Source organism: Rhipicephalus microplus, chromosome 7 (assembly GCF_043290135.1).
Source record: "Rhipicephalus microplus isolate Deutch F79 chromosome 7, USDA_Rmic, whole genome shotgun sequence".
Taxonomy (NCBI): domain Eukaryota; kingdom Metazoa; phylum Arthropoda; class Arachnida; order Ixodida; family Ixodidae; genus Rhipicephalus; species Rhipicephalus microplus.
The window spans coordinates 20,229,789-20,346,773 of NC_134706.1; the positions used below are offsets into that span (position 1 = coordinate 20,229,789).

The 116,985-nt window shown below is 45.9% G+C and overlaps 4 protein-coding genes and 1 long non-coding RNA gene across 5 annotated transcripts; 3 read left to right on the forward strand and 2 right to left on the reverse strand.

The window, feature by feature from the left end:
• Window positions 1-5,609: 5,609 nt before the first annotated feature.
• Window positions 5,610-19,169, forward strand: LOC142766831 (uncharacterized). The gene is made up of 3 exons (XR_012884609.1): window positions 5,610-5,686; window positions 16,822-16,973; window positions 19,052-19,169. It is a non-coding gene; the product is annotated as an uncharacterized LOC142766831 (long non-coding RNA).
• Window positions 19,170-25,893: 6,724 nt separating this feature from the next.
• COX6B (Cytochrome c oxidase subunit 6B) lies at window positions 25,894-31,157 on the reverse strand. Its single transcript, XM_037430805.2, has 4 exons — window positions 31,025-31,157; window positions 30,600-30,688; window positions 28,237-28,351; window positions 25,894-26,021 (listed from the first exon to the last, which is right to left on the reverse strand). The coding sequence occupies exons 2-4, from the start codon at window positions 30,665-30,667 to the stop codon at window positions 25,968-25,970; spliced, it is 237 nt and encodes a 78-aa protein (XP_037286702.1). The 5' UTR covers window positions 30,668-30,688; window positions 31,025-31,157; the 3' UTR covers window positions 25,894-25,967.
• A 650-nt stretch (window positions 31,158-31,807) lies between these two features.
• LOC119179691 (retinoid-inducible serine carboxypeptidase) lies at window positions 31,808-64,878 on the forward strand. The gene is made up of 13 exons (XM_037430807.2): window positions 31,808-31,966; window positions 35,383-35,543; window positions 49,257-49,346; window positions 49,735-49,890; window positions 53,142-53,216; window positions 54,205-54,315; window positions 56,910-57,038; window positions 57,210-57,306; window positions 58,348-58,470; window positions 59,578-59,640; window positions 60,538-60,615; window positions 63,189-63,343; window positions 64,522-64,878. Exons 1-13 carry the CDS (start codon window positions 31,918-31,920, stop codon window positions 64,585-64,587), a joined length of 1,353 nt encoding a protein of 450 aa, XP_037286704.2. The 5' UTR covers window positions 31,808-31,917; the 3' UTR covers window positions 64,588-64,878.
• A 4,449-nt stretch (window positions 64,879-69,327) lies between these two features.
• LOC119179690 (BUB3-interacting and GLEBS motif-containing protein ZNF207) lies at window positions 69,328-92,453 on the reverse strand. The gene is made up of 10 exons (XM_037430806.2): window positions 92,316-92,453; window positions 89,755-89,881; window positions 82,820-83,011; window positions 81,336-81,585; window positions 80,024-80,051; window positions 73,493-73,613; window positions 72,609-72,714; window positions 70,577-70,707; window positions 70,135-70,276; window positions 69,328-69,595 (listed from the first exon to the last, which is right to left on the reverse strand). Exons 1-10 carry the CDS (start codon window positions 92,354-92,356, stop codon window positions 69,474-69,476), a joined length of 1,260 nt encoding a protein of 419 aa, XP_037286703.2. The 5' UTR covers window positions 92,357-92,453; the 3' UTR covers window positions 69,328-69,473.
• A 555-nt stretch (window positions 92,454-93,008) lies between these two features.
• On the forward strand, window positions 93,009-115,649 carry LOC119179465 (TNF receptor-associated factor 5). The gene is made up of 11 exons (XM_037430540.2): window positions 93,009-93,336; window positions 95,077-95,322; window positions 96,993-97,097; window positions 98,097-98,261; window positions 100,061-100,156; window positions 101,756-101,860; window positions 102,993-103,082; window positions 105,556-105,627; window positions 108,187-108,252; window positions 111,683-111,943; window positions 113,267-115,649. The coding sequence occupies exons 2-11, from the start codon at window positions 95,086-95,088 to the stop codon at window positions 113,498-113,500; spliced, it is 1,431 nt and encodes a 476-aa protein (XP_037286437.2). The 5' UTR covers window positions 93,009-93,336; window positions 95,077-95,085; the 3' UTR covers window positions 113,501-115,649.
• Window positions 115,650-116,985: the final 1,336 nt, after the last annotated feature.

A 116,985-nucleotide genomic window follows, 5' to 3' on the forward strand; every position in this document is an offset into this window, starting at 1 on the left:
TGCACGTTAAAGAACCCCAGGTGGTCTAAATTTCCGGAGCCCTCCACTACGGCGTCTCTCATAATTATATAGTGGTTTTGGGACGTTAAACCCCACAAATCAATCAATCAATCAACGTAAACCCACTGTTCCTTAAAAGTGTGGCAGCTTGGGCTAGTTGGTATGGCATGACGATAGTTATAGCGCGAGAACAAAACGACGACACAGAGACAAGAAGGACACGTGAAAAAAAACAGGAGCATGCTGCGATTGCTATCGAGAGCCTGGAGCACGAGCAGGTATATCGGCTTCAGAGGAGATTGGCTTGTGGAAGCTAGGCCCAAAATATTTTTTTTTTCTTTCTTGAAGTTAAAAGATTTATATGCCCCACCAAGCACGAAAGTCGACCGTCAGCGTCAACACGTGATGTAAACAAAAATCACGTGATTCCGCAACCATACGGAATTCGTTTTGGCGTCACAGATGGACGAAACAGCTGGCATCATCATGACGTCACAAGGCCGCGACATGTGACGATCACGGAGGCAGTTCGAAACCGGGTGAGATGCATAAAGCATGCAATGGCTCGGATTCCCAAGGCCGCGCTAGGACACGTTAGGTGAGGAAATCTTACGGACGGTGGTGGGGGAGGAACAAAACATCAAGTTTGACAAGATCGTCCACGTCAATCAAGTGAGAAGATTATGGATCTCGCATTCGAGTCGGTGATTCAAAATTGAAGACACATTTGTAAATGCCAAGGTGTGTTCGCCGAACACATCTGCCTATTAAAACGGGGTTAGTCAGAGCCACCTAAATTCTCAATAGTCTCGGTGGCTCTGGGTTAGTCGGAATGGAACGCGATATGCGCGTTTGTCCCCTCCTTTCGTGATTGGACACGCCGGTCACAAGCAACGCTACGCAAGCAAAGCGTGAGTACTGTAGAGTCTGACGCGAGGCACGACCGACGTGACCGGTGCCCGCTGGCGCGCCCCGGTGGCCACCTGGCACCGTGCCCGGGCACGGACGGGCGGACGTGGTTTTGGCAGCAAGCATGGAGCCAGTGTTTCCCACTGTTCGAAAACATACCGCCTTCTCGTGTGACTGCCGATTCAAAATAGGCTGCTTTTCAGAACGGTAAGCGCGGCACTGAATTGACGAGCACGGAACGACGGAGAACACACGAAATCGCTGGTGATCAACTGCAGTACTCTCTGTCCCATCGTAGTCAATTCAGTGCCACTATCATTTTTATGAACATGCTACCCAAACAAGGCCAACAAGCCATTCTTGCTATGGAAGCTTTTCTTCTGCTAACAGAAGCTGCGTCAATTAATAAAATTAAGAGATCGCAGTTCTCGTAGGAAGTAAAGCACGCGGATGAGTATTTACAGCGAGATCATAAACAAAGTTTACATGAAGGCGTTCACACCGTTAAAGAAAACTAGCAACACAAATAGACTCGTTCAGCACTATTTGTCTGAGACAATCTACGTTGGTGTGAAATGAAACGACAGTGTGCAAGCCAAGGTGGTGAAGTTGTGCAGTTCAGCTAGGCTCACATAACGTAGTCCATGCGCTTCTTCCGCTGGACAGGCCTGCCTTCCACATCAAGTGTGAGGTCCCCGGGACGGCTTTACGCTCTCCCATAGAAGAGTACCTACTACTCTGAATAGCTGAAACGACAGTGTGCAATCCAATGTGAAGTTGACCTTAGGCTCACATACATAGTCAATGCGCTTCTTTCGCTGGATAGGCCTGCCTTCCACATCAAGTATGAGGTCCCCGGGACGGCTTTACGCTCTCCCATAGAAGAGTACCTACTACTCTGAATAGCTGAAACGACAGTGTGCAATCCAATGTGAAGTTGTCCTTAGGCTCACATACATAGTCCATGTGCTTCTTTCGCTGGATAGGCCTGCCTTCCACATCAAGTGTGAGGTCCCCGGGACGGCTTTACGCTCTCCCATAGAAGAGTACCTACAACTCTGAATAGTTAAAACGACAGTGTGCAAGCCAAGGTGAAATTGTGCAGTTCAGTTAGGCTCACATAACATAGTCCGTGCGCTTCTTGCGCTGGACAGGCCTGCCTTCCACACCAAGTGTGAGGTCCCCGGGACGGCTTTACGCTCTCCCATAGAAGAGTACCTACTACTCTGAATAGTTGAAACGACAGTGTGCAAGCCAAGGTGAAGTTGTGCAGTTCAGTTAGGCTCACATACATAGTTCATGCGCTTCTTTCGCTGGATAGGCCTGCCTTCCACATCAAGTATGAGGTCCCCGGGACGGCTTTACGCTCTCCCATAGAAGAGTACCTACTACTTTGAATAGCTGAAACGACAGTGTGCAATCCAATGTGAAGTTGTCCTTAGGCTCACATACATAGTCCATGTGCTTCTTTCGCTGGATAGGCCTGCCTTCCACATCAAGTGTGAGGTCCCCGGGACGGCTTTACGCTCTCCCATAGAAGAGTACCTACAACTCTGAATAGTTAAAACGACAGTGTGCAAGCCAAGGTGAAATTGTGCAGTTCAGTTAGGCTCACATAACATAGTCCGTGCGCTTCTTGCGCTGGACAGGCCTGCCTTCCACACCAAGTGTGAGGTCCCCGGGACGGCTTTACGCTCTCCCATAGAAGAGTACCTACTACTCTGAATAGTTGAAACGACAGTGTGCAAGCCAAGGTGAAGTTGTGCAGTTCAGTTAGGCTCACATACATAGTCAATGCGCTTCTTTCGCTGGATAGGCCTGCCTTCCACATCAAGTATGAGGTCCCCGGGACGGCTTTACGCTCTCCCATAGAAGAGTACCTACCACTCTGAATAGCTGAAACGACAGTGTGCAATCCAATGTGAAGTTGTCCTTAGGCTCACATACATAGTCCATGTGCTTCTTTCGCTGGATAGGCCTGCCTTCCACATCAAGTGTGAGGTCCCCGGGACGGCTTTACGCTCTCCCATAGAAGAGTACCTACAACTCTGAATAGTTAAAACGACAGTGTGCAAGCCAAGGTGAAATTGTGCAGTTCAGTTAGGCTCACATAACATAGTCCGTGCGCTTCTTGCGCTGGACAGGCCTGCCTTCCACACCAAGTGTGAGGTCCCCGGGACGGCTTTACGCTCTCCCATAGAAGAGTACCTACTACTCTGAATAGCTGAAACGACAGTGTGCAATCCAATGTGAAGTTGACCTTAGGCTCACATACATAGTCAATGCGCTTCTTTCGCTGGATAGGCCTGCCTTCCACATCAAGTATGAGGTCCCCGGGACGGCTTTACGCTCTCCCATAGAAGAGTACCTACTACTCTGAATAGCTGAAACGACAGTGTGCAATCCAATGTGAAGTTGTCCTTAGGCTCACATACATAGTCCATGTGCTTCTTTCGCTGGATAGGCCTGCCTTCCACATCAAGTGTGAGGTCCCCGGGACGGCTTTACGCTCTCCCATAGAAGAGTACCTACAACTCTGAATAGTTAAAACGACAGTGTGCAAGCCAAGGTGAAATTGTGCAGTTCAGTTAGGCTCACATAACATAGTCCGTGCGCTTCTTGCGCTGGACAGGCCTGCCTTCCACACCAAGTGTGAGGTCCCCGGGACGGCTTTACGCTCTCCCATAGAAGAGTACCTACTACTCTGAATAGTTGAAACGACAGTGTGCAAGCCAAGGTGAAGTTGTGCAGTTCAGTTAGGCTCACATACATAGTCCATGCGCTTCTTGCGCTGGATAGGCCTGCCTTCCACACCAAGTGTGAGGTCCCCGGGACGGCTTTACGCTCTCCCATAAAAGAGTACCTACTACTCTGAATAGTTAACCACTTTCTTAACAAGTTGAGACAACCTACAATGTCACACGTTCAGGCGACTACAGCCGTAAGTTACAACCGCCGTGGTTACAACCTCGGAATGAGCACAAGTTACGCCCCTGAAACTGCGGCGCGCCTGTCAATCATTTGTGCGAGAGACTTGTGTCAAGCGGTTTCTTTCCTCTGTACACTTCCGCTACTAATGTGAACACGTCGCATATAAGCAATAAAGGTTCATGAAAATTATCTATAACTGATGAGGCGCCGGGGCTTCACGTCCTAAAACCACGATATGATCAAAAGGGACGCAGTATAGTAGAGCGCTCCGGTAATTTGGACCACTTGGTACTATTCAACGTGCTCTGACGTCACACAGTATACACGGGCCAGTAGCACATCGAATACATCGTAATGCAATCGGGATTCGACCCCGCCATCTTCGTGTGGGAAGTCGCGAGCCACCGCAGCAATAGACCACCATGGCGGCTCGCATCACGGAAATAAGCAAATGCGATTGGATGGCACACAAGATGCAAATGACATGTGGGTGGAGCAACGAGGCCTGCAGGCGCGGAGCTTACATTTGTGGTTGTGACCACCTAGAGCACTCAGGTCAGGGGTTGGACCTCGGCCACGGAGGTCGAATTTCGACAGAAACGAAACGGTCTAAGCCCGTGTACTTCACGATGTAAGGGCACCTTGAAAAAAAAAAGACACCAGATGGCCGAAATTTACGGTGTCCTCCACTAACAGGGCGGCTGTGCGAACCACCGGCTACGTTGTCTGTCTCATAGCCATATTGCGGTTCTGGGAAGTGAAATCTCGGATATGGTTATTACTGCAGTACTGATATTGGGGTTTCCACAAGTGTAACCACTTCAGTCCCCATGAACCTGTTTGGGGTCATTGCTTCGAGCAAGGGCAGCTAATTATGAAGCAAATGTGATGTTTGTTATTGGTTTTTTTTAACGTTCAACTCGGATTTCTCACGTCGAGAGCATTATTTTACTTGAGCTCGACGAGATGGCATTCCATGTCGGGCGTTTATGACGCACGGCGGGTTCGAAATTGGTGTTTCCTAGCATAACGCAACTTTATCGTCCTCGCGGTGAGTGATTAGGTTTCTATGTAATTTGTTTTAACCACTAAGTGTTAGAGAACTATTGAAGAGTCTCCAATGAAGCTGACTTTAAAGTCGAAGCTTCTCTTAGTCTAACCTTGTCCTGCGTCAGGCATAGCCGGCAGTATCAGACAGACAGATAGACGGAAGCATGGACGAAAGTACGTACGGACGCACGGACTCACGGATGAACGCACCAACGAACAGACATACAGACGGAAGTATGGACGGAAGCACGGACGGACGGATACACAGACAGACGGACAGACGAATTAGCAGACAGACACAGACAGACAAAAGGACGGATGGATGTTCCGCCCCACTCATCATGATCCACTCCACGGATATGCTGTGATCTCTATTTATGCACAGTCTGTGTTGTAAATTGTGGTTAGCAGCGGTTTAAAGTGAACAATTTTCTCGCCAGTTTCTGATCATACGAAATAAATTTTTCCTGTTATCTTGTACAAAACAAATTTAGATATCAATACCTTGAATAGAGCGACGTGAAATCTCTGGCATGAAGAGGATAAAAGCCCGTAATCTGCATCACCAATGCTCGCAGGTGGCCAGGACACGCCGGACAGTCGAGGTGGCAGCGTGGTCGCCCTCTTGGCCAGGACGTGGGCACACGACCTGTCAGCCGACGCCGGCAGGAACCGGACGCCGAGAACAAACTCCGCCGTCACTTCCAGCAACGTCACTTCCGACAGCGCGCCGGCCAAGGTGGCCATCGTGGTCAAGGTGGAGTCGACGACCGACCAGCCACTCAGGCTACTTCCAGTGAGTATACAAAGGGGGGAGGGGCTATTTTCTTACTTTATGTCTAAAGAACGCGTCCATTTCGGAGGGAGCGCTTTCACTCGCTCTAGGAAGCGGATAGACGTGACATGAGCATGCGCTTTGGCCACACCGACTCATCGAACTCAAAAGAGGAAGCGGACGAAGTGCAGTCGAGGAACACCTAAACAAACTTATCCTAGAGCCTTATCTTAGGTGGTTGAAAACGATGCAGGATATGCGTACCGGATTTCCCAGATGCCGCAGGCTGGCGGCAGCGTTAACTCTAAGTTGTCCGCAGCGGTGGAGCAGTGCTTATATAGTGTTCGACTACTGACCCGATTTTCGGAGTCCTCCACTATGGCGTCTCTCATAATCATATGGTAGTTTTGGGACGTGAAACCCCCCTATCGATCAATCATTTCGATCATTTCGCTGGTCTTCGGCGGAGGAACTTGAACTAGTTCCCGGCAAATTTGAGTAAATATTCCGACATATCTCTCGGACAAACACAATAATGCTAGTACTTACGTTAGCAGCTAAATAGTATTATTGTTCATAGCTGAAACAACCTACCACGACTCCCTTTCACAAATGTATGCAGCATGCGCACCACAGCTCTAGGGCCCGGCCTTGGGTTTATTCTTAGGTTGTACTCGAGTGTACTACCGGCGAGGAACGATTCGGCCCCCTTTTACGTCGTTGTGTGATGTCACGCCATGACACACCCATACGACGTCACAAATCAGGCGATCTGTGATCCCAGGATGAGGTTCTAGATAGCCACATCATGTAATGACACCGTAGAGGGACGTCTTCACGTGGCAACGATTTTTTCGTCACTTGTTGTCACGCCATGCGCCACCGACTGTCCATCGTTGCATTTCGTGAGGTTTAACTTCAAGGCTTTCCCTTTGAAAACAACCTCGTTGGAGAGTTCCTTCCCTTGCACTGCTGCGCGTTGTCAGACAAACCGGTCCAGCTTTAGTAAAAACGGGAAGGAACTCGCTTTTGCATTCATTACCCCATAAAGAGTTTCCCTTTCAGTACCACCTTTTGTCATCCGATGATGATGATTCCTACCAAGTGTGAACCGCAACTCGCCCAGCAGCAGGTTTTGTTGATGACGACAATTGACGATGACGAGTGAGCCCTTCGTATCGGGCGGCCAAGATTGATTTGCCCTCTAGTTATAGAACCAAAGAAATTTTAAACAAATACCTAAAAAGTAAATAAAACGAACACTGCAAAGGCGTACGCACCCCGTACTAGTTCGTATGGTTAGTCTGCCCACCTTCAATTTTCGTCCACGTAATTCACTACCGCTTCATCGCGCACTTCCACTGCAGCAGCGAGGCACCATAGCCTTGCTGCCTTGCCAGTGCTATATCGTGGGGTTCCACGATGCTGATTTGCCACACCTAGTTATGTGTTACTGCATCACGCCCTGTTCGAGCGTCATTATTCCTACCAGGTCCTTTGAATGCACTTTGCCACCACCCTCTGACGAGCCCCATCTATATCGGAAATCACGATATACCTAATTACTGTCGAGTTAGTCGGTAGGCTTTTGATTAGAGTCCTTTGTGTGTTTCTATGTCGTTATCGTTCTTTGTTGATGCTTCTTTCGTCAAGGAAACGAGACGCAGTCGTGTCGGCCAGGAATGTCTTCTAAAGGACTTCGAGTCTCTCATTAGAGTGCTAACGAAGATGCTTTCAGGTCAGGGATAAATGCATCAGCTTCCTTTGTGAGACCGGTAAAGAGCGACGAAGGCATTTTTTCGATATAACGGGTCTTCGATCCCCCGGCCACGGTGTGCACTACGTTCCGACTGCGAATGCGAATGTCTTGATCGCGAAACCGTTAACGGGTCATTGAGATGCAAATGCGGGTCGGTTGAATCTGTCGCGGCAGTACACAGCCGCGTCGACTCGGTGAAACCACGCGGTTCGCGTCGTTTGTGCTTCACGGTATACGCCATGAAAGAACTTTCAAAACGCCTGCCCGAGAAAGATGCGATTTGCATTATGGCAAGCACGTATTCCTTAAGGGAAACCTGCACCGTCTTTCCATGTAACGAACTAATGACATCATTAAAAAGTTGCGAGGCGGGCTTGTTTATCGATAGGATGTTGTAAGTCAGTGCCGCTGTCTGTCTCTTTATTTCACTTATCCCTCGTTATTGGCGCTGTTTTTTATGTGAATCATGTCGTACCAACTCGCCCAAGCAACCACGTTAACGACTTATAGCGCATCCAAGACGGGACAGAGCAGAAGCCATAACACACACAGCGTTGTAAGTGCGCGCTTGTTTCTGTGTGTGTGCGTGTGTGTGTGCGTGTGTGTGTGTGCATGTGTGTGTGCGTGCGTGCACGTGTGTGTGCGCGTGTGCGTGCGTGCGTGTGTGTGCATGTGTGTGTGTGCGTGTGTGTGTGTGTGTGTGTGTGCGCGCGCGCGACACATCAGAAGCTGTTCCATAAAAATGTTTGTTTCCTCGCGAATCAACTCCCACAATTTTTTTTCCTCAATGCGTCAAGTACGAACGGATTCGCAGGGACCCTCCACTCCCTCTAGGCGCTTTCTTTTACCTCTTGCGCCAGCAAACACACTAGAGGCTACGCAGAGAAAAAGATGACAAGAGGGTGGGTACGAAAACGGGGTCCATTCGTCTCATACTCGCGTCCGTCCATTCCTCCGTCCTTGCCTTGGAATGGTGCCCGCTCTGGCCTCTCCCCCTCGCACTTTCGCAGCAATCGTATGATTGCTGAGAGCTCAAAAAGCAAAACTGAGCACAAACAAATAGTCGTTCTAATGGCCACAGGCTTTAGCAAATCGTACTTTGGAATTTACAAGCTGTCCTTCCTTTTTTTTTCTTCGAGCACGCCGCTTATTTTCAGCGTGAGCTCAATCGCGCGCACGGGCACGCAGCGGCATCCTGCGGTGGCCACGGTAACTACGCACCTCACTATGCTAAAATCAGCCAGTGGCCGTTGACTTCGGGTTTCAAGCGCGTTCATTAAGGTTCATCACATTTATTGTTGAGTAAGGAAGCAGCAATTTCTTTGTGATCTTGAGAAATAATTGTAATTTTCAGGCCACATGCAGCGCAATGGTGTTTGGCTCACGTGTTCTCAGGAGCCCCGACTATCCATCTGCAGCGTTTTCTAAAGAAGTTCAAAAAGTGACGCAAGGTCCCTCCGATAATGTCTGGGGCTTATCGTGCGAAACTACATGATTATCAGCCACGCCATAGTTGAGAGCTCCGAAAATTTCTTGAATATGCGCTGTGTTTCGAGAATGTTTTCACTTTGATGGGCAAAATGGAGGACAAACGAAACATCTTTCTGAAGAAGAGAGACTATACGCCCACCCGTCCCGCACCTCCTCTAACATCGCGCCTGTCTAAGAACCCCTTTCTGTAGCTAAGTACAATGTTCGCGATCTCGAAATTGAAAGACGCTTCCGACCGAGCTTGTCTCGGAGGTCATACTCAAACAGTCATAATTTAGCGGTAGTTAATAGCCGAGCTAAGTTAAGCGGAAGCTGGAGTTGTAATGAGAGAGAGCGGTAGTGGGAAGTACAAGCGAACTAATTATTCAAGAAGAAAGGAAGCGGAAACTTGTGTTAGAAAGCAGCAGCGACATTTCATGAAATCCAGGGACGTTCAGAACGAAAGCCTTGCCCTGTCTGTAACCAGATGTATGAAATTTCTATAATTTTGAACGGCTTCGGGATGGGACCTCTCTTACGGAATCATCACGTTTCATTATGATGAACCGTGATAAGCGTATGGAAAACGTTGCGGATGAGTGTTACCAGCCCCCAGCTGGGACCGATTGGTTCCCGTCGAGACCCAGCTCTTCCCAGTTGGACCTCTGCGGCATTGGCCCTATTAATTGATTGCCAAATGGGACCAGCTGGCCCCGAACTGTACCCTGGCGGTAGGCCATTGCTCTCAGTCGACCCCCTACAGATTCCACTCGGAATCCAGATGGAACCACATGGTTGCAGACAGGGACAGGTTGTTTCCAGTTGATTACCAGTTAGACCTTTTCACTCTTTGAAGGAGTACTGATATAAAAAATCACAGCATACCCACGGAGTCAATGATGATTAGTGGGGCGAAGCGTTTTTCCGTCCGTCCTTGTGTTCATCCGTCCGTGCGTCCGGATTAACATATATATATATATATATATATATATATATATATATATATATATATATATATATATATATATATTGCCACAGGCATGGAACGAGGTTTAGCCATGCCAATGCGAGTATGTGCCATGGTGTGAAAGAAGAAGAGGACGGTTGGTGAGTGCTCGTGCTCTAACGTTCGGTTCGGCTCGACGTCCAGTGCTGCTCCTGTGAACAGACGTTCTGGTCGTTCTGTGATCACGTGACATTTTCTGGTGGAGGTGCGGGGTAGTGTTGTATGCACTGCAATCAGCAGCAAGGTCCCGGCACTAGTCGCGACTTGGAAGAACCAGCTGACCTACGGCGTAGCAGGCGACAACTAGGCCTACCTCCTGAATTCGGACAATTTCCACAACTCGGCAGTACTATGGCTAGTGCGGGAACGCAAACCCAAGAAACATCAACGATGCCTCTTCCATGGTTCTTCAACGTCCCGCGTACTCCGAAGCCGTTCCACGGTGACCCTTATGAGGACGTCGACGACTGGCTTGACGACTACAACCGTTGCGGCAGCGTCAACGAGTGGAACGAGCAGCGAAAGCTTCAGTATGTCTACTTTTATCTCGAGGACTCTGCGCGCACTTGGTTCGAAAACCATGAAGCCACTATGACAACCTGGCCAGAGTTTTGCAACCAGTTGCGAAATACTTTTCGAAGCTCTGACCGAAAGGAGCAAGCGGAACGGCTCCTCAATTCCCGAAACCAGCGTCCTAACGAGAGTGTTGCCATGTTCGTTGAGGACATGACGCGGCTGTTCAGGCGAGCCGACTCTTCAATGACGGAAGAGAAGAAGGTGCGCCTCCTAATGCGGGGAGTGAAAGAGCAGCTGTTCGCGGGACTAGTGCGGAACCCTCCCAGCACTGTAGAGGATTTCCTCCGCGAAGCCACGACAATGGAGAGAATGCTAAGGCAGCGTTCGTACCAGTATGAGCGTCCTGGCAGTCTTTCGTCAGTGTCGTCGGCCCTACCAACATCTGACGTCACGACTGTAAAAGACCTGACGGAGCTCGTGCGCATTGTGCGCGAGGAGCTGCAAAAGCTGCACGTGGTGTCTTCTCCGACCCATGTTGCTGCTCTAACGGATGTCGTTCGCGAAGAGGTCCGGCAGCTGGTGCACCCCATGACGACTCTGCGTGCAGCCGAAGTCCAACCCATGACGGCCCCGCGTCCAGCCGAGGCTCTGCTATTAACGTACGCGGAAGCACTACGTACTCCTGCACCGGCTGTTGGCTATCCGTCCCGTCCGTCCACCCTGCAGACGGCACCGTCGTTCTACTCGGGACCGCCGCAGTACGGCAACACACCCCTTACACGGAAATCCAGTGTATGGCGTGCTCCCGACAACCGGCCTTTATGTTATCACTGTGGTGAACCAGGTCACATCTACCGTGAGTGCGTCTACAGGCACATGGGCCTGCCCGGCTTTCGTCCGGATGCTCGTCGACCCAGAGATGGTGAGCGGCCCCGTGCTATCGCCGAGTACTTGGCAAGCCAACGATCCTCAACCCTTCCGCGTCGTCAATCCCGCTCACCATCTCCATGGCGTTCCACGTCACCTGGCCAACAGTCAACCTTTGCGGACGTCCTTGCAGGAAGATCGCCTAGATCCACAAGCCCGCGCCGGGGAAACTAAGAACAGCGACCTCTGGGGGTGAGGCCGCAGTTGATCGACCGTTACAAGACCCTCCCCCGATTTGCCTGCCGACATCCGACGACATTCTTCCACCGACGTGTGCCATCGACGACAAACGGGTCTCTGCTCGTATCTCTGTCCTTGTCGACAACCACCCGCTGACCGCTCTGGTAGATACGGGTGCCGATTATTCTGTTATGAGCGCTGACCTCGCTGCACAGCTAAGAAAGGTAACGACACCTTGGGGACATGGAACCAACCTCCGGACTGCGGGAGGTCACCTATTGACACCGCTAGGAGTGTGCACTGCCCGCCTCCAAATTCGTGAGTCGACGTACATTGTTTCCTTCGTTGTATTGCGCGAATGCTCCCAAAGCCTGATTCTCAGAATGGATTTTCTCCGCGAGCATCGAGCCATTATTAACCTTCGCGACCTGCTCATAACGTTATATAACGACCATACAGCCCTACGAAAGGATACAGTTGCGCCGACCACAACACTTCGAATTGCTGACGACACCATCGCACTGCCGCCGCGAGCCAGTATGTTGGTAACTGTGGAGAGCGACTGTGACAACAAGAGTAGTGGCATCGCGGAAACTAACCTCTCGGTGCTCTTGGCTCGGCAGATTTGTGTCGCGCGTGCTATCGTCAAACTGAAACATCGGAGGACTCAGCTTCTGATCACGAATTTTGGCGGCCAGTACCAACACTTGGCAAAGCGAACAGCAATCGCGAACTTTGAAGCCATCGATGACGAAGAATGTTCCACTATCGCTCCGATTGCCACTGCTGCCGAAAGTAACACTGCATTAGCCAGTACAGTTGACGTGAATTGCCAGCTATCCTGTGCGCAGCAACAGCAGATACGCATGATTTTACGTACGTATAGTGATTGCTTTGCGTCCACCTCCAAAATCAAGCAGACCCCAACCGTGAAGCACCGCATTATAACGGACCCTACCGAACGGCCTGTACGACAGCACGCCTACCGCGTGTCGCAAAAAGAACAAGAGGCAATACGTTTTCAAGTGAAACAGATGCTCGACGACGACGTCATCCAACCGTCGAATAGTCCATGGGCGTCACCCGTCGTACTTGTTAAAAAGAAAGACGGCACTCTTCGATTTGGCGTCGATTACCGGAAGCTCAACAAAGTGACGAAGAGAGACGTCTACCCTCTCCCACGCATAGATGACTCACTGGATCGACTTCGACATGCCCGATATTTTTCCTCAATGGATTTACGCAGCGGCTACTGGCAGATCGAGGTCAATGAACGCGACAGGGAAAAAACAGCATTCATAACTCCCGATGGCCTCTACGAATTCAAAGTGTTACCATTTGGATTGTGCTCTGCACCGGCAACGTTCCAAAGGATGATGGACACCGTCTTGTCCGGTCTGAAGTGGGAATCCTGCCTCGTGTATTTAGACGACGTCGTTGTTTTTTCCAAAACATTCGAGCAACATTTACAACGACTTCAGTCCGTCTTCGTCGCTATTCGATCCGCAGGCCTATCTCTAAAACCGGAGAAGTGTCATTTCGGCTACAAAGAACTAAAGTTCCTCGGCCACCTTATCAGTCACGATGGCATTAGACCAGACCCAGAAAAGACCATGGCTGTTGCTGCATTTCCTCCACCTTCGAACAAACGGGATTTGCGCCGGTTTTTGGGTCTCTGCGCCTACTACAGGCGCTTTGTCCAGAGCTTTGCCAACATCGCTGAACCCCTTACCCGTTTAACGAAGGAGGATACTCCTTTTGTCTGGGGTCCAGAGCAGAGAGCCGCTTTTTCCCAGCTTCAGCAGTGCCTTCAGAGTGAACCCTTACTAGGGCACTTTGATGAAGATGCCACCACCGAACTTCACACTGACGCAAGCAACATCGGTCTTGGTGCAGTACTCGTCCAGTGGCAAGACGGCGCTGAACTTCCCATCGCTTATGCTAGCCGCATTTTGTCATCTGCGGAAACTAAGTACTCGACCACGGAGAAGGAATGTCTTGCTGTTATTTGGGCGATAACAAAGTTCCGACCGTATCTGTATGGCCGTCCATTCAGAGTAGTTACGGACCATCATGCCCTCTGTTGGCTGGCCAATCTCAAGGACCCTTCAGGGCGCCTCGCGAGGTGGAGCTTACGCCTTCAAGAATTTGAGGTTACAGTCGTCTACAAGTCGGGCCGCAGGCACACTGATGCTGATTGCCTTTCGCGCGCACCCCTCGCGACGACATCGAGGGACGATGATACCGATGGCCATTTTCTTTGTGCAGTCAGTGAATCTGACTTGGCCCAACAACAGTGGAATGATTCAGAGATCCAACAACTTATCAAATACCTTCAAGGTCGCAGCTCGAGTCCACCATCGGCATTTGCACGTTCAGGTTCATTTTGTCTCCGCAACGACATCGTCTACAAAAAGAACTTCGAACCTTATGCGACTGAGTACCTCCTCGTCGTTCCACCAGGGCTACGCGCTGACATTTTATCTGCCTGCCACGACGAGCCTTCCTCCGGCCATCTTGGATTCGCACGTACCCTTGCCCGGATTCGGACTCGCTACTACTGGCCAAAGCTCACCCAGGATGTCAAGCATTACGTTAAAACGTGCAATCATTACCAGCGCCGTAAAGCCCCACCTGTGCGCCCTGCTGGTTTATTACAGCCTGTTGCACCCCCGTCACAACCGTTTGAACGAATCGGCATGGACTTGCTTGGGCCCTTCCCGAAGTCACATGATGGCAACCGCTGGATCGTAGTCGCTACTGACTATTTAACGAGGTACTGCGAAACGAAAGCCCTACAACGAGGCACCGCCAATGAGGTTGCGTATTTTTTCATCAACAACATCGTCCTCCGCCATAGAGCGCCAACAGTTCTTATCACTGACCGTGGAACAACCTTTACAGCCCAACTGATGCAAGACGTCACGAGACTTAGTGGAACAGCTCATCGCAAAACAACCGCATACCATCCACAAACCAACGGTCTGACGGAGAGATTAAATAAGACGCTCGCTGACATGCTATCTATGTACGTCGACCATAATCACAAGAACTGGGATGCAACTTTGCCATACGTAACGTTCGCTTACAACACTGCGGTTCAAGAGACTACGGGTTTCACTCCATTCCGGTTGCTTCACGGCCGAGAAGCAATTACGATGCTTGATGCCATGCTGTTGCCTGACACGACCGATATTACTACTGATGCGAACGACTTTATCCGGCTCGCCGACGCGGCCCGCCAGCTTGCACTCAAGCGGATCCGAAAACAACAACTAATCGACTCGCAGAGGTACAACTCCCGTCATCGCCATGTCATTTACCAACCCGGTGATCTGGTCTGGCTGTGGATCCCCGTTCGCAAAAGGGGCCACTCGGAAAAGTTACTTCACCGCTACTTCGGTCCCTATAGAGTACTACGGCGCCTCACAGATGTCAACTACGAAATTCTGCTTGAAGACACAGCTCAGCGATCTCGATGTTCCCAGCAGGCCGACATTGTTCATGTGTCAAGGATGAAGCCACACTACCCCCGAGCCACCTGACACTGCTTCATCACGCGTCTTTGTGCGTGTACGCGACTACCTTAACTTTTAATCGGCATTGGTCATCGGGGTGGTACTTTTTTTCGAAAGGGGGGGTAATGCCACAGGCATGGAACGAGGTTTAGCCATGCCAATGCGAGTATGTGCCATGGTGTGAAAGAAGAAGAGGACGGTTGGTGAGTGCTCGTGCTCTAACGTTCGGTTCGGCTCGACGTCCAGTGCTGCTCCTGTGAACAGACGTTCTGGTCGTTCTGTGATCACATGACAATATATACCTTTTTTATCTTATCCTTTTGATCGCTCTTTACCCCCGTTCTTTGGGAGCTATTGAGGCGTCGCACGCACCAGATGCAGACAGTTACGGGGCTCACTTTTCTTTTCCCTTTTATAAGCACATGAGAAAAGGTTGGACATACGGATGGATGGACAGACGGTTCACCCTACTCCTGGTCATTTACTCCGCGAATAAGCTGTGAAAACCACTGACGCCATCTAGTTATACTATTACCAAGGACATATTCACACAACGCCATCTATTGAACAAGTCATAAACTAGAGGTGCCCACATACTACATACGGAAGACGGAACGACTCACGGCATTTATAAGGAGCTTCGCCCCTAAAAGCTGCACATCTTTTTTTTCTGTTACTGCAAGCAACTAACAACCCGTTTGTCACGACTCAAAGCCTCGTTTGTTACTTGGATATAGTTTTATAGCACCGAGTGGCAGTTTCGGCTGCTAAGAGCGCCGAGTGAGGCGGAACCAGCAGTGAGTTTTAAGGAAGAATACCCAGCTACGTAATTGTACACGAAACCGCGGGCACATGAGCACCGCAGTAGCAACTCTTTTCAACAAAGGCACCGAAGGTGCCGGGGCAGCCCCCTCTGGGATGTAGTAAATAGGCGTGACCCACCGAACGCATACTGCCGGGGCAACTATTTCAGTCCTTGTACTTCCGTGCTAATCCATAAAGGAGACGTCCCCACTCTTCGTTGAAACGCGTGCTCCTAGGAGAGAGTGCTCGCAACGATTCATGACGGCCAACAAAATCTCGTGGCGCGGATGACTCTGGATCGTTTACACTAAACCAAGGTTGGTGACGATGTCATTAAGTGTGGCGTTTCTCGTGCATTTGCGCGACACTCACATTAAAAAACCCATTGATTGATTGATATGTGAGGTTTAACGTCCCAAAACCGCCATATGATTATGAGAGACGCCGTAGTGGAGGGCTCCGGAAATTTAGACCACCTGGGGTTCTTTAACGCGCTCCCAAATCTGAGCACACGGGCCTACAACATTTCCGCCTCCATCAAAAATGCAGCCGCCGCAGCCCGGATTCGAACCCGCGACCTGTGCGTCAGCAGCCGAGTACCTTAGCTACTAGACCACCACGGCGGGGCCATTTAAAAAAAACCTGATCTGATAAATGTTCTGGTTAATACTCGCTGTTTCATGATATTTTATAGATAATGCCCGTGGGTATCCAGGGCGTAGATTCAAACCACCCCGAATTTTTTTTTCAATTTTGCTTGCGTATATATGCACACGCAGAGACGCACGCACTAAGATACCCGAAGTATGCTTGAAACCCCCCCCCCCTTGGAAAATGGCTACGATCTCACAAATCTCTCCCACAGCTTAATCTCGTCTACAGAATTTCGTGACAGTATTTCACTTAGAAAACGCCTCCGCTGCGCCATCGCACCTACGCATAGGCGCACATACTAACGAGTGCTGTATACCCGCAGCTTACGAGCGACGGGCACACCGGTTCGGGCCTGTTGGAAGCTTCAGCCTTCGAGCGCGCCGCCGTCCGCAAGAAGAACCGGGCGGCGCACCAGAGACAGATCCAGGATCGGTTCAACGGTGCCACCCGCACCGCCACGAACGAAGCACTCCGGTGCGCCTTCCCTGCCCGACATTCATGAGTATTACTCGCGAGCTCGGTTTGTGTGCTCCAGATATAGAAGGCGGGATTCGGTAACCGATACGCTAAATTCGTGCAATTTAGAATCACTGGAAATTCGAAGGCGGAAACAAAAAAATTCCGCCATATCCACGAAGTGAATGATGATGAGTGGGCGAAGCTCCGGAGGTAAACCTGGTAAACCATGAATCCTCTGTACATTTTGCCCACTCGATTTTATTACGTCGCTCCCCCTAGCGTACGTCGCCGCACTAAATCGAACGATTGCCTTCAACCAATGACACGCGCCATATGAGACATCATTCCTATTTTATAAGATCTCGCGTCTTTCATCAACTACAAGTACCGCTTTCTAGTTTATAGCATCTTGCATCTTTTCATCATCAGCTACAAGTACCAACATCTAGTAAACACTACAAGAACTAAACGAGAGGTGGCTACGTACAGGAGACGGTACCGCCATCTAGTGAACACTACAAGAACTAAACGAGAGGTGGCTACGTACAGGAGACGGTACCGCCATCTAGTGAACACTGCAAGAACTAAACTAGAGGTGGCTACATACAGGCTACAGGGGACGCACAGCCCACGCCCTAAGGAGCATCGCCCCTAAAACTTGAAACATTATTTCGTATAATCCAAGGGATATTCAAAATACCTAAAGACGAGTACGTACGCCTCCCCGGAAAACGTAGCACTAGATTGAATCGTGATGCCCCCATTGAACCTTTCAGCGCTCGCACTGACATCTTTCGGTGGTCATTTTTTCCCGGATGCTATAGAACAATGGAATTCTTTACCCCAACATGTTATTAATAGTACCGATGTACAAACTTTTGATAGAGAAATTGATGCTTATTTTGGTAATGGTTGAAGTACTGCCCATTCTGTTTCCCTGTGTTTATTGCTTAGTGGTTTTTTTAGGTGTTCTGTTTGTACTCATATTGTACTCCCTCCCTGTTATGACCCTCAAGCGAGGGTTGGGTTGACAGTATTATTAAATAAAAAAAATAAAATAGGCCCTCCTGAACGGCTTCCGAGCTTCCTGCGTCGAAAGTTCCTGCGTCATTAAGTCCTCGAATGCCTCATCAAACGCGAAAACTGATTGCCGGCACCGTGAACAAGAGCATAAAACCTAACAACGCAATGACGTCGTCACGACGTCACAGATCACCAAAATGTGTGGCGCGAACACAAGGTCACATCGTGACGTGAAGTTGTGATGTGCACGTCAAATTTTGTGGTGACGAACTTATCGTGACAAACTCATGAGTGTCGACGTGTCAGGTGGCGATGTCGTGCGATGACGTCATCGCGCGAAATCGTAACTTCTTCGTTAAGGTAGGGGCGATCACGGAGGCCGTGCATAAACTCGTTCGATGCAGAAAGTTTACGTAGAGTAAGGGAGTCAATATATTGACACAGAAGACCAAGGAGGGCGCTTTTGCATCGAGTCGTCTTAGGCGAATACGTAACGCCTTCAGAGCACCTAGCGACTATCTTGTGCTATAGGCCTGCACAGGATTCTCGTTCAGTGAGGAGGGGGGGGAGAGGCGGAGCGAAGTTGATATATGGGGGCTGACTTTGCGTCCCCACCTCCTTTCAAGTTGCAGTCCCCCCCTTCCTGTGAGTCAATGTATAGGGCTGTCATTGCTCCAGCCCTCTTGGGTGATCAAGGGGGTGGAACCCGCCCTCCCCATGTCCACGCCAATGTCCAGTGCACTCATTCTCAGTGTCAGTTCGGGACGTAAGCGGTGGGCTGTGGCTACTGGCCATGGCAATGCGTCATTCTGCGCCACTGCGGCGGTAATGAGTCCAGAAGTGCGACGCCTTTCGTACCGTTTCATCAACATCAGGTTTATTCGGCTGAAGAAAAACAATGTCACATTAACTGGCACTGCGTGCCAAAGAGCTGACATGGCATTTATTGTTGAAAACTAATTTAACCTCCAAGAAGCTCATACCTCCCGCCGAAGGGCCGGGTTTTTTTGTTCAAGAAAATGTGGAACTGTCCCTATTAACCACTCTAATGTATCATCAAAACACCCCAGGTACCAGTCGCGATCATCGAACTCCAACGGCAGCGCATCGTCCGTCTGCAGAGGCGGTTCCGACGAATCAAAGGAGGCTACCAAGTGACGACAACTGTTCGAGGTGGCTGCCTGACCAGTCGGCGGCGAGCGATACACGATGGCGGTTCCCCTCCAGACGGAGCTACGCACGTCAGGATGGCCACACACATGACCGTCGCCCGAACGTCCATCGAGTACGGTTGCAGCAACATCCGCGAACCGCTCGTATTCGCACCCATTTGGAGTGTACTATGCACGTGACGTCACTGCGCAGCAGTACGACGCTCCAAGCACAAGGACTCCAAGCTGCTTGAACCATGCTTTGTGTGAAAACGCAAGGCTATACGAATATATTCACACGCAAATGCGCGCTACTTCCTGTGTTATTTAGCGACTTGTAGCGTGTGATCAGGGGCGGCACGCGAAAAGTGTTGGGGGGGGGGGGGGGGGTCTGGAGGCCCGCTTCGTATCAGTACGCCGAGCCTGTTGTGAACGCGTGAGCCGAATACAACACTGACGTAAACGACATAAAGTTGATTGGTGGGCTTGATTGATTGATATGTGGGGTTTAACGCCCCAAAAGCACCATATGATTATGAGAGACGCCGTAGAGGAGGGCTCCGGAAATTTCGACCCCCTGGGGTTCTTTAACGTGCACCCAAATCTGAGCACACGGGCCTGCAAGATTTCCGCCTCCATCGAAAATGCAGCCGCCGCAGCCGGGATTTGATCCCGCGACCTGCGGGTCAGCGGCCGAGTACCTTAGCCACAAAACCACCGCGGCGGGGCTTATTGATGGGCTCATTGGCGCATTACGGAATTTAAAATTTCCATCTTCAGAAACGGCCACAAGTTCCTCATTCTCATCTCCCCAGATAACAGGCAGCTATTTTGGTGCGACAAAAAACAGAGCCTTGAGCCTGATTTCATGATCGGGAAAACATCCTCAGTAGTATACCTATATCTTCGTTTCAAGTCAGTGGCGTATCTAGGGCGTGGCACACCGAAACTAGAGTTACTGTATATACGCTCCCTACGGTAGCAGAGTTGCGTATTGGTCCGTCACTATGTTCAATGGCTCTGCAGTGAAGTCACTCGTCGCGCGCGCAGGAGACAAATACAGCGCGACGTATCGGTGCGGGCGACGTGTCGTAGACTTATTCGCACGCGTTGAATAAGATTGCATTGTTGTGAAGCCGTGTATTGCTATGGGCTCTAACTAATGGTATCCACCATTCCGAATGGTATCCATCCTCTAACGAATGGTCTGACAGCTCAAAAGTTCGCTTTTCTGAGCAGTAAAATTTCTTGCCACCGACTACCCTTAGAAGTTAAAGTGGCAAGAAGTTTTAAGCACAGTGTGAAATCATTTTGCTTGCAGCATCAAGACATATCCTGCGCTAATTAGTGCTTTTTTCCGGTCACTTATTATATATGACGATGATGATGAAACAAACTATATTTGGGTACGTTGTGAAAATGCATATATGTACACGCGCTTATCTATGTAGTATGTATTTGCGTATGTAAATAGTTATGTGTATAAATAATTGTGTATATATGTATTTATTGCTAAATATGCTTTGGTAAGCTGCTTTTATGTACTCCGATATGGACCGATCACTAGCCAATGTAGGCTAACGGTCCAGATATCTTGTAATATTTTCTTTGGTTTGTCAATAAAAATCAGATTGATTGATTGATTGATCCGCAAACATAACGACGCACTTAACAGTTTTACAGCGGTTGGCAGATCCCAGCATAACATCTTTCAGACGCATACTCCAATCTGACAGCTCAAAAGTTCGCTTTTCTGAGCAGTAATTTGCTGCCTTACTTCGCGATTACTTTCAGCATGCACAAGACCTTCTCTCTCCTGGCCGGAAGGCAAGGAATAGTATTCTCGAAGGGCGTTTGAAAGAAATTCACGCACGTACGGTCGACAATCGGAATGCCTTTTGACCGCTGCTGCCAGCTGATTGGCGGCCGTCGATAAAATATCATTGCACATGCGATTACGACAACGACTACTGACAAACAGTAATTACCCATCATTCACAGCTGCTCCGCTGTTCGAAAAAGTGGCACAGAAAGCTAGCTTCAAGCTCATTTCAAATGTCCACGTGAATAGCGCAGTACAAGTTCTAAAGATCAATCGTCGAAAGCTTGATACAATTTCGGGGACACGATAAGGGCTTTTGGTGACTACTCGAGTGCTACCAATACTCGTATTATACTCGTATTGCGTCGTATAATACACAAAATATCAATTAAGGCATACCTAACTCCGTTAGAATGGTGCCGAATGCATTAAAAAATTAAAGCAAATCAACAAGAATAAGATAATTATGAGAATAAGGCATGTCAGCCTAGTGTACAAAATAAACAAAAGTCAATTAAGAGCGAATCAAGCATGAAATAAGGGAACTGAGGACGTAACCCACATCGCAGCGAATCTTCATGGGAATGCATACTGGTTTTAGCAGTCATCTTACCGTGCGATTGAAAATTTGAATTGAAAATTTCAATTTATGCTGCGGAACCGACAGAGACGCGAGAGCTTTTCTTTTTTTTAATAAATGTATGTAAGGAGAGGTTGGTGTCAATGCTGAGAGCTTTTCAATGAAATTTTATAGCTTTTCAATGAAATTTTATATTTACAATGGAATAAATAGTATGAATTGCAAATAGCTGCCGGCAGTAGGTCAACTACCCCCAGTCGTATGTTGCGTCCAACTGTCAGCACGACGTATACTTTAAAACACTTCGCCGAGGTATGGAGCCGATAAACAAAGCGTACACTAGACACGCGCACGCACGCGGAAATGATCGGCCACGTAGGACTGACGAAGACTAATCGGCGCGGGCACTGCGCCGTCGTGCACGTAAAGTCGGCTTCGCCGCGCGATGTTGAACGTATGACGTCACTTCGCACACCGTGAGCCCGCTCGCGGAACAGCTGGCAAGGAAAAGTTATGCTGCGCAACTCCGTACAGTATATACAGTACTCTCAAAGAATGCCCCCCCCCCCCCTTCCACCCCGAAAATGTTTTCGCCATGGCAGAGCAACAAATGACCATTTCAAAGGGGCACGGCACCCCCCACCCCGAAATCAGGGAGGTGCCCTGCACCCGAAAAAAATTTCTGCCTACGCGATTGTTTCATGATCGGTAGCAAAAAACGTTCCCGGTCCTTGTCTTCGGAAACGTTGAAAGAAGAAAAAGAAAAAAAAGGCTCGAATAACTGCACAGGGCAGAAAAACGATCTTGTAAAGGTTTTCGAGTTCTAAAAGCTCTGTGTACGCTACCATTTGTGTTCCTTGCCCCTGTGTCATACGCTTGCCTCGAAGGTACCCACGCTAGAAAGCTACAAACGCATACAAACGCATTGTAGCCAAGAAACGCTAACGCTGTGAACTGCCTTGCGATGTTCTTGCTGAATTCACGCATACAGTCACTAGTTTGCATAGACGTGTGTACCCCTTCAGAGAGTGGGGAAGGGAAGCTTGCGAATTTGCAGCGCACTTCCTCTCTATTATGAGAAAGTATTGAGCAGACTTCGCAACCACTCTCATTTAAATGACTAGGCGGGCGGACGCCAGCCAATATATGTTGCTGTGTTGACTGAGAAAATTTGGTAGGCAGCCACCGCTAATATCAGTTTCTTTTTCATGTGTTCGCGATGTTTTATGCTGCTCTAAAAACTCACCCGTGTCGCTACATTGGCCAGTGCACCCGCCATCTTTTTTTGTACTTCTGGTTTCGTCCCAACGGTGCTCTGCTTGTGTCTCCTCTCATTCCAACGTCCATGCGATGTAGCACCCGGCGTACTACACCCGTGATAACTAGTCAAACAATTACTCACCTGACCCGGTCACTTGTAGGGATCCGAGAGCCCAGTACGACTGCTGCTTCAATACCAAGCGGGGAAAAAAGCTTGCCGGTGCACACTCGGTCTCATTTTCTGGGCGCCTCGCAAGCTAGACACGTTAACGCGCACTGCTAGGCGTTTAAACTGGTTAAAATCGCTTCTAAATGCGTACCGGTACTTGGTTAATGTCATTTCGTCAAGCATACTGAGGACACTAGCAGTTGCACGGCGGGGACTCACGGAGCACGGCCGCACTTCAGCACGAAAATGGCGCTTTCCGTACGTCTGCTTTTTACTTACTGTCGTCGCCGCGATGTGGCGCCACGTGCCGGCAACGCGCTCGTTAAAGTCTAGCTGGCGTGTTTGCGAACCCGTTCGAAGAAACAAAAATGAAGTCCCCCTCCCCCTAAAAAAGTAAGAAATACTCTCCACATTTATAAAACAACCCAATTCTTGGCTAGCCATTAACATTGCGTGCGAACTACAGAAACAGAGATCCGCCGACAGCGACGTGTTCGTTCCATTTCCATTCAGGTCGCGATTCCTGTCGAACAGTCTAAAGTATCAATGCCCTCCGGGCTGTTAAGCGAAGGAACAACCCTCTCGAATAGTGTTCCCTTCTTTCGACCAAACCCACGAGTAAGTGCTTTAAAAGACACTCACACATACAACAAACACACAGGCGTGCGCACGCGGTGGAGGGCAGAGGGAGTACATCCCCCTAGTCACCTTAGGAGGGGGGGGGGGGGGGGGTGCGTGCAAAGTCAGCCCCATTCATTGACATAATAGGGTGGGCTGGGGACGCTGTGCGAACCTTTGTACCCCTGGAAAGGTAACCCCACGCAGACTATGGTGCAGCCTACTAGGAATCGAACACAGAAGCTCTCGCACCGGTGGCCCATGCTGTTGAAAGATGACCACCACTCCAGTGACTCGCGCAAATGTAGCCCTGTGTCCCAGTCAAAGCTTCAGCGCTCAGAGAGGCGACAAATGGCGTTTCTAACCTACTGAATAAAACAAATTTTTGCAGCAAGTGTATTACGGTATGGAGTGGCCCCAAGCAGGAAATAGCAGTTTTCAATCTATTCCTCGCCAAACTGCGGGAGAGCTTGCACTTAAGGCCGTGATCAAGTTGGTACGTAGGGGCAAGAGGTACTATTTACACCTGACAAAACGAAGCTTTGGCCCACAAAAATATACAAACGGCAAGCCTTATCACTCATCACTACATTATCTAAACACCCAACAATTCCCAGTAATCTAAAAAAACCCAATTATCCACAGTAAATTGAACAAAGAATCACTTACATTTGTTGGAGCACACTTTTTCCCATTCGCCCGGCTTGTAATTATCTTTCTCTATTGTACTTTCAGCTACTACACTCTCCTTAGTCATTGTCCTGCAATAAACCTCGAAGGTATAAGAATTATAATAGTATGCATGGCTACTAGGAACCCATTTTCAGTGACCACCTCCCGGGTTCCTGACAATACTCAGCTTTAAAATCCTCATGTCTAGTTGCGACATTCCATTAAGCTACAATTCCGACTACTCGTAGGCTCCCCTGCTGACTGAATTGCACGCTGTTGCCAGCCTCCATCACTACAGTCACAACCACAAAAAAAAAAAAAAGAGCCTGAGTGAGGCCACTGATGGGCAAATAACTCTTCTCTAAGCTTTGCAAATCTAGCCGATATTGTGCCTGCTGCAGTCATGTACTCGTTGACTTCTTAATCACATATAACCACCTACCTATGTGCCACCCGATAGCGTTTTTGCATTCTCTTGGAATACAATTTTTTACTCGTCATGACCAGCTGTCTTGCATTTGCACTATATGCCCTGCTCCTCCTCATTTTTTCTTGATTTAGACCAACTGTTCCCTGACCCTCCCTGACCATCCCTGCTCTCCTCTTGTCCCTTCAGGTCACCACCTATCATTTTCCTTTTCATGACTCGCTGAGTCTTCCTCAAACTAAGCAGAACCCTCTTTAGAGGCCTCAAGTTGAAACGCCTTCGCAAGCATTGACGTTTCAGCTCTGTAGGTAAACACTGGTAAGATGCAGCAGTTGTATACCTTTTTCTTGAGCAAATAGTGGTAAACTACAATTCATGATCGGAAAGTGCCCGTCAAATGCACTCTACCCCATTTTTTATAGTGAAAGCTGCTACGTGATCCCAAAACTGTTCACATGCGCGCAGGAGTTGTCCTTTGCCGCCACCACCGGTGTCCGTCACCACTATTCAACAAAAATAGGAAGAAAAAAACTCGATAAGCAAAAAACATTAAGGACACAATGCAATTCAAACCAGGGTCCTCTGCACGCCAGCCCAGTATTCTACCAGTGAGCCACGCTGGTGCTTGGAACGCCTTTGCAAACTGGCCTTAGGCAGGCTTGATATCGGCAAAGGAAACACGTTATTAGAAGTAATAAAGCATTTTAGAATAGCAAGGGAATAATCAGGTGTCAAATAATGCGAATTGCACAAAAAGTGGGTCGTCAAATGCTTCAACTGTTTACAAAAACTCAATCTTGTTCAAGTATTAACTGCGGTGCATACCAACTGTGGGGAATTGTGGGGATTACACAAGATTCTACAGTAATTCTTCATCGTCATCAAACACAGCTCAAAAAGAAAAAAAAATTGCACAATGTTTCTTGAAAGTGTGGACCAGGTACCACGCTTCTCCGAATGATGAAAGATGGCATAGTGAGTGCCTGCCCACAACACAATGATTAATGGAATAGTGGGTACCCTGCAAGTGTGCACGATAGTCACCTAAAGAGTGTTTAAAAAAAGGCTCTGAAAGGCCGCTCTCCAGATTTCGCTGTGACAGTGTGCTGCACGTTTAGCACACGCCAGGCTTTTTTTTTTTACTCCTCTAGATATTGAAGCATCAACAGGAACGTTTCAAAAGGCTGAAGTGAAGGCACACACACACCAATGGTCCACCTGAACAGTGTTATTGAAACTTTGCGACCCTACATCATCACAACGAGGCCCATGTTCCGAAGCACCTCTTCAGATCTTGCCGGCAAAGCAGTCGTTCGCTATCTGCTCATCCCACTTCTCGATCTGCAATGAGAGATGAGAAAGGAACCAATTTCAGACCCAGTAAGGAACAGACAAGCATTTATATATTCCTCAAGAGAGTACCACGACGCAAATCTCAAATATTTCCCGGTCGGTGCTCAAGAAACAAAACTACAATTATGAACCCTAAGCTGTGGTTCCTCATGCGCATAAAATATATCTGGTGACCCCGAGCCAGAGTGGCCAACCGAATACGCCACAGATTAGATCACTGTTTCTCTTTAGTGCACCTTTAAGAAACAGACTCGCATTCCATGACGACACATGTTGCACAACCAGTCTAGAAAAGTGTGCTTGCACAACTCGAGAGCAGCCACGGACATACCAGAGCGCTCGTGTGACACAGGCATGCATACACGCCACCTTTTCCTCTCTCTTTCAAAGTCGTACTCCTTGCGCACTATCGTTCGACTGTTTTCATGCAATGCAGGCGTGTCGCACTCTGCAGGCACAATCACTGCCGAGTAAAAACGTGTCACATGCGTGTTTGTTTGCAATGGATAAACCTCACGAGAAGCTCCGAACACAGACACCAAAATCGTCAACATGCGGTGCTCGTGTAGCTTGATTGTTTCTGCATATGTGGGAACTTGTGACCAATTAATCAGCGTGACATTGCAGGACGACAGCAACTGGTGATGTAGTAACGGCAAATCTGTCATCTGCTCATGGTACACGTAAGTAACGACGAGCATCGAATTTTCGCTATTAAGGCTACATGCAAGAGAGACAGCTTCCAAACTCATAAACTGTCTTGACTCGTCGGGATAATATCAACTGCAGTGGATCTGGCTTGCAGACTAAAGCGACAAAAGATTTAAAATCAAAGTAAAAATATTTTATGCGTGTTGTCCAACTGGCGTGTGGCGAGCGTTGACACTGCATGCCAAGGAAACCAAAAATGTTTTTTTTTGAGATGTCTCCAAATTGTGTCAGTACTCATTTAAACTTTTTCTTATTGAATACTAGCTCAGCTTACCCACCCTGAAAAAAGCCTTTGAAGCCACATTAATTAAGCTGCCTAGAATTCACTTCTCTCAGCCTTTTCGGCTTCATCAAATGGTGCAGCAATGAATTTAACACGCTAAAGTGGGCATTCTAGTCAAGGAAGGACCCGATTCAAGTAACTAGAATTAAAAAATGTCCTTTCTCTCAGGGCAGGTGCCAGAAAGGGCTCTGCACTTACGACTATAAATTAATATTCACTTGGTTGTCAAAGTTTCGCAAAATGAATCGCAGTTCTCCTGTGGGTGTGGAAGAGACTACACATTGCAGCGTGGTCTAAATTATCGAATCTGGACGGCAACCAAGCCTCGACGTGTCGGTAGCGGCCACTATTAGGTCGAAGCAAACCAACTCCCGAATCCCAAGGTTTCCTTTCACTGACTCGATGGCCCTCGTACTATGTTACTTTTTTTTATTTCAAAGAAATTTTCTGCACTAAAGACTAGAGAAGTCCTCTGCATACTTCAAAAAAAGTAATATTTTGTGTGTATCCTGCGAATAAAACGCCTTGAAACAATCTTTTGTTAGTTGTTTTAAGCCACGTAGAGTTGGTATTTTTGTAACATTTTCAGCCAAAAAACTCTACAGGGAAAGGGTCAATGAATGACAAACAGACAACTATGTTGCGCGAGTTTGACAAGTTGCCTGTGGAGGTCATAGAGTTTGTCCGATAGGTACACTAGAGGGATGATATGTGAGGTTTAACGTCCCAAAACCACCATATGATTATGGAAAACACTAAGTAGACTAGAGGGAACTCTGGCCTTAGTGTCTATGGTATCTGCAATGCACGGAGCTTCAGTCAGCATGGGAATGATGGGTAGTACACAGATTTGTCTTGTCTTCATTATTTTCGGCTCCGTTTGGCTTTTCCTGGCCTGGAGTCGCTTTGTCACCAGACTACAATCAGCAAATCTTCGGCAGTCGCACTTCACCGCTTCAACCTTTCAGGCTCACCCATTGAGTTCACAATGGTCAGTCTTTTTACTCAAAGCAAAACCAAAACACAACAATAAACAAAGCCACAAGTGGGTTCGAAACACTCAAGCACACAATGGCTAAGCGAATTCGTGTACTATCCATAGTTTCCATGGTGGCTGAAAAATTGCAGTGCCAGAGTCCCCGCTAATGAACTTTAGGAAACAATGGTGGGAGTCCCCCGAGATGGAACAAACAGGTGTTGCCTCCTTACCCAGGCATTGGGGCAGAGCGCTTTGTAGACTCGCTGGAAGTACTTGCACGGCTCGTAGTCCTTGCCCTTCACCTTTTCGCAGCGGTGGAAGTCGACATAGTTTTGCCAGCAGTTCCTGGATGCATAGCAAAGGCACACAAGCGACTCAGAACAGCAAAAATAAAGAAATTCGAGAAACAAGTCCTTTTGAAGGAGCCCCACAGCACTTTTTCAGCATAGTCAGAAACTGCTGGCGATTGCGGTCGAGGCTTCTGAGAACACGCAAACTGAACAGCACAGCGTACCACGCAGCCTGAAATTTACAATTAATGTTCTGTCAGCAAGAAACTGTTCCTTGTTTCATTAACAAACAATGCCAATGCCCAAGTTTTCTGCCATTGCGCGATTTGAGCATAGTGAGCTATATTGTTACAAGTCATAGTAAGGCAGTGAAAGAAGAGTGAACGCTTTCATGCATGTTTAAGTGTTTGACACAAACCTGAGATGAAAGGATTAAAGGGGCACTGACACAGAAATTTTGGGTTGTCATTTATGTGCATCAAATAAAAGCCCAGAGCCTCGAGTGCCAAGAAAGTAGACCACTAAGCGTGACTGCATTCTGAAAGAGTAATTACAGTGTTTTTGAAAGCTATTTTCGGTTCTTAGTGTACTCTGATGTCACACTGCCGTATGAGCTTTTCGTCACGTGCTACCGCAAGATATTGTGGAGTTTCCACAGCTGCTACTTACCGAGGCTCCGATGGCAATGCACACGTGGCCATTTTGAACATTTCAGTAACAAGCAAGAGGCTATTTTACAAGTTTTGGTACCCGACATCGTCACACCTACTGCTGCATGAGGTCACCAGCATTCACACGTCAATCTAGTGTCGATGTCGGTGAGTGCGCCACAGGATAATTTAATTTAATATGAAAATATTATACCGTATAAGCATTTACTGAGCCCACTGCATTAATTAACAAGCTTTGGTGGCTAGTGTCAGGTAATTAGGATACCGGTCTACCACCTCCATGCTACTGTTGTAGCTCAAACTGACAGCTTCAGAAATGGTTCTGGAACTTCTAATGAGTACTTAGAAAATTACATGCTGCCATTTGACAAGCAATTTTGATTACATCGTAGTTTCAACAAATCGGCAGCTCACATCTGCATGAGTAATTACCGCCGTTACCAGTCAGCCTCTTGTATCCAGCAAACTTGGTTGAAGTTGACAAGTAATCCCAACAAGGTACTGCCTTTTCTTACCAGCTCTCACTTAGCTTACGCAAAGTGAGCTAGTGGCTTAAAAACTAGGCTCCACTCCTTCATCGCTGAAATATGCATAGCTCCAAGCAAGGTCATCGACAGGCTAAATGTCCTAGGTATTCGTTTTCAGTTACGTTCTTGATATTAAAATGTCTGGCCAACGGGATATCATGACGAAACCTCTACTGCATGACCTTGTCTCCTTTTCTGATCTTTTCCTGATGTCACTTGCAATCATTATTGCATATGCTTTAGTGGTAACTCAATCTGGTTTCAGGGCTATTTTATGAAATGTGTGAAACAGTTAGGGCTGAAATGTAAGTGTTACACGCAGTAACTTGAGTCTCTGGTTTACATCAGCAGTACAGCGTAACCGTTTCCTTGCGCCGGTGTCCGGCGGTTCACTTTCGTCCTTGGCGGCACGCTGTACTTTCGATCGCGATCTCATTTCTCCACCGCGATCGGCTCTCTTACGAAGTACACGCGAAGCGGCCAATCGCGATCGAGAAATTAGAGCCCGACTGAGAAGCTCCCCCTGTAGAAGCGGTGTGACTGCACTCAATAGTGCAACCAAGGCGCTCCGAAGCGTCCTTTCCACGCACCGCAAAGTTTGATATGTGGGGTTTGACGTCCCAAAACCACTATATGATTATGAGAGACGCCGTAGTGGAGGGCTCCGGAAATTTCGACCAGCTGGGGTTCTTTAACGTGCACCCAAATCTGAGCACACGGGCCTACAACATTTCCGCCTCCGTCGAAAATGCAGCCGCAGCAGCGGGGATTCGATCCCACGACCTGCGGGTCAGCAGCCGAGTACCTTAGCCACTAGACCACCGCGGCGGGGCCACAGCAAAGTTTATATCGTATAGTTCGCATATAATGCTTCAATGCTTCAAAGGCAACGTTAGTTCTTGCTTCGATCTAGCGAACGCCGTATTAAGCCACGAAATCTAGAACGTCGAGGCTATCCAGGTCCCTACAGTTCGCAATTTGTCGATACGCCAGTTTCAGTAGTTTCATGTAACGTGCTTTCAGGTGATCACGAAGTTCCAACCAGTAACTAGAACGCGGCCAGAACATAACGATGACTACAAACGGGTGTTCAGGGCACACTGACCTCGTTTGATTGGTGTTCGGGAACCTGGGGTCAAAGGGAACGGTGTGCAGCTCGAATTTCTCAGACATGCTGGTGCTCTCGCAGGGCTCCTGCAATGAAACGAGATTACACGCTCGCGCACGCAACTCAAAGGTCACACCGCAATCTATCTGTGAACTAAAGGCGCGATACCAGCTCGAAAACGCGAAGTTAAGCGCAGTCAACATACTATGTCGAGTTAAAATACCCTCAAAGCTGACCCTGTAACTGCAAAAAATAAACACTGCCGGCGATAGACTGCCTGAAGCCTAATCCAACGACTACTGGTGCAGAAATTTCTAGGGGCGTTAGTCAGGAAATAGACCGTGTCGGTTGCTCTTAGATGGAGATACTACCGATAATCACTACTTACTAGTGCGTGAAGTAAACGTAACCTAAGCGCTTACCCTTGAAAGGTCGAACGAAAGGCACCCGACTTTGCTTCCCACCTCCTAGAATCGATTCCGGATTGAATTGGCTGGCTGGCTTTGGCGCGTTCGAAGTCAACGTGAAAGCCAGCAGGCAAAATATTTTCTCTAAATCTAGCCGAATGCAGCAACTTTTTTTAAACAAAAACAAACAGTATAAAAACTTATTCAACGCCGGTAATCATAAAATAAGTTTTATTTAAAAACAAACTCTCAAAAAGTAATTACAACAAACTGTTCTAAATGTTAGAGTTGTAGAGTTTTATACAGTAATAGGAAACTTTATGGTTAGAGTGCAACGTGAATAAATCTCTGAGGTCATGCTGACGCACTTACTAATGAATTAGGTGCACTTTTTTTTGCAAAAGAATGAGCTGTATTTTGTTACACCTCATATAAAAACAGGCAACACCATAAATAACATGACTTCCACGGCATTATTGTTTCTTCACGCTATGCTCTTTTCTCTGAAAAGAACACTAAAAGCTTATCTCAGAGGACATGCTTTGAGTACTCCGAGCTTTGAAACCAAAACCACGGAGAAAGCTTTTATCCCCCATATTCGAAGCTGTTACGTCACTGCCGCCACACTCTACGCATCTCATAGTAATGCTACGACATGCGAGCTACAAGTTCGAAGTCGGCGCGGGCGAAGTTCAAAAGCGAAACAGTAACACCATCGGCGCGGTCGGTTGTTGTGCGTACATACGATAGTCGCGCGCGCGACGCGATAACGCTGTTTCAGCAGGCGCCAGTAAGCTAGCAGACCTAGGCGCGATTTCATAAACGGAGCCTGGATATTATCGCGCGGAGTCGCTCATCGCTCGCGCCAAACCGTCAGCCGCTTACTGCGTTGCCCGGGTAGAGAAAAAATGCGTCCTACACTCGCAACCACTGCCGCGGGCCTCTGCATCGCATTACGTGAGTACGCGTTTCGTTTGTTTAACGAGTGCCTGCGCAACGAATTCCAGCTTCATTTGCGATAAATCTCGCCGTTAGTGCCACATAAACACCAATAAAAAAAAGCATACGCTACACGAGTACTTCAAGACTGGTCGGTTAAGCTGGCAAATAAATGTGGCATAAACTTGGTTCCCCGGTGTATATACTGCAGATGGTTTGACGTTCGAAGCTGAATTTTGACTGCATTTGACTGAGTGCAATACCGTAATTGTTTGGCCGCAACTATAGTGCATGGACATTTAAACATGCTAAGAAGTTCGGAAACGTGCTCGCATTCTTTCGTTTTCAGTTGTCGCTAATCGAGACAGTGTGGCGCAATGTCTTCATCGTATTTCGAGCGTTTCGACTATCGACTCGTTTCGTGTACCACTCAGTGGTACACTCATTTTCACAGTTTCATCTACCATTGAGCTCTTTGGTACACTTGGTACACTCAGTGGCACAGGTCGGTTCAGGTACGTACCACTGAGCTCAGCGTACACTCAGTTGTAGAGGATTGGTTTATCTACCGCTGAAGTAAGCGGTACACTCTGCACGGAGTTACACAAATTAGTTGCACAGATCATTTACCACTCAGCTAAGTGGTACTGGTTAGTTCATGTACCACTCAGCTCAGGGTACATTCAGCTGTGGAGGATTTGTCGATGTAAAACTGAACTAAGCGGTACACTCAGTGGCACAGGTTGCTTTCATATACCACTGAGCTCAACACTCAGGTGTACTGTATTGGTTCACTTACGTACCGTTGAGCTAAACGGTACACACCACCTCTCTATACTTAGTGGCACAGATTCGCTCGTGTACCACTGGACCCAGTGGTACACGAAGTAGTGTGCTTAGTGACACGTGGTAGATGAAGCAAGGCGAGAACGAAAACACTTATAATACGATGATAACATTGCGCCATATGGTATATGACGAGATGTATAGCCCGATTCCTGATACCGCAAACGAAAGAACAACCTAGAAAACAAATAAACATTAGAGAGCCTGAACCAGGCGGCTCGTCAATCTGATAAATTCTGTCTAATTGTCAAGAAAGTTGGAACGAAATGGTTGAATATAAATATATAAACACAAAAGCCGAATACGATGGTCGTATGTTGCAGAAGCGTTCGTATCACCCGATGAACAGTGAGAAACGCGTGTCGGAGATGCTCTGTACGGTGACTTCGGAACAATGCTATCAGGAACGTGATGTGTTTGCACTGCACGTACCCCCGCTAGAAAAAAATGCGTAGGTAAAGACACCTAGAAGGCTGTAGTCGCTATTGTGTGTCAGCTTACATATAACTGTGGTATAGCTAGTCGGTTAACGGTACCGACAGAGCTACTTTGTTCGATTTCGTGCGTATTTGCTCGAAATGAAAGGAGTTGTAGAAATCTGGGCGACCCTTGAAAACAGTTGTCTTGCTGTTATAGAGAACCGTTCGAATTGTATTCAATTGCAGCCCATGCAGCACATGCAAAGCAGCACATGCAGCGAAGTATGTTCTTCACATCTACTCGCCTTCCATGGAATCGAAGCGAAACAGATCGTGGCGAGTGGTGAGCAAGAGCCGCACTCCTCAATGCGCTGAGCGATTCCGAAGTGCGGCGCGGATGGATACACAATATACGCGCTGAAAACGTCCGCCAGAATTGTGAGGATTTGTTGAACTGTACGTTTCGAATTCTTACAATGGACGGCACAGTATTAACCCCCGGCAATTTAACCTTTTCTCGCTTTATTTTCTTTCATCGTAACTGTAAGTAGGCAGGCGAGCCTTGTCATATGAGTTTAGTGAACACCTGAACATGCATTTGCCGCATTTTTCACCCGCCGGGTGCAACCACCACACCCCGACGAAGTAGAAAGGCGTGTTTCTGAACAACAGGGCGCACCTGACCAAGAGACACACCTTTGAAAAGCTGCTGACCCGTGCACCCAACAAGGCCTGCAGAAAAAGGGTATTTTCTCCCCTTTAACCGCTACTCGAGGGAGTATGTGAGTCATTCGTCCTCACGTTAGTCCTCCGAATTCGCACAACGACACGCAATTCACCACAGTTGGTCTTTTGGTGCACTAACAACACGATTTTGAGGACTAAACTTGACGTTACTCCTCCTCTGAGCTGGTTTAATGTAGGCCCGTGTGCTCAGATTTTGGTGCACGTCCTCAGATGGTCGAAATTTCCGGAGACCTCCACTACGGCGTCTTTCATAATCATATGTTGGTTCTGGGACGTCAAACCCTACATTTTATTATCATTATTATCTCTTAGCAAGGACGAAGGACAGGGGCGCCACCGTTCCGGGGGAGGAGCTTATAGCTGTTCTCGAAGGCGAAGCTCAAACGTCCTTCAACAACAAAAAAGTATTGTTAGCCTTTTAAAGGGGTCGTGAAATGATCGCTCTAAAGCGGCAATGCGAAGCCACCGGCGCCCACACGCACTAACTGAGTGACGTCATCAGAAGTAATGCTTTGCCTATCGAGGAACGCGCAACTCTTCGGTACTTGCGAGTGCGTGCAACTGGGACACTCATCAGCGTCTTTACCGTACGCAATTGACGCTAACTTGAACTCTGACGTCATATTGAGCAGCGTCCTTGTGGGACGCGGATCGCTTATGGCAGACGCCGATGAGCGCCTCTTGCGCATGCTCGATATGCCACAGAGTTCCGCGTTCCTCGATAGGCAAATCGTCTATGCAGGTCCACTCGGGCAGATGACACAGTTAGCGCATGTGGCTGCCGATGGTGCCGCATTGTCATGGTAAACATAGAGTTTCCTAATATACACTAGAGGGAACTCTGGCGTTAGTGTCTATGGGAGCTGCAACGCACGGCGCTTCAGCGAGCATGAGAATGACGGGTAGTACACACATATTTGTCTAAACTTCGTACTTCTGGCCTGCTCTTGGCTCCGTGTGCGTTCGTGTGGCTTGAAGCTGTTTTCTCACGAAATGAAAATGAGCAAATGATCAGCGGTTGCGCTTCACCACCCTATTCTTTTAGACTTACCTTTCCAAATTGGGTCACGAAGTACAAAAAGGTTATTTTTTTTTCAAAACAAAACCGAAACACAGCAATAAACGAAGCCGCAAGTACGATTCGCCGCCCGCAAGTACGAAGACTAGGCAAATGTGCGTACTACCCATCATTCCCATGGTCGCTGAACGATCGCAGCGCCAGAGTCCCCTGTAGTTAATTTTAGGAAACTTTATGATAGTAAAGCGGCCGTTTCATGACCCCTTTGAACCAACGTAGGTTTCAACGACAACACAGTGTCCCAACTGCCTTGTTTCGGTATCGTTGTCTGCGTGTATACTGCCCACTACCTCATGTGTAATCCATGCAGCCTCTGTTGACGTCGTTTCTCCGCGCATGCGCAGTGCTGTTGGGTGGCCAGCCGCAGGGGCCGACGGGATGCCTCGCGGAGATACGCGAGGCGTGGAGCTACGTCAAGGTGCGCGAGCACGCGTACATGTTCTGGTGGCTCATGTTCGCCGACACCCCCGAATACCAGGCGGCGCCACTCATCATCTGGCTTCAGGTATGTATACGTGCGCACGCATATGCGTGTGGGAATCCTCCGTCCACAAAAATATGGAGGGAGACTCAGCAACAGTGGTAATAGGCCAAATGATACAAAGTGTATTTGTAGCTTCTTTGTTATAGCTGCTACGATCTCCGACTATTATTACGAAAACAAAGCAGCTAGAGAAAAACAAGCGCATCACGTGGCGTACAAGGGAACGTAAAATGACGGAAATAGCATTAAAGGGGCCCTGAAACGACTTTTCAACTAACCAGGGAATGGATTCACTAAAACAGCTTATTGCCTCACGAATTCAACGCCGCGAAAATTTTCAAAATCCGTCCAGTACGAGTGGAGTTACAAAGAATTGTCGCATGCTGCAATCGCGTTCTCTCTTCTCTCGTCCCGGCGAAAGTGCTGGAGACTAAGCAGGGGAGGATGGCAGGGGCAAAGAAAATACGTCACGTGCACCTTGTGACTTTGAGCACTCTTTCTTTTTTTTTTCATCGAATACGTGTCTTTTTTGCGGGAAGTTGAATGCATGGTACGACAGCAACGAGCGCGAAGTTTTTCAGAAAAGGAGCACAAGACAAATCGCTCTAAACTGTGATCGAGTAAAAAGCGTCTCTTTTTTTTTCACCCACAACAGTAATCGTCATCCGGCTTGCCTGTGCTTCTTTTCCTAAAAACTCGGCACTGGCCACTTTCCTATCAATAAGGCTATCACACTGATATCGCGCATGTCAACCGTGACATAGAAGTGCCAGGCGCCCGCCAATAATGCAAGGAAATGAACGCAAGATAACAATGTTATGTGGCGCTTAACGTCCCAAGACAACCATGTTGTTTTATTATAAGAGAGGCCGTAGTGGAGGGCTCCAGAAATTGCGACCACCTGGGATTCTTTAACGGGCGCCCAAATCTTAGCACACGGGCCTCCTTCATTTCCGCCTCCATCGGAAATGCAGCCGCCGCAGCCGGGATTTGAACCCGCGACCTGCGGGTCAGCAGCCGAGTACCTTAGCCACTAGACCACCGCGGCGGGGCGGATATCGCCTCCATTGACAGTCGCCGCCACTGGAATTCGATTCCGTGACCTTCGGTTTAGCAGTCTAACGCCATAGCCACTATACCACCACGGCGGGGCCAGGAAGGCAAGGTAGATGACGATTGTTGTACGTGTGAGAAAAATACACCCTCTTTACTCGATTTCTTGAAGTGAATCACAAGTGTCAGCAATGCGCCCTAAAGGGTGTAGCTACATTTAATCTCAAATGTTTTAGGGGCGAAGCTCCTCTTAGTCTAACCGTGTCCTGCGTAAGGCGTAACCGAGAGAAGAACAGACGAGAAAAAAAGAAGGCAGTATCTCCCGAACAGTATAATAGACGGCGCTGTCTCATAGAAGTACGTGCAAACTGCAGCTGAGTGAGGATATTCTAGATGACGCTGTACCGCTATATACTCTCCGATTGGCTGCTGCGCGGGTTGTGCCTGGGTGTGCCTAAAGCCCCTATATTTCGTAAAAGTACCGCCATCTGATCTTCCCCTCTCGGCTCCTCTCCGGCGCGTTGCTTTTTTTTTTTTCTTTCGCTTGCGACAGTGGTGCCCCCTGTAACGCGCCACGATCTTGTAGTTCGCTTTCGAGCCGGTGAGAGGAGGCAGCGACGCAATACCGAGAGGACAATGCATACATATATATAAAACCGGACCTTCTCGAAGGCACTGCGCCGTGCTCCCGACCGGGTTGCAGAAATTAGGTGCCTTTTCTCATCTTCTAACCACTACCAACCTTCTCGAGGAACGTTGGCTAAGTGCGCTGACTAGCTCAGATCTGCACGACCAACTGTGGGCAATCCAGCGAGTCCGTACAGCGGTGGAAAGGCTACGCCTCACTGTACAAAACGCCGGGGTGGCCCGAGCCCGGGCCGGTAATCCTGCAGGGTTTCTTTTTTATTTTTTTAAATAAAGTCTTTCCCGTCCCTCTGTCAAAAGAACGCTGTGCTTTTCCGAATGTATAGGAGTTTTAGGTGCGCTGCCTCTCTCTCTCCTGGATCGTCGGCGTACGTGGCGGATCGTTGGTACGGACGGACACATGGACGCGTTCACGCACGACGTACACACGCACGAACGGACGGACAGACGCTTCGCCCCACTCATCATCGTTCACTCCGTGGACTTGCTGCGATTTCTTTTTGTGCGTGGCAGAAATACGTGCGTGACGTTGCGTCTATTCTCAGAGCGTGCCATGAGCAACCTTTGTTGGCGAGCACATCGCTCCTTAAAAGGGAGTTGCGTACGCGGTCCTTTCTTCGCCAAGGGGCAACCCTCGGTGCAGAAGACTGAGGCGCAAAAAGCATAACGTGAAGCAGGAAGAGCAGGAGAGAAGACCTAAGTAGTTGGCGCTGTTCTGTCTTCTCTCCTGCTCTTCCTGCTTCGCGTCATGTTTTTTGCGCCTCAGTCTTCTGCACCAAGTATGCACCAACTAGCCCATGCCCCGCCGCGGTGGTCTAGTGGCTACGGTACTCGGCTGCTGACCCGCAGGTCGCGGGTTCAAATCCCGGCTGCGGCGGCTGCATTTCCGATGGAGGCGGAAATGTTGTAGGCCCGTGTACTCAGATTTGGGTGCACGTTAAAGAACCCCAGGTGGTCGAAATTTCCGGAGCCCTCCACTACGGCGTCTCTCATAATCATATAGTAGTTTTGGGATGTTAAACCCCACACATCAATCAATCATCAACCAACTAGCCCAAAAAGAAGTCCTTTTGGGCAATCCTCGTCCCGTATGCGAAACGGCCGCGCTAGCACGCGCCTTATCGTTTCGGTTGCCGGCGCACATCACATGCGAGTTTATCGGAGAATGCCGTTGCTAACTCGAACTCCGCGAGATATCACGTGCCATGCCCTTTAGCATGTCATCGCCGCAATGTATTAAGTAGCCTCGCGAGTTAGTTATCTGGATGATTCCACGTAAGATCGAATGGCTGGTCGACCTCTTAAATTTCTTTCAAAATTTTGTAATATTGTTTTTTGCCTGATGAGTGGAAAGAAAATATCCGTGATTGGTATTGCTGGAACAAAAATATTGAAGCACAGTAAATTAATAATGACGAAGAGTGGAGTGCCACGCTTGCCTGCTCCGCTGTTGTTGTTTTTTTTAATATGGCGATGAAATACACGAAATTAATGCTGGTACATCAAATTCGTTTAGCTAAATATAGGCGTACTTTCGTTTACGTTCAATTATATTTCGATTCTCTGCATATTGTAAACTTTTAAAGAAAAAATTTCAAATTTGACCTAAAAACGTTTTTTTTTCTAGTTTGCAGGCTTTTATTTCAAAAATAATTGATTGATTGATTGATTTGTGGGGTTTAACGTCCCAAAACCACCATTTGATTATGAGAGATGCCGTAGTGGAGGGCTCCGGAAATTTTGACCACCTGGGGTTCTTTAACGAGCACCCAAATCTGAGTACACGGGCCTACAACATTTCCGCCTCCATCGGAAATGCAGCCGCCGCAGCCGGGAATCGAACCCGCGACCTGCGCGTCAGTAGCCGAGTACCTTAGCCACTAGACCACCACGGCGGGGCAATATTTCAAAAATAACCTATGACAAAGCGGTGAAATTTCCGCATTATTTTCTCAGCATGCTTATATATAAAGCTGTTAAACTTCATATCCAAAACACTTTTCAATAAAAAGATATAATCGCACCAACTACGAGAAAACAGCATGCAAGGGAAACGTCGGACGACGGATTAAAACACATACATTTTTTATAGTTTTTACACTTTCCCCACTTATTCTGCTCCACATCAGCTTTCACAATCAATAAAAACACGTTGCATAATGTGCGTTCACTTGCAGTTACGGCCCGTCAGAAAATGCCATTGCGCAAAGATAGGCGATTGTAGATCCGGACTTCCTGCCTGCAAATTATGGAATGCAGGCCTCTACTTCAGTTTCTTAAAAGGCAGGTACTGAAATAGCTGTCGACCGCACCGAGGACGCCAATTTCGAAATGATTTGGTCACAGCTAGGAGCGGCCGTGAGTGCGGTATTACCGAGCAAGCAAGCGCACACAGCCAATGTTCCCGGGTGTGAAGAGGGCCCGTCCATGATTGATATGTGTGGTTTAACGTCCCAAAACCACCATATGACTATGAGAGACGCCGTAGTGGGGGCTCCAAATTCTGGCCACCTCGGGTTCTTTAACGTGCACCCAAATCTGAGCACACTGGCTTACAGCATTTCCGCCTCCACCGGAAATGCAGCCTCTGGGATTCGATCCCGCGACCTGCGGGTGAGTAGCCGAGTACCTTAGCCACTAGACCACCGCGGCGGGGCAAGAGGGCCCGTCGAATAAGGCCTTTGCGCAAGACTGAACACAACATGTGGATCTGAAGATTGTACTAAATTTGCGATCGCGCACGCCTTTTCGATTTGGCATAATATTGTATTGTGTAACTATGTCTTGCTCCTGCAAATTAGCAGTGATGAACACGGTAGTGAATTATTAGAAATTAGTGCTGTGTACGCATGGGGTTCATTGAGGCACTGCGGCATCAAGCTGCGATATATTAGTCGGTAAAATTTCAGCGAAAATTTCGTGTCTTTGACATGAGCTGTTCTTCGAATTCAATATGAATGAATAAATGAATGAATGAATGAATGAATGAATGAATGAATGTGATCAGGTATTTTTGTGCCAAAGCCGCAATATGATAATGGGGCACATGCTAGTGGAATACTTGGAGTTAATTTCAAACCACCTGGTGTTCTTTAATGCACACCTAAATCAATGAGCGCGTGTGTTTTTTCTTTCTGGGGGGGGGGGGGCAAATCGTCATTATTAAAATGCAGTGACTGTGGCAGCTGGATTCGCACCCGCCACCTCGAGCAATGAATACAGGGAATATCCATACGCAAAACAATGCTGTCATGGTATTATCAGGAGGAAAAACAATGGACTGTATGCTCCTTGAAGGCGGTGTCACAAAAGCACAGAGTCGCCTGCATCGCCTCAATAAGGGTCTGTATACAGTGTATTCACGTGACATCGATTGATTGATATGTGGGGTTTAACGTCCGAAAACCACCATATGACTATGGGAGACGCCGTAGGGGGGGGGGGGGGGGGCTCCGGAGATTTTGACCACCTGGGGCTCTTTAACGTGCACGCGAATCTGAGCACACGGGCCTACACCCTTTCCGGCTCCATCGGAAATGCAGCCGCCGCAGCCGGGATCCGAACCCACGACCTGCGGGTCAGCACACGTGACATCGACGTCTGCCCCCTTGTTGCGCGATTTACAGCTTGCACGTCTCCTCGCCCCGCCGCAGTGGTCTAGTGGCTAAGGTACTCGGCTGCTGACCCGCACGTCGCGGGATCGAATCCCGGCTGCGGCGGCTGCATTTCCGATGGAGGCGGAAATGTCGTAGGCCCGTGTGCTCAGATTTTGGTGCACGTTAAAGAACCCCAGGTGGTCTAAATTTCCGGAGCCCTCCACTACGGCGTCTCTCATAATCATAGCGTGGTTTTGGAACGTTAAACCCCACAAATCAATCAAATCAATCAATCAGCTTGCACGGCTCCGTGCGTGCTTCTCCGCATAAGTGAACCGACTTAACGGCTGTGCATCGCCGTGATAGCTTCGATTACGCCAAAACGTGACCCTTGTAGCGGCATGATTCGTATAGAATGAAAGCAACAACATTTGACAGCCCTTGTGACAATGGCTATCGAAGTAATCGTCGAAATTAATAAGCCCACGTGCGATAAGCGATTGGATCGCAAGGTCCGATTGATAAACCGTGTGGAGTGTAATCGCATTGTCTATAGTGTGTGTTCTTATCTTCGCATAACAGAGAGCGCAGCTATGGGTGGTAGGAATTCGTGTTGAAAGACGTGGCCATGCTAAAACGGACACGGGACACGAATAAAGACAAGACTCGTCCGGTCTCGTAACATTTTACGTGATCATTTTAAACCGTGGCTTTCTTGTCGGTTAGTTCTAACTACCGTTGCGTCTAACAGAGAAAAACGACACGTTAAGATGTGCTCTTCTCTGCGCAACTTCTATCTTCTCCCCCCCCCCCCCACACACACAAGCACACATACACACATGTCCGCCTAGATGGATCAGTGGTACTCGGCTGCTGACTCGAAGGTTGCAGGTTCGATTCCGGCTGCGGCGGTCGCATTTCGTGGATACGAAATAATGGAGGCGGCCTTGTACTGTCGAAATTTCCGCAGCCCGTTCTGTACGGCGTCTCTCATAGTCATATCGTGGTTTTGGGACGTAAAACGTACCCCCCATCATTGCTACAAGCACACACGCACACAAGCGCGGCATAGAGAAACACACACACAGATATATATTATATATATACTTGCATAAAAAGCGGACACTTTCGTAGAGCCCTGCGGCCGAGCTATAGTGCACTGCTTTCAGCGCCACGAGTGGTTGGTCAGACCCGATAATGTCTTCAGCATAAATAAAATAACAAGACTTTTTTTTTCCCGACGCTGGGATTTGAACCCATGCCCTTGTGCTTCCAAGGCGAGTGGTTTTACCACTACGCTACAAACCCATGCGTCCACATCTAAACCACATGAATGGGCCTCTTTGTGCAAAAAAAAATGCAGAAAGAGAACACTTTCCAGTCATACTTTACTGTTTTCTGTTGTGAGGCATTAAATGTCCTCAGCGGCACATGATGTAGAGCAGATATTTCAAAATTGCACAAATAAGTGAAATTTCTTCTGTGCAAAAAATGATTGATGCCAAACTTGGGCATTCTATGTCTTCCTGAGGGGGATATTACATATGTCTTAACAAAAGAATAAAAGCGAGGACGGGTACGCCATCTAGCGGTTGGTCAGACCCTTGCCTGCTGGGCCGTGAAAAGGCTCCAGTGGCCACTCTTTATGTGGTATGTTTTTCTATGAGCGCGGTGTGTACGTGTGCTTCAAGTTTGCGCAGGTCATTATGTTGTTGTAACATATCCCCTTCTCGTTCACGCGCGGAAAGCAACAGGAGTTATCGGCTCATTTAGTCACGTGGCTTATCGGCCGATAAGCTCTCTCTCTCTCTCTCTCTTGTTATACCGAGCTTGTCAGTCAGAGAACTGTCGCTGTCCACTGAAGGGGGGGGGGGGGGGGCGACACAGACGAAGAACGAAATTAGCCACGAGAAGTTCGAGTGGCGCCGTTTAGATAGCCACCTGATAAAGTTTTTCCCCACATTTGATTACCCCAGACCAGTCTGTGCATGAACATGGCGTGCGAGACCAATCGTTGCTTGGTCGAGGCATCGGATGTTTCGTTATCATGTGGGCCACGAATTTATGCGCCATCGAAACCGTTAATTTCGACTTTCTGGCGTCTGTTTTGCAAACGATCAGAAGCGCTCCCACGGGAAGTGGACATTACCGTTTGTAGGACTTGGCGGTAGTAGATCGAGTTAAATGTGGGTTTCCGGCTACATAATCCCCGACTATATACTGTTGAGAACAAATCTGTACACGATAATCGAGTATACCGGCATCTCAGTATTTCGGAAACCATTAATTGATATGTGGGGTTTAACGTCCCAAAACCACCATATTTATTGATTGATTTGTGGGGTTTAACGTCCCAAAACCACCATGTGATTATGAGAGACGCCGTAGTGGAGGGCTCCGGAGATTTCGACCTCTTGGGGTTCTTTAACGTGCGGCCAAATCTGAGCACACGGGCCTACAACATTTCCGCCTCCATCGGAAATGCAGCCGCCGCAACCGGGATTCGATTTCGCGACTTGAGGGTCAGCAGTCGAGTACCTTAGCCACTAGACCACCGCGGTGGGGCAGTATTCCGGAAACCATTGTGTATGTGTTGCAGCGTTACTGTAATTTTCTGAGTATTATAAGTGATTGTGTAAGAAAGACGCATTAATCCAAAATATCCGGCATCGAAAAGCGTAATTCTGTCGAAGGACCTACATTAGTTGCACCTACACATAACCTACGTCAGTCGCAATGCTGTCAGTGGCCTAAATTGAAAACGTCCCCGTTTCATTTGTAATATTTCGACACACGTCTAATCGCATCAGTCTATGCCAAGTTGTAATGAAATTTCACTCATTTGGCACGAATATTTTCTGCTCGCTTTCATGATTTGTATAATCTTGTTTTTACAATGTATAAGCGTACAAAAATTTGTTTCATGTGTCCGTTCCCCTATGTAATACCCCTTCGGGGGCCTTTAGGGTTATTATGAAATAAATAAATAAATAACCCAGATTACGTGCATGGTGAATGTTTCGCAGTCCTGCACCCCCCCCCCCTTTTTCAAAGTGATATAACCTGTTCGAACGGCCGTAGTTCTCCGTCCTAAGCTATATTATCGATACTTTCTGCATCTTACCCCCGTATTCACAAACGCTCCTTGACTCGATTTCCACCCTTCACTTGACAAAGTTGAGCACTGCGCCACTGCTCGGCTGAAAATGACGCTGCGCTACACAAGAATCGCAGCAGATTATCGCCGATATGCAGTGACTTGCCGTGCCTAGAGACGGCGCTCCCATCGGCTTTCTCGAGTGAAGGTGAAGCGCTGAGCGAAGGGACGTTCTAGAATACGGAGGTTAGTCTACTTGTGATAGTAATGAATAACACTACTTTGTACCGAAATCCACACCGCGAAACTGAGGGAAAATCACCGCCGTATCGCGAAAGAGCGGTTACACGCGGTGGGCTCGGAAAGAAGCGCGACCGCCGGCATGCGTCGGTGGCGGCGGAGCAGACGAGTCCGTGCCGCAGTGACGTCATTTGGCCGCGAATGCAGCGACGCCAGTGTTAGTTCTTGGGACTTATTGTCAGGAGAACACAAACGCTGAAATCGCAACTTTCTTTTAATTTTTGTGATACAGCGAAAGCTGATATGAGATCACAACGACAGCCGACCTTGGTGGCTACTATCCACCACCATCACGCAAAATGATATATATATATATATATATATATATATATATATATATATATATATATATATATATATATATATATATATATATATATATATATATAACGTAGCGGAAATCCAAAGATGTTTCGTAAAAAACCCTTGAAACGTGATGTCTCGGTGATTGTGGTAGCTGATTGAGGGAGTAGATTCCATTCACAATTCAGATGTAGTTCTTGGAATGAAAGGGTGCGAATGGGTTATGGTTTTGCATTGAGGAACATAGACGTTTTGTAGGTGGTCGATTCTGGGTGATATCAATGAGGGGAGTTCTGCAAAAGAGCTATGCTAAATATATATATATATATATATATATATATATATATATATATATATATATATATATATATATATATATATATATATATATATATATATATATATATATATATATATATATAGGGTTTGATTCAGTAGAAATATCAGCCGTCATGCAGACACTGCGGAATCAGGGCGTAGATGAAATACATATAAACATTCTGGAAGAAATCTACAGGGGATCAACTGCTACCATAGTGCTTCATAAAAAAAGCAACAGAATACCAATAAAGAAGGGTGTAAGGCAGGGGGACACAATCTCCCCAATGCTATTCACTGCGTGCTTACAGGACGTTTTCAGAAGCCTAGAATGGGAACAGTTAGGGATAAGAGTTAATGGAGAGTACCTCAGTAACCTGCGCTTCGCCGATGACATTGCATTGCTGAGTAACTCAGGGGACGAATTGCAACTCATGATTACGGAGTTAGACAAGGAGAGCAGAAAGGTGGGTCTTAAAATTAATCTGCAGAAAACGAAAGTAATGTACAACAACCTCGGAAAGGAGCAGCGCTTTGCGATAGGTAATAGTGCACTTGAAGTTGTAAAAGACTATGTCTACTTAGGGCAGGTAATAACCGCAGAGCCTAACCACGAGATTGAAGTAACTAGAAGAATAAGAATGGGGTGGAGCACATTCGGCAGGCACTCTCAAATTATGACAAGTAGATTGCCACTGTCCCTCAAGAGGAAGGTATATAACAGCTGTATCTTGCCGGTACTTAGCTACGGAGCAGAAACCTGGAGACTCACAAAGAGGGTTCAACTTAAATTGAGGACGACGCAGCGAGCAATGGAAAGAAAAATGGTAGGTGTAACCTTAAGAGAAAAGAAGAGAGCAGAGGGGATTAGGGAACAAACGGGGGTTAAGGATATCATAGCTGAAATCAAGAAGAAGAAATGGACATGGGCCGGGCATGTAGCACGTAGACAGGATAACCGCTGGTCATTAAGGGTCACCAACTGGATTCCCAGAGAAGGGAAGCGGGGTAGGGGGAGACAGAAGGTTTGGTGGGCAGATGAGATTAAGAAGTTTGCGGGTATAAATTGGCAGCAGCAAGCACAGGACCGGGTTAACTGGCGGAACATGGGAGAGGCCTTTGTCCTGCAGTGGACGTAGACAGGCTGATGATGATGATGATGATGATGATATATAGGATGAAATTTTCAGCTTTATCGACACTTACAACGCTGTACATCCGAACATACACTTCACACACACCTACTCGCAAGCAATAGTGACGTTTTAGCGTCATCCGCACATCTAGTGACGTCACCTTTGCCACATACGCTCAACTCGGCTCGTTATTCAATCGTATAGCGTGTCGCTTTTGCTGTGCTGTGCAGTCCAATAATACCTCGCATGCATGGCAACACTCGCAGACTGCAAAGCAGACTAAGAAAAAGCGATGCACTCTTGCGTTGCGCTGCACGACTCAAAATCCATCAATGTCACGTAACCTGCGCCGTCAGCCACGTCACGTGCCCCCCAGCGAGCTAAGTCTGCAAACCAAGCTTTTTTTCTACCACGTGCGTTGTTGCGTCACCCGAACTTGCGCAAGCTTGGCAGCTTAGCTGACTATAAGTTATAACAAATCAAGAAGGGGCGGGTACGCTTCGGCCGATATTTGCTGGTGTTGCATCCGGTTCGTTTGCAGCAATAGATGGCGTACCATTATAGGGGAAGGTGCTGCATTGCGAACATGTGCGTGATGGTGTAGCTCATCACCACTTAATTTTCTCTCGCATGACAAAGCACGCACTTTACGAAACTCTGGTATACATGGACTTATAGGTATATATATCTACCTTCCATATAAACTTCGTCGTTTTTTTTTTGTCTATGATGTAAAAGTTAGGGCGCTTTCGCATTCACCAAGTTCGTACGTTATAGAGAACACACACACACAAACAGACGTGTCGGTTGCAGCTGATGCCGCAGAAGTGTTCGTCTGCTGCCGTGAACAGCAAGCAGACGACGCACCGATAGAGACGTTCCTGTTAGGCTTAGCTCCATGCATTCATTATAATGCGTACAGTATAAGCCGTGACCAAGCGCGTTATATATCATATATTTATAGATATATAAATCATCGGGTGAAACGAGGTGGGCAGTGATGGCGCCTCCGATGTTTTTTCGACACCACCATCTCGCATGAATGACCCCTTGCTCCGGCATAAATTATTGATCGGTAACCTGAACAGGTGTCCGTGAGCAGTGTTGCGAGGCCTTAGCGGCGTAAGTTCCTAACCTTCGCTGCGCCCCTTGAAAAAAAAAGGAGAAAAAAAAGGTTTCGCGTTTTCCAGATACCAGTGAGTAAACAAATAAACATGCAAGGCAAGCGGGTAATTGAGCAATCAAACACCCTGAAAGAAAAAAAAAAAAGAGACTGGGTTTACACACATTACGCGCGTCGCAGGAGCTTTCGTGTTGTGCATGCGTGCGCCCAACTTTCAAGTACAGTTTGGTAGAGTTATACTGCTCTTTTTTTTTTTCAAAGTTTGGTACACACATTGCGCAAGCTCATTGCGTACCGCGAACAGCTAGCAGACGACGCTCTAGAAAGAAAGCAGACGGCCTCAAAGAAAGAAAAAAAAAAACACGGTCCGCCAAGTCTGCAACCCTCACGCCTTCGGATTAGGCACATAAGGTGTCCGAGGCGGCCGCCGTAATGGAGTCACGTCGTCGAGAAAGGATCAAAGACGGGCCAGCTGACGCCGACGCAGCACGCAAACACAAGCGACTGTTTCCAAGACAACGCGACAACATGGCGCCCGCAAACAACCTCCATGCAAAGAAAAACACGCGTGTTAACGAACTTCGAATGCTTGCCGCGTAAAACGCGAAGTAGCAGCGCGGTCTATTCCGAAAAAAAAAAAAAAAAAGGCGGAGGTAAATCATTCGTATAGTAACAGTGGGGGTGCGTATTGGCCCAGCACGTTACACTTACGTCATAGCACGCAGGGCTGACAAAGCCACGGTACAAGAGCGCAGAGGAACAAAAGCTCTCAACCAATACGTTGCCTCACGGATGTCACGTGACCCATAGTGCGACGGGCAGATAATCCAACGCTGGAATTAATGGCTTCGTCGGGAGTTACCGAGGCCTTGTGTGTGGCGTAATGCGTCCTTGCCGGTCTATTTCTTCCTCGGCGGTTGTAGGTGTTGGACGACGCAATCTGAATCGTGGCAGACCTTGACTGTTACTTTGTCGGGAGTTACTTTGAATACGAGACTTCGGCGTTCGAGCTAGACACGGCAACAGTCTTGCGTAGCTGCGTTCCTAATTGATAGGCGGTGTCGATTTCATTGCCGTTGTTTCGTGGAAGGCAGCTGGAGTGTTTACCGAATCTCTCAAATGTGTCCGCTCGGGCTTAACTGCGAATAAAAGAAGGCTATTGATTCATTGAAAGGCCTAAACAGTTACGTTGTGAAAAGGTTGTTTCCTTATTGAGGAGGGGATAAGTGTAGACAGTGTAGACAAAGAAAAAAAAACAAAAATCAGGGGTGTTTTGACATTTAGCGTTGACGACGGGCTCTTGGTTTATTCTTTCTCTCGTGTTTATAAAAAGGCCTTTAATTATTGAACACGACTTGACTTAAACTTCAGAGGTGCCCACACCTCCATTTCTCGTGAAACGTTTCTAAAGAGTGGGCATACGTGATTATACACTTTCAACTCGAGGCAATTTTTAATGACAAATTTATACATATATAGTTTTGTGATGTATTAGATATGTATAAGTGACACTTTACTGATCCAGGACGCTGGGAGGCATTTCATGCAACAAAAAAAAAACATTACTAATATGTGAAATGTAAATATACATAAATTGAAGCATGTGTGAGAAAGGGTGACAAGATAGGCACGTTGTGAAAAAGACACTTAATCATTTAGTTCCCCGCTTTCCTATAGCCTCAGTGACGTAGTGGGAGCCTCCTAACACCCCAATCATCGGTCGTCGGCAGGGAGAAGGGAGGGAGAGGGTCGAAAAATGGTGTCGTTCATATCAATGGCGTCACAGTGCGGACAGGGTAAGTGAGCTGGAGCCTGTCTGAGCCACTTTCTCCAGCCCGTTCGACTTACTACCTACTCATATTGTGAGCTTCCATCTGTCGGCTCTCATCTCGACTATGGATTTCAGTGACGTCACAGTGACGTTAAGGTGTTGACATTTTTCGGCGTAATAGTTAAAAAAAGTGCTGACTTTAACTTCCTCTCTAATTATGAACCAATGATGAAAAAATTAATGACGTTAGGGTTCACAAAAAGCAATATTAATTCCAAAATAACTGATCTCGTGTTTTGCTCGTGCGTCCCTTTAAATCGAATGAATGAATGAATGAATGAAATGTGCTGTCCTAAGCGGTTGCTGATCCTCAATTGCTGCCTTTGCCTCAGGGCGGTCCAGGTGCCTCTTCGGCCGGCTTTGGGAACTTCGCCGAGATAGGACCCTTGGACGTCCAGCTGTTGCCGAGGAACCACAGCTGGGTATGTCGTACTGTTTCGGTTGCGCACATCCCCTAAAGTGGTGTGCCAATCCACTTCTATAGAAACAACTCTGCTTTCTCTGCGCGCGCTCTCTTTGATCGGACGAAAAAAAAAACAAAAAAAAAACTCACGGAGTTTGTTAAGCATTCACCTGACACGACTCGTAGGCGAAAGCCTCATTCTTCTCAGGGGTGGCGCCAGGGTTACCTTACCGACGTAGGGGGGGGGGGGGGGCAACAGTAATTGAGTTCTTCCGCAATAGGGCGGGGGGTGGCAGGCGAAAGGAGGGCTTCGTACTTCTTTCACCGTACTAGCTGATGACAATGCCAGTTCCATAGTTGACTCTCTTATCGCTGTTGTTCATGCCTGACACCACTGCGTCAAACAGGTGCGTTTCGCCAACTTGCTGTTCGTGGACAACCCCGTCGGATCGGGCTACAGCTTCGTGACCAACGAGACGGGCTTCGCGGTCAACAACTCGCAGATCGCCTCCGACCTGGTCACCATGATCTCCGTGTTCCTCGCAAAAATGCCGGAGTTCCAGGTAAGTCATGCATGCGCATAGTGGTTGATTTTGTGAAGTTCATTCTCGTCATAGAAAAGAAAAAAGTCGCTTTCGCCTTTAACATTATCAATGAGAGAATGGAATGCATTACGTTTTCAGGATTGCTACAATAAGTGAGCCGCGCCTTTGTTTACTTCAGAATTTCTCACGTATTTCGAGCCCTGCAACTTTCATTAACAATTATGCTTTGTCCGATGTTTTCTATTCTTGTATTGCTTATCTTGTCATTATGTTTCGTGAACTTCTGTACTATAGAATTGAATTAACCTGCAAATAAATTATTCTCCGTGAAAACAGTATTCAGTTTTAACTCCCACCCCCCATGCAATGCCCCTAGTGGGCCCTTAGGATAAATAAATAAATAAATAAACAAACAAACAAACAGTTCCTAAACCACAGCGCACGTTTTTAGAGCGGCCTTATTCGAAGCGAATGCAGTGTTGAAGTACTAATACAGTTCTCTCAATAATTTGCGCGACTCTGAAATATAAAAATAAAAATTCTTGAGGTTCGACGTCCCAAAACCGCGACATGGCTATGAAGAACGCCGTAGCAGAAGGCGCCAGAAATATCGACCATGTGATGTTTTTTTTTTTTTTTTGACGCGCACGCAAATCACGTGCCTCAAGTAGAGTACACGTATACCAGGCATTTTCACCTCCATCGAGAGTACGGATTTGATCACTCAACCTTCGGTTCAGCAATCGAGGCACCGACTCGGAATGAAGAAACCAAGATCAGAGGAAGAGACTACGCGAAAATGGCGGTAATCCCGGGCCACGTCAAACTTTCTCCCGGCAATTTTTCAAGCAAGAACTGTTTATCCACTGCAGTATACACGCTGAAAAAAAAAACTGTACTTTGACTCTTTCTTGCTTCACAAGTATAGACACGTAGTCGGGGGGGGGGGGGGGGAAGCTTCCCACCCTTCTCCCGAAGTTTATTCGTTTTGCCCAGTACATATAATAAATTCAAGGCATTCATTCAACTGGTATACCGCCCCCCGTTCTCGCCCCTGCCTCGAAAAAAATTCATGGCTACGGGCCTGCTATTGACTCGCGTGTAATCTCTTGAGCAAGACATATAGGTTGACCTTTCTTTAGAAAGTCATAACGCGTATACGACTTTCAAAAAGAGAGTTTTCGAGTTTCTTTAAAAAGAGTCAAACCACCACGACTCTCCTTAAAGAGAGTCAACGTGACTCTTGAGATATTTCAACTGTGAACTTCATTAAACGAAATATGGTTAAACAAAAAAAAAAACATGTTGGAAACATCTGGATCCTTGGCATAGTGCTAGTATGGATACATGCAACTATAACGGTCATAAATATACAGGCAGGAGACAGGGTAATGCAATCATTTAACGACATGTTAGCTTGGCACACAGAATATACTGAAAAAAAAAATCTAACTTATGCACAATAGTTTAACAGGTTTAGGTTTTGTGTACCGAACATAATTAAAACATCTCATATTTTCATACATCCGTTTAAGAGAGATTCTGGTCAACATAATAAACATAAGTTAAAGCTTCACGGCGTGTCCGATACTACGATGCGAAACCTAAATAGTCTAGTATAGTTACACATGGGAGAGTTACGTAATGAAGATTCTAAGTACACCTTTTTATTGTACATAATAACAACAGACAACTGATCGTTCAAGTGCTAGCAGGTCAAGGAATGTAAATTGCTTATCCTGATGTTTGATAACAATCGCAAACGACGAGTTCTTATCGGGCTGCTTTCGTAATCAGCTCTCGGGCGAAATATAAGGGTGATATGCCGTAGAAGAAGTTGGCGCGGTATACGTGACAGTTCGAGATCTGCACTGACGTCACGCATATACACGTGTGTGCCGGTGACGTCACCGGGTCGCATATCGTCCACTCGAGCGAAACAGTCAATCCAGCAAAGAGAGATTGATTGATTGATTGATTGATATGCGGGGTTTAACGTCCCAATACCACCGTATGATTATGAGAGACGCCGTAGTGGAGGGCTCCGAAAACTTCGACCACCTGGGGTTCTTTAACGTGCACCCGAATCTGAGCACACGGGCCTACAACAATTCCGCCTGCATCGGAAATGCAGCCGCCGCAGCCGGGATTCGAGCCCGCGACCTGCGGGTCAGCAGCCGAGTACCTTAGCCACTAGACCACCACGGCGGGGCAGCAAAGAGAGAGATACATATAGAGAGGAAAGGCAGGGAGGTTAACCAAGCTTGGCTTGGTTGACCACCCTACACTTGGGGAGGGGTAAAAGAGGAATATTAGAAAGGAAAGAGATAGAAAAGGAGCGAGAAAGAGGAGGCTGAATGGTCAGCTCGAGACAACACAGCACGGTCTTCATAAAAAAAATCCAGCTAAAAAACTAAGATTAATGCTCATTAATAATAATAACAACAATAATAATAAATTATTATTATTATTATTATTATTATTATTAATAGCTTGTGAGGTATTACGCGCGCAAACTTTGAAGTGATCGTGATAGGCGGCGCAGTGAAAGACTTCGCGAATTTCGACGACCTGGCGTTGTTCAACGTGCACCGAAGGCGCACAATACTCGGGCCTCTAACATTTCGGATCCGTCGAAATGCGACCGCTGCGAACAGAATCGAAATCGCGACAAAAACTTTCGAGCTTTAAAATAAAAAGATTGTGACGCACGTCACATCAAAATATCACTCCAAACTATTCAGCCAGTTCAAGATGTGGCTGACGGATATACTTGAGTGGATCACCAAAGATTACCTTCGAGATAACTTGTGAAGGAATCTCATTTTTTTTCTATTATCGACTGTCTACGTAAGCATCAGCCAATTCAACAGTCTGAACATGCTTGTTGTAGCGAGCGTCTCTCGTAATCATATGGTGGTTTTGGGACATTAAACCCACATATCAATCAATCAATCAATCAATCATTGTCGTAACGATGCGACAATGCAAACACATACGTGATTACTGTAGAAGGACTGAAAGCTGGGGTAGTTGCTGTATCAAGGTTTCTTCATTATTCAAACTGTTAGCTGACCTGCCGTTTTCTTGCTTTAGTGTGGTCACATGTGTGTGAAGGTTGAAGTGTTCCTTTTCAGTTCATGTTTTCCAATAAACATTCGGTTGCGAGTCAGCGCTACGGTTTGCTACTCCTCTTGTGTCCACCTAGTCGCGCGCTGAGTTGAAACATGTTCAAACGCTAACGACTGAACTCTTTCTGTTCGTTGCAGAACGTGCCTCTATACATATTTAGCGAGTCCTACGGCGGCAAGATGGCAGCCGAATTCGCCCTCCAGCTTTACAAGGTAAGGCAAGAAGGCAGCATGGGCATGTGGAGGGCGATGCATGAAAAACGTCGCGACTTCAAAGTTGACATGAAACTTGAAGGCCCGTAACGTCCGCGTTAGGCCAACATCGTATTCACTCAAGAGCATTCACTGACATGTGGTCATAACATGGCATGCAGACCTCTATGCCTCGCGTGCGTATAAACGTCGCACCACCCACGAAATGCGAAAATATTGAGGAACTTGAGAGGAACCAGGTGCTCTCCATAAGCGAAGGACCCCGTAAAATACAGATGCACAGTCTGTCTTGCAGTAAGAACACGTCTCGCAATCAGTCGAAGTCACGGGACCTGCTAATACCAAGTGCACTAGTGCACAAGGATGACGACAGAATTTTTACTTCGAAGACACATTGCCAGCGCCATAACTATAATCATAACTATAATTGTGCCACTAAAACGAGATTGGTCTGTCTCGCCGATGAATATGGTCGCAGATGATCTATAGTACTTCCCACAGTGCTCTCCGTTAGTTGCGTAAGGTATACAAGCCGCCGAGGACAATATTGTCACGTGGTCGCGATGTAGGGGAAGGCAGGAGCTATAGTCTCTATGCCCAAGATGAAACTGTTGATTTGGCCGAACTTGTGGCCGGGAAACAGAAAGTCAGATTACAGCAATACGCACTGGTAATGACATAGGAACGTGCACGGCGTCGGCCATCGATAATCTGAGTCTGCGGAGAGGCGCGTCAGCATTTATACACCCGGCAGCAAACATTCGAGCGTTATCCTCGGCGGCCACGTTTGTTCCATAATGAATTATGCCATGCACAAGCCTATCAGATTATCCTGAAGTAATCGGCAATGCTCTCTCACACATGCTGGCACGGTTTGCGTAAAGCACTAAGACGTGCAATATAGGCCGCCAACGTAAAGCATAGAAATTAAGAAAGACGCGTGTGTGGCGCGATATGAACAATAATAACGGTACTTCTTTGTAAACAGGCCCACGCTAGTGGCAAGGTGTTGTGCAAGCTGTCTGGCGTCGCACTCGGGGACGGCTGGCTGTCGCCGTTGGACTCGACGTCAACGTGGGGACAATACCTCTACACTATGGTGAGTGATTCGCTATCTCATTCTTATACTGTCTTTTCTACAGCAAAGCTGCCAAAGCTGAAAGCAAGACGTTTGTTAAAGGGCACTAAAGTCAAATAACAATTTATGTCAGAAAGGAAGCTCAATGTATGACAACACCTAAAATGACTATATTATCAACAACACTGCCCTACTTATCGAGAAATTACGGTAAATGTACAAGAACACAAGCGTTGCAGTAGGACATTTTCAATATGATCCCGATGACATCAGACGGACCGCCTACAGTTAATCACTAGTAATCGATCTGTCTGCTCTAAATAAGGAACTTTCCGTGCATCAAGAGACGCAGTAAAATGCTGCTTGTTTTTTTCTGTTTTATTAATGGAGAAAAAGAACCTCCGGACGTTACTATAGAGAATTGCGCGAGCTGTTCAAAAATTCCATTTGCGCGTCGTTACACGGGACAAATAATGCCATCTAGCGGAGCGCAGTTGAAACAAAAGCGTCTGCAATCTCGGGAAAATGGAGGGAAATTGATCAATGGCCGTTTTTGCTGCTGTGTCTCCCCCTGCTTTCGGTCTGCTGCTACTAGCCCAGTAAAGCCGGGTAATGTTGCCCACGGCAACAGCGACGTGAGACGGACCGGTCGGTCCGCTTCATGAGGCGGGTAATTCAAAGTGCGCTAACCCGACTCGGACCACTAAAACGTTACTTCATTTCAAAATAGGCCCTTCCTTGGCACAAAAGTAATACTACGAGGTTTCTGGATCACTATTTCAACAATCAACGTTGACTTAATAGTTGACTTTAGTGTCCCTTTAACACAAACTCCATCGGCATCACTGTCGTAGCGACCGCCGCAGGTGTGCGCTATATGTGCTAAATATAGCCAAGCCACCGCTGCGCCTAGAAGCAGGCGGCGCTGAGCTGCCGTCATAACTGCCAGACACCTTACCCGCGGGTCGGGGACAGCGATTACAAGCGTGTTCCGGATTCACCCGTCGCCATCTCTTGGCTGCCGCTTCTACGGTCAAACCACAGAACACCTACCAGTCAAACACGCTGGATTCAACAGCCTCCGGACAACGCCTCCTAAAGAAATTATGCCTGGAACGTGAGCCGTGAACGCGCTGCCCTACCCTCTGATTTTACCCTCCTCCTTCGGTACGAAGGCGAGCGTCTTCGACGGCCACCCCCTGCGAACACAGCAATGCTCTCACAGTTGCCTCCGAGCAGCCGTGATGTCATGTGACAGAACGGTACCCTAATGTCACGTGACTGAGCGGTACGGAGGCGAGCGGTCTCACGCGACGGATGCTTGCAACACGGGACAGGAGGCATGGCCTCCGAGATTACGTGCCGACAAGAAGCTCCCAATTGAAAAGAGAGCGATGTTCCAGGCATAGTTTTTCTAGGAGGCGTTGCTCCGTAGAGTTGGTTCCCGTTCTGCAGCACGACGAACTAAATATGATCCAGTTTCTTTGTGTCAAGCATTGAACAACTTAGTGTAAACGTCGCGTGTTTTAACGTGAGAGCGTTAAAAGACTCGTTTCTCAGAAATCCCGGCGGCGGTGTCGTTGATTGTGGGCGTAAAATCATCTTGTGAGTGACCGCAACATCGAAAACGATGCAAATAATTTTCCGAGTTTGAGTGAGAATGGAACCGGGGCCATTCGCGTGACGAGTGGGTGTTCTGCTGGACAGTCATGCGCTTGCTTGTGTATGAAGTTGAAAAAAAGATCCTCTGCTTGGAAATGACTTCACATTACGTGTAATATGGCAGTAATATGACGTGGTACAAGCGTATACATTGCCATCAGGCGTCAGGACAGGCGATTATCAAAATAAATTCGTGGCTCAAAAGCTGGCTGCCCATTACAACAGGCGAAAAGATTTATTGTGCATAATTGCTCATGGTTTAAAACATATGCTCGACATCACACAGAATGCAGCCATGTGCGAAAGCTTCACTGGCATGAGACCATTTCAACATCATCGATTGTGTTGTGGTAATCTACAATTTCAACTTTTCGAGTAACGAACAATACAATAAGAAGCATGCGCTAAGTGGTTGAAGTATGCATAAGATATCAATGTCGCGTTCAACTTTTTTTCTTTTGTTATACTGGAAAGGTCTCGACTGCTGAACCATTCTTCTAAACTTTTATGTAATGTGAGTATGAGAACTCCTCCACGAGGAGTTCTCGCATCTGTCTAGAAAAATTGGAGTGACAGAGCAAGGTTTGCAAGCGGGTAGTAGACAGCAGATAAAGGAGACAAAAAGGACTCAATGAGGACTAGTGCTTGTCCTCGTTGTCCCCTTTGTTCGCTGTCTATTCGTGAACATAATCTTCAGTTTACAATCAATGTATATGCACTCCCTACAATGCACAATTTATATGCATGAAAACATTTACACAGGATGTGTTTCCTCACCAAGCAGGGGAGGGGACCCGAAAAATCATGCATAGACATTATCTACAGTATACAATCAATTTATGTGCACTCGCAAGAGTGTAGAATTTACACGCATTAATTGTAAACTCTAGGGAGTGGTTGCCAGCGTACAGAGGCGGTGCTGTGAATACACGCTGCATGTGCGATGTTCGCAGTCTTTCCTGGACAAGACCAACCTGATGACTCTTAACAAGGTAGTGGGCGAGATACGTCAAGCACTGGTCGCAAAGGACGGAGCCAAGGCGACGTCCTTGTGGGCCTCGGCAGAGGACATCGTCGAACAGGTGGGAAACCTCTGAGATTCGCAGTGAAAGGGTCATCGGTTTGAAGTGTAGTTCCAAATTCTTCAAATGTGCGTGCTGCTTCGTTATCTATACGCGGTAGCTATTGCTAGCCAAACCTGTGAGATCTACCGACTTTTTTTTATGATTCTCTTTTCAATCCCGATACTATAGCTGACGAATGGCATCGATTGGTACAACATCCTACTGCCCCAGCAAGAACAATCGGCCTCTCTGGGGACACTGTCCCTGCCGTCTGACAACACAATCGGTGCGTATATATACATGTGTCTATGCTATCCTATACATTGAGTACTCTATGTATAAAGTGCTTAGTGTACATAGCGTGATTAGGTTTTACGCTGTGCGTCAGAATCGACAATAAACAGGCGGCGGCGTGCTGTCTTGTTTTGCAAGTCCATATAATCTCGAAGGAATTGTGACTGCTCGCGTATTAAACTAATCATCTACTTAAAGGCCAACACCGGCGATTTTTTGACCATGTCAGGGTAATGGTGCTTTTATGTTTTTTTGGACACTCTTCTTACGCGCCCTATAACTGAAATTCTCAAAAAATTCTAAAATAATTTTTAATTACCAAAAAACCACAATAACAAAACAGCAACCCAACCTAGTGCGCTTCTACGTGTAACGTAAAGATTTGCCTGGCGCTGCAGGAACCTGTTTGATTGCACATAATGCTAGCTAGATGGCACTTTCTGTCGACGCCTTACACGGCGATCGGCTAAAACGCTTAAGCTGTTATGATGAATATATGGCGAATCGTGTGCGGCTCACAACGTAACATTACTTGGCACCTATCGCACGCCCACCAACACGAAGAAGGAAATCGTACGCTCAACCAAGGAAGCGCCAGCAAAATCCGAACAATCCATAGTAGACAGGCAGACGCTGCAGTGGCGCATCAGTTCGTCACTTCCGCCCAGGCGAAACTCAACGTCGCGCACACAATGTTGCCATTAATTCTAGCAAAGCGAGGTGAGCGTTTCGAGGCAAGCTATAAAATTCATTTGAAAAAAATCTGCGAAACTCTCAAGCCTGCAATCAGGCACGAATGACGCAAACGTGCAAATGAGCGTACCCAGCGACTTTCTTTGAGATCCACTGACCTCGAAAAATCGCTAGAGTTGGCCTTTAAGCAAAAGTTGCGCGAGTTGACAGGGCTTTGGTTCCTGCTGATGAGCCAATTAACGCTTTCCTAGACATCCTTTTTCTTTATATTTTGCTATCCCCTCCCCCCCCAGGGCTCTCAGTGTACCATCTAATAATGCCATTTTCTCCTCTCTAACAGGCCGCGCATTCGTCCGCCATGTGGCGCACTTCTACAACATATTCAACGGCACCCTCACCGAGCTTATGAATGGACCAATCAAGGAGAAGCTCGGCAGCATCCCCAAGAACGTCACCTGGGGAGGTGAGGACGGCGCAATCCCATGAGCTTTGTGTCGCTGCATTGTTGTGCGGTCTTTCTGAACAGTCAAACAAAAGTTATGCGGGCTGGTGAGGGCCTCTTTTTGTTAATGGGAAAAATCGGTGACGCGAATCCCAGAGCCCAAAAGGTATAAATAGGTTTACCGCGTATACGCCCTACGTCCACAACTCCAGATGTGCAGACAAGTTTGTTTTCGGACTCGACCAACAGAATCAACAGTGCTTCGAGAGCAGAAGCGTGCGTACCAAGGGGGAATTGGGGGGCGCCCTTTTTAATTACAGTTGAACCCCTTTGTAAGAGACCTGCCCCGAGGAACGATTCTTGTCTTTTGTATAAGGTGTCCTGTACAAATAAGCAGGGTACCTTCTATGCATTTTCTTACTAACCCTTGTTTTAATGTTGGCACATTGGTGCCTCTTATACTCATTTGTCTCTTACATCAGTGTCTTTTATAATAAGAAAGAGGTTCAAGCCTACCTCCTTAATTTACTTAGTCGGTCCTGTGCTGACGAAGACGACGCCGATCCTCGACTATTATGGTGGCCGAGCCATTTTGGGAAGCGTGCCATTCGTTCCATTCTCATTGTTGCATACATTGCGAAGCTTCATGCAATAAGATGACACAGTACTCCAAGAGGGGAAAAAAAAAGGGGGGGGGTAGGATCACGAATATGTCCTTTCGCCTGCTCTGTGTCGCTGCATTGTTGTGCGGTCTTTCTTTTTTTTAAGTGTAATGCGCCTACTCATTCCATGCATCATGCATAAACTACAGCCCTTCAAGTTTTAGTGATGTGTACTGCAATGCTTGTTTTCGGACTCGACCAACAGAATCAAGAAAGGGGGCGGTGGCGCTGAGGTGACATTTGCCTCAGCCCCCAATGGTCACAACCCTGCACTCGCCTATTGTCTAGAGAATCATGAACAAAGGTTGCACATACTGAAAGTGCTGGCTCCTGGTCCACCCGTTGTGGTCTTCGCCTTATCTTCCATGATTTCGTTTCGTTTTAAATATAATTACGTATTTAGTGGCTCCAGTGTATACCTCTTATGCATGCATACACGATTCTTACAATCTTCTATGGCACGCAGGTCAGTCAGGTGCGGTCTTCCAGGCATTGAAAGCCGACTTTATGCTGCCGGCTGTTGATGCAGGTGAGTCACTGTACCCGCCGAGGCTGTCTAATGGCATGCATGCCTGCCGCATTTTGATGGAGGTAGAATGCTAGAGGCCCGCGTACTTAGATTTAGGTACACGTCAGGGGCGTAACCAGAAATGTTTTTCGAGGAGGATTCAATACTTTATGTTCATGCGTGTTTTGTATGTGTGCGTGTATATAAACGCAAGGGCAGTTGAGATTCTTCTTATTGCCCATGTTGAATAGTGCGCATCACTGTGCCTTGTCTTTCTCGGCGACTTTCCCGGTCGGCTGCGCGTTGCGCTCGTGCGCATGCTTCGACTCCCATTACCCCATCCCTGTGCTGACCTTTTGAGGGATAGACAGCTACGGGTGGCACTTTTCTCTTCTTTTCCTTTTCGTAAACACTTAAAGAGAATTTTCGGGAGGGGGGGGGCTGAACGTCTAACACCCCCTACCCTTCCCCGGCTACTTCAGTGGTACATGTTACAGAACCCTTCAAGAGATAAGAAGTTGATGGCGCCCTATTTGCACGCGGACACCTCCATACACCACATCAAAAACCCAGCTGGTGAATCAAAGCGGTGCAGTCATCAGAGAGCAAGACTTTAAAATGCAGTTCCACTAGTTGGATATATATAAAGATTAGGCCAGTTTGCACCCTCTGGGGAGCTTTTAGTTCCCAACGATAACTGGCATAGGACGCAGAAGTTCGCACCCTATATAGGGAGTTTTTTACTCCCAAATGATCATCGTCATCGGGCACATTGTTAAGAATTTTCTTTGTTATCAGGAGTACTCGCAAAAGCTCCCGTAGAGAAGTACTGAGGCAAAGAGGCACCAACACGCTTTCTCTCTCTTTTTTTCTCGCCTTGCGCCGAAATAAAGTGAATCTTATCCCTGTATTTTACAGTGGACAGACTGCTGAATGAGACTGACGTCACGGTGGCTGTTTATAGCGGGCAGCTGGACCTTATCGTCGATGCTCTTGGTAAGTTTTGGTCTTCGGCGATGACGTCACGTGCTTCGTTGTCTAGTAGTCGCGAAAAGATACTGTACTTTTAGATCTTGTAAATTGCCCACAGTATATGTATGTACTAACTTTCTTTGCCAAAACAGAGCGAAGAAGACAATCGTACACCAGATCCGCTTTTATGAGCACATTTGGGTCACTCCTGCTTCGGATGTAAGGGGGGCGCAACACTTTTATAAAAAAAGTTGATAGATGGGTCTTAGTATAAGCGCATGACGCTTCACGAATCACATTCCACAAACATATTTATAATGCGTCAGGTACGAGCAGAGATACAAGTGACGCAGGGTGGGGGTGGGGAGGAATGACAGAGAGTCAAAATGCGTCTCTTCTTTCCAGCGCGCGTCACAACCTTGAACATTTGTTTCGTTCTCCGAATGCACGGCAGAGAAATAATAGGCGCGCCTGGGCACGTGGCGGCATCTCGCGGCAGCTACAGTGACTATGCAGCCCGCGTCGTGGCATCCGAGATGAGCCGGTGGTGCACCGTTGCTGCGGCAGTCCCATTCTCACGCAGAGCTACAGTGTACTAGAATTCTAGTACGCTGTAGCCAGGCAGATGAGCGCCACTCGACTCATGGGAAAGTATCGCCATCTCGCGGCGCTTTAAGGGGGCGACGAAAACACACCATGGCCTCCGAGATCGCGGGCGCGCGGCGGGTTTCTCTCCGGCCCTCCCAATCGCACGGAGAGCGTTTTTTCAGAAATGGGTGTGGCCCGCTCTCTTCTCCGCACCGTGGCACTCTTTCTTTCAGTCTAAAATGCTGCCGTGCTGTTGGCGAAGCTTCTATGTGGCGAGAAAAAATTGGTTTTGTGCTTTTATATAACTTTGTGTTCATTTGGAAATGTAGTGTCAAGGTATACGAGCGGCAAAGTTAACGCTGGGGCGTTTCATTTTTAAATGGGGTTTTTTATTTTGCTGTGGATTGGTGCCGCCTATATTAGAGAAGTCAAAATCGCGATGCCTCTGCAAGAGATCTGCATGTGCTCAAAACTATACTTCGAAGTTCGCGGGCTGTATAGGGGGGGGGGGGGGGCACTGGCTAAAAAATATGGCAGCCCGATCCTTTTTATTCTCTATTTACCTCGATAAATTTGTGGTTTTCTGAAAGACGCCATTCGGCCGCATGTGCTACCCTTTGATTTGGATGCAGTAGAGATAACTGTGAATGAACACGATACTGACATTGCCTTTGTGCTATCAAATCATAATCAAAATACAGATGACGAAAAAAGGAGACGATGATAACTCAAGCACTTCCACTGTGAATGATGTAGGGCGTAAATGCAGGTCGGCTAATCGTAGCCTTTTACAATATTCCGGCGAAATTAGTTATCGTATTAATAAGTGGCACGGTCAGTGCACTTAATTATCTAGAGCGCAAGTGGAATTCGGTTGACCACCTGATAAATATCGGTTCGCGATAAAATAGCAAGACAATCTCTAACAATAGGAGGGCAATATAATTCAACAATAACTAGCCCAGTCTTCAGTAAGAGGGAATTCTAGAATGCCTCAATCACAGACTAAATAATGCCTCCTTGCAATGATCTATATAAAAAAATTCAGCAGTTGTCATGCTTTTATTCGCCAATTGGATCAAAATAAAAACAGTAACAGAAAGAGAATGCTTGCCCTCAGTGCAGTCAGAAAATTTGTTGGTGCTTTTGCATGCTCACACGCGAGAAAAAAAAATATGCGCACGCTGAAATCACGCGCGCTCTGCTTTTTGCTGTGGTCTCCACCGCTCGAGGAGCCACACTAAACGCGCTCTCTCGCGGTAGCCGAGCGCGTGAGGCAATACTTGCTGGTTTAGGCCATGAACACACTTCTCCGCTGGGTAATCTCGGAGGCCATGCCCGCGACGCTCAAATCAGCCAGCCGTGATTTCCAGCCGACTAAGAATTGTTAATTCCAAGCCGCGTGCTGCGCTATCTTTGGCTCGCATGTTCTCAGGAGTCCCGACTACCGTTCGGCCTCGTTTTCAGACCATGCTCCAAAAGTGTTGCATGGTTCATTCAGAAGACAATGCACTGCATTTTGACTTGTTAGAAAATCTGTAGTACCTAGCAGACGCCGTCGGAATCTTTGACGTCGCGCCATTTGACGCAGTAATTTCAAGATGGAGTCGACACCTGCAGTTTCTCGCTTATCTAGTCTCTTCACGCAAACCTTGGCGACTTAGAAATCATGACAGTAATTTGGAATAAGAGAAACGTCGCTTACCTCTATAACTCCCGTATTCAGAAACTCTGCTTGACTTGACTTGCCATCGACTTCAATGCAGCACTAACACGTTTCGAACGCGCCGTCTTTGGGCGGTGCCAAGGCAGCACAGACGCATTTCAAACGCGCTGCAGTGGCCCTTTTATGCGCAGTATTAATAATAGCTGAGAAAGAGTGTTATTACTGTTCTAGTGGAAATCAGCTAGCACGACTGTTTTTTAGAAGGGCGGACGCTCTGCGGTTCTGTGGGCGGAGCCTACATTCTCTCTTAACACGGATTGACATCCATGTCGCATACGTGCAGGAACGCTGCAGTGGATGGAGCAGCTCAGGTGGCCAGGCATGAAGGAATTCCAAGCGACGGCCAAGGAGCCCATGGTAGTCGAAGGCGAGACTGCCGGCTACTACAAGTCTTTCAAGAACCTCACCCTCTACTGGGTCCTCAAGGCAGGGCACATGGTATGCCCGCAACTTCACTCTCGACCCCATTTTCCGACTACAGTCCACTATATAGCAGTGCTGTGCAATGCCGGGTTGTAAATGCCTGCAGCGTGGGAACTACCCTCGAATCATCCATTTGCGAAGTGGTCCATGTGACCCGGCTAGTCGACAGTAATTACCATAGGTGCGCGCCGTTTTCCTTCGGGGGAGGGGGCAAAAGCTTATCGCAGCCCCCCCCCTCCTCATCAAGTTAAAAAAGGCAGTTTGAGCCATATTACCCCCATCGTTAGCGGCTAAGGAGGTGGGGAGGCGGCCACTCCCCCCCCCCCCCTGCGCATGCTAATGGAAGTAATGGCCAGAATAGTAGTTTGATTTAGTACGTGAAAAGATACACGTTTTTAAATGATTGTGGTCAAAATGGGTAGATCGGTCATCACATTGGCGGATATGAGCATGGTTTGTCCCATACAAAGGGAATTATTTTTTTTAATGTTGAAAGTTGACAAAGAATGACCACTAGCGTCAACCAACAGCAATACAGTTCAATCTACTGGCAGGACAAGAAATCCCCACTGGCAGAGTCATTTTGCTTAAAAACAAACATTTGTAACTTTAAATTGTATCCTACGCACTTGAGGCAGCTGCAGATTGCACCAGAGAGCAATTTTGGCTCTTTTTTTCTCACGCGTTCAGAGGCCCCCGACGGAGCTGTGTTCAGTTTCCTACATTCCTGCCTGCAAACGGAGAAACGCGAGCGCTGCGTCCACACTTTACAGACACACTTTACGTAGAAATTGCTACAAGGTTGGAGACTTCATATGGTACTCTTTATATTCCGACACGAAACAGAAAAACAGTGGACGGTAGACAGTCTCTAAATAGAAAACGCATAAATACCCTTATGCAGAGTTGACAATGACACGCTATGCATGAAAATGTGGGCACTTCTTACACTTCACTAAGACAACGCCATGCTGCCACCTACCAGCGGCTGCGCATTCTCCACAAGGTTTCGTTTCTCAGCATTGCCAGATGGCACCTATATCTAACGCAGCATTTCTTTCAACAACATTTGCAACGAGGCACGTAGATACGCCGCCAATTCTCTGTTTTAATCAGGTTCCATTCAACAAGAGAGTCTACTGTATATTGTGTCTCGTGTAAAACACTCACTTGGTCTCCTGCTTATCATGCAGGTTCCAGCTGACGCACCGCTGGCAGCCCAGTCAATGGCCCGCCACATCACCATGGGGAAGTGGTGATGAAAACTAAGAAGCCATCAGCAACCGCAAACAGTGGTCAAATAAGCTTTCACTTCATCGTCACCACAAATTCCTTCCAAAAAAGACTCATCACACGAGGAGGAAACTCGAAGCCATTTATTGTCGCCACTGCTGTGCCATCGCCCGAACCCCGCGGGCACCCCACAAGCTCGCCCGACACACAACATGCAGACACTGGTCTGCCTGGCAACACGATTGCGGAGGAGACCCGTGCCCTTGGGTACCTTTCGGTGATACAAGTGATCATTAAAAGCACATGTTCAGAGATGATGACGCTGCCAATGCTCGGCCCTTGGTTTGTGAATGCATTTCTTCGGTAATGGTGGCACTGCACGTTTAATGATTCCGAAAAAAGGGTGCTCTTCTTGCATAGGCTTACACAGAAAACATGCGCACTGCAACAGATCTCGGCAGTGACGGACACAATGAAAAGAAGCAAAGACCAGGAAACGGGAGGCTTTTGTTACGCCACAGGTGCCTGGCTTGCAAGTGCTCCTTTGCACCGAAATTCTGGCATAAAGTTTTGGCAAAAAGTAAATGATAGAATGTCATGCTCTTATAGCAAGTTGGCTTCATACGTGAATGCAGCATATTATGTAGTACCGTTTTTATGCAAGCCTTTTAGTTTGTATGAAAAAAGGTGACGGCTAAGCACAGAATAATGGATCTTGCTGGGAAATATGACTTGTAATTGAAACTCACGAACTTTCCGCTAACGCTCTTGGCACTGCAGTGGATGGCACAGACTGCTAATATATTTTAGAACCCCAGCACTGCACTCAAGTGCTGTCAGATGCTTACCACAGAACGATATGATTCCTTCACACTACATGTGCTTCATATATGCATGCCAAAAATTTAGCAGTCCTGATTTCTGCAAGAGTTACTTTGAAGACAACTTTCAGTACTCACAACAACTTTTTTTTGGCAAAGTTAATTGTCAGGAAATCACTTTAGCGTAAGACTCTCAGCGCTGCTCGAGTCAAATATGTAAACAGGACAGACACAGCTCAAACTGCTCCTCGAAGGTGGGTATAGCTACCATGGACCTCGCAGAATACAGACAGCCACTGCAGTGTAATGGCAAACACCTGCCCAAAGATTGTTATACTAATGGCGTTATGAAACAATTGGCATGCCAAACTAACAAAAGCCTCCTGTTGGTAAAAGCTTGAATGCAAACACTGTTTTTGATAACAAGGCTTCATCCATTAGCACGTACGACAGCAATCATATAAGACCCACCACACAATTTCAAGCCTGTGACCATCAGGCAAATAAACACAATTATTTTTTCCTTTAATTTCTCAGTTAATAAAACATGTGGACATTCATGCTAATATATTCCTTTTATCGGGAACTGCCTCCAAGCATAGTGACTCCACTATAACCTAAGGGGGGAAGGGATGCATTGAACAAATTTTGACAGAAGTACTATTTGTGCCACTGTGCATACTAATAAGGCCAATTCCCATTGCACAAGGGGCTACTAGGTGTGCCAGTGAACCTATACACTTGGCACTACATAAGTCACCATGCCTCAATAACACCCTTCAGTTCACTTGAATGACAACCACAGGTGGTTCACATCACCAAATGGAGTGAAAAATCACCAAACGAAGTAAAAACGCTCTGTTTAGGGCATAAAGAGTAAGGATGCAGGTTGGCATTCATGAAAAGGGAGTAAAATAAGTGTTCAGTTGAAAGGGTATATAGCCGGCATGTGCTGGTGAGAGAAGTAAAATGGTTGGCCAGTTAGACAATGCAGGGCTCAACGAAAGGGGGAGTTAAAAATGACTTTTGGTGAAAAAAAAAAGCTGTGGCACAGGCAAACTTTGGCCTGTTGGTGGTAACCGAAATCTCATTGAGCTCTTGGAAGGCAGAGCTCACTTAGCGATTCGTTTAGTGTTACAGCCTGTCAATAATACAGTAGGACTGCAGGCGGTGTGGTGTACGACTAATGCAACTGACGAGGTTGTTTTGCTTTTTTGCTCGCGGAATGCCTGAAGCAAAGCTCCTCTATGCACATTGGTTAGATCAGATTCAGTATTCCTTTCTGTCGCTTAAAGCACAATCTGGATGTGAATATTACTGAAACTCTGCCCAGGTTTACATGACTAGGATTGACACAACGATTTACAATGAACTACATCATTTTCTTTGGATGTCTCAGCTTTCAGCAAGTGTCTTGGCAGCGCCCGTAAGAGAGCTGCATACCCTCTCTCCAGTATTTTGTTTAGTTTACAGCGCAGTCTGCATGAGAATATTACTGCGTTGGCCAGGGTTTACAAAGCTAAGACTTACACAGCTTAAGTTCAAATTATTTTCAAGTAAGTACACCTTTAGCTGGGAGATGTCCTCGATACAAGCAATTGTGTCTCTGGGCGATGCCTTCCGGAAAAAGCTGCGTCGCATCCTCAGTACAGGTAAGGCAGGCGAAATTCTGTGGCGAGTCGCGTAAGGCACCCCCCTCTGTTAACTACCAACTCAATGCTTCGAATGCAAAGCATGAACGAAAAACACAATAGAAAACAAAAAAGAGGGGGGGCCGCCTTTCGCCGAACCCCAGAGCCCACGAGATGGGAGGGGTTGGGGACCCCCTCCCCCGTCCATTAAATCCGAGGAGGGGGGAGGGTCCAACAGCAGCAAAACTCCCAGACTCAGGAGAGCCACTGTGAAAGGTGGCACGGCCCCGTCGTCATAGAGAGAGACAACACACTTGCCTCCTCCCGGGGCGGCGTGGCTCACCGACTCTCGCTCAACAGCGCGGGGATTGAGGTTGGCGGTCATCCCCACAGTGGGCCTCCTCAAGCCTACACGGAGGAGAGGGGGAACCAACGGAGGAGGAGAGAGACAAGAGAGATCGCGTGTCGGTGTGACTCTGCGTCGCCCCCTCCCCCCACACCAACACTCTTGGCACCCTCAAAACCGTGCACAGCGATTGCGGACCACTCCTAGGCTATGCCCTTTTCACCAAAACACAGCTTTCACTGTCCCCCCCCTCCTCCAAGCTGTGCAGTGAACAGTTGCAGGCACGATGTACACAGTTGAGTCTGCTAGTGGCAGCAAAATGCAACATACATTGAGGCTTGGATGAGGAAATAGACCTCCCACTTAACAGGGATGTCTTTATTTAACTTAATTTTACAATTTGCAATTAACATAATTTTGCTGAAGGCACCACCCTGTTCGTCATGCCACTCTCAATGAACCACGTCCAAAGCATTTTTGTGTTGCTCGGTTGAATATAACCAAAAACAAAATAGCATAACATTTCTAGCCTGAGATTTGATGCTCTTAATACAAGAGCAATACGAATAGCTTTACAACTAGACCTTCAATTAGAGATGAACATCAATGTAAGACACAAAGTTGAAGTTTCACGACATTATTGGTGTTGCAATTGACCACCAAGTGCTTTGGAGGGATGTCTTGTAAATCGGACATGTTTACAAAGAGTTCTTGAAAAGTTGCACCTAAAGAGATCAAAACTAGAACCTGCATGAATAGCCACCCATAGCACACTACTGAAGCCGGGTACAATTTTAGAGAACGGAAGACCTCACTGAAAGGCACACACACTCAAATCTTACCTATACTGTTGTGCAATCCCAAAGCGTTAAGCCACAATTTGCTTGCTTCTACACCCTTTTACTGGCCTCTCCGCGAATGCTTTCATTTTTGGCCAAGTTTAAATTTCGGCTATGATAGAGGAAATTGCGCACTTAAGGACTGTGCTCCAGAATGTCAAAGCTATTTCAATGAAGCACCACAGCCAATTGATATATAAGCTGCTCAGAACTAGCCTGATAAATTTTTCTAATTCCTAGTTGTCACAGTTACATTTGGCTGGGACAGCCTTGAAGTGGTCCACAATGCACCAAACATAAGTGTATGTACTTACACCTTTAGGCGGAGCGCCAGGGGAGTCAAAAGAGAGTCGTTTATTGCTTACACAAGTTCAAGAAAGCCACTCGTCGTCGCAAGAGACAATGGAACAACTGAGCATAAAATGGCAACAGAAGGAATTACAAAGCCCAAGCAAAATAAGTGCTTTTTCGCATTTTCTCACATTCACACACTACAGGGATCAGGAGATGGGAAGACAGGTGATGAGATAAAATGAGAAAAAGAAAACAACGCATAGTCGTCACAGACAACGGGGGCATAGAAAGGATGACTTCCTTTGCACAAACCTTGGAGTGTTCGTCCAGATGATCACACCACTGCAGTCACAGCATCTCGTTATTTTTAACGCACAAGAAACTTCGCAGGTTGATGTAGTTCGCCTACCTTGACGGCACACGGCACGCGACACCCCTACTTTGACAGCACACAATGCATGACACCCCTACCTTGACTGCACAAGCTCGTTCGCAGGAACACCACGTCGTCTCTTGATCACAAACCCCACAACTGGTGTGCGTGCGCGCACGGTTCACTTCCCTGTGGTTCTAATCTTCAAAAATACGGGCGCAAGTGCAAATAATATACAATTAACAATGAAACACTTGCCTGCTTTGAGACTTACTGTGTCGTTTGTGCCCGCAGACAGTTGATGACGGCCACAGAAAAAAAAGGTTTTTGACAGCGAGCATAGTTTCGAACAGGAGGAGAGAAAAAAAGAGAAGAGCGTCTGTCAGTGAAGGGAACTTCATGAAGTTGGTCGGAGGTGAGGAGACATCGCCACAGCAACAAACCTTGTTGAGCAGCAGACCCGTCTCCCCCTCTTCAAACCCCCACCCCTGGAGGGTGTGTTGCAGGGGAAGGGGAGAGAGGAAGACGATGTCGCCGACCACTTATCTGTTCCGTGGCATTGACGATAGAGCAATGAATGATGACAGTGACAAAGCGGAGATGGCAGCCTAGAATGGCCGGGGCATCATGGGAGGCGCGGCACCGGGCTGCGGAGGATACGGCATGGGTGGCGCCCCCGCGTGTCGGTACGGCACCGGAGCAACACCCGGTGGCATGCCGGGGGCCATGCCTGTGCGTCAAAAGAAAACATTTTGAGTACAAGTTCAATTAATAATACAACACTCTTTTCATATACCACAAGTGTTCTTCGCAGCACTGCATATTCACCCAACTAATGACAGCCCCTGTCGTGCTTCATGTGCAGCAGGGGTCCTAGTTGCACGTGCTTAAGCTTAACTAATGTTTGTGCTGATATCAAAACAGCGTTTGAACGCGGTGTTTGAAGAGTATAGTTAGATACAACTTGAGAAATCCAAGGAGGCCTCACCCTGACGACCAAAACAGAACAGCCGGTTACCTACACGAATGAAAAGAGAAGCCTGCTCATGCAATCGGCAACATTCTCCAAAGGCAGGATCCCAAACTGACTGGCTAGTGTTGTCATTCCATAGTATGATGCACAAAGGCTCGTGTGCACTCGCCCTTGAGGAGGAGATACTGAGAACTACAAAAGTTGTATCCGACTATAGCTGCTCTTAGTTGGGCTAAGTGCACCGCATTGCAGTTGCAAAAAAGCCTATTGAACGGCAGGAAGGCTTTTTGCCTCACCAGGGGGAGGCGGGGGAACCGGTGGTCGGAGGCCTCCGTTGATGGTCGGAGATGCGCTAGCCGAGGGAGATGCCGCTGACTTGGTTGCAGGTGGGCTCGACTCGGCCGTCTGATACTGGGGAAGCTTCATGCGCTTTTCCTCCTGTGTGCAGAGAACAGGGTTTACAGTCGAAAACCTCCGCAGCTTTCGTAGATTGAAATTTCGACACAATGCCTTATAACCAAACAGAACACCGTCTAGACTACTACAGCGAGTCAATTTAATGAGCCAGTCGGTGCGGTTGCTTTCTATGGTTAACATACAACCTGAAGCATACTCAAAGGTGATTCGATTTCTAGCCAGTACTAGTCAATTCACACTCAATATCTCACGTTAGCTTTAGCTTGTAATAATATCCCCAAACACACTCCTCTGAGCTCCACTTTCAGACAACCAACTCACCAGAGAGATGTCTTCTTCTGGATGGACGATCTTGCTGGAAGCCCCAGCGGGAACCACAAGCGCCGGCTTTTTGATGTCCGGCGGTGCGGAGACCACTGCGCTGCTGGTCGGAGGCGTACTGGACGCAGTCTCTGCACAAACGCAGTCACATGCATGGTCACTCACACGAAATCATGTCTCCGTTTAACCCTTCGAAAGTTTTCTCCGTACATGTACAGCATTGCCTGTACACTTAAACCGAGTGTCTTTTATGATCGTTTCTCGTGCGTGGCACGTGTTTACACACTTCGGGAATACATAGAATTTTTTTCATGCACCGATGTGTCTCCATTGCTATTTTATTTCCAAAGCGGCGCGCCGGCTTTCGCTTCTTTCGATTGCTCGTCTGAACACATGCACACCATGCGGCTGGTTTCGGTTTGCAGTGAAAGCTGTTATCAGGTTGCAACACGGGCAGAATTTTGGCGCCGTAATTGTCCGCTGCTCCGAATTCAGAAAATTAAAAAGAAAGAAATGAAAAATACCCGGAACACGTAGGGATTCGAACCCACATCTTTTGCACAGCTGCCCAGTATTCATAAAGCCCCACCCCTTGTGCTTGAAACTCCGTTGCAAACTGACCCTGTGCAAGCTTCACATTTGTTTAATGAATCACATTATTGTGTAATGGAGTGCTTTAGAAGAGTAAAGTAACAACCTGGCATCACACAGTGCGAATTGCATAAAAAAGCAGGGGGTTGACTGTTTCCAATGCCTTTTCGAGTACAGAATCATCTGTACACCACACTGAGTATGCCTCAAAAATTCAGAAAATGTGCTGGACCTAATCTGCACACTACACCGAGTATGCTAAAAAAAACAATAGAAGAAACATGCTCGGCTTATTCGGTACACAACATAGACTATGCTGTAATACCAGGAAACATGCTAGACTTACTCTGCATTTAAGAGTACCGTACCTGCTCGCATAATCCTCGCACTTTTTTTGCCGGAATAGCGATGCAAAGTTGGGGGGTGCGAGAATTACGCGGGGAAAACTTTCTACGAATACGTACAGAGCGAAAAAAAGAACAAAGTGGCCGCAAATTGGGATTCTCACACCAGCAACTAACGGCAAGCTTTAAGAAGTACTAATTAAAACTAAATTTCAACAATAAAAGCAGAGGTTCAACACAAGACAAGATTTACTTGAGACACAAAAAGTGGAAGCAAATAGTCGAGAGCTAGAATACCATACGCAAAACCTGTAGACGTTGCGGGCGTAGCGGTAGCGTTCGTCGCTCAACAGGAGCCCTCAAAAGGTAAGCGTAGGACGTCAGTATTGGGCTGGTGCTCATTTAACAGAATCGCCCGCAGTTTCCTTCTGAAGAAATAAAAGTTTACCATCAATCCCAGTTTTAGGCACACAGCAGGCCCAACGCGTCTTGGTGGCTTTCAGCTGCCGTCACCAGTAGCGAACACAAAACTCGTAGACTCTAAAGGGCCTAGCGACGGCCCTGTTGCCGTTGTTTAGTGCATGATCTATCACTTTCAACTTGAAAGCAGCCATGTAGCTTCAGTATCGCCTCAAATCGTGACAAGATTACCGACACAACATGCAAAACACGCCGCAACGCACACTGGCCACTTCTGCTAGGCGTAGATTGAATTGAATCTCCGTGCAATAGTATGCTTGATAATTAAGAGATGGCGCCAGATGGCGCGCGCTATCATCATCAGTGGCTGGAATGAGCAGACGACATTATTGCGGCAGTTTTCAGGGGTGCGATAATTACTCGAGGAAAAAAAGAAATCGTTTTTTTGTTGGGCGATGTCAGGGGTGCGAGAATTATGCGAGTGCGAGGATTACGCGAGTAAATACGGTAAGTGTGCTTCAAAATTGCAGGAAACACACTCGGCGTATTTTGTGCGCCACAGTGAGCATGCTCCATAAACGCAAAAGACTATGCATAAATAACCAAAGACATTCTGAAAAAGATGTGGATAATGAAGAATATTACGCTGCACACACTAAACATCTTGTGTCCCTCACCTGTTGTGGATGTCGGCGTGGATGATCCAGTGGTGCTACTTGGCGAGGACGTACTGTACGCAGGAAAAGTGGGCTTCGTGGTTGTGGTAGTCGCCGTGGCAACCGCCTGCCAGCAAGACAGAGCCGAACCGGGGATGAAATACATTTAGAAGTGTGGCAGCTTGGGCTAGTTGGTATGGCATGACGCTAGTTATAGCGCGAGTACAAAACAACGACACAGAGACAAGAAGGACACGTGTCCTTCATGTCTCTGTGTCGTTTTGTTCTCGCGTTATAACTATTGTCATGAAATACATGTTTCCCGTTGAGGTGTTTATATGGGCGTACAAAATATACTCATGCTTTCATTCACGTATTTCTGTGAAGAGAGCACAAATGACTGAAAAAATGGAATCACGAAAAAGATCAAGAAAACTATAGTGAATAAAGGAAAGGTGTCCGACAAGAAGGACTCGTAATACATTTCTCTCCTGGAACTCTGTTTCATGCATAATGCCACATTATGGTAAGTAGCAAGACTTCGTTTGCAACAAGACATAGTTAGGTGACTTAACCACTCGTAGTGCAATTTATTATGATTGCTTTTAGGCTGAGTAATATTTGAAGATCTCTGTGCTTTAGAAATGAACCAATCTCATCATGCTTGTCAATAGATGGTTCCGGACATTTTAGCATTTATTTATTCTCTTTTTGTATCACGACCTCTACAATCAGTTCCAGTAGCGCACAGCCGAAACAAATCACTGAGGCTCAATTTATGACGAGCGAGACATGGGGATTTATAAAGCTTTGCTGATTGAAACTCTTGCATAGCACTTACAGCATTGAACCAGGCGTATGAAATGGGAAGTAGAGGCAAAATCCGTGCCCCCGCGATGACTCACCTGCGCCGCTGGAAAGAGAGGCTTGGGTGGTGCTTGGGTGACAGGCGGCTGTGGTGGTGGAGCCGGATGTGGTGGCGGCATCAGCCCGCCCATCATGGGCATGGGAGCCCCCGGAATGCCGCTGACAAAATGAACGAAGCTTAGACTAAAGCTCGCTAGTCGAACATTACACAAAGAGAGAAATTTCAAGAATGCTGCTGCTTCGATTTTGGAACAACACGTATGGCGTAGGAATACACACAAACTTCATTATAATGAAGTTGCATCTTACACAAAAATAAGTTCGTTATATCCAAAAATTCGTTATAAAGGTATATACCTAACGTGTTCACTGCAAGACTAATTTTCATTTACTTTGTACTAATGATAATTTGTAGGCTTGTGCGAATATTCGAATGCTTCGAATATTTGAACGAATAGTTGAGTATTCGAATTCACTTCGATACGAATTTAAACTATTGAATATTTTTGAAACTATCGAATATTTTCGCAATTAACGAATAAATGTATATTAACACGTAAGTCGCTACCTATAAAGGTCGTTTCACTGCAATGTAGGAGTGCTAAGCCGTGAAAGCACCCATGCAGCGTAAATAGAATGATGAAAAATGGCCAAAAAGTCGATTTTAAGAAAATGCGATATTTGAAATTTTCAGACCTATAAGCACGTGTCCTCAAATTGTGAACGCTTAATTCGATCAGTAAATGGATTAAAATTGATTATGAAGTCGCCACGGGAGCCGGAAAACAACCCACGGCAGGTCAAATTCGTTCAAACTTCCCACGCGCCGCCAGCGAGGCAGTCGGCCGATCGCCGCCATCGTGGGCTTGTTTTGAGGCTGATTCCTTTGTGCGCATTTTGCCACCCTTTAAAATGGCGTCGCTTAAACAAAACGGCTGCCCTCGCCCCTTTTCCGGAGCCCCCTTCCGAGCCGCTGATTGGCCAGAGCGCGCGCGCACCTGGCGAACCCCCTGTTCCTCGCTTCCCATTGCCTGATGCGGCCAAAGTTGCACGCGCTTTTTTTTTTGTATGTTGTTTGGCGGCCGCTGGTTTCCGTTCGCGCACGTTGTTCATCTGCTTCTCGCACGTGCCTGCTTGTGCTTTGCGACCGACGCACCGACTTTCCGTCTTTTGCAGGCATGATTGGAGACGCTCGTGTAAAGAAGAAGACGCGCCAAGGGTACGGCAAGAAACAGAGGCGCCCGTGGAACGCCCGCCAGAAAAAAGCAGCCGACAACGTGCAGCCGATTTCGCCCGATGCCGCCGAAGCGGCGCATTCCGACGACGGCGCGCAACGGCGGCCGTTTGTGTTTGAAGCGGTGCACTCTCCTGTGCCTTGCAGCAGCACCTCATCGGATTGTGTCGTCGGATTGTCATCTTGCACTTCCAGCAGCATCCTAGACCATATTGATACGGCGTTTTATTCGGCGGACGAGTTTGCTGAGTGCGCGAGAAATTCAGCGGGCTTGAAGGCATCACTCGCATCGCAGTGCGCGACGGAACGTAAGTTCGAGTTACTAGATATTGATCTGGAGGATGGTGGCAAAAAAAGCGGGACAGTATTTGTTATTGTTGATCTGGTGGCGATACGCTCGTTATTTGGATTTGTCGCGAGCCCAGAATGCGGTGAAAGAAGCGTCACTATTTCAAAGGCCAAGAAAGAGTACGGGCTGTGTTCGAAGCTCATAGTCACGTGCGGCAGTTGTGACTTTCGCGAAGGGCCTTTTACGTTCCTATGTATAGCCGATTGATTGATATGTGGGGTTTAACGTCCCAAAACCACTATATGATTATGAGAGACGCCGTAGTGGAGGGCTCCGGAAATTTCGACCACCTGGGGTTCTTTAACGTGCACCCAAATCTGAGCACACGGGCCTACAACATTTCCGCCTCCATTGGAAATGCAGCCGCCGCAGCCGGGATTCGAACTCGCGACCTGCGGGTCAGCAGCCGAGTACCTTAGCCAGTAGACCACCGCGGCGGGGCCCCGTATAGCCAACGAGATTGACGCCAAAATAAGGCCGTTAATATGCGTGCCATGAAGCCCATCAACAGTACCGGCAAGGGGGCAACGGCTCTGTCGGACTTCTTCGCCGTGATGAATATTTCGCATCGAGGACTTCACCACAAGTTACCAAAGCCACATAAATATAATGAAAGAAGCCCGCTGTGCAACTGCGAAGCGGCAAGCGTTGCTCGCGTCAAGGAGCTCTATGCGGAGTTCGGCAACGCGCCCGGAAACGTCGATGTCATTTTTGACGCACTTCGCTTACGTGTGGACATAGCTCGCATATATGTGTTGGCTGAATTGTTGAGATGTATAGTGGCCTCGTGATAGACCATATCGTGCTATCGAACTTTTGCCTGGCTTGCACCAGAGGACCCAAGGAAGGAGAAGCAGGGTATTCTGCCTGGCTCATTCAGCATGCCCCTTTGTGCCAGAAGAATGTTGATTGTAATGCTGGCCAGATGGAAGTGGAGGCAGCACTACGCTTGTTTGAGCGGTCACTTGAAAAGCACAAGCTTCGTAATACGACAATGCTGTCGGACGGCGACAGCAGGACAATCCATGCACTCGCAGAAAAAGAGGTGTACGGCTTCATAAAGCTGGCCGAAAAGCACTGCATAAATCATGTACACAGGCGTATGGGAACTACCTTACGTACCCTTATAGAGAAAAAGCTCAAGGTGGCTCACTTGGTAGAAAGGGCAGATTTACGCAACAAAAGATAAAGAAGATCACCTCATACTATGGCTACGCATTGAGAAGCCACAGGAACGATGTTCCAGGTATGCGGAAGGCTGTCCTAGCAACTTTGAACCACATGTCTTCAACTGACGAGGCACCAAAGCATGACCTTTGCCCTGAAGACCCTGAATCCTGGTGCAAACTTCAGAGAGCTCTTGCGAAAAATGAGAAGCCGCCACCACACAAGGACAGCCTGCCTGATTTCGTAACTGAGGCATTGGAGCCTGTGTTTAGGCGGCTGAGCGACAATGCCCTCTTAGAAAGGTGCAGCGATGGGATCACCCAGAACCCAAGTGAGAGCCTGCACGCTATGATTTGGCAGCAGGCATCATTGCGGAGCATTGAAAGGGCAGTTGCCGAAGCCATTACCCGCTTCAACCAAGGCACAACCAAGAGCAACGTGGAAATTGCCGAGAAGCTGGGCTACAGCGCTGGCAATAACTTGGTGGGTCGCAGCCTTGAGAAGGACAAGGGCAGGATGCGAAAATCGCAAAGAGCATCTCGACAGCAGTTCAATAAAGGAAAGACTTTCAAAGCGTCACAAGCCAGCAGGGGACTCTGCTTACAGCCCTGGTCTGCTGTAAACAGTCATGATGGCAAATAGTGAGAATTTTTGCAAAAATAAATATTCTTGGTTTTAGACCTAAACATTGTGTAAATCTATTGTCTATCCAAGGACAACACTATTACATGATTTTTTTTGTGTTCCTTTCCCTTGCAAGGCGCTGGAACGACCACAAAGTAAAAAAGTAATAATTCTCATGCTGAGTCAATGACTATTTTATAGTTCTAGAACAAGCTGGGAGCAGTATTCTTGATGGGTACAGTGAAATTTAGCATGGACATTTATCCTATAATATAGAGCTACAGAATGATGTCATTAATATCGCTGTAGCTTCACTTTAGCAAAAGTTGAAGTTGCTAGAAACTTCAAACGCGTCTTTCTCAGTTCAAAGTTTTTGCACATTGCACTCGGCCTTACGAGGGTTTTTCCTATGTTAAACTTGAGTGAATGTGACAAAGTTGGTATCATTTTATTCGTCTTGACATAATCGGGGGAGGGGGGGGGTGATGCTATTTCTATTTTTCTAGCATCACTTCAAAAATTACCATAGAAGATTTTAGTGAGAGAAATTTATTGTAAAGTAGCGACCATAAGTGTTCGTCTGTTTTCTTGCTTATAAAATGCCTTCAAATGAATTAAAATAGCATCACCCCCTACAGCAAGTCTCCAGCATTGGGATTATGCATTCACTTTTTGGATTTAGCAAGAATAAATTGCCAAGAAGTCCTGTAAAAAGTATGCAATTAATTAAGATTCAATTGATTGATATGTGGGGTTTAACGTCCCAAAACCACTATATGATTATGAGAGACACCGTAGTGGAGGGCTCCGAAAATTTAGACCACCTGGGGTTCTTTAACGTGCACCCAAATCTGAGCACACGGGCCTACAACATTTCCGCCTCCATCGGAAATGCTAATTAAGATTCAAACCTTCATATTTTCTAAACCACTTAAAATATTAAGAAACAAATTAGAGATTTGAAATCAGCATAAAAAACTAGCTTAGGTAGTGAGGTTTGGTTAAGATTGAGCAAAGAATTAAAAAAAAAATTTTAAAACCCCCGTCCCCCCTTAAAGGGGCCCTCAACACTTACTGGACATGGTCAGAAAACGCTGCCGATCGGTAGTCGAGGCTACCGAGAACATGCGAGGCATATATTTAAGCGCAGCACGCAGCCTGCGATTCACAATAAATTTTCAAAGCTAAATATTACTCTCTTCTCTCGGCAAATGACACCACAAGCTCAAAAATCACTTGTCACAGCCAAGAAAGAATATACGGCTCTGGTCACAACCATTGACTGGTTTGAGCACGACGCGCTCGTCGTGACCAGGGCTGCCGCGGGAGGCCGCCGCTTGTCCACGAGTACGTGTGCGATCGCACTGAAAATCCGCGTATTCAAAAAAAAAAAAAAAAAGAGGTGCTCAAGGTCACGAGGTGCATGTGACGTACCGTATTTACTCGATTCTACCGCGCCCTCGATTGTAACGCGCACCTGGTTTCGACGGCGAAAAAAAAAGTAAAACATTGATTGCAACGCGCACCCATTTTTCTCGGCCTGCACGATCACACTACTCGGGAAAACGACTCCTTTCGGGAGCGTCTTCCGTTTAAATATGAGGTCAGGGGGAAGCTTGTGCCCACCTGACGTGTAACAGAGCATTGCCGTCACTGCAGTTTTACCGTGGACCGATGTCAGCACGTGAACTTGCTTGCCCCCCCCCCCCCCTTCTTCTCGACGGTTGTGGTGCTAGGCATATCCAAGTAAAGAGGCGTCTGAACGGCATTCCCGATTTGCTCAAGCAGATAACCGTTGTTGTGCCGCAAGTTTAGGACGAACCTCTGAAAACTGTGAAGCTTTTCATCGTACTCTTCTCGAAACTTTTCGCATATGCCCGTTCGCCTTTGGAGGGAAAAGCTTTTCCTCTTCATAAAGCTAGTTAGCCAGCACCTGCTCGCTTTAAACTGGCTCTGCATGAGACCTTTTTTTCTAAGACTAATTGCATAGCCCGCACTTGGAGCAGTTCTGTCGTCACGGGCCGCTGTGCCGCTCGCTGCTCAAGCACATACTCGCCGAGCAGCTCTTCAATTTGCGGAAACCGACCCTGCTGTGGCCCACTGAAGCCTTTGCGTGAATCTTTGCTGTCGACAATCTTCTGCTTTTGTTTCCACCAGTCCCGCACGCATGTTTCGGGAACTCCGAACGACCACGATGCGACCCATTTCCGTCCGTTTCTTCACGCGCTATGACTATTCTTTAAAAGCGGCATTGTGGTGCACTCGAGTTTTTGGAGTCGGTCCTTCCATGCCGTCGACGCTGATGCACTACAAGATGATGATTCCTCAGCACACGTACGAAGTGCCGCACATGGGAAACATAGAAGCAGAAATGGCTGACGCGCCATGCCGACGCACGTAGGGGGCGGCCATTTTGGATATGCCGATGGCAATAGAATGACCGTAGTCAGTTTTTTTTCGTACTCGATTCTAACGCGCATGAAATTTATGAACTCGCTAAACCGGAAAAAAGGTGCGCGTTAGATTCGAGTAATTACGGTATTTTGTTCCGACATGCAATTCCTCCCTGCTTAACTTCCACCTAATTTCGTTGGGATGAGAAGAGAGAATGAAATTGCAGCGTGCGACAAACTTTTCGAACTCCGCTCGTACTGAACTGATTCTAGAAACTTTGCGGCAGTAAATTTGTGAGGCAACAAGCACGTTTACTGGCTCCATGGCTACTTGAAAAAGTGTTGCAGGGCCTCTTTAAAGGAACATGTTACCCTCAAATCAATTCATTTGATTAAGCTTGTTATGACGGCTTATATGCTCCAAGTATAATAAATTTTAAGACGTTAAGTATCTTAGAGGTTATCACTCGCATCCTACTAAAACTACTACTCAAGGTTGTTTCGACTTACTTTGAATGAAAAAATGACTGGCATTTGCGTAGAGCACCTATTGTAATTGAAAAGAAATATTGTGCAGGTTAGTTAGGTCATGACAAATATTCCTTTTTTTTTTATATGTCATACATTCAATTCGAATTCTATTCGTAATTATTCGATCAAAATCACTATTCACTTCGAACCTAAAATTCACTATTCGCACAAGCCTAAATTTGTTATAACCATGTTTCTTATATCGAGGTTTCAGTGTAGGAGAAAACCCACGCCACCAATGGTACCATAACGAAAGCATTTGCTTACTTACCCTGGTGCCATGAATGGTGGTGCCATACCTGTACAAGACAAAAAAAAAAAGTGTTCCTTTCTTATCTAATGTATGAGTCATCAACCACTGAAAAAAAACTGCACTTAACACAGTCATTCTAATACATTTTATATAAGGCTGCAGAAAAAAAAGCAATGGCTGAAAAATGTACAATGAGAATGTGTGGTTAAAATCTGGAAGAAAAGACTGCTAAACAATAAAACATACCTGACTGCATGTGACTCTAAACCAGTAGAATTTATTTGCCACATTAAGCCGAAACATGCCCTGAACTTGTAGCTTATTTCTTAAGAACAACATGGTTGCGGATGGCGAACAACATTTTTGCTATTTTGCATCGCTTATTTGCTCTGCTTCACACTTGCACGCTTTAAGGATAGTCCGAATCAACCAAATGCTGGCCTCATAACTAGGACCAGAACAGATGTCCCGATTATTCGATTTTGTGAATCAACGAGTGTTGATTTAAAGAGCTTTTACTGTAGAGGATTCTAGCAGAGAAAGTCTTGAGTTTATCTGATGATACTCGATCTGCAAAGTTCCCTATCTCGCAAAGAAACTTCAATTCCCCAGCAAACACCTATAAGACTCGGTCTTATCAGCTTGATTTAATGAACAAGCTTAGTTGCCGAACGCGATTGAACACCCGAGTTAAAAGAGATGATTTCCTGTCAATGTCGAACAGACAGGTTTATATTCGAGCACAGGTTCTACCCTTATCACAGTAAGATGCCTAGGAGCCCTACTCACTGCCCTGCAGTTTTAGCTTAACAAGGCTGCATGCTGCGCCTGTGCACGGAGCAATGGATTTGGCAGTGGCTAGCGCTCTCGCGTATAGAAGAGTGGTAGAGGCCACAGTGCTTGGTCTACTTTATAATTTTACATTTTTTAAAGCCGGAAAATCCCTTCCTCGATGAACTTCCCATTCAATCGAAATGATTCGAGCACACCGATCACTTCGCTAGATTGTGTTTCGATTGCACATAGGTGCCTGTACACATTCCTTGTCAAGAGCGAACATCACATACGTTATACACTCAAACATCATTATAACACGGTTGCATCTAGAATGAAAAGAATTGGTTATATCTGAAAATTCATTGTAGAGGTTTATTCCTAAGAGAATATTTATTGCAAGACTATTCTTCATTTACTTCATGTAACAGATATTTCCTTATATCAAGTTTGGGTGTATGCCGGAAAACATATAGATTAGCAATGTATTATTAGAGGGCTTGTGCTGTGTGTGTGTACTTTTTTTCTAGAACAACGGAGTGTCGTTCACTCTCACCCATGGCTGCCATGTGGTGGGGCGCCATTGGATGGGGCATGCCCGGAGGCATGCCCGGCGGTGCTCCAAAGGGGGGCATACCCGGCATACCCGGCATGCCCGCCATTAAGGACGGGTGCATGGGCCCCAGATGGCCGGGCATTACAGCTGCCATTCCCATCGGTGCAGCTGCCAGTGCCGGGTTCATCTGGGTCGCCGCCATGGCCGCCGCTTGCTGCGCCTGTAACACAGACTGCTGGGCTGCCGGGGCCTGCCAAGAGCATATGCAAATTAGATGATGATGGAAAGCCGTAGACAAACAAGTTTGGGATGAAAACAGCTGCCATACAATTTCCAACAAAATGTTACAATATCTACATTACTGGCTGCCACCTGCAGAAGAAAGTTTAACATCTAGACTTTAATATGCCAGAACCACACCACGATTACGAAGCATGCCATTGTGGAGGACTTTTCAACCTGGTGAAGTCCTTTAACATGCACCTAAATAAAAGTACACAGGTGTTTCTGCATTCACCGCCTTTGAAATGTGGGCACCACGGCCGGGATTCAAAGGCGCGGCCTCACATTTAGCCTCTAAGCTGTCAATCTGAGTCACAAATAGAAATGAGTCACAAGCGCAAAAGCTTACATTATAGTCATCGATCCTCACGCTCAGGGGTGAAATGCTGCAGCCACTAGTTACCACAATTTCCAAAACCCCAATTTAACTCCAATAAAATGCTTTGCATAAAAGTAATATGTAATATGCTATCTTCCACAATACCACAATCACCACGCTTGATGAGAAGATGCTTGGTAAGCAAGAAAACACAAAGAAAGAATATGTGGGTGGTGGCATCCCCCTTAGATAACCCACAGCTGTCAACACTTTATTGGTTATGATGACGTCTAATAGAGCTTATTTAATTCTTACACGGTCGATATAAAATACACTGCTTTATAAGTAAGCCAGAGACTTGTCAAATGAAGTTTCAGTAAAATTTGTTGAGTCAATGCCTACAAAATATGAAGAAACATACTTCAAAATATGATGTTGATTGATTGATATGTGGGGTTTAACGTCCCAAAACCACCACATGAATACGAGAGACGCCGTAGTGGACGACTTCGTTGATTTGTAACTCCCTGGGGTTCATTAACGTGCACCCAAATCTGAGCACACGGGCCTACAGCGTTCCCGCCTCCATGAGAAATGCAGCCACCGCAGCCGGGATTCGATCCCACGACCTGCGGGTCAGCAGCCGAGTACCTATGCCACTAGACCACCCCGGCGGGGCTTCGAAATGCGATGTGACGAGCCGATACTTCAGCACAAAATTTTAAAATCCAACTTTTGACCTTCACTTTTTCTTGTATTAATAAAGCTGCGACGGTGAAAATAATCTCATGAGAGCTATATCAGTGCAATTTATCAATCTAAACCAATTTGCCATTTTACTTTAGCGTCCCTTTCACAAACGCCACAACAGGGACATACCAACCTGGGACGCAGGCTGCTTCGCGGGCCGCTCGTCGTCCTGCTCGTCGCCCGATCCTCCTCCACGGTCCTGCTTCTGCCGCTCGTGCTCTTTGATGTCCTCCTCGGGGATGCCCTCCATGCCGTAGATCTCAATGTCCACGCTGTTCTTGTTTGGCAGCGCATTGGGAACCTTGTCGATGGTCTCCTTGTGAACCTGTCAACACGCGAGGAGAGAAAAAGCTCCTCTTTTTTCAAATCAATCTGCCGAGAGAGGTCGCCCCCATGACACGATATTGCCACCCTCCACTTTACGCGCACAGTCGCCTAGAAGAACCAGCTTATCTCGACCGCTAGATGAAGGCCTTTTGTTATCGTCAGCCCGGCTATGTTCACTGCAGGGCAAAGGCCTCTTTCATGTTTCCTTGCCAAACCTACTGCTCTTCTTCGTGCAGTAACGTTGTCCCCAAACACTTCCTTATCTACCCACCTTACTTTCTGCCTCTCTTGGCCACACTAGTCTTCTCTCAGAATCCAGTCTGTTACTCTTAATGATCAGAAGTTATCTTGCCTTTGTGCTACATGCCCCGCCCTCATCAATTTCAACCAATATCTCCTCATCCAACCCCAACCTACTCTGCTCTCTTATTGTCCCTATGAGGCCAATTCCGGCAATTTTTCAGCCACGCCAAAGTAACGGTGTATCTATGTTCCTGAGGCCCTCCTGTCATGGTTCCATTAGTAAAAACACTAAGCAAATGAGACAACACTAAATAAACAAAAAAATGCACCATCCAAGCAGAAACCCAACTAAGCAGTGTCTTCACTTGACGTGGAAGCTAGAAAAAAACTGAAAAGTGCGCAAGGCAAGCCGGTCCCGCCAACGCAGAATATGAAAGCAGCAAAGAAGCGTTCTGCCGAAAGATGACCACGCCACAAAAGCCATACCATGCCTGTTGACTGACTGTGCCATGTGCCCAAAATCCTTGAAGATGTCTGACAATAACAGCTGCGATTTGGATGCATTAGCAGGCCAATTAATATTGTCATTGCTTCCAAATGAGGTACATCACACCCGTTTAGCTACGCGCTCTCTTGGTTACGTTCTTTATCACTGGACAGCACCACCTGTCTAGGGAGCTCAAGCTTGTGCCTGCTGCGACTGAGTAAAATGCTACCTCTAGAAAGAAGTTTCCATACAGACTAAGACTATTTGTCATTGCTAAGGAAAGAATACGAAAGTTTGTGGATAACGATGACCGACATTGTGTAGGCAGGATTAAAATTCATTATAAGCCAAGTGCAAGCCACCCTATGCACGGTGCGCAGCTTGCCAAGCATGCTTAGGCCCAGTCGTGATGGACGGCAAGCGTTTTTCCGTACCATAGTGTTTGTGCACGTTCACTCTTCAGGTGACTGTTGAAGAAAATTTCTGGCAGCTCACAGTGCAACTTCGCTTGCCACTCATTGCATGCACACCCACAAGGAGCTGAAATTCGTACACCGAATTAACGAGGTGCAGGTCAAACGCACAAAATCATTGTCCAGTGCAGACCAGATGTTATGAAGCACCTTCGTTCCGTCAACTGTGTCTAAATGAAAAAGCTGACAATTGAGGAAAGCCAGGTGGGAGGGTCGGAGCAATGAATAAAATTAATTTCTGAAGAACCTACACACATCTCCAGCCTGTAATTTGGCATAAATCATGAAAAAGTTGAAAGGAACGCACTGACATAATCGGGAGTAGTGTGTGGAAACGTTCACGTCAGCTACCCCCGATTCACTCTGCTGTCTTCTCATCTCCAGATAACACTCCTATCATTGTTCATTCAACTACTATTCCTCTAATGTTAATAAAAGCTCCAACACATCCAGTCAATTTGTACAACGTACAGCCTGTTTCCCCCTTTCGGAGTAATGTGGGAGCGCATGACACCACGACGTGGCATGCGCTCCAGTCACATAATGGCAGCACCTAGTGCTGCAACCACTCGAAAGGCATTGTTCAACATGCTGGCCACATTATTGAGAAGCATGTTACTTTTAGGGGAAGCGCTCGCAGATCGAACGTGTAGCACGCACATTTTAGTGCCTCTTGCTCCTGCACATTAGAGTAGCGAACATAGCAAAGAAATATATGTACACGCTCTCACTAGCCCAAGTTTTCAAACAAACGAAGCACGCCGCTGTCAAAAGAACTTCGTAGTCACACAACGATGATTGGCTCAGTTCTCGCAGTAACGATGAAATTTGTGAACAGCCCCTAAGAGCAGCACATGCATATGCGCGGAAGTGCCAGCATATGCCACTGCCAGACTCCAGCGTTCACTGCATTGCACAGCCAAGTGCTCTCGAGCTTTCCTTAAAATGTACAACAGCCTGTAAGCTTCAAAAGACTCTGGATGCTATCAAAAGCATAGCAAAAGCTATGCTACACAGAAAAGAGCAAAGTGCATACAACTTATCATTCAGCAAGTAGGAAATAATAAGAGTTTTAGAAATTTCTGAACAAAAAGTTGAGAAAATGTAGATCTTAATTGAAAGCCGCACTCGCACAGAAAAAAGGCATTCGTCCACATTTTGACCCCCCTGAAACAGGTTTCACATCGACGATAAGCACATCAAGGAGCGTCTATTGAAAGTACACAAAATGTAATTGAATTTAAAGCTTGCAGTGCATTTTCTCTAACTCATTTACTTGTTGCTGGATGTGTCTTCTGGAAGTAACCTTACCACAATGCTTATGTAATTGCATGTGCAATGGTTATAAATGAAAAAAAGGAAACAAACACAAAAAGAAAGCACGTGCCTGATTGCTTGACAAAGCAAGCCAATGCATTCGCTGGGTTGTGCTGGAGGCTTTTCGATTTCTTTTTTATTCTTAATATTTCAGGGCATCAGTAATACTGCTCTAAGTAGACGTGTACAGTCTCACACTGTTCTAGAAATGATTGTACAGAAGTACACATCAACAACAGTGGTGTGCACACCGGTACATACTTATACAGTGAACTGCTCATCAAACCTCACTGTCCAGCGCAACCACTGAGCTAATGGTAAACATTCTTGATGCATGTTTCGCAGTATTCGGAATAGTAAAAGCTGCGATATCGATGACCTGCAGATTCGCCCAGCAAAGCATGTACTAGATCTAATCGGTCCTGTCTTGGAGCACGTGTACAATCTTTCGCTGGCGAACGGCACATTTCCAAGACGCATGCAAATCGCGAAGGTAACAACACTTTTCAAATCTGGCGACAAAAACAAGTTCTCGAACTATAGACCAATATCAATTCTGCCTATTTTTTCTAAATGTCTCGAGAAGCTGATAAATGTAAGAATAACATCATTCTGTAACAAGCACAATCTTCTTACAGATTTTCAATTTGGATTTAGAAAAGGTCGCTCAACTGAATTAGCATTATTGACCCAAAAAGAAATAATTCTGCAAGGCTTTGAAGAAAATTTGGTTACCCTTGGCATATTCATTGATTTTTCAAAGGCCTTCGATACCATCAATCACAACACTTTACTAACAAAACTTGATATTTACGGCTTTAGAGGAACATTTCGTTTTTATTGCCCTGTGTTACCAATAGCACTCTTCTCTTTCAACGTTTTGCTTTGTATTTGCAATTTGATGCCTTATTTATGACAGTGTTGTTTCACTTTGTTGTTTCACTTTGTTATGACTATGTTCTTTCAAACGATACAGCCTTTTATCCGCAACCATCTTTTTCGGTATATCGACTGTACTGTATTCTTTTGCTTGTTCTCCCCCCTACAATAATGCCCGTAAGGGCGATGTAGGTACATGTATAAATAAATATAAAATATAAATAAATTTCTGAAATTAATTAGAAGTTATCTGCAGTATAGGTATCAAACTGTTGTTATAGGCAATCACTATTCAAAAAATTTACCGATACGTGCTGGGGTCCCGCAAGGGAGCATACTTGGACCACTATTGTTCAACATTTATATAAATGATTTAACGAATATTAAGACTACGGCGCGATTTGTTATCTATGCGGACGACACTAGTTTATTTATCACATCTAGAAACGTTGCCGAACTCATCAGCACTGCCAATGATACTCTAGAACAAATAAACAAATGGAGTTTATCAAACTCGCTAACTATTAATGCTGCCAAAACAAAAGGCGTGCTTTTTCAACCAAAGAATAAAAAACAAGTAGTCCATGGATGTCTCCAGATAGGAACTTCCGGGATAGAAGTAGTACCTTCAGTCAAAAGTTTAGGCGTCATTTTTCAGGAAAACATGTTATGGAATGAACATGTCAACACTATTGCCAATAAGCTTGCTCGAGTCACAGGTATACTAGTAAGATTACGCCTCTTGCTGCCATTGAAAGTGAAGCTCTTAGTTTATAATTCTCTTTTGCTATCACATATCAATTATTGTCATCTCGTATGGGGCAACACAACCAGCTCAAACATCAACATTTTATCCCTTTTGCAAAAGAAAGCCGTTCGAACGATTTTAAATGCTCCATTCGATGCACACACGGACCCTATTTTTGACCAGTTAAATATCATACCATTAAAGGCAGTGTACAATACAATTTTGCAAAAACAGTTTCTAATAGAAAGAAAGAATAGCATGGGTTTTCTAGAGCAATTGTCAAGGCTCACATTAAATTCAAGCACGTTCAGTACACGTCACAAAGAAACCTGGCATGTTCCACATTGTAGAACAAATTATGGAAAACAAATGCTACGTCATGCCTTACCATCTTTGCTAAACTCTCTTCATTAACTGCCATATTTCCCCTCCCGAAGGATCTGGATGTGCCGATCATACATCTTATTCGCTATTGTATTTTAAATGAACATGCGTTTTATGTTAAAAGTACAAGGCGAAGCGTTTTTGAACTTTTGTATATTCATTAGTGAATACTTCTTATGCTCGTATGTTTACTATGTATTTTTGTGTTGAAGGTGTATAGCGACGCGTTTCAAACTTTGTATATAAATTTGTTCACTGTTTTCGGATGCAAGTGTGTTAAATTACCTCTATTTCTTACTGTGCGTGTGTGTACATGAATCTGTTCTTGCATTGCATTTTTGATCTTGCCCGCCAACTGTTTGTTGCAAAAGAAAAGGGGCACAGACCTCGTCAAGCCGTAATGTGGCTTTTTGTCTGTTTCCCTGTTATCTGTACAATGTATAGATGAGAAATAAAGTTCAAGTTCAAGTTTCCTTCTGCCACTTCTGGCAGAAGTATTTTGCTATATTCAGTGCCAACTTTTCTGGGACATACTGAGGCAGCTACAACATTGAAACGCATGCCTGTAACAGTGCCAAAATATTGTACTCAAGTTTACCGATAATTTTCTGATTTGTCTTGCTGAAATAAATACCATTTTTTCTATAATGACACATTGACAATGGTGAGAACTTATAGGTAAAATACAGTTGTTCACTTTGCAAAAATGCTTCCTTGTGCATTACATTTCTATTGCAGCACCCCATTTTACGAAAAGTAAACACAGTGTATGTAAGGTGAGTGGGTCACTGTGTGGCTGCAAATGCGCTGTTTAGGTTCTTAAAAAATATATATATTCATAATATGACACTAGAAGTTACTCTGAACAATCGAAATGTCTCTCCCATTCACATTTAATGATTTTGATTGATTTTTGGGGTTTAATGTCCCAAAACCACCATAGGATTATGAGAGACGTCATAGTGGAGGGCTCTGGAAATTTCGACCACCTGGGGTTCTTTAACGTGCACCCAAATCTGAGCACACGGGCCTACAACGATTCTGCCTCCATCAGAAATGCAGCCACGCAGCCGGGATTCGATCCTGCGACCTGCGGGTCAGCAGCCGAGTACCTTCGCCACTTGACCACCGCGGCGGGGCTCCCATTCACATTTACCATGTAGAAGTATTTCTTGATGTACTAACAATGCAAGTGAGCAAAACTAAACCCAGTCGTAAGCTTCTGTACAACTTGTAGTGGAGTAATATTAATGTGCGGACCTGCACATCTGCAGCCCTCGCTCAAGAGTCAAGATAAATTGTTGCTGCATACACACAAACAATCACATCAGTGAAAGCAGTGCCATGTTTAACGAGTAGCTGGACATAGGTGTTGTGACAGGAATTTCGATTTTTTTTTCCCTTGTTGGTAACGCATGACACCAGCAGACAACCACCACATGAGATTCGAGTGGGCCGCTGTGAATTCGTTTTACGAAGGAGTGAAGCATGACGCTCAGTAACTTTAGAATTCCTTATGCTGTAAGTGCAATTGAACCTGCACACATTACTGAGCTCGCTAGGAAATGGGCATTACTTCAATATTTCATATATATTAATGTAAAATTTAAGAATATTTCTGTATCTGGAACAAATTTAGGTGCACCAGTCGACTTTATGACCACGTAAGGAAAGTGGCTTAGAGGAACAGATTTTTTTTAGTTCTTAATTTTATGCAGTTTTCCGGTTAGCAGTGGGGATTTTAACAATGGCAAGTTGTAGGCGAGAAAAATCTCTAACGATGTTACCCTACTTATTGCACCCCTCAGCGTCTCAAATGCACGTGAGAAAGCCCTCCCCCATGAGGAAACACACTTTTTGGAGCACATAACACTGCCCAGTGTTTGATACATTAAGAGTACAAACCATTCTTGTTCCACATTGCCGTAAATTTCAAATGCATTGACATTCAAGCCCTGTCGTGGTCAAAATTAGTTCAATATAAAATATAATTCGATTTAGGCAAGTTCGACTGCATTCGGAGTGCTTGAACATAGAAGTGCAAGCTAGACGTATCAACGAACTATTCACGATAATTCGTGCCAGGTGGAGCTATGTGAATAAGACATTATGTGGACTCAACATGTCAAAGTGGACATGACGCCAATTAAAGAGGTTTTATTCAAAATAGCTTGGGATAAAAAGTTTCCCTAATAAAAACTTGCCCTCACCTGCATGCAATGGATTGCCAGCCCGGGACCCGTGTACAGCTTCTTGTGGCAGATGTGGCATTTAAAGTGTTTTGCCTTCTGGTGTTGGATGAGAATCTTCTCGTCGTCAAACTCTCGGTTACAGTACCTGAGGTCGTTCGGTTAAGGAACCAAACTGGCACATCCACCAATCAAGAAATAAAAATTCAAGCACTAAGCACCGAATCTGCAGCCCCATAATTAGGTGTACCACAATGAGGGAGAAGGAAGGCTTTATCACACGGGCCATCTGCTCATGCGAACCGAAAATAGTCTGACAGCGCTACCCTCAAACATTTCTGGCGATGCATGGCCTCCGAAGCCTGGCCGCCCACAATCTTGGAGGCCATGGTTAACGAACACGCTAGCACCCAAGCGGTCCCGTCAACCAGAGGGCCACCGTATTTGCTTTTGGCTCTCGCCGCAAGTGGAACTGTACCTGCCGTGAAAAAAGGTCCATTCTGACCAACTAGTGTTCTGTAGCGTGCGGCCAAGTCTAAACACGCGTGTCTCCCTTCTGTCGATGTGCGGCTGCCGTGACCAGGAATTCAAAGTGACACCCTCACGCTTGGCGCAAAACAGCTAATTCCCCTTTTAAAGAAGTATCCAAGCGGTATCTTTGATTTGTTATGTGTTTAGTGCCAGACTTCAGGCCTATAGAATTCTAGTCAGGCAAACATAAAAGATACTGGTATAATTAGGACGGGAATTCGACAAACCGGCTTGCACTTTCGTTTCATGGAAGCAAACGTGTCATGACATCACAGTTTAGCAGGTGTTAGCATGACTTTTTAGACTCATTCAATTGAGTCTAACAAAAGGGGGAGGGGCTAGGTGCCCTTTCCCCACATGCATCCAGTATATGCCCCCCCCCCCCCGTCCTTTCCAGGGAAAGTTTACGACATGCAGGAAGATTAACTATGGGGTGCACGACTTCCTCAGTATTTTATGAAAAAGTAACTTTCAGCGTTCACATATGCTTTCATTGGAGCATTAGTCAAGTTATTCAAAAATTATGTCGAAATCCCAGCTGCGTGAGAATAAACACTGGGGGTGGTGGATGAGTTTCTTTTCAAGGACTCAGAACAGGCATGAAATATGACGGCTTATTTAAATCGTGTGGGTGACATGACCCAAGAGCCATGCTTCACCGGCAAATACGACGATCACTCGCACTTTCGGAAAGTGTTCCATGCTTTCTAAGAATCCGTTCATTTCTTCCCCGGCGTTTGGTTATTCCTTCTATTATTCGAGCTTCGAACGCTACAGAATTACGAACGAGAAGAACGCATCCTCATACCTCTGAACATTATTTCACGTTTCGCAGTATTTACTCAGCCATTCAAAAAGTACAAGAAACGTCACAGTACTCGATCGGCATTCGACTCGAACCTCATCAACCGTTGATGGCACAGCCATCGGACAAGTTGAGGGTCTCGTTTCTCCTGATGATGACGATTTGTGGCTTTGCCCTTTGTAACGGGTGAACACATATATGTTGTGTTCCAGCCTAGGTACATAAAAAGAAAAGAACAAACAAGAGAGGATCGAAAGCATAGAGTTAACTTTCGGCACCCCTGTTGGAGCCTTGTCTTTGTGGTGGAAGCTGCTTTTGCATTCCTGTCCGTCAAGGCCAGCGCCTGAGGTAGTGTAGTGGCCTCTGGTGGGCAGGGTGAGAATTTCTGGCATTGTAGCACTACGTTCTCAACTGTGCCCTGTTCCGCTTCGCACGCTCTGCATAGGGTCGAAGTGGCTACGGTATGTGAGCGTGCGAAGCACTCCCGCGCGCGCTTCGAACAGTAGCCCACTTCCACAACTGTTGTCATAATGGCCTCTTTGTATGTACGATACAGCTGAAGTGTACTCTTCAGCTGCATCGAGATCTCCCATTGCGCATTCTCCACTTCGCGTATGCGTTTCCGGAGTGCTGCGGAAAACTTGTGCTCCGTGGTTTCGACTGTTGAGAGGTCCAACGCGTCGAATTTGCGTCGAAGAGACTAGACTCTGTTCGACCACTGTGCCCCGAGTGCCACGACGTGCAGGTAGCGGAACATACGACGGGCCCACCGCTGATCGTTCGTGAAGCGTTCTTGTTTCTGCGCGCCAAACGCTGCGCCAGAGTTCTCGCTAGAATCGGCGGAAGGTGTTAGATTAAAAGACGAGCACTTTTATTAGCTCAGCAGGTACAGCGGTAAAGCAAAACTATCGCGCAACCCACCAAGTGCGCAAGGTTATGAGAGCGACGTAACATACTACGGTCCTAATCAAGTACTAAGCTGCTTTCTCATGCAAAGCGGCACGGTTGGGAAACGGAGTCGCAGAGCACGTCGCTAGCAGCAGGTGGCGAAACATCTGCTGCCACAACCATTTCAAAAGGGGACGATTCAAAGTTCGCGAGAAAAACGCGGTTACAAGTGTAGGGCGTGCTGAGCGCATCGAAATTTCGCGTTACTGGGTGCGTCGGCGCCTACTCTGGAAGAACAGAGAAACGCGCGCGCACATTGGAGACGAGAATCTTACGCTGACAATCGTTCAAAGGATACCAACACCACGGCTTTGCTGGCTTCTTCTTCTTGCGTCCCATGGCTTTTTTTCGCCGAGAAAGATAGCGCAAACGCTGGCTCCTTGTCCCGGACCCGTCCGCACCAAGCCTCAAGCGCAAAGATGGCGACTGCCGCAATTCTTTCAGTGGTGCAAAACGCGGACCGCAGTTTCGCAAGAACACTGTTGCTCACCTAGTTTCTGAATTTTTATATAGTATAATTCATACTTCACACAAATTTACTACCAACATTCTGGAAAATATTGCACTTCATTTGAGCAAAAGTGACACGTGCGTTTTTTTTAAACTTGAAAATGGTTGTTTTTCAACAAGGTGGGTATGACGTAATTTAGTCTTGATTTGCCGTACAAGTGCCTCAGTGTATGGCCTTTGAGACCAACAATAACACTAAAAAAATTAATATTTACGTTTAGGCATGCATTTAGCTGATGCCAGAACATGCAGGTGTTGTGTCAGCCACCTGTCTTCATAATGTCAACTGTGTAAACGTACATAGTTTATTTCTAAACTTATGAGCACTCGGTAAAAGTACGTCATAACATGTCACGTCGAATCTATTTTTAAAGTATGACGTCAACACTGTTTGCATGACGTCACGACTTTTTAGTTTTGGTTTCGTTGCGCTACTTGCCCCTTCGAGGTGAACGGGTTTTTTTTTTTCGGCAGCGGAGGTCGTGGACATGGCCCTGAGACGTCGTGTGTACATTGGCATGACGTTGGCGGCGGCGGCGGAAACTCCAATTTTCCAGCTTGTTTTTCCTCAACGACGCCGGTGGTGACAAGTTTCTATTCTTCTCTGAAACAATGGTGCGGTGACGCGCCCTCTGACACGATATCCGGCCGTGTTCATCGCGACGTTTCGGCTAATAATCGATAGAGATCGCTCTCGCATCGAGGAAGTTTCGTTTGCGGCGCCTTGTTTGACAGTTGTTGACGGATGCTAGCGCGGCAACGTGCCTTTGAGGGCGTGCATCTGAGAAGTTTAACCCGACGCTGGTGATGTAAGTATCAACCGCAGTAAATGCGCGTTCATGCGGTAATCGTTCCGTGCTTTTTTTTCTTTTTTTTTTGGGGGGGGGGGGGGGGGCTACGGGAAAGAGTTTTTGCGGAAGCCGAAGTTTTTTTCCTTTCCTCGAGTGAATCACTGACCCACTTGCCGACGTTTGGTACACGTAGCCCTTAGAGGGTGCATAAAACTACTTTTTGGAGCTGTCAGAGAGTCAGAAAGCGCGCGGACTTGGACGCGGTAAGTATGTTCGCATTGTGTTGTTCTGAGCCTCTCGTGTATCACGATGAATTTCGCGTAACGGAAGTTTGTTCTTGAAAATGCCGCGAGACAGTGCGGATTCTCTTGCATGTAAATTGGAGAAATTTTGAAAAAAAAAAATGGAGCATGCAGTTCGTACCCGTAAATTTTGAGCCGAGTTGCGACAGCTAGCTCTGTATAAATATTTTGTTGCTGTCTTGAATGCAGGACAAATACTTCGACGTGATGTGCGTGCATTTAAATATGAGATATATTACAACTTTGCATGAAAGTTCACCATCAATAATATATGTGTATATGGTCGTTAATTTAATATGTGCCATACTACTTCCTAGATATTGGTTATTTTTTTGTAATACATTGATTGTACAGAAAATACTGCACTCAGCAAGCTGCAATAATTGCGTCCAAATTGTTTTTTTTTTGTTTGTCTACACCATGGAAGTTGGGACATGTGCTAGAAAATACTGGCATCACGTCAGGGTAGTACTTTGCTTTTTATGACTTTCAACTGTATGCAATGTTTTGAGACACATTTTTTTTCATAACAGCTGTATTATGCTTATAGGCACAGCTGCTCAGCAACGATTGGCATATAACAGTTAGATGCAGATCCAGCTAATTATCAAAACACAACCGGCACATAACGTATATGAATATTATGATCAGGTTAACACCTACACGCTTCCTTAGGAAAACGGCGGCAAAGACCAGGACAATAGAAGCACACGTCCCAAGACATGAAGCGCTGTCTGGCAAATGAAATTTTGTGGCGAAAAACATAAATAAATACATATCAGCCCTTGTCAATAAAATTAAGACCAAGACAAAGATGCAAGAAGCTTTGAGTACGTGACGACAATGACCAACATGATTCAGCAGCAAATGGTTATGCAATTTCTTTGTGGGATGACGAAATTCAAGGAGTGCTTACACTTCTATCTTTTAACAGAGCAATCCTGTCGGCATCGATTATTTCTGGCATTAGTTTTCATCTTCTCGATTTTATTGACGAGGGCTGATACGTGGATATGCACTCGTTTACGTTCTTCATCGCAATGAACTCCAGTTGCCAGTGAGCGTTTCCTGTGTTGTGTGTGTGCCAGTATTGTCCTGGTCTTACACACCGTTTTCCTGCCTTGCGCGTTATTTTGATGCACTCGATTCAAACCCACCAGGACTGTCAGCAATCATCGGAGCGAATCATGCCTCAGTGTTCACAATCGTAGTAGTTAGCTTTATTAAGATATTGATAATATTGAGAACTAACACAATTTGATTGAGAGCTAACAGACAATGATGCGAGGGAAGACGTAGGGGATGGTATTAGAAGTAATTCTTGGCATCATTGTTTGTTAGTTCTCAATATTAATATGTCTAACAAAGAAACAAACCATTAAGCTTACATATATTTCTTTGATAAACATTTGAGCATTGCATGTTTCATCGTGTGCACTTGTTACTCACTTTGCAGAACTTGCGAATGCCGCACGAAGTCAGAGTTCGTGGATTCACGGAGCTCAGTGAGGGCCTGCAGCTCGACTTTGTGCAATCCGTGCCGGACGACCTGACCTGCTCGTCGTGCCAAGACTTGGTTGGCATCCTGTGGCTGTCGCCATCGTGCGAGCACCGCTTTTGCACCCGCTGCCTCGAGTCGCTCCTTGGACAGGCGAGCAAGTCCATCTGTCCCGTGGACCAAGCCGAAATCTCTCGTGGCCAGGTCAGGAAGCAAAGTCATGCAAAGTTTGTCCAACTCGTTCCGAAGAACTGAACACGCGAGAGGGACGCTAAAGAGTAGCACCACTTTTCAAGTGTTGGTAAATTACTCTTTCACGATACCAAAATCCCCACTCTTGTTACAAGAAGATGCTTGTAAGGTGACAAAGGGCGCGAAGAGAAAATGTAGGTGGCGATGCCATTTTGAAATATCCTCACTAATTGCCGTGTTGTCTTTAACTTTGAAATCATTTACAAGAGCCTATGTAGTTTATAATCGGTGAAAATGAAGTAAATTGTCTTCTGGTGGATTCGCTTGCCATACCAAGTTTCAGGAAATTTCATTTTGCCAGTGTCGCCTGAATGCAGAAAATACTGTTTGAAATTTGTGACATAGCGGGCGAAGATTTGAATTTGAAAACAAAATTTTGACCTTGACTTTCTCCTCTATCCACAAACTTGTGCTGGGGAAACCAGGGTCAATAGAGGTCCTAAAATTAAAATTTGTCACTCTAAATAGAGTCATTGTTTCACTAGTGTCCACAGCACAAGCACAATCGAGCGCACTCTTGTAGCTTAATTGTGTAGTTGGCATTTCATATAATGTCACAGATGCACTCTTTAAACATTATTTACTGTCGTGAGCAATATGGAAGGGAACACACGAGCTCGTGGAAAACCTCAAACACAAAGCGGAGAGATTTGGTGTGGCCGCTTGAGAAATAAAGTCGGAAGGGCACCGTGGTCCTGTTAAATAGCAGAACCCCTAGCTTACTGGTATTGCTCTTTGAAGAACAGCAGCTGATCATATGTCGCGAGTTGCTCGTGAGTATTCGTTATAAGCAGTATTTCAATATAAGCGATTATGTGAGAAAAGATAAGGCAGTCAAAGTTCAATCGTGCTACAACTGCGAAGAAGTTAAAACACAATGTATTCAGCGACGGAAAACTATTTAAAGCAAAGCACAATGACGTGGCCAATCAGAGAGAGCGCCCCATGGAATGCTGTGGCACAAATCGGCCCACGGTTTATTGACCACTTTTCAGGATCCGAGAAACCTAGGTTTTCCAGCGTCGCAAAGCACCAGGCAAACATTATTTTTGTTAATATTCTTTCACGGGGAAACTAGCAATGGAATTACAAGTGAGATTAAACAGTTAGGGCGCACTGCATCGTGGAACTTAACAGCTCTCGTTCCCTCCGCAGTATAAAGAGCTGGCGCTCGCTTGGCACTCGTTACTGGGCAGTCTTCGGTCAGGGGATTGGTACTTTTGTGGCCTGTTCTGTATGTGCAAAAAACTTGCCGCCACTTGGCAACACACTTGGCAACACCTCCACTCACCACTTTTTAGGAGTGTCAAGCTCGTTGTGCGCTTCAAAAAAATGTGGCTTATTAACGTGGCTTGGGTCAAGACTGTAATAAATTTCGAATAGACTGATATTGTGAGTAAAGTGATTTGATTTTAATGAGGGATTATTGTATGTTGCTTCGCCAGAGCAGTGATTGTGCAGGGGTCAGGGCTTCTGTCAGATGCATGCCAGCACCTAAATTTACTTCTCACCCTTTTGATTTTTTGTAAAAAAAAGAAAAGTAATAATTTATATCAGTGTTGAATAAATGTTCGAAAGTCGGGTGAATATAGCACTTAGTATACACATGTTTCTGCCTGCAGCTTGTCGAGGACACCTCCGTGCAGAGCAAGGCATCCCAGTTCCAGGCTTGGTGTCCCAACCGCGGCCAGGGCTGCACCGTAACGCCTCGCATCTGTGACCTTAAAGTGAGTAGACAGCCCTGGTTTCTCAATCCGTTGTGTAATGTTTGATCCCAATGGCAGAGTCGGAGCAAGTTTTTCGGCTCGTTTCGGAGAAATTTGGTGCCAATGACAAACTGAGGGTGGGGGTCGAGTGTTCTAGTGGGAGAGCCTGAATGAATTCAGAGGAGGAGTCACTTCATAAAGCAGGAAAGTCGCTCAGCCTAAGTTGGCAGAGGAGACAGCAGCTCAGCGAGACGCACTTCTCTTGACCCATTTCTATGCTTGGAGGTGCTGTTAGTAAGTAGTCGCTTGGTGGTAATGGCAGACGACGTGGACAAGTGGGCAAATTGCACAGCATTGCCTCCGCTGCTTATTAGTGACAGCTTCAAGCTTTGTATTAGAATGGTGCTCCTGCTCGTGCGATTCATTGAATAGTGACAGCGACATTGAAACCGCTGCATCTGAGTGGGAATTAGACAGTCGAATGGAGTAACTGTATGCAATGTACTCCGAACAACATGTCACTCGAAAGATAAACCTTCTGCTTCCGCCTTGCTTCATCGCACGTGTTATGCTTCAATTGCGAACCTGGAGGTGCCGTTCTACCGCAAAGTTGAGTGCTTGCTCGCGAAGTCTATTGGCTGCTCCGACTCTGCTGTTGAAATTCAACATAATTCAAGGGTGGCTTATTTACGCTGCAGAAAAAAGTAACGGTGCACTTCAAGTGGCTTTGATAAATGTTTTGATGAATTGAGCATTTGCTGATGCATAATTATCATCATTAATTTATTTAGTACATTGCTATGAATATATTATTTGTATATTTCAAGGTGTTACTTTATTATTTGCTGTCATAGGCCACATACATGCTTTTTATTGTTGTTGTTTTTTTATAGTCACTTTACGATTCTCCTAATTGTGATTTTACGAGTCGATCACACACACTACCACGTTTACAGCTTCACTGTGTAACAATTTTCACGATAGGGAACTGGCTGAAATTTCTTTTTTTCTCTTCATTAGAACCACCTCAGGGAGTGCAATCAAGGCGTGATGGCATCGACACCTCCGGGTACCAGTGGCAACGGCAATTCTTTAGCCGGCAACGATGCTAACAGCTCAGCTAGCAGCGCGGAAACTCACGACACTCCGAGGTGCTGGATGGCCGAATTTGGCTGCGACTTTCAGGTTAGTGCGAAGTGAACATTTGTACAACTTTAGAGGGTAGTGGAGCCCCCCATTAAAGGCCAACTCCGGCGATTTTTCGAAGTCAGTGGATCTCAATGAAATTCACTATGTACGCTCATTTGCACATTTGTGCCATTCATGCCAAATTGCAGGCTTGAGAGTTTTGCAGATTCTTTTCAAATGAATTTTATAGCTTGTGTCGAAACGCTCAATTCGCTTGCCAGAATTAATGGCAACATTGTGTGTGTGAGGTTGAGTTTAGCCTGGCGGAAGTGACGAACTGATGTGCCACTGCAACATCTGATTGTCTGCTATGGATTGTGTGGTTTGGCTGGCGCTTTCTTGGTTGAGCGTGCGATAGGTGCCAATTGGTGTTGCGTTGTAAGACACACATGATTCGCCATATATTCACCATAACAGAGTAAGCATTGTAGCCAATCGCCGCGGACGGCGTGGACAGGTAGTGTCATCTGGTGGGCATTACGTGCAATCAAGTAGTTCTGGCAGCGTCAGGCAAATCTTCACGTCACACGTAGAAGCGCACTCGGTTGGGTTTTGGTATTGCGGTTTTTCAGTAATTAAAAATTGTTTTCGAATTGTTTGAACATTTGAGTTATCGGCGCGTGTGAGGATTGTCCAAGAGACATAAAATCCGTATTATCCTGACAAGGTAAAAAAAACGCCGGAGCTGGCCTTTAAGATAACTGAAGCGCCACAGCCAGTTGCTTCTTTGACAAGCGAAATTGCCCACTTATGTGCACACGGTGTTGTGCTCGCCGAACTCACGACGTCACTCCAAATTTAAGCCTGCACTAAATGGTACAGGCTTGTGTTCGTGCGTGTTTGGCCTAGAATTGCCACTGACTTCTAAAGTTGTACCATCTACATATACTCAAACCTTAATATAACAGTCACATCTGCCAAGAAAATGCATCGCTATATACGAATATTTATTATAAGTGATTATATTTAACACTGTGTGTATGGTAAAGCTATTGGTCACTTACGTCATTATAACCGATAATTCGTTATATCTGAATTCGTCGTATCAAGGTTCGAGTGTAGTGTACTCCTTCTACGCAGAACAGCATCTGTTTTACAAATGCTCCTCTCTTTATGTTTAAATCGTCAGAAGATGTGCCATGTGGTTATGATTGTATGAGCTCATCGAGAGGCTGCCCTGCATATATGCATGAAATTATTGTGCTGCCATAAGAGGCACGACTCTTTTCAGCGTTTTTTTGTACACCAGCGCACTGTTTACGTCTGTGGACCAACACATTTTGCGCTATCACCATCAATTTGTTCAACCAACACCAACACGGCCCAATGTGAATTCTTCCATTGCAAAGCAAATTTTTGGGTAACTGCAAAGTACTCGTATTATAGTATGCGTAACCTTGCAGCAGAAAAGACCTGTGACATGCACATGGCATAAACTATGCAAAAAATTGTCACTGCGATCAAAAGTTCTCACATGGCAAATATGTTCAAAATCTTCGTTCACTGCCGCACAGCCGTATTACTGAAACCTGAACGAGGGAAGAGGGTGCTGTGATGTGAAAGAAGTTGTTAAACAAGGGATATCGTTGGAGCTAACGTTTCAATGATGGGATGCTTGTGGTGTTTTGGTTTATTCAATTACTGTTTCTTAACTTCACTATATGGACGAAGACTTGTTGTTTTGTTGAAACGTTGGCTCCAGCGACATTCCTTGTTTAAGTTATGATTGCACAATGGTGTGACACCGAATAACGATGCACTTTTCACGTACAAGTGTGTTTCCTTCGCCAACCCAGGGCTCTGCTGCCGAAGTTGAGGCACACGAGAACGACTGGCAGCTTCACAGACAGATGGTTGTGACACGTCTTTCCGAGTACAGGCGCAACCTGGAGGTGAGTTTTGTCCCGCTGCTTGTCGTGATTTTGCATTCGTGGCCCAGTTCGTCGAGCTCGGCAACCGTAAGCGTTCGCATGGGCTGTGCAGGGAGACGGCCACGAGGGAGATGTGAGGGGGGACTCCCTCCTTATCGTGTAATACTCCCGTCACGTGAACACGCAAAAACTTTTTTACGCGAGCAGTCTTTTACAAAGTTGAAACACTTTTTAATGAAGACGCATTGCCTTGCAGACACATGGCACTGACAATATCTTTTCGGTGTATTGTTCCGAAGGCGTAGCACTAGCTTTCAAAACAGAAACAGTCAGAATAAGGTTATGCATCTTTATATTAGTTCGCGTGTCTCCCTAAGACCATTGCAGCCATTGTTTTTTGCATTCCTCAAGGGCCACCGGCAGTGACCATACATGTTAAGATGCTGTGCCTCTTGAGTACTTGCACGCGACGCACTAGGCTTCCACATCTGATGTCACCGACTCGTTTTACCTGCTTGCGAGAGGGCACAAGGAAGTAAGCTGTAAAAGACTTGTTGTTTTCTAATAGACGTGAAATTTATTCTTATGATAAGCCTAGGAGAAAGAACGATGAATAGTTGCCAATTTTCGTCACCAATTCGTAATTGCTAGTGCCCGTTGGTTTCGAGGCTACTCAGTTGCAGTCGTGAAAGGTATACCGTATTTACACAATTCTGAGTCAACTCAAGTATAGGTTGACTCCACTAAAATCGTACGGCACAGAAAAAAAATAAGAGCACATTTCATCACGAAAAAAAATATATATATATTTACGATGTCTTAAAAAAAATCAAATTTTAGTATGCCAAGATGGCTTCACGGCAGTGTTCAAAAATTGCGCAGGAAAGCTAACTTTACAGCAGTACACGGCGGTCATTTTTTTTAAGACTTAACTACCGAAAGTAGTATTCGATTCTAGGTCAGCCCTCCAAATTCAGATTTTACCTTGCGAAATGGGTTGACCGAAACATACAATTGTGTATATACGGTACATGAACTCCGTTTTTATAAAAGACCGCTTCTGATGAAGAAATTGCACACTGTCGCGTGTTTGCGGGTGAGTCTTTTTAGGAAGAAGTCTTCCTGTGCCAGACTTTCAAGTAGGTAACCGGGGTGTAAGGGGGGCATGAAATTTGCTCCATATATATTTACTCAGTCAGATTTGTCTTAACATTTTTTAAAGTGCACACGTTTCTGACAGTAATGGCGGCCGAAAAGTGAAAGAGTTTGCGTAGCCTATTCTCTTTTGAACTCGACCAACAGAAAGGTTAGACTCTGCAAGGAATGTACGAAAAATTATGCCCTCCCTCCCTTTCCCCCAGCCGAGAACCCTGTGCATCTCTTTGCATCTCTTTGCATGCAACTCAATTTCATGTCAAAGTATCGTAACACCAGCCATTATTCAGGGCAATATAATTAGGTAATTATCTACATAACATGAAGAATAACATGTAATTAATTCATGCAAAGTATTTGGGTATCGTTGGCAGAGGCCTTCATTCTGCCAAAGACGTGAAAATAGTCTGATTATCATGAGAACGAAAGCACGTCTATGTTTCGCTTTTTTTTTTGCGTGTGCAGGACATCCAAAACGAGCGTGACATGCTTCGCAACCAAGTGAACGAGGTGAATGCTTCTCTGAAAGGACTGAACCTCGGCTTCGAGCACCACTGCACGCACTCTGCGGTAAGTGCGCGCGCCGCATTTTAACGCGATAGCATTAAAGAGCCCGTTTCGCAGAAATACTGGCATTGATTTTGGTGTCGCCGGTTGCAAGCAAAAAGCCGGCATTGTACGTTAGCGAAATTTCGAGACAGACACAAATAAATAAATAAACGATAATTCTGTCCAAGTGATAATCAAACTTATACCTCCTGCATGTTAACAAGTTGTTCTATTACAGAGCCATTCAAGTGCCTGAAATTGCTTCATAAAGGAAATGCTGTAAAAATGTAATGTAGTGGGAGTGCTATGGAGCATTGCATTCATGACCAAATATATCTATATTTGAATTTGCCCTGCACATAAATTTTTATATATGTTTGCTTTTCTTACTTTCTGTATTATGAATTCACCAGATTTTTGCCTCTTTTTCGCAACTTTCTTGGCAAGGAAACCATCTACACTTTTGGGTGTGCATGTGTCAGGTAAAGCTGTACCAGTGATTATTTTTGACCTGTAGTAGCTCACATCTTTCCCTTATTTCTAGACATGCTTTTTTGTATGTCAATGCAGCTCTCCTCAGCGAGCCGTTTTTCTCTCATTGATCTATTACCATGTTGCAGTAGTAGTCTTTCAGGCACAGCAACATTTTGAACGACATGCTGCATGATCGAGAAACTTATAGAGTATTCATTGTAAAACGTTTTGGGGCATGTGCTTTCTTAAGAGTGAATCTGTTTAAGACCGAGGCGAATCCCTGGAGATCCATGACTCATACTGTCTAGTCCAGCTGCGAGAGTGAAGCACGATGAGAAGGAGAGTACAGATAAGTGGGTGAGAAAGAGGCTCAGTTTAGCAAGTTGGGCCTCGTAGAGAAAGAGGGAAGCGATGTGGAGAGGATGAAGCTTAATAGAGAGAGGAAGAGCAAAGGTGAAGCCGGATCGTGAGTGGCTGTGCCATCGATTTGAGTCGACCAATGGTAGCATGTCCTCAAGCACAGCTTGTGCTTGTGAGGGAGAAAGATGGGCGTTCCGAGTGTTGCCAGAAGCAGAGAAAAGACGCGCTAATGCCTGCAGCGGCGCCTTTTAATCAGCGCTTGTGATGTTTAGTCAGTTGAAGCTGCTTGTAATTTTATTCTATTTTTTTCATGTCGCAGAGCACACAGAATGAGTTCAGGCATCGCATTCAGCAGTTGGAGCAGAGGCTGGCACAACTTGACCAACAAGGTGCCGTCGCCCCGCCTCAGGTGAATAACTTATTTGTTTTCCCAAATGATTCATTGATATAATATTTTACACGAAATAGTCACTACTGGCCACAGTTACTTGCAGTCTGCTCTGTTTGACCACAAACGATTCTTAGTGTATCCTGGTGTATGAGAGCTTTATAGGAAACAAAGTCGTTGTCTACACAACGAAACGTGACTTCAATTTTGCATGATTATTACTGTATTGATATTATATCCAATATATCAAGGTTTATAGAAATAGGTTGGCATAATAAAAATTTCATGACGTTATCAGCATATAGTACGTAATGGTTAATGAGGAACAATATTTTTATTAAAGGTGTTTTAGTGTTTATGTGACTTTTTATGAATGACATTCGACTCGTGATTAATGGTAGAATTGTACATCGTAACTGGAAAACAAAGAGCCATGTTAGGTTGGGATTATATTTTAAGTAGATTCTAATGATTTCTTAGTCTCTTAAAAGAGGGATCTGCTGATCCATACAGTCGATACAGTCGACGTAGGATTTCCCGGGTTCTCAAGGGACCACAAGAATGTCCTGAAAATCGGACAGTCCGTAAAAACCAATGCAAGCGAAAACACAATTTTTAATGGGTATTTTTCGCTGATGGAGAGGGTCACGGCAGGAGTACAGGATTGTCCTTGCAGTTCAGCAAATGGACCATTCGGGTGGCTCTGAAAAGAGTCAATTATGTAAAAAAAAAGTGACAGAGAAAAAAACATCCAATGTGGCCAGCACTACCACATCTGTAAACACTTAGGCGCAAAAAAAAAAGTTGCTTATCTTCGTTTGCACAACGTTCCACTTGCCCGCGATGATGTCTGCCTCGATTTCAGCAAACGTCAAGCTTTCGCTGTAAACCGATGACAGCACAGATGACAGCATCGGTGCTCGCGTCAACTCCGAGCTCGTTGCCTGTGTAGGTGCTGCCTCTTGGATATCGGTGTTGGCGTCATAAGAATCCTCCGTAACTTGACGAATGATTTCATCATCGGTCAATTCTGCTCATAGCTCGAGGTGTTTCTTAGCATCGGCGAAGCCCTTAAAGGTGATCCAGGCTGAAATCGAAACACTGGCAGCGTGCAGATTGTCGACTGGCAACGTCCATGGGCGGAAGTTTGTCGCACTTGCTGTCCACACTGGGCGACTCTGCCATCTTGATGTCTAGCATGAAACTCGCGTGGCGAAAGCAGTTCCGGGGGGTCTGTTGTGTAACCGCCTTCTACGAGTCTGCCAGCATATTGATGGCAGACCATAAGTCAACAGCGTTGCTTTCCGAACTGTCACAGCGTCATGCGTCTGTGGCCACAGGTTTGACTAAGATTCGGCTGTCAACGGACTGGCCTGAGATGGATAGCGGCGTTTGTTGTTTCGAGGGTACGGCATCCACGGCGCAGTGGGTTTGAGGGTATAAAAACAACCAAAATGGCGGCGTCGATAGCGACTTCGAGTCTGCGGTTAGCAGTAAAAAGTTCGGAAAATCCGATGGCGAAAGCTATAAACGCCCAAAATTTTGGACTTTTTAGTACATTGACTCTATGGGAAAATAGACGGTGCTACAGATGAGTCTGGGAAATCAGACGTGTCCGTGATTTTAGGCGTCCGAGAAATCGGACGTCGACTGTAATGGTCAGGCCTGATGTATGTCATGCGAGCTTATAACAGGCAATACAATGATTAAATAAACACGGTTGTTGCATGATAGCCCGAACGCATTGTGTGTTCTCGGTTACCACCAATAGTCACCTGCACATCTGGCCTGAATCAGTTATGTAGAAAGCCTATCGAATGCACGATTTTACCTCGACAACATTTCTCCTCGGAATGCAAAGAGCATTTCCAATACATTGACGTAATTATTACAGCACTGCCAGAAACATTGGCAGTTATTGGCATGGTTATGTTTCAGGCACCACTTTCAAATATGTGCTGTTACAGGGAGTATTTATTCTGTAAGAGCTTGTCGATCTAACGCTGCACAGTAGGCACAGTAGTGCAAGCCAACTGGGCAGTTCAGTAGTCCAACCTGGAACAACACAGTTGTCATGTACCTCCATTGGATGTTCTTTCAGCACCTGTGCCTGAGCGACATTTCCCGTACGCATGACAGTATATATAACTAAACAGCAATCATTGCATGACAGGCAGTGATATAGAAAACAATGTGCCATCGTTCTGATAGTTATGAACTAAATTGTATTACTAACAAGCCTCCCTGTCTCAGTCTATTACTTTCTTCCTTCCATATTACAAAGGCAAAGGTGTAGCCTCCCTGTCTCAGTCTATTACTTTCTTCCTTTCATATTACAAAAGCGAAGGTGTAAGTTATAGCTTCGTTATCAAAGATTGGCATTGCTAATGGTTTCAACAGTACTTTATCATTTAGTGCCCTTATAAGTTCAGCGCACTGATTTTTTTTTCGTTTACACCAATACATCGCTACTATTTTAATTTTTGGTTTACAGGCTTTTCAGGCACAACCAACTTTCAAACCAAGTGCCCCAACAAACTTCGAAAGCATTGGATTTTCTAACCAGGCAAGAACTTCATGCTTTTTCGTGGGTTTTGTGAGTACACAATAATTAGGGAATGAATTTATACACTAAATTAAATTATTGCCCAGATTTTCGGTACCTATCTCACTGAACCAATTAAACTTGATAGCATTGCCAGCCTGATGTGCTTGAAGCTTGATTATATTTGTCATAAATATATTTGTCCTTTTAGGAAGCCTCTGTTTTGAGCTATTTGAAGAAACACGTGGTGCATGACATGCTTCCGAAGTTTATGTGTACAATTGTACATACTGCTGCTAGAGGGGTTATACGCAATGCATTCCTATCAATAATTGTAAGAAAGCCATTTTGGAAACTATTCTAAATGTACTATAGTAATAATGATTTTATGTCAGTTGTAAATGTTTTAGTGCTTCAATGCAGAAAACTCTAATAAAACCCAAGGAAAGTTTTGCAATCAAACTTCTCACATTTGTGGAACGCAGATTTTTCTCTGAAGTACAGCAAGTTTGATTTCAATTATATGAGCAGTTTTCTAACCAGAAAAAGATTTTCTGTTTCACGTGTGTTTCAACGCAAAAATCGGTGTTGACAATGAACTAGGTGGTTTTGTGTCGTTCGGAACTTGTGGTAGACTTGTGCGAGTAAAGAGTGCGAATTCATTGTCATGGGTACAAACATTGAAATAAACGCATCTGACACAGATGGGCAGGCTTGTTTCTAGCTGCCTTTGCATCTTGTTGCCGAACACGTGGCCACCGTTGCGCAGCAAAATTAGGGAGTTGTCGCACAACCTAGCAAACGAGAAACGAGCGTTACCACGACCAGAGGTGAGAAACGATTCTGGTGGTGTTGGGCGCCCATCTGGTTGGGTGTGGTGCGCCTGCGAGACTCACTTCAACTGACTTCTAACCACTGCACCCTAGGAAAACGATTTACTTCGACTGGGTGGGGGTGCGTGGGTGTTTTCCTCTGCACACTTTTAGTGCGGCACACTGTGGTTTGCACGGTTTCATTGACAGTGGAGTGATGTTTGAACAATTCTTTTCGTGTTGTTCATCAGCTCAGCTATTTGTTCTGTTGGCTCTTTTCAGCGAACTAACACGGGTCTCATAATACTAGTTTGAGCTAATCTATAAGGCTGGATTGAGGTCAGAGGCTGTCTAATGCAAGAAAATATGCAAATTGCATTCCCTTTATGAACTCGCACTGTTTGGAGGTACACGGATATTACCCCCGTAGCGGGTAAGAGACGTACTAAAGTCGTAGCTTATGCGGTCTCTTAACGCCTTGAAAGATGAGATTCTTTATAGTGCTTGGTGGGAAAACTTGCACCTCATGAAGTTTTTTTGCTCTTGTTTAGTCCCCCGCCTTTATCCGTCAGTGTTGTAAATTATCTGAGCATGATTGATGGCAAACGTGCACGTTAAACAACCCCAGGTGGTCAGAATTTCCGGAGCCTTCCACTACGACGTCTCTCATAATCATATGGTGGTTTTGGGACGTTAAACCCCATACATTAATCAATCAATATCAATCGATTGAGGGCAAACAATTTTTGGCCCTTCTGTGACGTAACTAAGTGAAGACAACCAAGGGCACAGTAGTGTTGATTTGTCAGTCAGTGCCTGTAAAGCGTCTGGGTTAAGGCTATCGTACAACAAATTGTAATCTTTAATCTAATCTTTAATTTAATCCTATGCCATCAAAACAAACATAAGATTTGCTTTAAATTTTTTTTTGAGGTTTAGCTTTTTTTCAAGCATCACGTGGGTTATGGCGAAGCAGTTTTTCTGATTTCGCATGAGGTGTGTGCCTGTGCATGTTCGTTGGAAATTCGAATGAAGGCACGACTGGTGGAATCGATTTTTTTCTGCCCGTTTCAAAGGGCTGCATTTTGAGCACAATGTGAATGAAGCACTTACTTGGGTGACACAGTTTCCTGGATGAAATCTTAGGCTTCTTGAAGTGTGGAGGCCAGGAAAGGGTGCATGGGCTCAAAGACAACCATCAAATACAGTGATTGCTATGTGTATTATCTTTTTGAAATAGCACTGTATACAAATATAAAAACATCATTAATGATCATAATATTGTTGAGTGTTGCTGGGTCATACATATTATTAACTACATTGAGTAAGCTATATGTAGACTTCGCGATTCAAGCTTGTCATTAAGCATTCACCATGTGTGGGAAATATGGTCCATAATTAACTGCTGTATTAAACTTCTGAATTGAATAGAGAATGTCCTATTTGAGCATTATCATTCCATGTGTTCAATGCTCCACAGTTATATTTTTGTTTAGCTGTTTGTTAGACATTGGTGTCATTTCAGTCACCTCACTGGAACATCGCTTTGTTGATCCAGCCCACTTGCATTAATTGGTGGCCTGATTTGAATTAAAACACGTTCAAATTTGAATTGAAATGGCAATAAGTTGACCAAGCTAATGAGGATCACTTCTATGAGAGACTAATTACTGCACTGTAGAGTGAATGGGTGCTGGCCGTGTTACTGAATCAGCGAACTACGTGTTTCGGAGCTTATAACAAATTTCTGTTAAAATGATCATTTCAGATGTCAATGGCTCCTACAGAAGCATCCATGGCTTCCATGGCACAGCCAGGGATGTCGGGAAGCAATGTAAGTGCTTCAAGCTGCAGTAATAATCTTATCATATATTTATCATACATATTGTCTGCTTATAACTAGAATATAACTAATAACTAGGAATAAATGTAAGCACTTCAAAGCGTGCATTTTCAATACAAATGAGTGAAGCATTTTTTTTTCTTGAAATGAGCCAGATTCATGAGCTAACATTAGGTCATATTGTGCTTTAGCACCATCCACATATCAGCTCTCTTCAAGAAAACCATATCGGAATAAATCGGGTCAAATAACGTAAGTGACGTATGCGTGCATGTCCTGTTTAGAATTGCAGCTCAGCCAGATCGACACATTGAAGCCTGTAAAGTTCTTGTAATTGAAATGAGCCAAATCCACAAAGAAAGTAGAAGAGCAGTGAGAGGTCACGTGATTCTGTTAACATGACAGCCTTTCGCAAGTTTGCTCCTGAAGGTTTGACCCGTTTTGCTGGCGGTTTGACACTTCTTCATTTCTGCGGCCCCGGTTTTTCATGGATCAGGACAGATGCGAAGAAATCGATGGAAGGTGGGGAAATCAATTAAAGCTGAGACGTCGAGTGAATGAGGACGTGCCGCTTCTAAAATGCAAACAAACAAGAAAAGTATTTTGAGTGCGCTTCTGTGACAGAAGCATCAGTGCAGATCTTCGCAAAGACATTCGATGACTTCGGCTCTATGCAACGAAAGGCGATCATTTTGACGCAGTGCGCACCATCTGCTGCTAAGCGAAGGAGGAGAAACGAAAACGGACATCGCTGGGGTCTTGCTGTTACGTGCAAGGTATGGCTCGAAAGTGGGCAGGCGATCCCCATTTGTCACAATCAAGACTGTTGTAAGCTGATTTTTGCATATCATCGCACCGTGCTAAAGCTCGGAAAGTTTAGAACGTCACTAACTGGATGGCTTACAGCACGGCAGTGACTAGGCCAGCTTCAAGGTTTTGCTTTTCAAGATTACGGAAACAAAGGTTTTTGACATTAAGAAAGTTGCAGCCAGAACAAGCCTTCAGATCAGAGCCGAGCCCCACTAAAAGCTTTTTTTGTCCAATTTTGTATCAGCTCTAAACACAGGAAAGACGCCTGCTCAAGGGCTAGGACATTATCTATCGCATCAGCTGCACATGATAGTACTCTGTGAGAAAAAGCGCATCCGATTCAAATGTTGCTCTTGGTCAAAGTTATTTATCAGCCAATAGCAGCAGCCTGCTAAATGATGAAGTAGGGTAGCCACTGGCAACTCTGAAGTGAGAATGGGCCTTTGTACGAAGAGAGAGCACGCGAAAAAGTGGAAAATATGTGCTTTACTTGTAAACGCAACGTCCCGCCTATGCCTACAAAATTTGGCTTCACTGCTCGTGGCTGCGTTTGTCGCGTGTAGAAAATGTTTCTTTCACCCGCCTCGGGTTGTGGTTCATGCCCCCTTTTATTGAACTAAAAGTGGAAGATCCCACGAACCTTCATCTAAGAGGTTTCAGAATTTCATGTCAGGACGTGGGAAAGCTTGCCTATTTTGTTACTTCCTTCTGTCATGGTTGAGACGAAAAAAGCCTGCAGATTGTTGTGAAGAAGGTTTTTTATGCTGCCGAGACGACCAACCTACTATCCATGTATGGTTCAGAGAGCTGAAAACACATTACCAGGGTATGCTATTGCAAATACTGTTTCCAATTTTATGCCAAAATCTAAGCGGAACGATTCTGAAGGATTTTGTTTATTTATGAGCTTCACAATGCAGTAGTAAGTATAAAACTTTGGAAACTAAGCTAATTCAAACCAATGTTTCAGTTCATTATGAGATGAATGCCATGAAAGCCATGTATTTAAGTAACTTTTAAAGGTTACATTACTGTAAGATTATTCTAGCTTACCCGAAAGACATAATAGCTTTGATAGGACTACCTTTATTTATTGTTAACAAATTTTCTCCTTTTTGCTTTTGGTCTATTTGGCTCATTTCAAAAAGACTTCTTGTTTATTGTGAATATTTCTAATTTCACAGCACAACCCAAAACCGCAGCCTTTTGCAAAAAGAGCTGTTGAGCTGGTAAAACATTCCTCTGAGTTATCAAGAGTTTTATTAATGAGTAACCTAGCAGTTGTGGCTATACACTTCACATTATTCTGTGCAATGTGGGATTGTACTTATGTGATTGCCTTTTCTGAATGTTTCAAAGTAGTACCTGTCTTTTTTAATGATTTCTTTGTCCTGCCACAATCTCAGACTGAGGCAAGCACTTTGCATAAGCAAACTAGTGAATGAATCTATCAGTTCATCAGTCACTTAATCATTATTTTTACTTGTGGTGAAACCATAAAAAGAGCAATTTCAGATGTTTCTCTCGTATTTTAGGATGGATGAATAGTAAATTCAAGGTTCAAAGTGGATTCGAAGCGAATAGTGACTTGGCAGAATAATTTCAGTTGAATACAGTTTGAACAGTAGATATTTCATATTATTAAAAAATAAAGCATTTGGACAAGACCCAACTTACTTACACAGTATATTTAAGAATTAGAGCAAGGCTTGTGGGAATGTCACTTTTTTTGTTTCGAAGCCACGTGGAAGCAACTTTGAATAGTTTCCAGCATTTTAATAGCAGCAGAGTGCTAGTTATAAGCGGTGTAATACATTACGTTTTAGTATTTGCTATACTTGATGTATATAAGCCCATAGAACACACTTCTAAACTTAAGAAAAAGCAAAAAATAATAACCGACGTTTGCGTAAAGTTTACGTGCAGCAATATATATATAAATATATATATATATATGAGATCTAACAGACAGTAATGGCAAGGAAAGTATAGGAGAAGTTGTTAGACTGAATCGTTATGTAAATCTGAGGAAAGAAAAGTGGGTGAAAAGATAACTTGCCGTAGGCAGGAACCGAACCTGCGACTTACTGACACTGCCATGTTTAAATTCACATATATACCCAATAAAGTGGCTGGGGGGATAACCGCCGTGGTAGCTCGGCGGTAGAGCATCGAAATCGAACGCATAATTTGAAGGTCGCAGGTTCGGTTCCTGTCCACGGCAAGTTATCTTTTCACCCACTTTTCTTTCTTCACATTTACATTGTAATTTGGTCTCATAACTTTCTCCCTATACTTTCCTTGGCATTACTGTCTGTTAGATCTCATTATTGTTGTGTCAAAACACGGAAAAACGAGTACTTATGAGTACACTTCTTTTCCATATATATATATATATATATATATATATATATATATATATATATATATATATATATATATATATATATATATATATATAGTGTATTTGTTTGTTCTGAATGCTTCAAAATTTTGGAAATTTCAAATTCATGTCGAAGTGAATTCTAATACTACAATATTTGTTCAATCATTCGAAGCGCTCGAGTATTCGTCCGGGCTTACTGCAAAATTCATCTCTCCCTGCTGACAGGACGAAGTCATAACTCGCCCGGACGGCCAGTTTCGGTGGCTCCTGAAGGAGTATTCGCGCACCAAACGCCACCAGCGCCACGGCACTCACCGCTACACGTCTAGCCCGATCTTCTGTACCGGAGTTCCCGGCTACCGGCTTCAGCTCCGGCTACACCTCAACGGCATGGGCCAGAGCCGAAAAGGGCGCTTCATGGCCGTCCAGCTGGTTCTGCTTCGGGGTCCCAATGACTCCGAGCTGCCCTGGCCGTTTCGACACAGGGCAAGTGCATTGTTTTATTGTGCGAGTATTATTGAGACGCAGCACGTTCAGTACTGATTGATGGTTTGCAAGAGAAAGTCAAAATGCAGTAGAACCTCATTATGACTAAATAGTGTCAGGACCATAAACTAGTTCGTTGTGTCTGATATTTGTTGCAACATTAGAGATAAATATTGGCTCTAACAAATCGGCAATTTGGCTCACACAATAATACTGGATACAAAAGCAAATTAATCTGGGCTTCGAAACGGCTATAAACACATGAACTTCACAAGTTTCTCCATTCTGTTCATACACAATAGGTGGCGCAACCAGTCAACTGCACTTAGTTTTTTGCACTGGATTACTGAAATTATGATGTCGCATGTGCATTAAAAATATATGGTCGTAAATTGTCTTTTTAATATTTGTCTCGCTTTTTTTGCTACCTTTCAAGTTGCGAGCCTGACTTATGGTTTGAGTATTAAAGTTATAAATGCCATTGAAATGAAGCACGACAAAACATATCTCGCATTTATTTCGATGTTACTTATAACTTGATATATTTTTGTGTTTGTTATAACGAAGTTAAACTATACTTGTTTCTCCTGCCTACTGGAGCTTGCAAGCTGCAATCCAGGAATAGCTTTGCAAAGTAGATTTTTCAGATTAATTCATTATTTGGAAGAGTTGTCGAGACACTGAACTGTCCTGCTCCTGCACCATCACACGGCAAACCTCAGTGGTGATGCGGTTTCCTACCTTGCCATGAAAAGTGTTTGCAAGTAATGTGCGTTGTGAGGCTAATTGGTTCGTTATTAAAACCAAAAAAAAACTGCACGGGTGATGGAACGCAAGTTGACAAGACGGGCGCAGTGTTACATTACTTTATTTCAATTTCGATAGTTTCAATTGCAAGCAGTTGCCTTTTGTCACCAGGTGGTTGAAATTTCCGGAACACTCCACTATCATGTTCCCCGCAATCATAAAACTCCTACAATCTATATGACTTTCATTCTTGCTTGTAGCATTGATCACTTGAATAGATGATCGTGCAATCTTTCGTTTGGAATTACAGCTCTTCTCGCACCGCATAGCTGTTGTGTACTTCTTCTAAATGCAATCCTGAACAAGCAATTTACATGCAATGAGAGCTCATTAGCAACGTCCAAATCTGGTGACCAGCACAGCAGGGACCGTTCAGATTCTGGTGCCGTTCCTCTCAGCAGGTAACAGTGGTCTCAACGAGCGATCGACATGCAAGGATAGTTTGTTCCCAATGCCCAAACCTGGTGACGAGCACGTGACAGACTGTTCCAATTCGCGTACTGTTCCTCTCAACAGGTAACGGTGACCCTGCTCAACCAGAACGGGCCGCAGCACGTCAGCTACACCATCAATGACCCGAGTTTCCCGCGTCCCCAGGGCGAGCACACGGTGCCCTACGTGTGGCAAGAGTTTGTGGCCTTCAGCGACCTCGAAGCCAACCCCGGCTTGGCTTGGAACGACTGCCTTCTGTTCGAGGTCACCGTGACGCCGCCCTTGCCGCCACCACCGGGAATGTACCCGCCCCTGTAATCGTTGTGCTTGTCTCGCCGCGGCACTGTTTCTAAGCCTACTTTTGAAGCACGCATACTTATTCAAGAACATGCATATTGCTTCTGTAAGCATAGTCAGCGCAACCAAATCTGGATATAATGAATTATTGGTTATAGCGAATTTTGTGGCGGGTAACTTTGCCCTTATTATAGTATTAATAATATACATTTGTAACAGATTTTCTGGCATAACAAAGCTATCTTTATGTCAAATGGGACTTTGGTGCAAGAAGGTTTGGCTCTATGCTTGTGAGCTCTGCACCCCAGCACCAAGTAGCGTGCGCCTGTTGCTTTCCCGGAACAAAATCAAATAGAGCCTATAAAAAAACAAAGCTAAGGCTGCAACAGCCACCTCAATATGGCCGCCTGGTATGTAGGCCAAAAACGAAAATGAATCAACGTGGTTTTACACAGCACAATTTATTCACATCTTGAACTCATTGGCTGCAGTTTGTAAATTGAAATGCATGTCTTAAGTGATTAGTAGAAGGTTAATTGGTGGTCTGTTAATTAGTTATCTATTGGTGTAGATTTATTGCAGAAGTAACGCCCAGCTCTATGTGGAGTGATGCCCAGCTAGTAGAACTGTCTACATTGCGAAGCAATTTCGCTATTGCCATTCAGAGAATGTGAAATGAACAAATAAAATGACCTTGCACACGTACTTTACTATCAAATAGCTAGTACAAATTGAAATTTGCAGAGGTCAATGCAATACGATTCGCTTACGTGCTGTGATGGCATATAAGATACAGGTAGTTTAATAAATGCAACAAATATTTCAAGCTGTGACACGCTAATTAGAACAAGAGTGCGACGGTGCAATCTGGGGCCACTTTAGACAACATTTAAAAGAGAGCTTTTATTTTACACAAAAAAAAAACCCTATAGTATCAGAATTTTTATATACATATTTGTCTAATTATTTTGGCAGCTGCCATTCATTCTGATCGAGATAACCTCTTTACCTTTTGGAGGCAATGCGATATTGGAATCAATGCAGTTTGTGTTTCATCAGTGTTTAATGCGTACATACGGCAGGGATTTCCAGGCGTTTTTATATACTGCTTTCATTCCTGCAGTAGTTTATGCTTTAGTTTAAGTGGGGAAATGTATGTGAACTTTTATGTGTGGATTGGCATTCTAACAGTTTTGTTCTTGTGGATTCCACATTTTACCTATGCAATCCTATAGTACAATTATGCATTTTTTGTGACTTTGGACAAGAGGCTGTGATTGCAGTATATGTTTTGCTGTATTATGAACTTTCATCAGTATTTTATGCGATGTGCAATTCATTTGAAGAGTCTAATAAACTAGCAATATTTTAGTGTGGTTTGAGTGTGCATAGACAATTGAGCCCATTTGTACACTAAATATAGTTTGGAGGTATAGGATGATTCAGTGTACCCAAATTTGTTGATAGACTTATGCAGTGATTATGAACCAATCTGTAATCTGCAGCAATGGAAAGAAGCAAGGGAGACATGCAGTACTTTTTAGTATCTGCCTCATAAGATGTCTCAGCAAGAAAGAGAAGAAAGCGGTGAATATAAACTTAGCACACATGTACTGGCTTAGTTTGTTTACTCTGCATTTTTGTTTTTCATGCCGTTTTAATAGTTTTTTTTTTTTGTGGGATGTTAGCTTCGAATTGCACAATCTCCAGGATGGCTGCGCACATTTTTTTTTCGACATGCACATATTTTTTGGTTAGCCTTAGACATTAAGCTTAAAAGTGTTCCTTCAGCACGTGACGTTGTGTAAGCCTGATCTTTCTGTTCATACCAGAATATTGCACAACATTTACCGCAGAAAGTGCGTCGTGAAGAGCTGCCTCTCGTAATGCCTTCAAATTCAAAAGATTTGCGATACTGGCCTAATGCCTTTCTTTTGATCGGAGAAACACACAATAGATATGAAAAAATGGAGTGCAGAAATCGTGCACTGGTTTCTGGTTTGTCGTAGGATCAAACGTTGACTTTTTGTCCAGATTAGCTAAAGCTGAGCAGCTTACGAGGCCAAAAGTTTCACAGCAGTTGTGGTTGGCACTCTTGCAAGGCTGAAAACCAATGTACACCCCGAAGCAATCTGTATCGCAGCAAGGCCAATAAAATGTTTTTAAACAATTGTTGATCACTAATTTGTAGGAAATGCAATTTGCACATTTTGTGTCGCTTAGATTCCTGAATGGTCCCATTTGCACCTTTTCTGGTCACTGTCACATGACAGAGATCGAGCAAAAACATCACAAAAGTTGTGTATCGCTATTTTGCCAGGTAACTGGCCCTCATCACTGCAGGGGGCCAGCAACCTATGCTGTGAAGCTTCGCAATGCTCGCCAGAGTCGACAGTGACTATCACAACGGCTATCACAAAGGCTATCACAATGTGCACAAGTGTCCAGACCACGCAGGGCCAAGACACTTGCACCCCAGTTCACACAGCAAAGCTGCAAGTCCAGATCCTGCGACGTAAGGAGGGCCTCCTCATGTGCTGATTGCGAGCTGCCCCTGCAGGAAAAGATCGGCAGGGCAGCCCAAGAGAATGTAGTCGCGGGCAACTCTTCACAGAGAGTGAACTTGGGAGAAATGGGGCTCAAGAGGACGCGAGGATGTGGGATGAGTTCTCACCTAGAGTCGCCTCCAGAGGATTGGTTGTGAGTGAGAAAACTGGGCTAGTGAGGGGGACAGAGATGACTGGCAACGCATGTTGTTTGGAAGAGTTCAGAGAATGTGTGTGCCCACTCTGGAGAAATCCCGGCTGGGGCGTCATTTGCCCGGACAATAAGTCCTCGGGCTTTATTATCGCTGGCCTCATTTCCAGCATTGCCAGAGAGAGTAGCACACACGAGTTCTGTAGGCCTATTAGAACTTACAGTACACACCATCGATATTAGCCACGCGGGAAGATGGACGCGACCACGGCCAAATTCCAGAATTGCTGTTTTGAAATTGCGAAGTGCGTAAGTGGTGTTCGTTTCGGCGATTGCCAACGCAATAGAAGCTTTCTCTACTGCTGAAGTATAAGAGAGGGAGGGGGGGGTCGAAGAAGTCTGTCAACTACAGGATGATAGGCTACAGCTACCAAACAGTCTGGACCACACGTGGCATCTACCCAGTACATATGCGCTAAAAGTGCCATGTTCCCTATGGAGAGTTGCTGCTCGTGCTACGAGGCAGTATCTGTGGTATCCTGTGTGCACGTTCCTGGGAAGAAGTTTGACAAGTGCGGTGCCCATGTGGCGACGGAGCGAGTCTCATTCTGTCGCATGTGCAGGTATACGAATTCGAAATGAATCCTGTATATGCCGCCCTGTTTCGGACCCAGCCAGATGAAGGTATCGCGATTATTTGTCTGCATCTATCACTTCCTGTACTGTGTTGTGAATTCCCTGTTTTAGGAGCCTATCGGTGCAGATTAGAGCATTTATATCTTTGTCAGTGCATTATAGGGTCAAGCAAG

Bases quoted from the DNA above. Each gene is read 5' to 3' on its own strand.
- LOC119179690 (XM_037430806.2), bottom strand. From the start codon at position 92,356: ATGGGACGCAAGAAGAAGAAGCCAGCAAAGCCGTGGTGTTG. The intron at 89,882-92,315 runs GTATCCTTTGAA...GAACGACCTCAG, and splicing joins CCAGCAAAGCCGTGGTGTTG to GTACTGTAACCGAGAGTTTG. The intron at 83,012-89,754 runs GTGAGGGCAAGT...GCGTGTTGACAG, and splicing joins TGGCAATCCATTGCATGCAG to GTTCACAAGGAGACCATCGA.
- LOC119179691 (XM_037430807.2), top strand. From the start codon at position 31,918: ATGCGTCCTACACTCGCAACCACTGCCGCGGGCCTCTGCATCGCATTA. The intron at 31,967-35,382 runs GTGAGTACGCGT...GCGCATGCGCAG, and splicing joins GGGCCTCTGCATCGCATTAC to TGCTGTTGGGTGGCCAGCCG. The intron at 60,616-63,188 runs GTAAGTTTTGGT...GCATACGTGCAG, and splicing joins CCTTATCGTCGATGCTCTTG to GAACGCTGCAGTGGATGGAG.
- COX6B (XM_037430805.2), bottom strand. From the start codon at position 30,667: ATGTCTGAGAAATTCGAGCTGCACACCGTTCCCTTTGACCCCAGGTTC. The intron at 28,352-30,599 runs GTCAGTGTGCCC...CTATGCATCCAG, and splicing joins CCGAACACCAATCAAACGAG to GAACTGCTGGCAAAACTATG. The intron at 26,022-28,236 runs GTAAGGAGGCAA...CTCTCATTGCAG, and splicing joins CGCTCTGCCCCAATGCCTGG to ATCGAGAAGTGGGATGAGCA.
- LOC119179465 (XM_037430540.2), top strand. From the start codon at position 95,086: ATGCCGCACGAAGTCAGAGTTCGTGGATTCACGGAGCTCAGTGAGGGC. The intron at 103,083-105,555 runs GTGAATAACTTA...TTTGGTTTACAG, and splicing joins GTGCCGTCGCCCCGCCTCAG to GCTTTTCAGGCACAACCAAC. The intron at 111,944-113,266 runs GCAAGTGCATTG...TCCTCTCAACAG, and splicing joins CCTGGCCGTTTCGACACAGG to GTAACGGTGACCCTGCTCAA.